The sequence below is a fragment of the Bidens hawaiensis genome, unplaced genomic scaffold (assembly GCF_021521415.1).
Source record: "Bidens hawaiensis isolate Kalapana, Puna unplaced genomic scaffold, B.hawaiensis_p1.1 tig00022875_1, whole genome shotgun sequence".
Taxonomy (NCBI): Eukaryota; Viridiplantae; Streptophyta; class Magnoliopsida; order Asterales; family Asteraceae; genus Bidens; species Bidens hawaiensis.
This window is the reverse complement of record NW_027493569.1, coordinates 57013-201191: the sequence shown is the minus strand read 5'-3', so window position 1 is coordinate 201191 and position 144179 is coordinate 57013. Positions and strand designations below refer to the sequence as shown.

The following is a 144179-nucleotide window of genomic DNA, read 5'->3' as shown; positions in this document are numbered from 1 at the left end:
GAAATAAAGAACTTGTTTACTTTTTCGATGAAGTGTTATTGTTTTCTTTTATTTATGAACAATGTGTGTATTTTTGATGATATGAAATGAATTAAATATAATTAATGTCGCTTTAATAGCGTTACGAGCTTATGAATGATCTGTACGTTACACCCGGCCGTATTCCGCTTAAAGCCGGGGTGTTATAGATTGGTATCAGAGTCGTAACTATAAGATAGGTGGTTAAACGTATCGGCCTAGTATAGTTATAGTTTATTTTAGGGCCCAAACTGCATGAATACTCTATGTGCTAGGGGCCCGCACTTACATTAAAGTTTCATTCATACGCTCGAATTTATAACATTTCATAGCGTCTCCTGTACACATGTTCACACACAAACTCCATGGGATAGGCCTAAAACAAATATTTTCAAAATATTTTTCAATCAATTTTATTTCGGTTTTTTGATATTTTTCTGCATAAAGACGGTTTTACGTGGCGGGTATGTAGTAACTGTAGGGGGGCGTGCTTGTTTTCCGAACTCTTGACACCAAGGTTCATGAAACCTAAGGATAAGCAATGCGCATATATCCAATCAGACGCAGGACCCGGTTGCTTACCTAGAGAGTTCGGAAAGGAAATGAAACCCTAAGCTAAAGCGTACCACACCAAACGCCATACGAATCGCAACTTTATGTTTTTGAACGTGATCATGTCCTCTTTGTGATAAGGATATGGTTACACTCCTTAGGATGTTATACAAGTCATGGTGATTCATGCGACGTGTGACTCCGACCCTCCATGTTTTACAATGTGGTTTAACCGAAAGTCTGTCAAGTCGTGGTGATACATGAATACCCAGCTTTTGGTTTGATTTAATTTCGAATTTTGATTTTTGTGCTGGAACATAAGAGTCCATGGTGGTTCATGAAAACTCTAAGTTCCACAAAATGCTTATTTTATTTTTATAAGCTTTCATATTTAACAAACATTAACAAGAACTCTTACACCATACACAATTCTAAGACTCACGATTCTTGTTACACTTGTTCGCAGAATGGCCTCTCGTCACCTTAACCGTCGTCCTTCTGGAGCCTCTAGCCGTAAGATAACAGCCCAGATCGCCAAGCAAATGGCTGTTATGCTCCCGCAAATGGTGGCTCAAATGCACCAAACCATTGCAACCAATTCGAACGCAGCGACTTCGGGTTCAAACTCCAACTCATTTCGCTATAAGGCCTTCACCGATGCGAACCCTGATAAGTTCGATGGCTCTGAAGGTGCCACTGCCTACTGCAATGGTACCAAAGCATGGAGAGTACTTTCCTCCATATCGAATGTCCCAATGACAAGAAGACACGCTTTGCTTTGAGTGTCTTCGAGAAAAGAGCCCTAAACTGGTGGGTGCAAGAAAAATCCACCCGTTGTGCCGATGTAGCCATGGCCTTGCCATGGGAAGAACTTCAGGAAATTATGACTGATGAATTCTGTCCACCTAATGAACTTATGAATCTGGAAGTGGAATTTTGGAACCTTAAACAAGAGGGTGGTGATAACGTTGCCTACACTGCCCGCTTCAACGAACTTAGTATCCTGGTGCCACACCTTGTCACTCCTCTCTCTCATGGGATTAGCAAGTATATTCGGGGTCTACCAAGGCAAATCCAAGATTCAGTTCAAAGTAGTGCTCCTAAGACTCTTCGCGAGGCTATTGTTCTTGCTGCATCCTTGTCTAGCAACCACGTCATGGCAGGAACCCTCAAAATCAGCAAGAAGGCTACCGAGAAAACCGAGGCCGAACCTTCCAAAAAGGTCAAGGCCGAAGCCACACCCAAGCCAAACCACTACAACAACAACCACTCCAAGAAACGAAAGCAAAACTATGCCTTAACCCAACCAAACCCACCACAACTCCAATACCCACAAACCCAAACCCAAAACCTTCAAACTCTCCCTCCAAAGAAACCTTACCATGGTCCTCACCCGTTTTGCCAAATCTGTCAACGACACCATCAACCCGGCATCCCTTGCCGTCAATGCACCCATTGTGGCCGTTACGGACACCTGCTAGGTGCGTGTTTTAAATTCATGCGTACCCAACCAACCCTCGCCAAACCATCCCGTACTCCCCACACCTTCAACCAAAACCGTGTCTTAACCCAGGCTCAACCTATCGCTCAAGCTTACCCTACCCCTCGAGACTGTTTCAATTGTGGAGATCCTGGTCATTTCCGCAACGCGTGTCCTCGACTCGCATATCAGGTCCAAATGGTCGCTCAGCCGGTGTATCCTGCTAAAGCCTATCAAGTTGAAGCTTATCAAACCCCCGTTCTGCAGATCATGGCAAATCAAGTTGTTCAACTGGTTCAAGCTAATCAAGCCTCAACTTCTCAAGCTGCACCAGCCGTCCCCAATGCTCGTGGGAGGGCATTTGTGATCAATGCAAATCAAGCCCAACATAACAACGATGTGGTGAACGGTACGTTCTTGGTTAATAACGTCTATGCATCCCTTTTATTTGATACCGGCGCCGATATGAGTTTTGTGTCGTTCGATTTTGAGCCTATGCTTTCTTCGTCTTGTTCTAAGCTCGAAAATTCCTTTACGGTTGAAGTCGCAAACGATAAAACTATCTCGATTGATTCGGGTGATTTGTGGTTGCACCCTAAATCTCAACGACTATGATTTCTCCATTGAGATTATTCCTATGCAACTTGGGAGTTTCGATATCATAGTAGGCATGGACTTGTTAGCTCAACACCATGCCGAAATCGTTTGTTTTGAAAAGTATATTCGGATTCCTCTTGATGACAATCGGATTTTGCGCATTTTCAGTGAGAAGCCTTCCAGAGAGCTCAAACTTATGTCGTGTACCCAATCCCAAAAATACTTATGTAAAAAGTATGTGGCTTTCCTTGCCAACGTTGTGGAAAAGAAACCTGAAAAGAAGACAACAAAAGACATTTCGGTGGTTCGTAATTTTTCCGAAGTTTTCCCCGACGACGTTTCTGGTTTACCTCCTACTTGTGAAGTGGAATTTCGTATTGATCTCGTGCCTGGTGCGAATCCTGTCGCTAAAGCTCCCAATCGTCTCGCACCTACGGAAATGCAAGAACTAGCGAGTCAACTCCAAGAACTCTCTAACAAGGGTTTCATTCGCCCAAGTTCGTCACCTTGGGGCGCACCTGTTCTTTTCGTTAAAAAGAAGGACTTTTCCTTTCGAATGTGTATCGACTATCGTGAACTCAACAAACTCACGATTAAGAACCTTTACCCTTTGCCTAGAATTGACGACCTTTTCGATCAATTTCAAGGCGCATCTTGCTTTTCAAAAATAGACTTCGTTCGGGTTATCACCAATTGCGCGTTCATGAGGATGATATACCGAAAACCGCCTTTCGAACTCGCTAAAGTCATTACGAGTTTATGGCTATGTCGTTCGGCTTGACCAATGCACCTGCAGTATTTATGGACCTCATGAACTGTGACATCTGCCCTGATCCGACCCGACCCAGGTACCCGTTTCTCTGATCCGATCTCTTTCTTTTATGATTTAATATTCATTTATACTTATATTTTACCTTTAATAATAATATATATTTTCCTTCCCGCCTCTTTCTCTCTCTTTCTTTCCGCCGTCCCGTCCCTCTCCTTCTCTCTTTCCGCCTTCTTTTCCCTCTTGTCGCCGTCCCACCCTTAAGCCTTGTTTCCCTCTTTTTCTTCTAACTCTTTGCTTGTCCTTTGTTCCTTTCCGCCTAAGGTTGTCTGCGCAGCTCCACGCGCTAGACCCCTTACAAGGAATCCTGCGTGAAGACCACCTGTTTCAGCGATACGCGAGACGAACTCTTCTCGCAGCGCGCTAAGAATTGTAATTCTTCTCGCAGCGCGCTAAGAACGGTAGTTCTTCCCGCGACGCGCTAAGGGTTTGTAGTTCTTCTCGCAGCGCGCTAAGAATCGTAGTTCATCCCTCGACGCGCGAAGAATTATAGTTCTTCCCGCGGCGCGCTAGGAATTTTAGTTCCTCCCGCGGCGCGCTAAGGAATGTGATTCTTCCCGCGGCGCGCTTAGAAATGTAGTTCTTTCCGCGACGCGTTAAGGTTAGTTCTGTCTGCCTTCGCGCTCGCGCTCTCTTGACCTTCTGTGTCTGCCTTCGCGTCTTAGCCTTCTCGCGCTCAACCCTTTGAGTTTTCTTCTGTTTAATCTAGCCTTTTGCTTTTGTGTTGTCTTATCTTTTGAGCTATTGACCTAATCTGCTTTATGTCTGAAAAGTTACTTTCGGCGCAGCATGCGCACCAACCCCATTGGTTGACAGATAAAGTGACTGACATAATCTTTTGAGAATCTGCTTTTGCCATGCTTGACCAGTACCTTTTTCTGACCGCCCATGCCTTTTTTACTGTTCCCTGACAGCTTTATCTTGCCCCCTGCAGCTGCCATATCTTTTGATATCTTTTGCTTTTGGAATCTTTTACTTTTTGAGATCTTTTCCCCTTTTTCCGGATTTATGTCTCCTAGGGTTTTCCTATAAATAATAATAATATTTTCATAACACATCACACACAAACACTTAATCTCTCCTGTTCTCTTGCCCCTTGCTCTCTCTGCCGCCTCCCTCTCTGCCTCCGTCTTCCTCCCTGTTCTACCCTGCTTTTCCGGTAATATATATTATATATAATAATTTACTTATTAATTATGCTAACATATAATCAAGACTTAAAACAGATCGTTAAAACAATAATCTTTAATTATAGGTTAACTTGTGCTTGTTTAAAGTTGGTTCTTGCTTTATCTTACACCGCACCGATTATCAAGTGAGTAATCTCGTACCTAATCCCTTTTTGCTTTTAATGTTTTGGGATGTTCATGTGTTCATACAAACTTAGAGTCTTAAACTTGTTTATGAACTTTAGTCGCGCAGTATCCCATGTGTTGAGGACGTAGACTTGGCTGTTTATTTGTATGTGTGGATCATTAACCGTCTTGTCGGTCTATTCCGCAGTTTTCATGGTACCATTAGATGAACACGGGAGAACTATCGTTTATGATTTTCTCTTTTGTTTACACATGCACAGTTTGTTTTGTTTGTGAGCTCAATTGTGAGCACTGGCAGTCTTATGAATCTTAGAGTTGGTCCCGATCATATTACACCCTTGTTGAAAACCAGACATACACATGTTGCGCGCAGATTTATTGTTATCTATGTATTGTATTAAACTTGATTTCTCACCAACACGCAAGTGTTTGACGTTTTATTTTAACACATGTTCAGGTTTGCAGTAGCTGTTTTGGAGCTTGTTGACACGTAGGAAGTTTTCTTTATTTTTGACCTAGATTAAAATGTATCAAGACAAGTTATTGCTGTTCGAATATTATGATTTATAATATATTGATTTATGATGATTTATGTTATCTTATGTATACTTTGCGCGTGCGCGAATGAATGTATTTATTAAATATTGACACCCAATAGTGTCACGAGTAATGAAACAATATGTGGCGCCCCGATGTATAATCCGCCTTTGGTCGGGGTGTTACAGATTGGTATCAGAGCTTGTTGACTTTAGGATAGGTGGTTAGACGTAACGGCCTAGAATACCTAAGAGTCCCTTCTCGCGCATGAGAGAAATCTCATGTTTGCGCGCTTATTGTTGATTACTCGTTATTTATGAATATGCTCGCGCTTGCGCAGTATATGATTTTGTTTTATTTCGCGATATTTCGATTTTTTTTTTTTGTGAGTTTCGATTTTTATTGATTTTTCCTACATATTCGTTTGTTGGGATTTGAAAATCCGAAAAGTCATGGTGATACATGAATAGTTGATTTTTAATTCCCATTTACGATTATGTTCTGAGGTTGGAGACTTGAAAAGTCATGGTGATACATGAATTGTCAACTTTCAATACTCATTTTCTTGTGTATTTTATATTGAAGATTGAAAAGTCATGGTGATACATGAATCGTCAATCTCCAATACTCGTTTGCTCGTATATTTTAAATTGGGAATTCGGAAAGTCATGGTGATACATGAATTGTCGATTCTTGATTCGAATTTGTTACCTTTATTAAGTCTGCATTAAAGTCATTTATTTTACTTTAACTTTTGATAGTATCTAACTCTGCGAAACCAAGCTTTATAAGATTAAAACTTTGCGCTAAAACCAAGATATTAACTAAAATTAAAACTTTTATAGAATGCCTCCGCTATCTCGCCGATTTCAGAGAAGAGAAGCCTCGCGCATGCGTAGACAGCAACGTTCCCAGGAAATGGCCGCCGCGATAGCCCAAGCCTTGAGCCAAAATAATACCTCCAGTTATAACATTAAATCCTTCAACGCGGGTAACCCTCCAAAGTTCACAGGTCTTGAGGGAGCCACCGTGATGCTCCAGTGGCTTGAGAAGATAGAAAACACTTTCCTCCACACCCAATGCCCCTCAGACAGACGAACCCTGTATGCTTCCAGTGTCCTGGAATCCAGAGCGCTTACATGGTGGAATGGAGTAGCCCATGCGCGTGGCGCAGAAGCTGCTTCCAGCATACTCTGGGAGGAATTTAAGGATCTCTTGACGCGAGAATTCTGCCCTCCCAACGAAGTTAAGCGCCTGGAGGAGGAATTCTTGAACTTGAAGCAATACAGCGGTGAAGCGCGCGAGTACGCGACGCGCTTCCATGAACTAAGCCTGCTTGTCCCTCACCTTGTTACCCCTTCCCGCCGAGCCATAGAGAAATTCCTTGGGGGTCTCCCCATGGAAATTCAAGATTCTGTATGGGCCAGAAACCCAGTAACCCTCTCTGACGCCATCGAGTTGGCCGCTGTGCTCAGCGACAACCATGTCAGAGCAGGAACCCTGTTCCTGCGGGGAACAGAAAAGACCAAACTCACCAAGACTGCCCCTGAACCAACAGAAACCAAACCCGAACCCTCAAACCGTAACAACCTCAAGCGCAGGCGCAAGGCCTATGCGCTTACCAACCCGCCCATTGTCCAGCAACCCATTTACCAACCTCCAGTTTATGCGCCTAACCCTCTGTCAACCTACCCAGCACCTCCTGTAGTCCACAACTATGCCTTAACCAATCCAGCACTCCCTGCCCCGCCAACTAAGAAACCTTACACAGGAAACCACCCCTTTTGCCCAACCTGTAGATTTCACCACCCAACCCAAACCCCGTGTCGACTTTGTAACCAATGTGGCCGTACTGGTCACACTGCTGAGAACTGTAGAGTCATTCCCGCCAATCAAATTGCGCCAACACCACCAGTCTACCCGCAGAACCCACAACCAACCTACCAAAACCCACGACCCAGATCGTGCTTTAACTGCGGTGATCCCAGTCATTTCCGGAACGCGTGCCCGAGACTACAAGTGCAAATCACACAAGCAAATCCGGTGAACTAGATTTCGAACCAAGTGACGCGTGGACGAGCTTTTAACATAACCGCGCACCAAGCGCAAGCGAATAATGACGTAGTTAATGGTACATTTTTACTTAACGGATTTTATGCCTCTGTACTTTTTGATACTGGCGCCGATCGAAGTTTTATCTCTCGCGCCTTCGAGCAGAAGCTTGCGCGACCGCGCAGCGATTTAAAAGAAAAATTTTCAGTTGAATTGGCTAATGGTGAAACTGTTTTAATTAACTCGGTGATTAAAGATTGTACGCTTAACCTTAACGAAAACGATTTTCTGATTGACCTCATCCCTATGCCTCTTGGAAGCTTTGATGTTATCATTGGTATGGACTGGCTTTCGCATAATCGCGCCGAAGTTATTTGCGCCAAGAAGATGATTCGCATACCTCGAGAAAATGGTGATCTTCATATTTACGGCGATAAACCCTCCAGTGGTCTTAAACTTATGTCTTGCGCCGAAGCCCGAAGGCTCATGCGGAAGAAGTGTGTTGCATTCTTAGCCCATGTGGTCAAACCTGCTGAAGAGAAGAAGCTTCGCGATATCCCTGTTGTGCGTGATTTCCCTGAAGTTTTTCCTGATGATCTTCCTGGTATCCCTCCCGCTCGTGAAGTCGAGTTCCGTATTGATCTTGTCCCTGGTGCTTCCCCCGTAGCTAAATCTCCTTATCGTCTTGCACCCGCTGAGATGCAAGAATTGGCCAGCCAACTTCAAGAGTTGACTGCTAAAGGATTCATTCGCCCTAGCTCTTCGCCCTGGGGTGCTCCGGTGTTGTTCGTTAAAAATAAAGATGGATCGTTTCGCATGTGTATTGATTACCGCGAGTTGAACAAACTCACCATTAAGAACCGGTATCCCTTACCGCGTATTGACGACCTCTTTGATCAACTCCAAGGTGCCTCTAGATTGATCTCCGCTCTGGCTATCACCAGTTGCGCATCCGCGATGAAGATGTTCCGAAGACTGCTTTTCGAACTCGTTATGGCCATTTTGAATTCTTGGTCATGTCCTTCGGTTTAACCAACGCACCCGCCGTTTTCATGGATCTAATGAATCGGGTGTGTAGGCCTTTCTTGGATAAATTCGTGATTGTGTTTATCGATGATGTTCTGGTGTATTCTAAGACCAAGGCCGAGCACGAGCAACATCTTCGGTTGGTGTTGCAAAAGCTTAGAGTTGAGCAACTCTATGCTAAGCTTTCCAAGTGTGAATTCTGGTCTGATGAAGTACAGTTTCTTGGTCATGTTGTAAACAAGATGGGTATTCATGTCGACCCATCCAAGATTGAAGCAATCAAGAACTGGATCACGCCATCCTCTCCTTCCGAGATCCGTTCCTTTCTGGGCTTAGCTGGTTACTACCGGCGATTTATTTCGAACTTCTCAAAGATCGCTTTGCCTTTAACAGCTCTAACGCACAAAGGTAAACCGTATATTTGGGGCTCGAAGCAAGAAGAAGCCTTTCTGACGCTCAAGCGTTTGTTGTGTGAAGCTCCTGTCCTTGCGCTACCTGAGGGTAATGATGATTTTGTCGTGTATTGCGATGCATCCAACCAAGGTCTCGGTTGTGTTCTTATGCAACGAGGCAAGGTTATCGCTTGCGCATCAAGGCAACTCAAGGTTCATGAAAAGAATTATACAACTCACGATCTCGAACTTGGTGCAGTTGTTTTTGCCTTGAAGATCTGGAGACACTACCTTTATGGTACTAAGTGTATCCTTTACACCGACCATAAAAGCCTTCAGCATATCTTTGATCAAAAGGAACTTAACATGAGGCAACGCCGATGGAACGAACTCATCAGCGATTACGATTGTGAGATCCGGTATCATCCTGGTAAGGCTAATGTGGTAGCCGATGCGCTCAGCCGAAAACCCTGCCAGCTTAACTGTATTTTGCCGCGCACGCAGCTTCACTTCGCGCCGATTCAAAGCAACCTTGAATCGCGTATTCGTGACGCGCAGCGCGCATCCATCAGTAATGGTAACCTTCGCGCCGAGTTAGCGTGTGGCGCGGAAGCGCACTTTGTCCCTAATCTGAGTGGAATTCTCTGCTATCTCAATCGCATCTGGATTCCCTTTGATGAGAATCTTCGCGCTGATATCCTGAGTGAAGCGCACAAATCTCGTTATTCTATTCATCCTGGCACTGATAAGATGTACAAGGATTTGCGCATTACTTATTGGTGGCCCGGTATGAAGAAGGATATTGCTGTGTTCGTAGCTAGATGCCTGACTTGTTCTAAAGTAAAAGCTGAACACCAACGCCCATCTGGTTTGCTCGAACAACCAGAAATTCCTACGTGGAAATGGGAATGTGTAGCGATGGACTTTATTACCAAGTTACCTTTGACAGCAAGTAAACATGATAGCATTTGGGTAATAGTGGATCGTTTGACTAAGTCTGCTCACTTCCTGCCCATTCGTGAAAACTACCGTGTTGAGCATCTCGCGCAGCTTTATGTCAAGGAAATTGTCTGCCGCCATGGTACTCCTTTGAGCATCATATCCGATCGCGATGGCCGTTTTATATCTCGCTTTTGGAAATCTCTCCAATCTGCGCTAGGAACTCGCTTGGACATGAGTACGGCATATCATCCCCAGACTGACGGTCAGTCTGAGCGAACTATTCAGACTCTTGAGGATATGCTCCGATCTTGTGTTCTTGATTTTGGAGGTAATTGGGATTCGCACCTGCCTTTGATCGAGTTCTCTTATAATAACAGCTATCATTCCAGTATTGGTATGGCCCCATTTGAAGCACTTTACGGTCGTAAGTGCCGCTCCCCGATCTGCTGGAGCGAAGTGGGTGAAACTCAAATCACAGGACCCGAACTTGTTCAAGAGACAACCGATAAAATCGCCAAGATCCGTGATCATCTGCTGACTGCCAGAAGCCGACAGAAGAGTTACGCAGATCGTAGGCGGAAGCCTCTCGAATTTCAAGTTGGTGATCTTGTTCTCCTCAAAGTGTCGCCCTAGAAGGGTGTTGTCCGCTTTGGGAAGAAGGGTAAGCTTGCTCCTCGTTATGTTGGTCCATTCAAGATTCTCACGCGTGTGGGAAAAGTAGCCTACAGACTTGACCTGCCGCCCGCGCTCAGTAATGTGCATCCAACGTTCCATGTATCCAATCTCAAGAAGTGTTTAGCTGACGAGAACCTTCACATTCCACTTGATGAAGTTCAAGTTGATGAAACTATGCATTTCGTTGAGAAGCCTGTTGAGATTATGGATCGCGAGGTAAAGCAAACCAAGCGCAGTCGTATCCCTATCGTGAAAGTTCGCTGGGAGTCCAAGCGCGGAGCCGAGTTTACATGGGAAAGGGAAGATCAAATGAAGATCAAGTACCCGCACCTGTTCTCTGCGCAACCTACTTCGAGATAAATTTCGGGACGAAATTTCTTAAAGTAGGGGAGACTGTGACATCTGCCCCGATCCGACCCGACCCAGGTACCCGTTTCTCTGATCCGATCTCTTTCTTTTATGATTGAATATTCATTTATACTTATATTTTACCTTTAATAATAATATATATTTTCCTTCCCGCCTCTTTCTCTCTCTTTCTTTCCGCCGTCCCGTCCCTCTCCTTCTCTCTTTCCGCCTTCTTTTCCCTCTTGTCGCCGTCCCACCCTTAAGCCTTGTTTCCCTCTTTTTCTTCTAACTCTTTGCTTGTCCTTTGTTCCTTTCCGCCTAAGGTTGTCTGCGCAGCTCCACGCGCTAGACCCCTTACAAGGAATCCTGCGTGAAGACCACCTGTTTCAGCGATACGCGAGACGAACTCTTCTCGCAGCGCGCTAAGAATTGTAATTCTTCTCGCAGCGCGCTAAGAACGGTAGTTCTTCCCGCGACGCGCTAAGGGTTTGTAGTTCTTCTCGCAGCGCGCTAAGAATCGTAGTTCATCCCTCGACGCGCGAAGAATTATAGTTCTTCCCGCGGCGCGCTAGGAATTTTAGTTCCTCCCGCGGCGCGCTAAGGAATGTGATTCTTCCCGCGGCGCGCTTAGAAATGTAGTTCTTTCCGCGACGCGTTAAGGTTAGTTCTGTCTGCCTTCGCGCTCGCGCTCTCTTGACCTTCTGTGTCTGCCTTCGCGCCTTAGCCTTCTCGCGCTCAACCCTTTGAGTTTTCTTCTGTTTAATCTAGCCTTTTGCTTTTGTGTTGTCTTATCTTTTGAGCTATTGACCTAATCTGCTTTATGTCTGAAAAGTTACTTTCGGCGCAGCATGCGCACCAACCCCATTGGTTGACAGATAAAGTGACTGACATAATCTTTTGAGAATCTGCTTTTGCCATGCTTGACCAGTACCTTTTTCTGACCGCCCATGCCTTTTTTACTGTTCCCTGACAGCTTTATCTTGCCCCCTGCAGCTGCCATATCTTTTGATATCTTTTGCTTTTGGAATCTTTTACTTTTTGAGATCTTTTCCCCTTTTTCTGGATTTATGTCTCCTAGGGTTTTCCTATAAATAATAATAATATTTTCATAACACATCACACACAAACACTTAATCTCTCCTGTTCTCTTGCCCCTTGCTCTCTCTGCCGCCTCCCTCTCTGCCTCCGTCTTCCTCCCTGTTCTACCCTGCTTTTCCGGTAATATATATTATATATAATAATTTACTTATTAATTATGCTAACTTATAATCAAGACTTAAAACAGATCGTTAAAACAATAATCTTTAATTATAGGTTAACTTGTGCTTGTTTAAAGTTGGTTCTTGCTTTATCTTACACCGCACCGATTATCAAGTGAGTAATCTCGTACCTAATCCCTTTTTGCTTTTAATGTTTTGGGATGTTCATGTGTTCATACAAACTTAGAGTCTTAAACTTGTTTATGAACTTTAGTCGCGCAGTATCCCATGTGTTGAGGACGTAGACTTGGCTGTTTATTTGTATGTGTGGATCATTAACCGTCTTGTCGGTCTATTCCGCAGTTTTCATGGTACCATTAGATGAACACGGGAGAACTATCGTTTATGATTTTCTCTTTTGTTTACACATGCACAGTTTGTTTTGTTTGTGAGCTCAATTGTGAGCACTGGCAGTCTTATGAATCTTAGAGTTGGTCCCGATCAGATTACACCCTTGTTGAAAACCAGACATACACATGTTGCGCGCAGATTTATTGTTATCTATGTATTGTATTAAACTTGATTTCTCACCAACACGCAAGTGTTTGACGTTTTATTTTAACACATGTTCAGGTTTGCAGTAGCTGTTTTGGAGCTTGTTGACACGTAGGAAGTTTTCTTTATTTTTGACCTAGATTAAAATGTATCAAGACAAGTTATTGCTGTTCGAATATTATGATTTATAATATATTGATTTATGATGATTTATGTTATCTTATGTATACTTTGCGCGTGCGCGAATGAATGTATTTATTAAATATTGACACCCAATAGTGTCACGAGTAATGAAACAATATGTGGCGCCCCGATGTATAATCCGCCTTTGGTCGGGGTGTTACATGAACCGCGTGTGCAAGCCTTATCTTTATAAGTTCGTGATCGTGTTCGTCGAGGACATTCTCATTTACTCGAAATCTAAAAGTTGAGCATGAAAAGAATCTGCATGATATCCTCGAATTATTGAAGAAAGAACAACTTTTTACCAAGTTTTCCAAGTGCGAGTTCTAGTTAAACGAAGTCCAATTCCTTGGCCACTTCGTTAACGAAAAAGGCATTCATGTCGATCCCGTTAAAATCGAAGCTGTTAAAAATTGGAAGACTTCGACTTCATCCACGGAAGTTCGATCCTTTCTTGTTCTTGCCGGTTATTACCGCCGTTTCATTTTCAACTTTTCCAAGATTGCTTTGCCTATCACCGCCTTAACTCATAAGGGTAAACCTTATGAGTGGGGGGCTAAGCAAGAGGAAGCCTTTCAAACCTTAAAGCGTATGCTTTGCGGCGCTTCTATCATGGCCCTTCCCGAAGGAAACGAGGATTTTGTTGTCTATTGTGATGCCTCGAATCAAGGTCTCGGATGCGTTCTCATGCAACGAGGCAAGGTTATCGCCTATGCGTCACGACAACTTAAGGTTCACGAGAAGAATTATACGACACACGACCTTGAGCTTGGTGCTGTTGTATTCGCGTTGAAAATATGGAGACACTATTTGTATGGAACGAAATGTGTGGTATTCACCGACCACAAGAGCCTCCAACACATTTTCGACCAAAAGGATTTAAATATTAGGCAACGACGATGGGCCGAACTCCTTAGCGACTACGATTGTGAAATACGTTACCATCCCGGTAAAGCAAACGTAGTGGCTAATGCCCTCAGTCGCAAAACCCATGTTAAGAGCATTCTTCTCCAAAGCGTTATTATTCCAACCGACCTTTAGCTACGTATCTTTGAAGCCCAACACATCTCGGTTACCGAAGGCAATATGTACAAAGAGATGTCGTGTGGTGCTGAACTCCAACTCGAAACCAAGCGTGATGGTTTGCTTTACTTTCTTAATCGTCTTTGGGTCCCATATCGTGACAATCTTCACACAGTTATCATGGACGAAACTCACAAGTCTTGATTCTGTCCACCCCGGTGCAGATAAGATGTAATTCGACCTTCGAACTACTTTCTAGTGGCCCGGCATGAAGAAAGATATCGCTATCTACGTTGGGAAATATCTAACATGTGCCAAAGTAAAAGCCGTGCATCAAAAACCTTCCGGTTTGCTCGTGCAACCTGTTATTCCAGTTTGGAAGTGGGAAAACATTGCGATGGACTTCGTCAAAAAACTTCCAACCACAAAAAGGCAGCATGATAGTATTTGGGTAATCGTCGATCGATTAACCAAGTCAGCATATTTCATTCCCATTCGAGAGAAACTTCCAATCAATCAGCTCGCTCAAATCTATGTCAACGAGATTGTTTGTCGCTGTAACATCTGCCCTGATCCGACCCGACCCAGGTACCCGTTTCTCTGACCCGATCCATTTCTTTTATGATTTAATATTTATTTATACTTATACTTTATTTTTAATAATAATAATATATTTTCCTTCCCGCCTCTCTCTCTCTCTCTCTTTCTTTCCGCCGTCCCGTCCCTCTTCTTCTCTCTTTCCGCCTTCTTTTCCCTCTTGTCGCCGTCCCGCCCTTAAGCCTTGTTTCCCTCGTTTTCTTCTAACTCTTTGCTTGTCCTTTGTTCCTTTCCGCCTAAGGTTGTCTGCGCAGCTCCACGCGCCAGACTCCTTTCAAGGAAGCCTGCGTGAAGACCATCTGTTCCAGCGATACGCGAGACAAACTCTTCTCGCAGCGCGCTAAGAATTGTAATTCTTCTCGCAGCGCGCGAAGAACGGTAGTTCTTCCCGTGACGCGCTAAGGATTTGTAGTTCTTCTCGCAGCGCGCTAAGAATCGTAGTTCATCCCTCGACGCGCGAAGAATTATAGTTCTTCCCGCGGCGCGCTAGGAATTATAGTTCCTCCCGCGGCGCGCTAAGAAATGTGATTCTTCCCGCGGCGCGCCTTAGCCTTCTCGCGCTAAACCCTTTGAGTTTTCTTCTGTTGAATCTAGCCGTTTGCTTTTGTGTTGTCTTATCTTTTGAGCTGTTGACCTAATCTGCTTTATGTCTGAAAAGTTACTTTCGGCGCAGCATGCGCACCAACCCCATTGGTTGGCAGAAAAAGTGACTGACATTATCTTTTGAGATCTGCTTTTTCCATGCTTGACCAGTACCTTTATCTGACCCGCCCATGCCTGTTTACTGTTCCCTGACAGCTTTATCTTGCCCCCTGCAGCTGCCATATCTTTTGATATCTTTTGCTTTTGGAATCTTTTGCTTTTTGAGATCTTTTTCCCCTTTTCTAGGGATTGTGTTCCCTAGGGTTTCCCTATAAATAATAATGTTATTTTTCTTAACACTACACACACAAACACTTATTATCTTTCTCTTCCTTTGCTCTCTGCCGATTGTCCTTCTGCCGCCTCCTCTCTTGCCTCCGTTTTCTCCTCTCCTCTGCCCTGATTTTCGGTAATATATTATATATAATAATTTACTTATTAATTATGCTAACTTATAATCAAGACTTAAATCAATTCATTAAAACAATAATCTTATTTATAGGTTAACTTGTGCTTGTTTAAAGTTGGTTCTTGCTTTATCTTACACCGCATCGTTTATCAAGTGAGTAATCTCGTACCTAATCCCTTTTTGCTTTTAATGTTTTGGGATGTTCATGTGTTCATACAAACTTAGAGTCTTAAACTTGTTTATGAACTTTAGTCGCGCAGTATCCCATGTGTTGAGGACGTAGACTTGGCTGTTTATTTGTATGTGTGGATCATTAACCGTCTTGTCGGTCTATTCCGCAGTTTTCATGGTACCATTAGATGAACACGGGAGAACTATCGTTTATGATTTTCTCTTTTGTTTGCACATACACAGTTTGTCTTGTTTGTGAGCTCAATTGTGAGCACTGGCAGTCTTATGAATCTTAGAGTTGGTCCCGATCAGATTACACCCTTGTTGAAAACCAGACATACACATGTTGCGCGCAGATTTATTGTTATCTATGTATTGTATTAAACTTGATTTCTCACCAACACGCAAGTGTTTGACGTTTATTTTAACACATGTTCAGGTTTGCTGTAGCTGTTCTGAAGCTTGTGGACACGTAGGACGTTTTTACTTTTGGACCTAGATTAAAATGTATCAAGACAAGTTATTGCTGTTCGAATATTATGATTTATAATATATTGATTTTTAATGATCTATGTTTACCCTGCGCGTGCGCGAATGAATGTATTTATTAAATATTGACACCCAATAGTGTCACGAGTAATGAAACAATATGTGGCGCCCCGATGTATAATCCGCCTTTGGTCGGGGTGTTACAGATTGGTATCAGAGCTCGTTGACTTTAGGATAGGTGGTTAGACGTAACGGCCTAGAATACCTAAGAGTCCCTTCTCGCGCATGAGAGAAATCTCATGTTTGCGCGCTTATTAGTAATTACTCGTTATTCATGAATATGCTCGCGCTTGCGCAGTATATGATTTTATGTTTTATTTCGCGATATTTCGATTTTTGTTGAATTTCGATTTTTATTGATTTTACTTACATATTCGTTTGTTGGATTTGAAAATCCGAAAAGTCATGGTGATACATGAATAGTTGATTTTCAATTTCCCTTTACGATTATGTTCTGAGGTTGGAGACTTGAAAAGTCATGGTGATACATGAATTGTCAACCTCCAATACTCATTTTCTTGTATGTTTTATATTGAAGATTGAAAAGTCATGGTGATACATGAATCGTCAATCTCCAATACTCGTTTGCTCGTATATTTTAAATTGGGAATTCGGAAAGTCATGGTGATACATGAATTGTCGATTCTTGATTCGAATTTGTTACCTTTATTAAGTCTGCATTTAGGGTCATTTATTTTACTTTAACTTTTGACAGTAACTGACTCCGCGAAACCAAGCTTTATAAGATTAAAACTTTGCGCTAAAATCAAGATATTAACTAAAATTAAAATTTTTATAGAATGCCTCCGCTATCTCGCCGATTTCAGAGAAGAGAAGCCTCGCGCATGCGTAGACAGCAACGTTCCCAGGAAATGGCCGCCGCAATAGCCCAAGCTTTGAGCCAAAACAATACCAACACCTCTAGTTATAACATTAAATCCTTTAACGCGGGTAACCCTCCAAAGTTCACAGGCCTTGAAGGAGCCACCGTGATGCTCCAGTGGCTTGAGAAAATAGAAAACACTTTCCTCCACACCCAATGCCCCTCAGACAGACGAACCCTATATGCTTCCAGTGTCCTGGAATCCAGAGCGCTTACATGGTGGAATGGAGTAGCTCATGCGCGTGGCGCAGAAGCTGCTTCCAGCATGCTCTGGGAGGAATTTAAGGATCTCTTGACGCGATAATTCTGCCCTCCCAACGAAGTTAAGCGCCTGGAGGAGGAATTTTGGAACTTGAAGCAATACAGCGGTGAAGCGCGCGAGTACGCGACGCGCTTCCATGAACTAAGCCTGCTTGTCCCTCACCTTGTTACCCCTTCACGCCGAGCCATAGAGAAATTCCTTGGGGGTCTCCCCATGGAAATTCAAGATTCTGTATGGGACAGAAACCCAGTTACCCTCTCTGACGCCATCGAGTTGGCCGCTGTGCTCAGCGACAACCATGTCAGAGCAGGAACCCTGTTCCTGCGAGGAACTGAGAAGACCAAACTCACCAAGACTGCCCCTGAACCAACAGAAACCAAACCAGAACCCTCAAACCGTAACAACCTCAAGCGCAGGCGCAAGGCCTATGCGCTTACCAACCCGCCCATTGCCCAGCAACCCATCTACCAACCTCCAGTTTATGCGCCTAACCCACTGTCAACCTACCCAACACCTCCTGTAGTCCATAACTATGCCTTAACCAATCCCGCACTCCCTGCCCCGCCACTTAAGAAACCTTACACAGGAAACCACCCCTTTTGCCCAACCTGTAGATTTCACCACCCAACCCAAACCCCGTGTCGACTTTGTACCCGATGTGGCCGCGCTGGTCACCTTGCAGAAAACTGTAGAGTCCTTCTCGCCAACCCAATTGCGCCAACACCACCAGTCTACCCGCAGAACCCACAACCAACCTACCAAAACCCACGACCCAGATCGTGCTTTAACTGCGGTGATCCCAGTCATTTCCGGAACGCGTGCCCGAGACTACAAGTTCAGATTACGCAGGCGAATCCGGTGAACCAGATTTCAAACCAAGTGACGCGTGGACGAGCTTTTAACATAACCGCGCACCAAGCGCAAGCGAATAATGACGTAGTTAATGGTACATTTTTGCTTAACGGATTTTATGCTTCTGTACTTTTTGATACTGGCGCCGATCGAAGTTTTATTTCTCGCGCGTTTGAACAGAAGCTTGCGCGACCGCGCAATGATTTAAAAGAAGATTTTTCAGTTGAATTGGCTAATGGCGAAACTATTTTAATAAACTCAGTGATTAAAGATTGCACGCTTAACCTTAACGAAAACGATTTTCTGATTGACCTCATCCCCATGCCTCTTGGAAGCTTGGATGTTATCATTGGTATGGACTGGCTTTCGAAGAATCGCGCCGAAGTTATTTGCGCCAAGAAGTTGATTCGCATTCCTCGAGAAAATGGTGATCTTCACATCTACGGCGAAAAACCCTCCCGCGGTCTTAAACTTATGTCTTGCGCCGAAGCCCAAAGACTCATGCGGAAGGAGTGTATTGCATTTCTAGCCCATGTGGTCAAACCTGCTGAAGAAAAGTTGAAGCTTCGCGATATCCCTGTTGTGCGCGATTTTCCTGAAGTTTTTCCTGATGATCTTCCTGGTATCCCTCCCGCTCGTGAAGTCGAGTTCCGTATTGATCTTGTCCCTGGTGCTTCCCCCGTAGCTAAATCTCCTTACCGTCTTGCGCCCGCTGAGATGCAAGAATTGGCAAGCCAACTTCAAGAGTTGACTGCTAAAGGATTCATTCGCCCTAGCTCTTCGCCCTGGGGTGCTCCGGTGTTGTTCGTTAAAAAGAAAGATGGATCGTTTCGCATGTGTATTGATTACCGCGAGTTGAACAAACACACCATTAAAAACCGGTATCCCTTACCGCGTATTGACGACCTCTTTGATCAACTCCAAGGTGCCTCTTGTTTCTCGAAGATTGATCTCCGCTCTGGCTATCACCAGTTGCGCATCCGCGATGAAGATGTTCCGAAGACTGCTTTTCGAACTCGTTATGGCCATTTTGAATTCTTGGTCATGTCCTTCGGTTTAACCAACGCACCCGCCGTTTTCATGGATCTAATGAATCGGGTGTGTAGGCCTTTCTTGGATAAATTCGTGATTGTGTTTATCGATGACGTTCTGATTTATTCTAAGACCAAGGCCGAGCATGAGCAACATCTCCGATTGGTATTGCAAAAGCTTAGAACCGAGCAGCTCTATGCTAAGCTTTCCAAGTGTGAATTCTGGTCTGATGAAGTACAGTTTCTTGGCCATGTTGTGAACAAGATGGGTATTCATGTCGACCCATCCAAAATTGAAGCAATCAAGAACTGGATTACGCCGACCACTCCTACCGAGATCCGTTCCTTTCTGGGCTTAGCTGGTTACTACCGGCGATTTATTTCGAACTTCTCAAAGATCGCTTTGCCTTTAACAGCTCTAACGCACAAAGGTAAACCGTATATTTGGGGCTCGAAGCAAGAAGAAGCTTTTCTAACGCTCAAGCGTTTGTTGTGTGAAGCTCCTGTCCTTGCGCTACCTGAGGGTAATGATGATTTTGTCGTGTACTGCGATGCCTCCAACCAAGGTCTCGGTTGTGTTCTTATGCAACGAGGCAAGGTTATCGCTTACGCATCAAGGCAACTTAAGGTTCACGAGAAGAATTATACAACTCACGACCTCGAACTAGGCGCAGTTGTTTTTGCCTTGAAGATCTGGAGACACTACCTTTATGGTACTAAGTGTATCCTCTACACTGACCATAAAAGCCTTCAGCATATCTTTGATCAAAAGGAACTCAACATGAGGCAACGCCGATGGAACGAACTTATCAGTGATTACGATTGTGAGATCCGGTATCATCCTGGTAAGGCTAATGTGGTAGCCGATGCGCTCAGCCGAAAACCCTGCCAACTTAACTGTATTTTGCCGCGCACCCAGCTTCACTTCGCGCCGATTCAAAGCAACCTTGAATCGCGTATTCGTGACGCGCAGCGCGCATCCATCAGTAATGGTAACCTTCGCGCCGAGTTAGCGTGTGGCGCGGAAGCACTCTTTGTCCCTAATCTGAGTGGAATTCTCTGCTATCTTAATCGCATCTGGATTCCCTTTGATGAGAATCTTCGCGCTGATATCCTGAGTGAAGCACACAAATCTCGGTATTCCGTTCATCCTGGCGCTGATAAGATGTACAAGGATTTGCGCATTACTTATTGGTGGCCCGGTATGAAGAAGGATATTGCTGTGTTCGTAGCTAAATGCCTGACTTGTTCTAAGGTAAAAGCTGAACACCAACGCCCATCTGGTTTGCTCGAACAACCAGAAATTCCTACGTGGAAATGGGAATGTGTAGCGATGGACTTTATTACCAAGTTACCTTTGACAGCAAGCAAACATGATAGCATTTGGGTAATAGTGGATCGTTTGACTAAGTCTGCTCACTTCCTGCCCATTCGTGAAAACTACCGTGTTGAGCATCTCGCGCAGCTTTATGTCAAGGAAATTGTCTGCCGCCATGGTACTCCTTTGAGCATCATATCCGATCGCGATGGCCGTTTTATATCTCGCTTTTGGAAATCTCTCCAATCTGCGCTAGGAACTCGCTTGGACATGAGTACGGCATATCATCCCCAGACTGACGGTCAGTCTGAGCGAACTATTCAGACTCTTGAGGATATGCTCCGATCTTGTGTTCTTGATTTTGGAGGTAATTGGGATTCACACCTGCCTTTGATTGAGTTCTCTTATAATAACAGCTATCATTCCAGTATTGGTATGGCCCCATTTGAAGCACTTTACGGTCGTAAGTGCCGCTCCCCGATTTGTTGGAGCGATGTGGGAGAAACTCAAATCACAGGACCCGAACTTGTTCAAGAGACAACCGATAAAATCGCCAAGATCCGTGATCATCTGCTGACTGCCAGAAGCCGACAGAAGAGTTACGCAGATCGTAGGCGGAAGCCTCTCGAATTTCAAGTTGGTGATCTTGTTCTCCTCAAAGTGTCACCTTGGAAAGGTGTTGTCCGCTTTGGGAAGAAGGGTAAGCTTGCTCCTCGTTATGTTGGTCCATTCAAGATTCTCGCGCGTGTAGGAAAAGTTGCCTACAGACTTGACCTGCCGCCCGCGCTCAGTAATGTGCATCCAACGTTCCATGTATCCAATCTCAAGAAGTGTTTAGCTGACGAGAACCTTCACATTCCACTTGATGAAGTTCAAGTTGATGAAACTATGCATTTCGTTGAGAAGCCTGTTGAGATTATGGATCGCGAGGTAAAGCAAACCAAGCGCAGTCGTATCCCTATCGTGAAAGTTCGCTGGGAGTCCAAGCGCGGAGCCGAGTTTACATGGGAAAGGGAAGATCAAATGAAGATCAAGTACCCGCACCTGTTCTCTGCGCAACCTACTTCGAGATAAATTTCGGGACGAAATTTCTTAAAGTAGGGGAGACTGTAACATCTGCCCTGATCCGACCCGACCCAGGTACCCGTTTCTCTGACCCGATCCCTTTCTTTTATGATTTAATATTTATTTATACTTATACTTTATTTTTAATAATAATAATATATTTTCCTTCCCGCCTCTCTCTCTCTCTCTCTTTCTTTCCGCCGTCCCGTCCCTCTTCTTCTCTCTTTCCGCCTTCTTTTCCCTCTTGTCGCCGTCCCGCCCTTAAGCCTTGTTTCCCTCTTTTTCTTCTAACTCTTTGCTTGTCCTTTGTTCCTTTCCGCCTAAGGTTGTCTGCGCAGCTCCACGCGCCAGACTCCTTTCAAGGAAGCCTGCGTGAAGACCATCTGTTCCAGCGATACGCGAGACGAACTCTTCTCGCAGCGCGCTAAGAATTGTAATTCTTCTCGCAGCGCGCGAAGAACGGTAGTTCTTCCCGCGACGCGCTAAGGATTTGTAGTTCTTCTCGCAGCGCGCTAAGAATCGTAGTTCATCCCTCGACGCGCGAAGAATTATAGTTCTTCCCGCGGCGCGCTAGGAATTATAGTTCCTCCCGCGGCGCGCTAAGAAATGTGATTCTTCCCGCGGCGCGCCTTAGCCTTCTCGCGCTAAACCCTTTGAGTTTTCTTCTGTTGAATCTAGCCGTTTGCTTTTGTGTTGTCTTATCTTTTGAGCTGTTGACCTAATCTGCTTTATGTCTGAAAAGTTACTTTCGGCGCAGCATGCGCACCAACCCCATTGGTTGGCAGAAAAAGTGACTGACATTATCTTTTGAGATCTGCTTTTTCCATGCTTGACCAGTACCTTTATCTGACCCGCCCATGCCTGTTTACTGTTCCCTGACAGCTTTATCTTGCCCCCTGTAGCTGCCATATCTTTTGATATCTTTTGCTTTTGGAATCTTTTGCTTTTTGAGATCTTTTTCCCCTTTTCTAGGGATTGTGTTCCCTAGGGTTTCCCTATAAATAATAATGTTATTTTTCTTAACACTACACACACAAACACTTATTATCTTTCTCTTCCTTTGCTCTCTGCCGATTGTCCTTCTGCCGCCTCCTCTCTTGCCTCCGTTTTCTCCTCTCCTCTGCCCTGATTTTCGGTAATATATTATATATAATAATTTACTTATTAATTATGCTAACTTATAATCAAGACTTAAATCAATTCATTAAAACAATAATCTTATTTATAGGTTAACTTGTGCTTGTTTAAAGTTGGTTCTTGCTTTATCTTACACCGCATCGTTTATCAAGTGAGTAATCTCGTACCTAATCCCTTTTTGCTTTTAATGTTTTGGGATGTTCATGTGTTCATACAAACTTAGAGTCTTAAACTTGTTTATGAACTTTAGTCGCGCAGTATCCCATGTGTTGAGGACGTAGACTTGGCTGTTTATTTGTATGTGTGGATCATTAACCGTCTTGTCGGTCTATTCCGCAGTTTTCATGGTACCATTAGATGAACACGGGAGAACTATCGTTTATGATTTTCTCTTTTGTTTGCACATACACAGTTTGTCTTGTTTGTGAGCTCAATTGTGAGCACTGGCAGTCTTATGAATCTTAGAGTTGGTCCCGATCAGATTACACCCTTGTTGAAAACCAGACATACACATGTTGCGCGCAGATTTATTGTTATCTATGTATTGTATTAAACTTGATTTCTCACCAACACGCAAGTGTTTGACGTTTATTTTAACACATGTTCAGGTTTGCTGTAGCTGTTCTGAAGCTTGTGGACACGTAGGACGTTTTTACTTTTGGACCTAGATTAAAATGTATCAAGACAAGTTATTGCTGTTCGAATATTATGATTTATAATATATTGATTTTTAATGATCTATGTTTACCCTGCGCGTGCGCGAATGAATGTATTTATTAAATATTGACACCCAATAGTGTCACGAGTAATGAAACAATATGTGGCGCCCCGATGTATAATCCGCCTTTGGTCGGGGTGTTACAGTCGCCATGGTATACCTTTGAGTATCATCTCCGACCGTGATGGTCGTTTTGTGTCCCACTTTTGGAAATCGCTTCAAACCGCTTTGGGAACCCACCTTGATCTTAGCACCGCTTATCATCCTCAAACGGATGGCCAATCGGAACAAACCATTCAAACCCTTGAAGATATGCTAAGAACTTGTGTACTTGACTTTGGTGGTAATTGGGACACTCATCTTCCGTTGATTGAGTTTTATTACAACAATAGTTACCACTCAAGCATTAAAATGGCTCCATTAGAAGCACTCTACGCCCGCAAATGTTGTTCTCCTATTTGTTGGAACGAGATCGGTGAATCCCAGCTCACCGGACACGAAATGGTACAAGAGACCACCGACAAAATTGCTCAAATCCGTAATAACCTGCTCGCTGCTAGAAGTCGCCAAAAGTCTTACGCTGATAAGCGATGACGACCCTTGGATTTCGAAGTTGATGACCTTGTTCTTCTCAAAGTTTCACCTTGGAAAGGAGTTGTCCGTTTCGATATGAAGGGTAAACTAGCACCTCGTTGTGGGTCCATTTAGGATTCTTGAACGAATCGAAGACGTAGCCTATCGCCTCGAGCTTCCGCAAAAATTTCAAGGCATTCATCCCGTGTTTCATGTTTCAAATCTTCGAAAGTGTTTAGCTTATGAGAACCTTCATATCCCTCTCGATAAAGTGTGCATCGATAAGACAATGCACTTCGTTGAGAGACTGGTGGAAATAATAGATCGAATAGATAAGGAAACCAAGCGTAGCCGAATCCCTTTGGTCAATGTTCGTTGGGAATCTAAGCGCGGTGCAGAATTCATTTGGAAACGTGAAGACCAAATGAGGACTAAGTATCCGCATCTTTTCTCTACGGATGTTAATTCCTAATTTCGGGACGGAATTTCCTAAAAGTTGGGAATGCTGTGACATTTGTCGATTTTCGAATTTTAAAATTTTTTTTCGCTTTTATTACACTTATGTAACCGAATCCTCGTAATTAATAAAATCGTGAATTTTTATTGGTTATATTATGTTATTTACATTTAATGTATATATCAAGTGCATTTTAGCACCTTCTCCTTTGTGTTTACAACTTTTGATAACCAAGCCAAACCCGAGGGACCAAATTGCAAATACCCAAACCATTTTCCCTCCCTTTCTCCCTTTCCCCGTCATTGCCGACGACCCCCACCCCCTTTCCATATTTTTGATTCAATTGACCCGAAAAATCCGGAGTTTATAAATGCTTAACCTCCACGCCAGTCGTCCTTATGGAAATAACGAGTAACGGACAGCCAAGACGAATCAATTATAATCAAAATCTTTAACTCGAGCTGCGGACTGATTTTGGCCTCTTAACCCCATAAATACTCAACCAAAACACAATTAACTTGTCCCTCACACTCTCTAGCATTCTGCGAACCTAAGCCCCATCCTAATTGCGTCGTTGAATTAGTTCTGGACCACGTTTGATTTCATCTTACGGCCGAAACCCTAACCAGCCGTTCTCTTACAATTCGTAATCTTTTCAGGTAACTATTATATGGGTTATGATCGGTTTTTGGCGATTGTTAAAACCCCTTTGTCAATTTTAGTCGACAGAGGGTACAAGACCTTCAATTGGGATTATACCAAATTAGGGTTTATATGAATTGGGGCTTTTGTTTGAACTAATGGTTATATATTTTCGTTTCTGCTTCAATAAACAAGTTAAGGTACTGGTCCAGTGGCTAGTGCACATGAAACCAACGTTAAACCCGGCTAGGGGGCGCAGGTTCGAACCTCCCCTGGTCCGGTTTTTAAGCTTTTTATTTATTTTGTTTTATTTTTCTTATTTTATTAAACCATACTAATTAGACTTATATTGGTATTAAACTTATATATTATGCTCGTTTAAAAGAACCGAAACCTAATAAAGTCCTAAAATAATTTTTCATATACATATATATATATATATACACACACACACATATAAAAATATTTAATCATTTATATATCTATACTCTTTATACCTAAATAATAATAATAATAATAACAATAATAATAATAATAATAATAATAATAATAATAATAATAAATGTGTTACTTCTCTTTGTTAAAGCTATTAAAATGGATTACATAAAATGTTTTTTTTATAGGTAAATCGACATTTATATTATAAATGGTTTTCCTTTAATAATCAAATATGACGTTTTGTTCTTTTTCTAATAATTTAAAATTAATAAAATTTGATTACACTTATATCAATAATCTATAAAATACATCTAATACGTTAACGACCCCAAATCCGCAATAAACCCATCCCTTTGTGTCTCGCTCGTTACCTTGGTGTAAGTATTTATTTTATTTACGCCTTAATAATTAGGACAAATTGTCGGGAACTCTCACAGGACCAACTAGTTTACTCTAATCTTAACCGTTTTCTCGTACCGTATTCCGCATTCCAAGTGAGTTCTTCATAACCCCATTTTAACGTTTTATAATATTTTGGGGGTAGCACGTCACAAGTTTTTCTTTCGTTAGTTATGTGCTTGTTTACAAACCGATTCACTTATATCGTACATGTTAATATTATTCGTGCATAATGTTTATGAACATACGTGAACTTGCTAGCAACGTGTTTATTGTTTTATGGTGGAAGTTACACAAACACAAACGCATACACATAGTGGGAGGGTCTGACGGTACGTACCCGCGCCGTCTAACGTTACGACTTCAGTTGTTTACGTAATGTGGTTCTCATTTCGCCGACTTCAACGACTTCGGCTAAATGAACGGGAGGAAGACACTATTTGATTTCATTTACTTTACGCTTGAATACTTATTGCATTACGATTGTTTAATCGCAAGTTTTATATATATATGTGTGTGTGTGTGTGTGTACGCAAAAACTTATGAAAACTCTCCAACATAATTGTTGACAAAATATATTATTTTCAACGTGTTACAGGTTGAACCGATGGTGTGCTAAGGACGAAGATCATTAGTTTGCCTTAGGGTATTTGAAATAAAGAACTTGTTTACGTTTTCGATGAAGTGTTATTGTTTTCTTTTATTTATGAACAATGTGTGTATTTTTGATGATATGAAATGAATTAAATATAATTAATGTCGCTTTAATAGCGTTACGAGCTTATGAATGATCTGTACATTACACCCGGCCGTATTCCGCTTAAAGCCGGGGTGTTATAGATTGGTATCAGAGTCGTAACTATAAGATAGGTGGTTAAACGTATCGGCCTTGTATAGTTATAGTTTATTTTAGGGCCCAAACTGCATAAATACTCTATGTGCTAGGGGCCCGCACTTACATTAAAGTTTCATTCATACGCTCGAATTTATAACATTTCATAGCGTCTCCTGTACACATGTTCACACACAAACTCCATGGGATAGGCCTAAAACAAATATTTTCAAAATATTTTTCAATCAATTTTATTTCGGTTTTTTGATATTTTTCTGCATAAAGACGGTTTTACGTGGCGGGTATGTAGTAACTGTAGGGGGACGTGCTTGTTTTCCGACACAATTCAAAGCCCTTGATTCTCAGCAATACAGTTGTTCAAAAACTAAATTCAAAGTGTAAGTTTGAGTGTGAAAATTTATTGTGATAATATATCATCAATAAGGTTGGTTGATGTGCTAAAAGTGGTCTAATAATTATTAACTAAATTACGCTAATCTAGACACTAAGTAATACTCTAGACTCTCTAAAACTCGACTAAACTACTAACCGGCAAGTGAACCGATCGACTCTAGTAAAGCTAAGTAAGTCCGCATATCGAACCCACGAGACTCTTTAAACTACGTTTATTAGTTAATTAGACTCAACTACAGACACGATTTATTTATTTATATTTGTTTAAGGGGGATTTTTAATTAAAATACTAATTTAAAACTATTATTAAAAAAACTAATTTAATAAAACAATTAAATTAAACGAGAACATAGGTTTGGTTGATTTTAATCAGATGATAATAAGAAACTACCTAGGCTAGAACCCCCTAAGTTTCAGTTGTCAATTAACCGGGAAAATATTTGGTTATGGAACTGAGATCGTAAAATAGATAATTAAAAGAAAACCCGAATAGGACCCCTGACCCTTCTCAAAAACGCACATCAGTTTTAAGAATCAAGTTTCCTTACGGTCACATAATTAATTATGAACTAGTTCCTTTATACCAAATCCTTCCTTACAGCGCGGAAATCAAAGGCAATTTAATATATTTAATTGATTCAATAGACAACAATAAATAATCAAACATAGACGGACTCCTTACGAAGAACTAAATCTAGTAAGATTAAATAATAAAGATCTATCAATAACCTAGCACCTTACAGCTATTTAGGTTAGCAGCACACTTAGGTTTATTTAATTAATAATATTATTCCTATGATCTTAATGCATATCAATCATAAAATAGTCAAAGACACAAATTAGATGACCTAATAGCAACCAATCATAATGACAAACAATAATCAAGGCAACTATGGAATAATAAAACTCAATAAACAACCCTAAGTATCCATATGCATCAATTTAATATAATTAAACCTTTTACTAAATCATAAAACCATAACGATAAATAAATCCCAAATCAAATCACAATGTCAAAGTAGGTTCATAATAAGCTTAGGCAGTCTATAATGTTTAGCCTAGCATCATAAATTTAAAAGAAACAATCATGCAAGAATTCATGGTGTAAGATAAACGAAAGGTTAAAGGTGATAAAACCCGTGATCTTCGTTCTTGAATGATAAGCACATCACCGTATGATTCCAAGCCTCCAAAAACCCCCAAAAGATCTCCTCTTGAGCTCCAAATTCGTCCCAAAACGGCTAGGGTACTCAGGTTATGTTTAAGGTTAAGTTTAGGGGTCTTTAGATAGGCATTTTGGGCCCAAAAACCTATTTTCCGTAGAAGTTTCTGGAATCTAATGCCACCCGCGCCGCGTGGCGAGGAATGCTTGTTGTGGCCGCGCGGCGCTCCCGAAAAATGGGAGGGGCCGGTCTGACCGGTCCGGTTCAATTCTGATGCGATCCAGTTCAATTCTGATGCTTCGGTTCACCGGTTTGGCTTGTTTTAGCTTGTTTTTCACCCTTTTTAACCACGATCAACCTCCGGAAACTACATTATTCAAATATGTTAGTATTATACAAATTCTAATAAAAACCGAACAAAAACTAATAAAATATTATTTAAAATGTACACGGGATTTATGTATATTAAGCATTATATCATTGGTTGATACTCCCACGTTTCGTGCAAAAACGAAGCATTTAGAAGTTCACTATCAGTTCATTAGAGAGAAAGTACTAAAGGGCGAAATCGAGTTGGCGTATGATGATACAAAAGATCAAGAAGCCGATATGCTCACTAAACCGTTAGCTAGTGTGAAGATGATGGAGTTTTGAAATGATCTCGGGAATGACAAATGCAGGTGTTGAGAGGGAGTATTAAAAGAGCGGCACTTGTTGCTAAATGGTGGTCCAACTCGATCTCAAATGTGTGATTGATGGAGATCATAATCAAAGTGACTTGTGGGAAAGATCAAGCCAAACTTCGTAATTAAACTTTCTTATTTTTAGTATTTGTTGTATTAGCATTAGAATTGATTTAAGTAATCCTAATTCTTGGTGGCTAAGTTTCGTTGTTCCTTAAGTTTTTGGTTTGCCTATATAAGGCATGTTAGGATTCGTTGTTTTATGATCTCTCTATTTTTGTTTTCGATTAACAAAAAGAAAAAATGTTCGCGTGCTTGAGCTAATATTATTCATTCTTGTCCTGGGTCTTGGATTTGATTACCAATTTCACCTGTTCAGACGTAAAAGAAGTATCACTCTCTCATCTTTATTGATGATTAAAAGTCTATAGAAATGTATAAAGTTCTTTATTTATTAACTAACTTTTGAACCTGTGTATTATACGGGATTTGTCAAATGATAAAAAAAATAAGATCCGTTATTTCCATTTGTGATTCTCAAATTACTTATGAATTAGTTTTATGTACAAAGTAAAACTTATTAATTAAATTTTTTTCAGTTCACGACTTATGAAATGCATATTTCCCATGTTTTACCTCGTACTATACATGATGGAAAATATGAACTTAATGGTGGTTTGGTTTGTTTATCTCTTTTTTTTTTAAATTTGGCTCGGTTCATTTATTTTTGTTAGAAAAAAGTGGTTTGGTTTGTTTGTTTTTTTAAAAGTAGTTCGGTTCGTTTATTTTTGTTAAAAAATGTGTTTAGGTTTGTTTATTTTTGTTAAATGTTAAAAAGTAGTTCGATTAATTTATTTTTGTTAAAAAACTAGTTTAGATCATTTACTTTTGTAAAAAAAAGTAATTCGGTTCGTTCATTTGTGTTAAAAAGTAGTTCGGCTCATTTAATTTTTTACCATAGGGTTAAGTAAACAAATGAGAAATAAATTACTATATTATCCGACTTAATGGAAAAACAAACGGGGTTAACGAAAGTACTAAAATAGCATGATTTTGGAAACGTCAGAGGTTGACTGTAAGAAATTTAAAAAATGTACTAAAGTTGTATAATTGGTCAAACCTTATGTATGAAAATGATACTTAACTTAATATTGAAGAAAATCCACACTATGTATAACCCAATTGATTAAATGGTTTTGACCCATAACCCATGAATAGCTAAAATGAATGAGATGAGAGATTAGAAATTAGAAAAAATATAGGCTTGGCACCTAAGCTTCAACATTTTCTTTTATTAGTATAGTAAGATAAGATAAGATTTCTTAAATGTAAATATACGCAAATTGTGTTTTTAAAAAAGCTGTCCATACATGAAACAAAATTGATAACAAGTGAAGAAGTAGGGGGGACCAAATAAAGAAATGAATAAAATTGATAACAAGTGAAGAAGTAGGGGACCAAATAAAGAAATGGCATGAAAAATAAGGGACAAAATCTACAAATCCAGACCCTAGGATGATCACATTGCACGTGTGATATCACACGATGGTTTAGAAGGTCACGAAAAGGCCAACTTGGTAAAACGAGTAAAATGCGATTTGGTCGGGTTGGATCGAATTAGCCCCGAATCCAAGAAAGTGGTTTTGGGGCATGTACTCCAACGTGGGTTCCAGATCCCAACTTACCCCTCAAATTAATCAATCCTAATGACATTTTTATTTAAATCTTATCATATTAATGCATTTAAATCTTATCTGTATGGACGGTTGATATCCCGTCTCATTAAATTCCACTTAGATATATAGGAATAGTTCCAAATGTTGTTAAAAAGAAATTTCTAGATTGTGATTTCGAGACCGAGGCTACTAGTGAATTGATTAGAAGTACGAGTTTCTTTATGATGTATACAGAATGATGTGTATTTAAGTATGATATATAGTTAAGGAAATGTGTTAAGATATAAATAAATATATGTCTTTTTGTCCCGAACTTTTTTCGTGAATTTGTATTTAGTCTTTCTTTCATTGATTGAACAAACGACACCTCCCTCCCCCCTCCCCTCTCAATGTCCCCCTAGATGGTGTTCACGCCTTTTTCGGGTGATATAATCTAACGTAGAGCATTACACATAGTCTAATAATAAAGAAAAGTAAGAAAAGAAAAATGGTGACTTTGATTGCCTAGGAAGAGTATTCGAACCAACGACAATTCCCAGATACAAATGGTGGTGAGAAACCATCTAAGTGGGTTTGATTTATATATATTATATCTTGCAAGGAAAATACATTATTTTAATAAGTACTTCAAAAGTCTGTTAGACGGGTTGCTATTCATCAGTTCAGATTTGTAAATAATTAGACTTAAATACGCACTCGTTTTGACACGCTAAACCACAAAAACAAAAATGTAATTATAAAGACTTAACCATATAAAAGTTATAAACATAAGGAGTTCATATTTTAACCAAAAACATATAACGTTGAATACCGGTATCAGTGTTAAAGAAATGCATATACCAATTACGATAATACTAACATCGGTGGTGATGCTATTAAATATCAGTTCAGTACGTTAAGTTACCGGCACTTGGTATAGTCTATGGCACTAAAAATGTTTTATTTGAAATACAACTCCATATTTAATAAAATTAATATTCATACATTAAGAAAAAAAAGTTAATCACAGTCATGTATTTAGTTTGTTTTTTAGGTTTATGAACACAAAGAGAAAATAAAGTTATCAAAAATTTAAAAGAAATAAAAGCGTATATTATTTCTAATTTAGATGGTAAAATCGAAACTTAGAAAAATAAATTAAGTGAATGTCACCTGATAAATTTAAGGGTATGTTTGGTTGGAGGTAATTGAATGAAAGGGGAATGGAATGGGAGAATGAATGGAATGAACAAGGGAATGAAATGTTTCATTACCATTCATTTGTCTTGTTTGGTTAACCTATAGGAATGAAATCAATTTTTCATTTTTATTGTTTGGCATTCAAAAAAAAAATTGTAGAAATGAAATAGAAATAATAAAAAACACTCCTATCATAAAATACATTTTAAACCCCCCCCCCCCCCAAAAAAAACCTACAATGGCGAAGATGGTAGCTCCGGCGACGAAAATGGTGATGGCGGTGGCGATGGTGGTGGCGGCAGCGGAGTTTGTGGTGGTGCAGATGGTAGTGGTGGTGGTTGTTAGGTGGGGGTGTTGTTGAGAAAGTAGGGTGAAAGAGAAATTGAATGAAAAAAAAGAAAAGGGGTGGGAAGGAATGATTTTGATGGAATGAGATTCCATATGTAATGGATGATTCTATTTCATTGAGCAACCAAACACTACTTTTTTCATTCCCACGTAATGAATTATTCCATTCCTACCATCATTCCTGCATATCAAACGCTACCTAAGTGGCTAAACTTTATAATAATAATAATCTAGAAGTGCTCTGTCATTGAACTTCTGTTTTAATGGCATAGGGGTGATGGTTAAACCTATAAATTTTATGCTCTCGGGTTTTAAACCTGACTCAAAAGATTTTCCTACAGTACTGAGTTTCCGCATTGATACTATTCATGGGTGAGCAGACCTGGAGCGTCAAATCAGCAAGACTTTCACCGAGAATACCTTAAAACATTGGGGAACGAGACGAATATAAAAAGGACTTTGAAATAACATTTTTAATTATGAAATAAATAAATTTGATAATTTTACAAATTGGGTTGCATTTTTAAAGCCCAACACGGACAAAATAATAATAATAATAATAATAATAACACCAAAGGAAAGTTTTTATCTATAAAAACAAAAGCACCACAAGTTAAAATAGCTCATATAAAACAAAAAATTGAACATATAACCTTCGATTCCTTAATCGACTACTCTTTTCATTGCACCAACGAGACATTTTGTAAACTTATGTTTTAAAACAAAATCATATATAAAATATATGTATTTTAACAGTTAAGAGCCTTTTGAGAGAATGTGCGACATGTGCCTGGGTTCGTTGGCGTGGGCCGACTCTGCAACTCGGTTGACATATCGTCTCAAAAAACTTATTTAGATATTAAGAGTAGTTCAAAACGCTTTTAAAAAATAATCTAAGAGTTTTCTATTTAAAACTTAAAGGAAAAAAAAAAGACATATGAACAGGATGTACGCATGAAGGACAAGTGTGTGAATATGGCTAAAGTGGCAAGATTATATTAGTCAACAAAATCCGCAACAAATCGGTTGATCTCATCACAAAGTTATGGAGATTTGGTATTTTATAAGTTTACTTTAATATTAGCGAGAGGTAGGATGAAGTAAAAAGTGAACATTTAAAAACGTATAACAATATAATCATTTATAACATAATAACAACATCTAAAACGTATCCACTAAGGTTGTATTATTGTTTTACAGTTGTTGATTTGTACTATGCTAGGCCTGCTCTCACTTCTCGGCTCCTTGCTAGGTCGGATTTGACCTTTTATTCGCTCGAGTAATCGAAAACCTTATCGTTTAAAAAAAACTATAAATAATGTTATTTTTATTATGAAACTTACAAAGCTATAGTGTAATAAATTATGCTAGACGTAAATGTTGTAATGTAGCTTTATGCCTTTATTAAACCGGTTTTTCCTCCTTGGCTTCACATGTTCTGTATGTTTAGATCGATTTGTATTTGATCCAATGCCATTATATCGATATGTGTTAAAGAAAAATACTTTTTAAATATTAATGTATGCACATAACCATGTGTATTTATATATATATAGAAAAGACAAGAAAAAGTAAAAATTTAATTACAATATATAAACATGCTATTTGGCTTTGAAGAACGTATTAAATATACCAAAAAGTATAAAGTTTAAGAAATCATCTAGTGTCTCTTTAACGACATTAGATAAAATATATATATAAAAACTTATAATAAATAATATATAAAAATTCTCGAGATAATTCCGTTTGAGCAAAAACATCACCATGTTACCGGGTGAGCCAAGCCAACATGAAGCCGAGCCCGGATATTTTGCAACCTTGTTCCAGACAAAATTTCTACCTCTTGTATAATTATTAATTAATTAACCATTAAAAGACAAATACCACTAAGATTTCATATTATTTTTTATTGGTATTACCTTGTAACATAAACCATCTCTCTAGTCACTTTTCCTCTCCTGCAAATTATACTTTTGTCGTCAATAAATTAAAAAAATTATATATAACGTTGATTAACTAAAATCTTATAAAAATATATATATATTGTTAATGAATAAATGGATTTTCCTCTCTAATCACTTTTACTTTTTACTGCCTTCACCTCTTTAGTAGCAGCTAAAACAATACTTTTTACATAAATTATTTATTAAAGCATAATTCATTCATTCAACAATTCAAGAATCAAGAGTTCGCTATTTGGTGTTATATCTCTTTAAATCTTAACTGGATCTAGTCTTTTAGAATTTATTTATCTCTATTGTCTTACTTTTTTAAATCTTAAGTGTATCTAGTCTATAATTCTATCTTTACTCTTTAATTTTTTACACTGTTTTAAGAGTTTTTTTAAGACCATCTGGTGTGGTCCACGAACGGCCGGGCGCGAGCCACGCAGGCCGCACACATCACAACACCCCGGCGCAACCGCCCACGAGCGAGTGGCCACGAGCCGGCTGGTCTGGACTGAATTGGAACGTTGGGCCTTGGACTACGTGTTTTGACCGTTGGGCTTGGAAGGTTCTAAAAAAATATATATTTTTTATTTGACCTATATAACCCCCCCATATTAACTTTTAAAAATTACCAACACTCTCAATTCTCTCTACATTACATCAAAAAAAAAGAATTATCATATTACTCACCTTTTTTAAAAATTATGGATCAATGAGGTGGGTGTTACCGACCGGAAATTCGGTCAAGACGACGACAACGTGTTTGGCACCACCGAGATGGAACATAACATGAGCAAATGCCACTACCGTCTCCCGAATTTTTTGTTCCAGAGACACAAGATGTTTGTAAGGAGGTCGCCAAGGGCAAACGAGCTCAAAAAAAGAAGAACCACGGAGGAGCGGGAGGCTCGAGTCAAGTGGCTGAGGAGGTCGTTCCAAAAAGAAAAACAACTCCTTAGACACAAGAGGAGAAAAAAACTTTGTGTCGTGCCTGGGTTGAAATATCCGAAGATAGACATGCCGGTATTTTATTTAACCCTTTTTTTTGTTTCGTATAAAATTTTAAAAATATATTTTAAACATTTGTTAATCTTTATTTAATTGTAGCGAACTATCAACAGTACCATATATTTTGGGGCAAAGTGCCAGAGTTGTTCTACAGAATCGTGGGAAGTACAGACCGTACTGAAAATATGATATCAAGAAGATAGCCCGAAACTCGCATCGTATATTTTTACTTAACCCAAGCCTATCAAATCCCGTACCCGCAAGCTCAAGTTTACGAAACTTACTCCAATCAAACCCCGCTCTTGCAATCCGTTCAAGCTCAACCTATTCAAGTTATTCCAAATCAATCTACCTCGACTGCTCAAGTTCTTATGGATCCAATTCCTTCAAGTGCTCCAAGTCAAGTGAATCAAGTCAACGTTAACTAAAACTTCTCAAAGACTCTGAAGACTTTTATTGCTTTTGTTATTTCTATCTTAAGTTATTTGTCCTTTTCAAGTAATGCATTGTATCGACTCTTTACTTAATTATGGCATTGAATAATTTTAATTTGGATTATTAATGTGCTTAAAGTAGTCTAATAATTATTAACTACATTATGCTAATCTAGACACTTAGTAATACTCTAGACTCTCTAAAACTCGACTAAACTACTAACCGGCAAGTGAACCGATCGACTCTAGTAAATTTAAGTAAGTCCGGGTATCGAACCCACGAGACTCTTAAATTACGTAAACTAGCTAATTAGACTCAACTACAGACACGACTATTTATTTATATTTGTTAAAAGAAGGGTTTTGTTTAAAATACTAAATTAAAACTTAATTAATGAAAACAAGTAAAATAAACGAAAACACAAGATTGAGTAAATAAGATGATGATGAGAAAACTACATAAGGCTAGAATCCCCTAAATTTCAGTTGTTAATTAATCGGGAAAATATTTAGTTATGGACTAGGATTGTAAAATAGACAATTAAAAGAAAACCCGAACATGACCCTTGACCCTTCTCAAGAGACACCTATAGGATTCTAATAAGTTTTAACGCACACCAGTATTAAAAATCAAGTTTCCTTACGGTCACCTAATTATTTATGACTTAATTCCTTTATACGAAAACCTATCTTACAGCGCGGAAATCAAAGGCAGTTTAATATATTTAATTGATTCAATAAATAATCAAAACTAGACGGACTCCTTGCGAAGAACTAAGGGTGGCAAAACATACCCATTTGGGTTGTTTTGGTTCAATTTGGATAACTTTTAAAATCGAGATGGGTCAGGATGGATCAAAAGAATTTTGCAAGAATGTCAAGATGGGTTGGGAAAATACTAGTGAGTTTTGGTTATAGGTTAGAATGGGTTTGTTTATGGGTTAGAATGGGCTAAAGCAAGTTTTATCCAATTTTATTTCACAAAACCCACGGAACCGAATAGAAACCGAGAAATGGAAACCGAAATCGTTGAAACCGAACATATACCGAAACCGACCTAAATGAAAAAAAAGCAAAACCGAAGCGAAAAAAACTGAAAAAACCGAACCTGAACCGAGACAAAGCCGAGTTCTTTTTAATGAACGAGGAATACGGGGGAAACATTTTAGTTATTTTAATTTTTGCGTTTTCGATTTATATTTTGAGTTATTATTTTTTTATTAATTTTTTTAAATATTTTTTTTGAGGGGTTTTTGAATCCTTTGTATTTTAACCTTTACTTGGTTAAAGAGAGGGGTTAACTTTACCCATCTTGAGTTCTTGACCTATATCCATCCTAAATCGAATGAAACCGAGATATCAAAACCGAACAAAAACCGAAAACATTGGAACCGAATAGATACCAAAACGAAAAAAAAGCAAAAATGAACCGAAAAAAAACCGAGCCTAAACAGAGACAAAACCGAGTTTTTTTTTTTTTTTATGGATCGAGGACAACGACGATGACGTTTTAGTTATTTTACATTTTGCGTTTTTGATTTATATTTTGAATTATTAATTTTTTATTAAATTTTTTGAATATTTTTTTGAGGGGTTTTTGAAACCCTTTTCATTTTAACCTTTATTTGGGTCAAGATGGATTAACTTTATCCATCTTGACCCATACCCATCCTAACCCTCTATTTTAAAAATCCATCCAGACCCATATCCATCCTGACCCAAACCCATCCTAACCCATCACCCAAATCCAACCCAACCCACTCATATTGCCACCTCTACGAAGAACTAAATCTAGCAAGATTAAATAATAAAGATCTATTAATAACTTAGCACTTTACAGATTTTAGGTTAGCAGAACACTTAGGTTTACTTAATTTATAATTATTATCCTTATGATCTTATTGCAAATCAATCATAAAATAATCAAGAACACAAAGTAATTGACCTAATAGTAACCTATTATAATGACAAACAATAATCAAGGCAACTATGGAATAATAACAATTAATCAAACAATCCTAAGTATCCATATGCATCATAACTTTTTGCGTTTTCGATTTATATTTTGAGTTATTATTTTTTTATTAATTTTTTTAAATATTTTTTTTGAGGGGTTTTTGAATCCTTTGTATTTTAACCTTTACTTGGTTAAAGAGAGGGGTTAACTTTACCCATCTTGAGTTCTTGACCTATATCCATCCTAAATCGAATGAAACCGAGATATCAAAACCGAACAAAAACCGAAAACATTGGAACCGAATAGATACCAAAACGAAAAAAAAGCAAAAATGAACCGAAAAAAAACCGAGCCTAAACAGAGACAAAACCGAGTTTTTTTTTTTTTATGGATCGAGGACAACGACGATGACGTTTTAGTTATTTTACATTTTGCGTTTTTGATTTATATTTTGAATTATTAATTTTTTATTAAATTTTTTGAATATTTTTTTGAGGGGTTTTTGAAACCCTTTTCATTTTAACCTTTATTTGGGTCAAGATGGATTAACTTTATCCATCTTGACCCATACCCATCCTAACCCTCTATTTTAAAAATCCATCCAGACCCATATCCATCCTGACCCAAACCCATCCTAACCCATCACCCAAATCCAACCCAACCCACTCATATTGCCACCTCTACGAAGAACTAAATCTAGCAAGATTAAATAATAAAGATCTATTAATAACCTAGCACTTTACAGATTTTAGGTTAGCAGAACACTTAGGTTTACTTAATTTATAATTATTATCCTTATGATCTTATTGCAAATCAATCATAAAATAATCAAGAACACAAAGTAATTGACCTAATAGTAACCTATTATAATGACAAACAATAATCAAGGCAACTATGGAATAATAACAATTAATCAAACAATCCTAAGTATCCATATGCATCAATTTAATTTAATTAAACCTTTTACTAAATCATAAAACCATAACGATAAATAAATCCCAAATCAAAACACAACGTCAAAACAGGTTCATCATAAGCCTAGGCAGTCTATAATCTTTAGCATATCATTATAAAATCAAACAAAACAAACTTAAAGGAAATCATGGTGAAAAATAATGTAAACGGAAGAAAATAGGTGATAAAACCCGTAGTCTTCGTTCTTGATCGATTAGCATTTCACCGGCTGATTCCTTGCCTTCAAACCCGCCAAATATTGCAACCCTAAGCTCCAGGAGACTCCAAATTCGGCTCTAGTTCATAGGGTATGCTTAGGATTAAGTTTAGGATTATTTATATAGGTTTCCTGTGGCCAAAACTGATAAAAAACGAAGAAAATTCTAGAATCTGGGTGGCCAGAGCGCCGCGCGGTGGCGTTTTTCCCTCCCGGTCACGCGGCGCCGCGGGCTAGGGATGGCTGACCAGTCCGGTTCATTTCCTGATGCGGTCCGGTTTAATTCTGATGCGGCCCGGTTCAATTCTGATGCGGTCTGGTTCAATTCTGATGCTCCAGTTCACCGGTTTGGCTTGTTTTAGCTTGTTTTTTGCCCTTTTTAACCACAATAAACCTCCGAAACTTACATTATTCAAATATGTTAGTAATATACAAATTCTAATAAAAACCGAACAAAAAACTAATAAAATATTATATAAAATATACAAGGGATTTATATATATTAAGCATTATATCAATTATTTATCCTTTGTGTGTTTTTATCTCATGAATAAAGTTTCTTTTATTTATCAAGGTTAATTTCTTATAATATCGTACTCTTAACTTATTATTGTTCATCACGATTCATTTCAATATCTGCTTCAAAAAATCCATTCTTTTTCAATTTTCAAGATTTTACTTTTACAACAAAAAATGTTTTAGAAATTTCACTTTTTATTAATTAACTTGAATTTTCATTTTTAGAAATGTTTTGTGCATTGATGGTCTTCTGGTTTTATATGTAAATTAATCAAAACTTTTGTTTTCTCTCAAAATTATGGTTTTCAACGTTTTGTAACCCACACGATAGGACGGATTATGCGGACAATCCTACGATCTAAGTAATTATGGGTCGATACGTAATTACCCAAGTCCTTGTATGGAAATCATAATACGTACAATTGTGTGTCATAATTTAGAACCAAAAGTAGCTTGAGTAACGGTACGAACGATAAGATGATGAGGACATGGTGGATACGCCGCTGGTATATCCTATATATAAATGTGCCATTATCAGATTTTCATTTGGAGCGTTGCTCTGGCTATTAGAAGTTCTATGTTCTGGTAAATTTTAAATTTTATTTAAAAATATTTTTCCGTAAATTTTAACGCGATTATGTTTTCCTTAATTTCGGGACGAAATTCCCTAAAGTAGGGGAGACTGTGACATCTCAGATTTTTCGTATTCGTATTTGTTTACCCTGATTTGGGAACGTAATTTGGATATTTCGTATCAATAAAATCATGCACTTATATTAATTGTGTTTAATTTAGTTTATAATTTTATAACTTTCGAATATGCCAAATAGCTCCTAGAAACTCTTAAAATTGCTTAAAATGGCTTAAAATTGTATTTCTGGAACTTCAGAGAATAAAACTGCCAAAGTATCAAAGTCTGGTAAAGGGAGTCCTTAGCACCGCGCGAAGGAGCATCTGTAGCCAGATTTGTTTTCGATTCTCGTTTAATGTTAAGTCTTTTCCTAAACGACCCTTTATCACGAAAATTGCGCCACAAGTTCACTAATATGCTATTATGAAATGTCTAGGTTCATTCCTTGTGATTTGATCGAGATTGTGGAGATCATAAGACCCAACTTTATCATCAATAGATTAATCGTTTTCCTAATCGAGTCAATTTCTTGTTCCATAAGTTGAACCACTGATTATTTAAACAAACCACACCTCCAAACCCAAAAGAGTTACTGAAATATTAACTCTCGGCCGTCACCCTCATCAAACCCACGATTTGTCCTCCGTTTTTGCTATTTTACTCAATGATATTAGTGTTTGTGTTGACTTTGCTATGTTTCTGGCTTTTGACTTCCGTTTCCCAATGATTCAAGCACTTTCCGGGTAAGTTGTCTTCTGTAAAGTCGTTCATATCTATTCAAAGAACAATAATCCTCAATCAATATATGAGATTGAGGGGATTTAACGGGTCAATTGGACTCCGGCCCGCTTAAGGGCAAATTGGTCAACTAATCGATTTATAACACTTCTGTTCGGAACCGACTTTCGGTCTAGATGACTTTTATTTTTTTCTTGAGATTTTAAGGCTATGGACCAAAACCTGACTTCTGACTCGATGTTCGGATTCTGGTCAGTACAAGCTCGCTTATTTGTTAAATATCTCATAACCGGAGTTCTAGACATCCGTTTGGATCGATTCCAGCGGTTGTGTTCTCGGTTTTAATCATAGTTTAGCGTCTCTAAGTTTTAGGTTTATACGGATTATCTCAGTCAGCACGTTAAAGGATGATTCACTCGTTTTATAGTATTTTATTCTTATTAATTATTTCGCAAACTTGCCTAAGTAATAAGATGAGAGATCATTCCACTCATATTTTACTGTTTTTCAATGATTTTGGGGATATATGCGTATTATCACATGTTTTTATATTATATATACTCAACTAGCAAACGTAAATTTTGTGTGTTCTCAATTGAATGCTAATTGCTGTTTACTTAACTGTTTACTTTATCGCATTCGGATAGGTCCATCATAATCACATTAAAGTATGATCATATGCCGTCTTAGTAGCCAAAGCCCGATTCACCTGGCGATGGTCAACCGACACTCATATTTGTATGTTAGTCATAGTAGCCAATGCCTAATTCGCAAGGCAACGGTCAACTGACACATTATATTAGGTCATGGTTTGATTGATTTATATTATTTTGTTTGCTCATTTATCATCTATTATACATACTATTATTAGTGTCAAAACTGGTGATTATCTCACCCAACATGTGTTGTTGACAAATCTATGTTTATTTTCTATGCATATGAAGGCTATCAATTGATTTGAAGCTAAGGTAAAGAACGCATAGAAAGATATTAGACAATAAAGTCAATAATATTTACATTATTATTTTATTATGGGTTATTTATTTGTTTTGAATTATATTTGTCGTGTTTGGAAGCTTGTGCACTTAAATTGAAATTTGAAATAAATGAATTAATTGATATTGTCATATTATATATATTATGATAGTACCTTATGAGATGTGAAACAACGGTTCGCACCCTGACATTTCCGTCTTAGGTTGGGGTGTGACAGGGATGGTGGTTTTAGGCGGCTGTGGTGGAGAAGAAATGCGGTTGACAGGGGAAGATGTGATTTAGGGTTGTTATTATTATTATTATTAAAACAATTTAGGGAAAAAAGATTTTAAAAAATGAATAAAGTAATATAAAAATTAAAAGACCAAATTGCCCCTAACTTAACATTTAAAAACTGATGGAGTTAGCAATTTGGGCATAATTGACGAGAACTGAGAAACCTCGATGGTCCAGTTGCACAAAATAAACTATTTGGACGAAAGTTTCAAAAGTCACAAACCTTAGGAACAATTTTGGCACTTTACTCTTAATACAGTTATGCTTGTGCTTTATTGTTTTTACAATTCATAAAAACATTGTTTATAATTATCGAACATGAGCGCTTAAATTTTATTAACTATTGAAATAATGTGAATAGGAGCTTAGTCATGATAAGGATGAATAACATTGTCGAGGTTGTACAGTCAATATGCAAATCTGAGCATGAAAGGGTGGAGTCTAAAAACTTTACATTTTTCAAGTAAACGCTATTTAACGGGCCAGCTTTAAGTTTATAATGCCATTTCTTTCGATTGGTAATATCGGTATATTTCAATCCCAACTATAAGTTTGAAATGTTAATCCTCCTGGGATATTGATTTGGTATTTACACTTTAGTCTAATTATGTTTTAAGATGACATTAACTCCAACTTTTCAATCATTAGTAGTGCTTGACCATGGTTTAGTAGTGCCATCGACCCGTAGATAAACCAACTTGTTATTCTTTCTCTTATTTATTTTAACAACCTTTCTCTCAGCACCTAGAAGTAGATATTTTGGACAATTGAACATAAACATACCAAAAGTTTCATACACTCTTGAATGATTATAACCTTAATAAGATCATCAATGATAATTACGCGAAGAAAGGCCTGCTAAACTTAATGTTTCACTAGGTTTTAGTCCGTGATACACACGCTGGAAAATATTTATACTTCATATATATATATTTATATATAATATAATACAAGTTAAACCATCTTTAAAAATTATCAATAAAAATAAAACTAACATGCACAAAGACATTAAAAATGTATTTAATTAATATGATAACATGTAAACACATACACAACATACCCGTAAGCTTAATCACAATAAGCTTCCACAAATTTCTTTATATACCACATTTGTTGTTTGATTCGTTAGATTATATCGTTTGTCTAATATGACTATTTTAATGCCTTTTCTATTCTTCACTCTTGACAAAGCAACATAGAGCTGGCCGTGTGTAAAAACTGGCCCTTTTATGTACAAACTAACTCTTGCTAACGATGGTCCTTGACTTTTATTTATAGTCATTGCAAAACAAAATGCAACAGGAAGCTGTCTTCTCTTTAACTTGAAAGGAAGTTTTTTATCGGATGGAGTAAGAGTACTTCGACTGAGTAACATACGATACCCGATATTAGTACCAGAAACAACCTTAGCTTCATTAACTCTGTTTCCCAAACTAACAATTTGTAGGTGAGTTCCATTGCACTAACCTTTTTTCTGGTTAATATTTCGTAGCAACATAATCGGAACACCAACCTTAAGTACCAATCTAAGGTTAGGAAAACCAGACATCTTTATCCCATTTAGAAAATCAGGAGAGTACAATGTTGGATCAAAGTCTTCGAATACACTTTCAACCTCATCTACACTTTCTGAACTTAGATATTCCATCTCTTCACCAGGAAAAATTCCTAAAATACGATCGTTAATTTCTTGCACGACCTCGTTTAAATGAGCCAATATTGCACGTTCTTGAAAGTAATTCACCTCATTAAACCTTTCTAAAATCGATGGATAAACAAAATTGATTAAATCAGATATTGGATCTACTGATTGTTGAATTAAAAGATCATCTGGAATTTGTATAATTGCTTCACCATCATTTGAACCACCAAGATTGCCTTCACCAATATCCAATAACCAATCTTCAAACTCTTTGATATCACGAGCAGGCAACGATTGACAACCAAGAGTCGGTCTCATGTTTTTTGTTAACTTCAAAGCTTTACATTTAGACCATATAAATGAAGAACTTATTGTAGCATAGACACAATCACTTCTTGTTCCATTTTGTACAACTGGTAATATTTGTTTGAAATCACCATCAAAAACAACAATCTTGCCTCCAAACAATGAGCCTATTGTATTTCCTGGATGACATGTTATAACATTGTTTAAGGTTCTGTCCAACGCCTCAAATGCATTTTTATGAATCATTGGAGCCTCATCCTAAATAATTAATGAAGTCTTTTTTAATAATTCAGACACGTCATTGTTTCCCTTAACATGAAATAATATAAAAAGAGAAACATACTTATTCAATTAAATAAAATAAAGTACAAAAAATTTCAAAAAGATAATACATATTAAGTAATTCAAACAATACCTGACACTGATAATCCTCGGTTAGATTTATTGGAATAAGAAATCTCGAATGAGCTGTTCTACCATCTTCCAATAATAACGAAGCCATGCAGCTTGATGCGACGTTCAAAACAATCTGACACTTCTACTTAACAGAAGCAGATAACATTTTTCATAAATATGTCTTCCTTGTACTGCCATAGCCGTAAACAAAAAAAACACCACCTTTGTTGGCACTCCATGACTTCATTATCTTATTGTACACGCCTCGTTGTTCGTCTGTTAGAGAAACAAAAAGACGGTTAAAATCATTTGTAAGATGTCACACCCCAACCTAAGGCGGAAATGCCGAGGCGTGAGCATGATTGTTCACAGTTCAAAGGTACTATCATAAAATAAAAATGGCAATATCTATTAAGCTAATTATTTGATTTCAAAGAGTGCACACAATATCCAAATATAACAAAACATTTCAGCTAAGTAAATATAATCCAACATAAATTAAATAATTTTTACACTTTTAATAAGAAGAATACGGGAAAGAATATTATGATGAAAATAAATTTAGATAGTATCATAATAAATTGTACTTAACTCAAGATAGAAGTTAAATAATCAAGATTTAGATCAACAAACATCAAAGAAAATATGCACAAGGTGATATGCTCTTAAAAAATAAAATATTGATGATAAATCAAGACCAAGGAATAGACCAATATGAATTTACCAAAACCCAACCAAGCCACTATAAATCATTGCATTTGTGTGAGAACACATTTCTTATTCTACTTTGTTTTCAACTATGAATTGGTTCGTAGGTCTACAAACTTGGATACAATCATCCTTGTTGCTTCTTACATCATCATTGGTGGCTTAATTCCTTTCTAGAAATCGTCATCTCTTTTATTAAAAGGGGAAGGGGCACATAAAAGGGCAGGCTTTATGGGTTTCAAGTCACAAGGCAAACCCACCTTTACCTATGTGGGTAGATTGTCAAATTACAATTTGTGGCAAACCTTTGCCATGAAGAATATATGACAATTGGAAAAATAAATGAGTAATTAATTATTATTATACAAAACAAAAACACAAAAAGTTCTAGAGTACTTGTGGGTAGGTGCCGCCGGTGAATTTGTGGTTTGTAGGTTCATGAGGGTAGAAATGAGATGGTAGTACAGATTTGACCGATATATGGATAATACCCATGAGTGCCTCTTCCCCTTTTATACACAATTTTTTTGTTGGTATCTGTTTGACTTTCCTATTAGAAAATCTTCAGTTTTAGTTCAATCTTCACTAGCTTCTTAATTTACATTTTTTTCCAATCTAAGTAGCAATGATGCTTATTGTATATTTCATATCCAACATCTTCACAAGTGATTCTTCTTTAATTCCAAAAAAAAATCAAGCATGAGGTTTTTATTCATTACCATAAGTTTAGCACCTCTCTACTCCCAAGAAATCCAACATCAAGATCCTCACTTGCATCAATTAATTTCCGTATTCAAGATGGTCTTCCTCTTCACATATATCAATTAGATTATCAAACAATGATTATTCATCTAGTAATTTAAAATTATTAAACTACAAAAGTATTATTTGTAGTATCAAATACACAAGATTAATAAGATTTTCAAACACACTTAAGTGACCTGGCACACTCTCGATAAAATTCTTTTTTTTTCTTGAATATCAACTTGCACACTTGCAAACTCCACTCCTAAATTACACACATTTTTTTTTGACAACCACAAAACTTATACCGTTACAATGTTTGAATAGATGACAGATTATCCAATACCTTAGTACCGCTTGACCAAATATGTTTGCGTTAAATAACTAATAATAACAACTTACATCACCTAAAATCCCAACCCATAATAAAAACGTATACATTGTCTTCTTTTTCTTCTTGGTGATGTGAAAAAATTGTACCTTTTTATATGATTAATCCAAAAAAAGGTACATGTTAAATAGGAATTAACATATAAAAAGATAAATAAAAGAAAAAACAAAATCATATATAATGGAATTAACTTTTCATTTGAGATAAGAAAGAGAAATTAGTTAACTAGTTTTGCTCACGCCTAATATAACCTATAAAAGTGAGGCATCTAAGGCTGAGTCAGTGAGGGGCGTTAAACTACAACACATAGCCTAATAGAAAATGATAGTTTTGCTAAAGTGAGATAGCAAAAAAATGTTTAGATAAATAATAATATATAAAAAGAGATAATATAAAAACTTAAAAAGTGTGAGAAAGGTTCAAGAAAACATTCTTCAACATTTCTTTTCATTCCTTTTATATCTTTTTAATCTTTGCCAAAAAGTAAATAAAAAATCAAATGTAGTTAACGAGTTTTGTATATTACCTTAAATGAGACACATATATATATTTTTTATTTTTACTTTTATTTACAAAAAAAATAGAAAAGGCTGTTTAATCATGTTTAACCCAACAATAATACATAAAAAGAGATAATATAAAAACTTAAAAAGTGTGAGAAAGGTTCGAGAAAACATTCTTCAACATTTCTTTTTCTTTCCTTTTATATCTTATTAATCTTCGCCAAAAAGTAAATAAAAAATCAAATGTAGTTAACGAGTTTTATATATTTCCTTAAATGAGATACATATATATTCTTTTACTTTTATTTACAAAAAAAAAAAAGAAAAGGCTGATTAGTTGATAGTAGTTTTCTATTTTTTTTCCCCAAACTTTATGTTTTTTCCAAGAACCTTTCCCTAATAATATAAACGGTTATGTTATATAGATAACTAGGATAGTGGTCCGTGTTATACACAGGTGGCAAATATTTCAAATGTCACATATATGTAGATATCATAAGAATTGTTTACCTTATTCTCTACAAAACCATAAGATGTAGGAAATCATCATCATCATCGTCATCGTACTCAGTATATCCCACCAATAGCAAAGCTATGGTAGGGTCTGAGGAGGGTAAGATGTAGACAGCCTTACCTCTATCCCGTAGGAATAGAGAGGCTGCTTCCGGTGAGACCCCCGGCTCGATAGTAGTTTTGCATCAAGCCTTGGACATAAGGCACATAACACTCAACCATCGGCACACCGGTCGATTGGTGCATGTACCCTTGTCTTTTGGCTATCAACACCACCGCATGATGCCTGATTAACCTTCCGCCACTTTTTAACGTTATTTTCACGAGATTAGTAAAATAACGTCAAAATTAGTGCAATTTCACTTTTGCCCACCCGATGGTTCACACGTATATACATTATATGCGCGCACCGCAAGCAGGGCGTATAAGATGTAGGAAATATATGTATAAATGGTATGAATGAGAAAGTGTATAAATATATAAATCATTGAATTGTTAAAATAATAGTCATACTAAAAAAGGGCGCACAAAATAAGTTATAAATAATTAACTGTAGTTAATATCAGTTTTTAAATAATATAAAAGAAAATAGTTGGTTATGATTCTTGAAAACATTAATTAGCAATTCTATATATGGAAACCGGATGACTTGGAAGCTTATGTGGACATGCTAGTTGATGACCATATGGATATCTTATTTTGCTTTAGTAGTATAGTAAGATTTTTTATAGTAACAATATTATATGTGATTAATTACTAGTAGTAATAAAATAACATCTTTATTACACAAGATGATTAATCATGTAAAGTTTTAGGAATTAAGAACAATTAAAAAATAAAACTATTTTACTCGTAAATACTCTTCCAGTTTAGTTAAGCAATTGTTTATGTTACTTGCATGTTAGTGCTGTTTATGTTCTTTTGCCTGTTAGGGCCCGGCCATTTATATTTATCTGTCTATTAGTGTCCGTTAGTGTTTGGTTACGTACGATGGTGTTCATTAGCGTCAATTTACATTTATGAACAAGCTCAGTTCATTAATAAATGAGCGCAGACACGAATTTTCATTTGTTAAAATGTTCGTGAATTGTACGTTTATCCAACAAAAGCGTAACAGATGAACACGAATAAGGTCTCGTCCGGTTCAATTCATTTACAACACTACCTACAAAATTTAAACCCTTTATTTAACCATCACATCATTTCTCTTGATAGATGGAGAACAACAAAATAAATGTTTAATTAAATGCTAAAACCATTTCTCTTGGTAGAGGGAGAACAACAAATGATGATTATTTTTATTTCCTTAGACACATAAAATAAATGTTTAACAAAATGCTAAATCCATTTATGAACTTTTCCATAAATAAAATTCCTTTTTAGTTAATACATGCAATCAAATAAAACACAAGATATAGTGGATTAAGATCATGCTTAAATAAATAAAAGAAAAGGAAATAAAAGTAAAATAGGAAAAAAGATAAAATGTAGTCAAAGATAAAATGAGGAGAGTAAGGCTGAGGGGTGTGGGGCTTCAACGGGGGCGCTAGAGCCTCTCCGCTCGCGCCCCCAGGCGCTAACACCACACCACCGGGGCGCTAGCGGGGGCGCTAGCGGGGCGCGAGCACGAAAAAACATGCAGGCGTGAGCCTGTTAGCGGCAGAAGAGAGAGTAAAGTGGCATAGGGGAGTGTGCAAAGAGCCGTTGGTTTATATAAAGAGCCGTTGGGCTCTTATTTAATTAAAAAAAAACGTTTTTTTTCTTATATAATACCCTATTTCACCCATATCAATCACCACAACTTCAAACATTCACCCAAAATCAACTCATCTTCCCAACTTTTTTTTAAAAAAATGGCTGGAAATTGGTACCCAAACCTTGATTCAGGTTATATTGACGACGATTTATGGTCGTCACCGCACCAACCGATGTTTTATTCGGAGCCGCAAGAATCATCCGGCTTTCAACCATCCAACACACAACCGTCTCCTAACTTTGTTGTTCCGGAGACACAAGAAACACACGGTGAAGCTACGGGACCAAAAAGACGCGTCCACCGGAAAAAACAACTTGCAACGGACGGGTCGGGACCGGCTTCGACTCCGAGGACGAAACGGAAAACCACTCCGTGGTCATCGGATGAGAAGGAAGCCTTGTGTCGGGCTTGGATAGTCATTTCTGAGGATCGGCGTTGCGGTAATTGTTTTAACGTTTTTAAAAATGATTTTTAATAAAAAAGTTAAATAAAAAAGTTAAATGGAAATCTAATTTATTTATTCATTTTGCAGCCGACAACCAAAAGGGCAAGATTTTTTGGACAAAGGTTAGGGAGACGTTCTATACGCTCGTTGGGAGTACAGAGCGGAACGCCGATATGATTTCGGGTCGGTGGTCCGAAATCAGAAAATTTGTCGGCTTGTTTACTAATCTTTTCAACAGGAGCAGCGGTCGTCTGAGACCAAGTGGCAGTGATGATTTGGCGGTTTACAATTTCACGGTCGAAGAGTAGAAGCAGGAGTGTTTGCGGAGGTATGGGATGGTGAAGACGTGAGATGATTTAAAGTTGTGGGAGAGGTTGAAAAGGTGTTCCAAGTGGGTTGAGCTGGTGGCGCCGGACGTTGATGCGGAAGTAGGGCCGAAACGGACTAAAACTAGTTCTTCTGGAGCGTATAGCACTTCAACCTGGTCGGATTGCCGCGTTGGATTCGACCTAAACATTGCGGAGGAGGAAACGTCTTCACCGCCGAGGAGGCGGCCATTGGGAAGGGACGCCAAGGGGAAAAAACCGGCTGAGGGGGAAGCCGTAAACATTGCCAATCTTGTTGAATCCCTCAATAAATTCAACAAAACCATGGAGGTGGTCTCTAATGACAAAAAGGAAAAAAGTCGAATGAGAGATTTGGACTTCCTTACTAGAGACTTCAGTAACCTAAATCCGGTCGATCAAATGCTAATGGAAAAGCAAAAGGAACGTATCCGAAAGAGGTTGATCGAAGAAGACCAAGCCGAAGAATAAGAATAATGTTTTTTTTAGTACTTTAATTTTTATTTTATTTTTAGATATTAATGTGTTTTTTTTTATTAATGTGTGTTTTTTTTAATAATTTATGAGTTTTTTTAGTAATACGTTATTTGAATATATTTATATCACACCAGGGTCAGGGGCTCCAACACCCCCCTTATCCAGTTTCTCTCTCTGCCACACGTCATAATATTATTGGTTGAAGCTCCGACTAAAGCACCCATTAGACCCCCCACACTCCTCAGCCTAAGCTAAGAAGAATATTAAATGAAACCGAAGAGACAATGTTTTGTTTTTTCCCTCTGGTTTTCCGCCGGTGTGGCAGATGAAACCGACTCTTTCACCCCATTATAAACCTCCACATCCTCCCTAGCCTTTCTCTCTCCTAAACGTTAACATTCAAGATCAACTCAACAACACAGGTACCCCTACCTTTGCCGGCGCCGGAAACCTAGCCTCTGCATGTGCACACACACACACACACCTCCCTTCACTACTAATCAATCAGTCTTTACTTTAACCCTTCATTCATCCTAACCAACATGCATAATATCTCTTCACCTGTCTTTGTTAGATAGTTAACAGTTTAACTCCACCGGAAAATGGCTCCGGAGAATAACTGGCTCTCGTTTTCTCTTTCTCCCATGGATATGCTAGCTTCTGCCACCTCTCAGCCTCAACAGTTCTACTTCAACGATAATAATATCTATGCTAACGGTATGATATTGCTATTATTTTTATAAGTTTTATAAATTTCTATAAATAAATATCATCCGATATTTCGGTTTTTTGTCGGATAGAGAACAAAAGTGGTTGAGGAAAATAAGATTTTATGTCATCAGTTATGTGGAAATTAATATTTCATGATGTTGTATATATGCTATGGATTTGCATGTGTTTGGTACTTTGGTTACTGTCGGTTAATAATATTATTTTCCGGCGGTGTAGGTTGGAGTACTGGAGACAAACCACCGGCGATGTACAACACCACCACCGTTACCGACGTCGTGAAAGAAACCGACGACTCACCGTTGTTCCGAAGCTTCATGGAGTCACACATCAACCAGCCGCAAGCACCGAAGCTGGAGGACTTTCTCGGCGGAGACACGACGGCCCAGTCGTTCCGGTATGCTGACGTGTCACAAACGGAGACCCAAGACTCGTCGTCGTTGACTCACATGTATGATGGAAGTGGTTCGGTTTACTTTACCGAGCAGCAAGATCTGAATGGTATAACCGGTGGGTTCTCGGCGAACTCGGGTTCGGAAGTGGATGACTCGGGGACACATCTGACTGAGTTCGCGGGGCAGTCGACTGAGTCGGGTAACGAGTTGGCTTATGTACAGTGTCCAATGAACGCTTTGTCATTAGGTATTACTACTAGCGGTGGTGGTGGGACCGGAGGGCAAGAGCAGAATGAGAAGGCGATTGTGGCGGTGGAGTCCGGTCATGAGCAGAATAATTGTAAGAAGATTGCGGATACTTTTGGACAAAGGACGTCCATCTATAGGGGTGTTACTAGGTATGCAAATTATAACAAATTAATTAAGTTGTTTTTTTATTTATTTGATTTTGTGTTGGTGAATGATAATAATAATTATGAAAAATGGTGTTTATATATTAATTAATTAATTAATTAATGGAGATTTGATTTTGATGTGTGACAGACATAGGTGGACTGGTAGATACGAAGCGCATCTTTGGGATAATAGCTGTAGGAGGGAGGGCCAAGCAAGGAAAGGACGTCAAGGTACTCCTAATTAACATTTTTTTTATTCTAAGAATCTAACTCTAGTTATTTGCATCTATATGTGTACGTGTGTTCTTCAAAGCTACATACACATGACATACGTGTGTGTGGATTTATATTTTATATGTTTTTGAGATTACGCCAAAAAATATATGTTGATGCGTGTGTGTGGATGTACATATGTTCTTGGGATTATGTCAAAATGTGTTTTTGAGAAGTTGTGGAGTGTCTTATGACATTTCACTGTTTTTTTGGATTCTTTTTTACAAGGATATGCTTGAGGTTCTCTTTCATATAACAATCAAGATTCTTCTACTTTGTGCATAGCTAGGGTGGCTCTGAAAATGTTGAAATTGACCTAACCGCCCAACCGGATGTTCTCGTTGTTTGAGAACCACCGAATGGTTTGGTTTGGACTTTTGAGGTTTTGATGGTTTAATAGTTCGATTAGGTATGAAAGTTGGAATCAGACTATATACAGGTCGTTTAACCTTAATAATAATAGTTGTTAATCTTGGAATAGTTATTATTATTTTCATATGCATAGTTACGTTTATTTTCTCGGTTTGAGCCATTTTTTTTACAACAAATAATGTTGTAAAAGTGGCTCAAACCAAAAAAATCAAACTGTAAACCAGACCATTTGGATTGATCGACACCCTCAGAGTTGTCGGTTTGGCTTATTGTTTCTCAAGGCAACAAGATATCCACAAGGTTTGAATTGTTTAAAACTGAACATTTAAACAAGGTTTGAATTAAAAAGAAAATTGAGGTAGTAGAGTAGTACCTAAGTTTTTTTTACTTTGAAGATAAATAAAATACGATCACAGATTTGAAATCTATCAGAACTTAGTTCTTGATTGATGACTGATTGATGTTGTAATATGCCATTGTACCATTTTCAGTACTTTCCTCTAGTTTCTTTTCTTTCTGTATTGATGCTTCCCCACAAGGTTTTCATTCCTGATAGGCTTCCCCTAAATGGAACATTTTTATCCACTGGATTTTACACATTACCCCCTCTACTTCCTTTCTCTCTCCATATCTATCACATATTATCTATACACACTAGCCTGTTCCTACGTAGTGTGCCTGTTGTTCTCTGTCCTTTCGTACACATACATACATACATACATACATACATACATACATACATACGCCTTTGCTTTTTTACTTTTTCTTTTTCTTTCCACTTTTACCCCCCTCATTTCTCATTGCGTTGACCAGTCAAACTTCTTTTTAAGTTCAATAAACATTTTATTTTAAACACGTGTCTTTTTGAATAGTTGTAACACTTTCTTTAATCAGCTAAACCTTTGAGAGGTATATTGTCATAATTTTATGTGTCTTAATTTTATGGGTCAGACCGAATCTTGATATGTACATTTTGGTTTTATAAACATGCACACCCGTGCACATATGCATGCATTAAAAGTGTTTGCAGTCTTTAGCTTTTGCTTTATATGAAAGTTGTTTTGTGCTTTGGTATTGGACCACTGATGTTCATGTTCTTTTTTTGCATGGGTTCTGCTGGTTACTGTTCGATTCTTGGATCTGCAGTGTATTTAGGTGAGAAAATTAATTAGGTGGTTATAAGTTGGCAGTTTTTTTTTTCGCATGGTTCTAATGGTTTTTGGGTGAACAATAATTAGGTGGCTATGACAAGGAGGATAAGGCGGCAAGAACGTACGACTTGGCGGCGTTGAAGTACTGGGGTCCCACAGCCACTACAAACTTTCCTGTAAACTTGCTATACCTTTTGTTATTGGTTTCATTGATTGTTTGTTCGTTTAATCATATGATTAAGTTTTAATCTGTTTCAAGGTTGCAAACTATGCGCAAGAATTGGAGGACATGAAAAGCGCAACCAAACAAGAATTCATTGCATCATTGAGAAGGTAGTTCTATATAAACATTATAACATAAATTAAATTATATAAATGTTTTATGTAAGGGAATTTAATATGTTTTCCTTGTTTGACACAGGAAAAGCAGCGGGTTTTCCAGGGGAGCCTCGATCTACCGAGGAGTAACAAGGCATCACCAACAAGGTCGCTGGCAAGCGAGGATCGGGCGTGTCGCTGGAAACAAAGATCTTTACCTCGGGACTTTCAGTAAGCTATTTTTTCTAGTAGATTGTAGATGATATGATGATAATAATAACAACAATTGTAATATGATATTTCAGCTACTGAAGAGGAAGCAGCTGAGGCTTATGACATAGCAGCAATAAAGTTTAGAGGGGTGAACGCGGTGACAAACTTTGAGATGAATCGGTATGATGTAGAAGCAATTTCCAGCAGCTCGCTTCCTGTTGGCGGATCAGCAAAGCGACTGAAAGTCGCCTCCTCTGAGGCGGAGCCGAAAGTTTTGATGGGTAACCCATCGCCACTATGCATCGGTGCAGGCGGCAACACCAGCGGAAGCAACATCAGCTTTGCTTCTGCGCAGCCTGTTTATGCGTTGCCATTTGATCAGAATTCAAGCTCGGTGTCGGTGCCGTTGTATCATCAAAGTTTGTTTCATCATCTACAGTCTGGGCATGGGGGTGCACCTCAAACGTCGGGTCCAATGGCGTTGATGCCGCCTCCGGCTGAGTTCTTCATCTGGCCCAACCAGTCGTATTAATAGCGATTGAAAGCAGTCTACATGGCTTAGTACCATAAAACAGGATCTTAGTAATGTGTTGGGGCAAGTGTCTAATATTTCCATCTTTGATTGCTGACCTTAATCTGCTGACGATGATCTAGCTTAGTGGTTCTAGTATTAGCGTTCTGTTTCTTTGTTTTGATTTTGGATGATAAGTTACAAAAGTGGAATAGGGGGATTAATGGTTTTGGTCAACCAATCCTTTTGGTTTCTCTATAATTTTGTGTTTGTTAAAAATCCATCTTTTGTTATACAACTAATGGATGTACCTTGTGGAAAATTTTATAGAACTGCTTAGAGGTAGAGGTGCACAAATGGGTTTTTCAAATACCCGGGTTCGGGTATGGAACTGGGTTTGGGTGTGATTGGGTATTGGAAAATCCGGGTTGGGTCCTGGTATTCTCTCTAAAAACCATACCATATGCATCGGATTCGGGTGGGGTATCGAACCGGGTTTTCTAAAACCGGGAATACGAATACCCTATTTTTGGGTTTTTTTGGGGCTTTTTTCGGGTTTTTTCGAGTATAAATTGGATTTTTTTAAGGGGTTATAATTTTTAGGGGTATTTTTAGGTATTTTTCCGATATAGATCGGGTATTTGAAAAACCTGGTTTCGGGTATTGGAAAAACCCGGTTCCGGGTATGGAACCGGTTCCGGTTTTCGGGTATACCGGGTATAAATCGGGCCCGGTTCCGGGTACAGGTTTTGGTACTAAAGTGCATACCCTATCCGTACCCTACGGGTAGGGTCGGGTACGGGTTCGGATATTAAAAACCCGGGTATAAAAAAAACCGGTTCCGGGTATCTTTTTCGGGTCCGGTTCCAGGTTCAGGTTTTTTATGCATCTCTATTTAGAGGAAACAGTTTATAATATGATACGTATTTATGTTAATGCATACATAAAATACACTAGGGTAAAACTCATAAATAAAAGTATTAGAAATTTCTCATATAAACATGTATTTGACAAAATGTTTGGTGTTAATGCGTCTTTCACGATATGTTTGGCCTCAACGCGTCTTTTATCACCTGTTTGGCCCTAAACATAACTTTTACGACCTGTTAACCTTCAACGCGTGTCTCATGATATGTTTTGCCTCTTTATTTTGTTTTTTTTAATGTCATACCATTATAATTAATTTTACTTATATATTTGGTTTTTCTTTTATAACCTTTAATCTATAAATTATATATAATTTCGAATATATCGTTAAGACGTGTTTATTTTTATCTATATGTCTTAAATTTTACTCAAAATCGAGCCGTGCCAAATTTATATCGAAATCTTCAATAAATGTTTAATAAAATTTGACAAGGCTCGGTTTTAAGTAAGTTTATACCAACACGTAGATAAAATAAGTACATATCAACGGTATATTTGAAACTTTATAAAACCCTTTACATAAAAAATTATTAAAAAAACAAATATGAGTAAAATTTAATTATAATAGTGTAATACTAAAAAACAAAAAACAATTAAAAGGCCAAGCATGTCGTAAATGACGCGTTGGAGGCTAACATGCCGTGTGAGACGAGTTTGATGGCCAAACAAGTCGTGAAAGACGCGTTGAGGCCAAACAAGTCATCAAAGACGTGTTTATAGGGGTCATTTCTATAAATTTTTATTTGTGGAGACATAAATTAAATCTCTCTGAGTTAATAGGACATTTTGAGAATTTTCTCTACAGTAAACGTAGAAAATAATATACCACGATAAGTATGTGTGATAATAGACTCCAGTGGTTGAAATGACAGCCAGTTGAATGTAAAGACTGGATTTTATTTGTGTAAAGAGCCGTCTCAGTAGGTCTTTAGTTAAAATTGATATATTATTAATTTACGGTTACATGTAGAACACAGATAGAACCAACCGTACTGAAATGAATCGTGTCTAGTTTTGAAACTATTTCTGAGTCTTGTGTAACTTGAATAATCTTTTCGATTCCTAAAAGTGAGTTAATAAATTTGTTTTCTAGAATCGATTTTAAAAAATTATTCAAAACACGACTTTTGACTGCCCTTAAATGCTAACAAAACCAAATTAAACAAAAGTTACGAAACTCTAATTTGGATTCCTAAACTCTAGTTTACATATGAATTCGTTTTGTGAGTTGATTTTGGCGTTTATTTTTGAGTTATGATATTTTTTTTATTAATTTTTTGAGTGGTTTTATTTCCTATAAATTCTTTTCGTCCTTATCATTTTTGTCGTCATTTATAATATAACTTGACACCATTAAACTTTATGGGCAAAAACAATGTATTCGGCTTGTAAATTTAATAACGAACATCCAAACAGATTTTTGTGAGGTTCGGTTATGTTATCAATTTATTTGGCTCATTCGGCGTGGTTCAGTTTTGGAAATATAACCGAATCATTGGCTATTAGTTTGTGTTGGTTATTTCGATTCAGTTTGAAGGTTATTTTAGTTTCGGTTAGTTAGTTTTTTACTCTCTCCTATTTTTTTTACCGGTCTTACCTCATCATGAAACTCTTAATAGGGAAAAATTACTAATTATGCATCTAAACAAATATATGTTTTATGCGTAAACTTAAAAAAAAAAATTCAATCCAAAATGTTCTTAAAATATTGCTAAGCCAATTAACCATTTTCGAACGTTCTCTTGCTGCAAAGAATTTTTTGTTGGTGGCAAAACTTTTTTTTGCATGAGTTGAAGCTCTTTTCCCATATTTTTGACGGTTCTCCTGTGGACTGGTATAATACTTCACACCAAATACATTAAGTATTTAGTCATTCTTTATTCAAATAAACATTAGCATCACGTGTGTAAAAAAAAAACTATAATAAAATTTAGTCATGGAACTACAGTTTTACTTAAATGTAAACAAACTTGTCTTATATACTAAACTACTAGCTTGTCTGTCTGTGTTTAGCACGTACTTCTAGATGGTGAGACTAATAGGATCATAAGAAAAAAGTTAATAGTAAAATTATAGCCGTTAAAATTATTAGGAAAAAAAACCAAAGTAGTAGTAAAACAATAATTTGATAAAAAAATAATTAGCTTTTCTTATTAGCAAAAAGTTTTTGTTCTCATCACCTTCAAGTGTATTACATTCAAGCAACGGGAAGCGATTGATGTTTTATGTAACAAAAAGATAAAATAGTAACATGCCCAAACTGATATATTGGTAACCAATTCATATAAAAAATAAGAAAAGTTATAATAGTAAACTTTATAATGATAATGATAATAATACTAATAGTAATTATAAGAAATTAATGTTACAGAAAACATTAATAACAAAACTAGTAGTAATAAGTAATAATATTAAAGCCTAAGTTACAAGAAAAACCTAAAAAAACAAAATTTTAAATAACAATAATGATAAAAAAAAGGTATAATAGTAATAGCAATTATTACGATGATAATAATAATAGTATTCGCAAATATATGTTTTCTTTTTAAAAAATAGTAATAATAACATAATCATAATAATTGTAGCAATACCTAAAATAACAAGAATAATAATAGTAAAGTATAACATGACCAATTCTATAAAGAATAATAAAAATAAAATGACAAGAGAGATTTGTAGCCACTAAAATAACCTCTTAAAATTTAATAAAAATTGAAAAAAATAAAAACACAAAAATGTTTCCACTGTCTTCTTTATTCTCAAAAGAAAAAAAAAGGGCACAATGTTAAGGAAAAAATCATTGTGTCTTTATATTTATGAGGGTATTTTGTGTTTATTTTTGTTAATGATCGTATAATTTTTTTCTTGATATTGTGTTATATAACTCAACGTTATGTTATATTTTGTTCGGCAGATCTACTGTGCGTTTTTTTAGTTATCATTGTGATTTTTGTTTATTTTCGTTATTGTGTCTTTTTTCTCGGCATTGTGTCTTTTCATCATTTGTTTTTTGGGAACGGGATTGACGGGGAAACATTTTAGTTTTTTTTTAATTTTATTTATATTTTGAGTTATGATTTTTTTTACCACAAATCTTTTACATTTTTGTCTCCCTTTACATTTTAACTTTCACCAAGTATAACAATCATAGTAACAAAATTAATATAAGTAAAAATAATATTTGTAATATGAAATATGAAAATAATAATTGTATAATAGTTACAAATAATAATCACAAAATTAATAATACGTACATTCATAAAAAAAACTATTATGAACTACTATATTAATTAATATTTGAATTTATAATATTAATATGACATTCGTGACAAAATCGGATACACCTCAACATTTATATGTCGAATAAGCGATTAACCGCTTATTGCGTATTGAACAAACGATTAATCAAATGGGTCTGGTTATGACCCAGATATCTCGAAGGACCATCTATAAGTGATATACGTTTAATATAAGCCAACATATTGATATTATGGCCTTAGTATGATAGCAAACCAGATAAACGAAAACATGCCCGTTTAACTACCCGCTATGAACTTAAACGCAAAAGAGAGTTACAAAACAAGCATTGTATCATCCGCCAAGTTGAAAAGAATTTACAAACAAATACTATTTTCTAAATTTACAAACAAATACTATATTTACAAACAAATACATTGTATCATCCGTGAAAATATTTTCAAGTTTTACAAACAAATACTATGTTTTTCTAAATTTACAAGAAAATTAGCCAAAAAATACTCGTTTTCGCATTGTTTGTCGTACCCGATATATTTTTCGCGCCAAAAACTGAATCCAAAATAAATTTGAACTCGGGATTTCACATTCGGGCACGAAGAACGAGACTTTTGGATCAAAATGAGGCCCAAGGGGGGCCCACTAATTCCGACCGCTAAGGGGCTTCCCCCCCCCCCCCCCCCCCTCTTGTGCTTATATTTTTAAAAAATTAATGTTAGAGCCTTGTGCTCAATAAAAATTAAATATTAAGCCTTGTGCTCAATTAAAATGGAAATAAAAATTTTCTAATCAAAGATGATTCTGAAGAATCGTACCAACAAAACACTGAATCTATCAACTTTAGTGAAAACGAAAGAGGTTTTCAGTCAGATTACGTGATTAATTCTGACCAATTAACAAAAATAAGCAAGCTTAAGTTCAAGTTAGATAAAACAGGTTTTTAATCAACCTAATAGTTTACAAAGCCTTGTTTCAAAGGCTTTTTTAAGAAAAAATAAATCATTTACTGCTTTAATACTGAAGAATTTTCAGTAGACATAAAGGATACATCAGGAAAAGTATTTTTGCCACTCTTAACAAGAGGAGAAATACCAAAAAGACTTTTAACTATTAAATCCGAATTAAGAAAATCAATGAATATGCTGCATATGAGAGCAGTAAAAATCCTTCTAAAAGCACAATTCAGAGATGAAAGTAATTTTCCTATTAAATGGATATTGTTGATAATCGAATTATCAACAGACAAGATGCTCTTTCAGGAGGCCCAAAGGGGGCCCACTAATTCCGGCCGCTAAGGGGCTTCCCCCCTTAAGCTTTGTTTTTTTTTATTGTATTAATAGATATTTGGACATTATATCTTCACAACTTCTGGAAATTTTCTGTGTTCTTCATCAAGTACTCAAGAAGCTTAGGTAAAATCATCATTTTCATCAATTTTTAACTTGTTTAATTATGTTTGATTTCATATAAACATAGTTTAATTGTCAAAAATCATTGCTAACCATGCAAAAATCCTAAAAATGGTCCAAAAACTTGTTTTGATCATACACATGGTTAGGAACCTGGTTTGATAGTTTTTTTTGGCCATAAACACGGATTAAAGGGTTTAAATGACGTTTTTACGGTTCAAAAGTTCGGTTTAATGCCCTAGCCGAAACCCGAAGTTCCAAGGCTGTAATATTGATGAAACATGCTTGGTTTGAGATATAGTACCTCTACTTAGCTTACTTAGAAGCACACAAGCCCGAAAATTGGATTAAGAGAGCAAAAACAGGCGAAAACCGCAAAGGTAATGTCGAATTGCTCGATTACAAGCTATTAAATTAAGGTTGTGATGTGCATATTTTTAGGCTATAAATTTTTTCAGGGACATCAAGGACCATATGATTGAGTCCCTGTCCAGATTTGGTAATTTTTCGACCATCCGAGAATATTTGGCGAATTTATTACCGAATTGGGATGTTTATTTGGGAAAAATACTTAAAATGCTTGAAAAATTATGAAATTTTGTGGGAAACTCATTTGGTATACTATGATCACATATGAAATTTGGGGTCATTTGGAAAACCCTAGCTATGTTTTGTTCACTCAAGAATTTTGTTGGATTTTTCGGAAATCGTTTGGTATAATGGATGATTTTCGGGATAAATATAGCATATAAAATGAATTTTTATAAATTAATAAATCAATAAATAATTCCAGAAATATTTTTATAAAAATATAAATATTTTAATTGATTAGTGGCTAAATTTTTATAATTTAATGATAAACGGATGATTACTTGTGCTAATTTGAAGATTAAACAAATTCAAATCGGATAAAAACCGACGAGTTCGTAATCAACGAATCTGTTGGAATATCAGAACATCAAGAGTGATCAAAAACCATATTTTTGGATTAATTTGGTAAAACCGAACTTTTGGTGAGAAATACGGACAATTTGGGTGAATTATTCGCGTATTTCTCCAAACCAGACTGAATAAATGGAAATGAGCCCCATAGTGAATCCGGACCCCTAATTTGTGATATTTCTTTATAACTTAATCCTTTTATCAACCAACACGTTTACCCAGGTTTATATACTCATACCTACTTTTCTAAACATGTAAACAAACAACTTGGCCCAGCTGGTAAAACGGGATAACTGAGCCAAGTCAGATTTTAAGTATTAGACATTGAACAACATCACAATCTAAGCCTATTGACACTTTCTGGGTGTGACAGCTATATCCAGACTAAATATACAGCCCAGTTTAGAATGAAGATTATAATAATATTAAAATATTAATATTATTATAATATTGATTATAGGGACTAGTGAGAGTGAGTTAAACAAACTACAAGTTGACACCGTACCGGATCTCTACTAAACCGTGAGTTGCATGACCAAACTTTTAAACTGATTTTACGAACTTTTAGGGTGAAAGACATGTTGATACATATCTATATACTCTGAACTGTGTGATGATGTGAATTATCTAAGTGCTAACACACAAAAGTCCCCACGAACACAGTGATTAACTTCGAGCCGGTGGCTTGTGAATAGTACTATTGGTTTGACAAACCCAGACGAGGCCAGCACGGTTTGCTGAGACCTTATCCCGTTTGCAAATGTCCATAATTATACAAACAAGCTATGTAGTGTTATGCATGGCTACTTGGGGCATGTTGTGGGCGGAAAGGGGGCCATAGTGGTTGATTGTGCGTGGGAAATGGAGGCACGCAGCACGGACGAACAGTCAAAGCTTCACTATAGCTTAGCATAATTACATCATAAACATACAAACAAACGTACTTGTAAACGTACATATATACATGCTTGCGTACTTACAAACTGTAATTGTTGTACGCACAACTGATTTCTTGAAACTCGTGAAACTCACAAACTATTTGTAGTTGATCCGTTTTAATATGTTTTTCAGGTATACCGGATTTGGACTAGGAAGTCAATGTGCTACTTGTTGACTTGCGATCAATGCTGGGTGAATTTATGCAAGTGTGCCAGTAAGAAGTAAAGCTGCTTAACGGGCTGGATTTAGTTTGTATCACCTAGTTGTAAACAAAGTTAGATTGATGTAAAACATTGTAAATTAGTTTTTATTGTTCTTTATAAACGATGTAGTTGATACCAGAGGTGTCTGTTACATTTCCGTTTTACGCTTCCGCGATTTGCTATTGAATGGGTGTGACAATTAATTAGTGGATAATAATAATTATGAAATATAATATTAATTATTTTGTTGGATAATGAAAATCATGAAAAATAATATTAATTACTATGGAGTATATTTGCCCCTCGTGTGAGAGGTACGTGTAGTTCTTGCTGCCAAGCTAGCAAAATAATGAACTGAGTTTTAGACCCGTTTGCAACCGTTTTGTTAAAAAGTTTGAGGTTAAAGCAATAATGGAATGCAAAAGGCTATTTTGGTCATAATCATAGCAAATTTAAGGTATGTTTGGTTGGAGGTAATGAAATGAGCAGGAAATAGAATGGGAGAAGGAATGGAATGGATAAGGGAATAAATTATTACATTTCCTTTGTCTTGTTTGGTTAATCCATGGGAATAAAATAAATTATTACTTTATGTTGTTTGGTATTAAAAAAACAATTGTAGGAATGAAACAGAAATAACAAAAACACTTATATCTCAAAAAAAAAACTACAATGATGACAGTGGTAGCTCCGGTGACGAAAATGGTGGTGGCAGTGGCGGTCAGGCGACAGGGGTGGCGGTGGTCAACCAATGGTAGCATTGGTAGTGATGCCAATGGTACGGTGGTGGTGGTCAGACAACGACAGTGATGGTGGCGGTGATGGTAAGGCAGCGACGATGGCAATGGTTGCGGTAGTTAGGAAGACGTTGGCAGTGATGGTGGCGGTGGTAACGCTGGTGGTGGTGCCGATGGTAGTTGTGGCGGTTGTTGTTAGGTGGTGGTGTTTTTGAGAAAGTAAGGTGAAGGATGAATGGAATAAAAAAAAAGAAGGGGGTAGGAAGGAATGATTTTGATGTAATGGATGATTCCATTCCATTGAGCAACCAAACACCAATCTTTTTATTCCACAATGAACCATTCCGTTCCCCATGACATTCCCGGATACCAAAAACTAACTTAGTGCGTTATAAAAATTTGTTTTTTTTATCTTGTTATGGGCCCAAAACCGTAAACACATTTAATTGTCAGGGACTCATTAAATAAAATATTATTAAAAATCAAGGACGCGTGTAATAAAAGTAAAAAAGGAAAAAATGTTGGTCGTTAATAAAAGGAAAAATAGTGAGAAAAAGATACGGAGACGAACGTTATATAAGATATCTTTATTACATACACAAATAAACACTTCTTCATGCGATATATTCGAGAAGAGATTTTATCAATCACGGTTTTTGTTTTCTGATTTATTTGATTATTTGATTATGGTGTATATATCAGTATAAAGTTTTAGTTTTAATTTTGATAACTAATACTAGTATTGGAAGAGTTACAAATCATGTTCCTTTTTTTTTGTTTAATTCTTAAAAAGAGTTTTTCTAATCAATCAATCTTTTATCCAACATTCTTATTCATCAGTAAATAATTTTTTTACTAAATCGCATATCATAAATTAAATCCCAGATCTTTTATCCAATAGTTCAACGCAAGCCACAACAGTGGTGTAAAAATTGGTTTAGGCGGCCAGTATTCTATGACTAATCCCCGAGTACTCCCTGACCAAGCCTAATACTTGCAACATGTGGTAAAGTAAGAAAATAGAGCAATGCATGTTCATGTTGTACTCTAACCAATCTTGACCGAGTACTTGTACGATTTTGGTTATAGCTAATAACAAACAAGAAATAGAAATAAAAATAAAAAGAGCTGGATGAGATAGCTTAAAATTTGACTTCAGTACCTAAAAGTTAAAAATGCCAGTATGGTAGATAATGGGCTAATGGTGACTGGGCCCAATATCAACAACTCTCTGCACATGTACTGGTTGTGTATCAATAATGTGTTTCTTTTAGAAGTTTGGAAGCATTCACGGGGATAATTATATATCCTATCAGAATTACAACTTCTCGGCCCATCTAAACCCATGACTAAAACAAGAAGATATGGCCCTAAATCTTCTAAAAGGAACCGTCCCAACAATATACACACTCACACTCCCCTCAGCCCAAAACAAACCACAAAAATTAAGTGCCGGTTAATCATCACTCCATCACAAGTTCCATGTGTCGATTTAGGTCTTTTAGGTACGTTGTTGACGAGTAATCGTCTAAGTCACATGCATCTAAAAGCAATGCTCGGCCCGCACCTGTTTTTGTCTTTGGTTCCGACCTCTCCCCCTTCAACATTTGCATAACCTGTACCACAATAATTATATTATTAACCAACCAACCAACCCACAATTAGAATACCTAATACCTCAATCAAACGTGACAAGGTGTAACGGTTAGGTTTTCTAGTCTCTTTGAACTTACCCGCTTCATGGTTGGGCGGACATTGGGCAAATGATGAATGCAAGCTGAAGCTGCTGACATGGCACGCTTTACTTCAACCATTTCGTACTTGCCTTCTAGACGAGGGTCCACGAGCTCTTTAACATTACTTTTCTCAAGACACGGTTTTGCCTAGACAAAACAAACCAGGTTATGTGCATTTCCGTGTCAAAAGATTGATTATTTATAAAGAAATTAACATACCCAGATATCAAATGTTATAAAGATTGATTCTTTTTAAAGAAATTAACAAATCCAGGTGGATAGATTCTTGGTAAAGAAATTAACATACCCAGATATCACAGGTTATTGAATAATTGATTGTTTATAAAGAAACTAGCATTGAGTAAACATCACAGGTTATAAAGATTGATTCTTTAGAAAGAAATTAATATACACATATATAACAAGATTGATTAAAGAAATTAACATACCCAGATATCACAGGTTATAAAGATTGATTCTTGGTAATAAGCATGGGTAATAAAGATTTGGATTCTTTTGTAAAAAAATTAACATACCCAGATGTCACAGGTTATAAAAATTGATCCATTAGAAGACATACCCAAATTACAAGACTCTGCCTGCTTGAATCAACTGCGCGACGACCAGTGAGAAGCTCAAGCAACAGAACTCCAAACGAGAACACGTCAATCTTCTCATGAACAATTCCATGCATGAAATACTCGGGTGCCATGTACCCAAAAGTCCCTTCAATTGGGGAAACAATATGGTGCAGCCATTTTTCCGGGAGCCATTTTGCTAGTCCAAAATCAGATATCTAGACACACAAAAGATAACCAATTAAATTCAACAATTTTAATTACGGACTAAACGAAACGAGTAAACTTCAATAAAACTCGAAACGAGATTAACCTGAGGTTGATAGTCTTCCATTAACAAGATATTTGAAGCTGTGATATCTCTATGAATTATTCTCCTTTGACATTCACAATGAAGATACCGCAAGCCTTCTGCAACGCCAATAGCTATCTTAAACCTTGATCCCCAATCTAATCTTTCTTCACTATCTGCACAAAAACAGCCGGATCAACGAGTGGGTCCCACGTAGGCATAAAAAGACGTAAATATAGATACGTACTATGAAGTAAAGTAGCGAGGCTGCCATGTGGTGCGAATTGGAGAACAAGATGCAAATCAGTATCAGAACTGAAACCGATCAAGTGAGCTGCATTTGGATGGTTAATATGAGCTATGATCCCGAGCTCGGATAAGAAATCTTGGACTCGGTACTTGTCCTTTTTCTCCTTTTTTGTTATTCTTTTCACCGCGACAAGTTGGCCGCCAGGTAAGCGTCCTTTGTACACCTCAGCATGCCCGCCTCGGCCCACCAAATTATCTATATAAGTATAAAAATAAATGCTTGATTATTACAAAAGTTGACCAAAACTTAGTTTAATTTTCACAATATCAATTTTTAAGGAAAGAATCATCTTTAAACTTTAGTCGATAAAAAGAGTATAAACTTTGAACAGTGTTAATTATTTTCTAAAATGGGTAGTTGTTGAAAATACGGTAACCATGCATCCCTCGTGACTTGCAAAAGGTTGGAGAAAATGTCCAAAAAGTTGTGCCAGTAGGTTCGTTTCACAATACCCATAAAACAAGATTTATTATTAATTTGCGTAATTAAAAGAATATATTATCTTTCTTTATAGGAATTCAATGGTAATCAAACTTCAATGATGTTGAGTCCTTGTATTTTAGAAAGAAGAAGCCAAAATTCGTGTCATACCATAATTTGACCAAAACAACCAAAAAAAATCATATATTATTTTACTTTATATTTATTTTTATGAGTCTACCTTTTATAATGTATTTTCTTAGTAGTTAATTATCACAGATCTTTTTTTTTTCTAAAGCAAGGGATGACTATATTAGTTTAAGCATGTCAAACTAATTGACAGCTAGTAACATTTACGATGTCGGTGGATCGTAAAATATGGGTTAAATATATCAAAAGTGGTTAGCAGGTCGCCCTCATGTAATTTAACAATTTGATAGAACGGGATCCATATAATACCAAACCTGACTCGTTTAACCCATCTTACTTTGCTCACGTGTTTCACCTCATTTCAAAAACTATCATCCCTATAAAATATTATTTACATTTGAGTAGACGTAAAACAAAACATTTTGTATTTACATGATGACTTCGCGTAAGATATTCCTATTCCTATTTATCAATTATTTAATTACAAAAACACCAAGAATTCTTTTGGTGTGAAATGAAAGTTTAAACTTTTATTATTTCAAAACTCATTTCATTAAAAAAAAAAAAAAAAAAAATAGTGTTCACATCAATACAGAAGCAAACAGAATAACTTACCAAGACTGAAACCGGCTGTAGCCGCTGCAAGCTCATCAAACGTAAAATTCCGCCACGACGGTTTCGGAACGGTCCACCGAACACCGTCAATAATCTCCTCATTAATAATATGATGCCTCCCTAACCTCCTCATCAAACTCTTCCTTGACATCTCGTATCCGGCGACCAACGGCATTGTCGAAAACCGCTTAAACGACTTCCACTTCAAATTACACACCAAATTCCTCCAGCGCGTATCCTGCGCCACCGACGACGTGCTAATGAGCGCTGGCTCCGGTCTGTTGCCTTCGTCATCATCTCCACCGGCGTCGGTTGCAGAATCTGCATCTCCGTCCATCTCCGGCGCCGGCGACTTTTCATTGAAAGAAGAACCCCGACTGCTTAAACTCCGGCTTACGGTGCTGTGGTTATCGGAATCTGACCCGGAAACTGGGATTTCCAATACGCCTCTTGGAGATGATTGCTGTTCGTCATGTTCGATTTCGATAAGCTTGTGATTGTTTATGGCTTGTTCTACAATCAATATTTTAAACACGGAATTAAATTAGATTCATAAATTTACAAAGGCAGTCTTGGGCCGGTTTTAAAAATCCATGGTCAATTTCTTGGTATGTTGTCGGAATTTTAACGTATAAAACTTGTTGTGAAATTATTTATTATTAGTGAGATTAAAAGGTGTGGATGAATTACCGTTCATTGGGACTGATGAAATGAAATAAGAAGAGGGAATGGAATTTGGTTAATTATAATTAAATTAGGAGGGTGGAGAAGGGAAGGGAAGGGAAGGGAAGGGAAGGGATATCTTGAGACGGAAATATACTTTGAACGGACAAGAGAGAATTAAGGAATGGAGGGAGGGAGGATGGAAAAGAATGGAATGTTGTAGTGTCTATATTTATATATATATATACTTCAGCTTCTGTCCATGGCTTTGTAGCCTAGTGGCATCTTGGTGGTGGGATAAGGCTTAGGGACCATAAGGTCCTGGGTTCGAATCCCATAAAAGGGGGTTTTCCCAACTTTTGTTGGCTTTCCTCCTGAATTGGTGGTTAGGCATTATTGCCTAGTGGAGATGGATATGATCGCGTGGTTCTGCTGGTACTATACTCCAGTGGTCCGTGAGTGATCCTAAATTTGCCGTTCAAAAAAAAAAAATATACTTCAGCTTCTCCAATAAAATTATAAAGGTTTTATTGTGCCTTTTCCCGGCGCCAATGTCACCTGCTTCAATGTTATATGAACTTTATGTTATTTATTATTATTATTATTATTATTATTATTATTATTAATAAATGGTCTTATGAACAACTTTTAATCCAAGTCGGCACTGTCCGGTTGACCGCCTTTTGTTTCTTCATTTCTCTACATAATTCGTTCCACATCACCTCAAATGCCTCTCATTTTAATTTACCAGAGTTTGAGCTCGAGGCTTGCTCATGATTCATAAGTTATTTTTTTTCAATCTTAAATTTGGCTTATTTTATTAATTGATTAATATACGTTTTTAATTATTTTTATATATTTTGAAAAAACATTCACAAACAAAAGCTCGGATCGAACTCGTGTAGTACCTTAATCACAAACTTAAGATTTGACGAGCCTTAACGAGCTTCCCCATACATGGTTTGAGTTCAGGCTTGATAACTAAACAAGCTTTATTTGAAGCACCGGATCGGCTTGAGCTCAAAAAAGCTCTGTTTGTTTCGAACTTTTTTTCTCAATTTAACTACGAGTAACTTGTGTGTAGCTCGGCAGTGGCGAAGCTTGTGCGAGTTTGTCGAGGGGGTCGGGCTCAAAATGTATTTTAAAAAAATCATAAACGAGGGGTCTGGGGCTCAAATGTTCGGTAAAAAACGGGTAAATTTACACTATGTATAAAAATTTTCGGACGCAAAAAAGGTCAATTTACACTGCTACGCAAAAAAACAGGAGGGGCCAGAGCCACCATGGGCCCTAAGAAAACTTCGGCCCTGTAGCTCGGGTCCGCTCCTCACAGTCAACGTGTTGAAGGACGTCTGATAACATTATAATTAATTAATATTTGAACTTTTTATATAAGTAGGAAAATAATCTTAAGGTTTTTGCATTATAAGGCCAATTGGCAATTGGTTAGCCCATGGTTTTTCACATCGGAGTCGTAGTTTCGAGTCTTGTTGGTGGAAAAATGTCATATTTCAAACTAGGGTTTATCAAAGTGGGCTTTCGGATGATGGATTTCACCTATAATTGCTGTAGGTTCGGGTCACCAACGCTATCTGCGATTATGAGCATGAGTGTCCTTTGGCCAATGAGTGTACCCCAATGGTTGAGGTTTGTTGATCGTTCAAAAAAAAAACAAACTAAAATTTTATTTTTCCTAGTATTTAAACCCTTATTGCATTTTTCCTTGCTTGATGCTTTGTCTAATATTGATTTTACCTATATATATTTAATTCTTTAGAAGGCATTTTTTGTAATGTTCTTATGAAAGACAATTATATAGATGTGCAACTTGAGAAATATGGCTTGAGAATTGAGATACAAAGTAATGGGAAAAAAAAGGTCAACGGTTATATGACATTAACGAGCTCTAGTTTTGATACGAAATTCTCATTTCAAATTTCGATCAAACAGATATTATCTATGATACTAATGTCCAAAAAAAACAAGCATACGATATATGACTATATGAATAAAAGATCTTGTTACACGTGCGTGATTGATGGCGTGACTCCCGGTTTACTTGTGTGGAGGCTAAAACGATATCTAACGAACACAACCATAAATGGAGGGTATTTGGGGTATTTCAGCTTCATGTTTTTTGTTTGTCTAATTTATTGATGTGATGGACCAAAAGATTCGGCATCCCGTTCTAAGTTGCGGCTACGGACTTCAGTTGCCTTTTCTTTTGTCTACATTGGTATAACTTTTATATAATAACTAGTTTTTTTACCCGGCGCAGTTGTCAAAACTCCAGTGTTAAACCCCGAACGTTACGATGGTGAATTGGCACGAATTCGGTCAGTATCGGTTGCGTGTGTTACAGTATAGGCATCGTTGGTAAAATTTGAGCTTTAAAAAACCCAAAAAATTAATGCTTCAAATTAACATATAAAAAACAAAAGTATTTAAAACGATGCTTATTTGGTTGGAAATCCCGAGCGGTGGTAAAATCTAAGCGTTATCGGTCCTAGGTATTGAGGCGGTAACTCAATACGAATTCGGTCAGTTACAATTGCGATCGTTACTAAACAGGAGCTAAAAATGGAAAAAATATAAAAAATTGAGGTGGACCAGTGGCCAATTGGGGGGGGGGGGTCAGCCGGTAAACTTGTGCGCTGGTAAAACCTTAGCGTTATCGGTCACGTGCATTGAGGTGGCGAGTCTACAAGGATTCGGTCGGTTTCCGTCAGGTTCGTTTTGGTACCAACAGTTTAAAAAAAAGAAAAATTTTGACTTTAATTTAGTCGGTTTCCATTATGTTTGTTATGTTATCGGAACTAAATAAAAAAAACTAAATTCACGGACTAATATGATGCCACCAAGTGGCCCAATAAGGAAGTTGCGCCCCAATGGTGGATGCCAGGGGGACGTCGGTCGGTAAATTTGCGTGTTGTTAAAACCCGAGCGTTGTCGATCACAGATGTTGAGGCGGTGCATCTAGGCAAATTTGGTCGGTTTCCGCCGAGTTCGTTATGATGCCTGAACTAAATAAATGACGTTTCCTCGGTTTCCATTACGTTAGTTATGGTAACTCGACTAAATAAATCAAATAAAAAATAATAACCAAATTCATGAACTAATAAGGTGCCGCCAAGTGCCACTTGCGGGGACACCAATTCGGTTGGCCTCGGCTACATTTGTTACGTTACCGGAGCTAAGAAAAGGATAAAATATAAAAATTAGGCCAATTGAGTGGCGTCGGTTGATGAACTTGGGCAATGGTAAAATCGAGCGTTGTTGGTCCTGGGCGTTGAGTGAACCAATAGGGTGGCGTTGGTCGGTAAACTGAGCCATTGGTAAAACCGGAGCGTTGTTGGTACCGGGCGTTAAGACGATGAGTCTATATGAATACGGTCGGTTTCGGTCATGTTCGTTACGATATCGAAATTAAAACAAACGGAAAAACATAATTGGCGTTCGGTTGGCTTCCGTTATATTCGTTACAATACAAAAATGAAAAAAAAAACAAAAATTCATGGACAAGTTAGGTGCCGCCAAGTGGCCCAATGGCAACTTAGCGGCACCAAACTTCATAATAATAATAATAATAATAATAATAATAATAATAATAACGTTAGCATGTAACTAGTAACGATAATAGTTTTATTCATTCATTTTGTTAATCAAACAACCAAACATCTAAACAAATGATTTTTGGTTTGCTTTGTTAGTTTGTTAAGAAATGGGGCATTTAATACGTTTATGTTCTTTGTTACTATAAACAAACACAAACTAAAATAAACAGACAAGAATAAGAAGACAAACAAATATAAACAAGTACAAAAGTATATAAACTGGCTTTGACTTCACACTTTCAACCAAATCAACACTTCTAATATGTTGATCATACTTACCTATACAGCTATACTTGTTTTTGTATCTGGTATCCTTACGAAATTCATAAGTCATGAAGCTATGAGGGCTTTTACAATCCTTAATTCCGCTCCCATTTGGCCTAATCAGATTATTTAAAAGTAAGCGATGTGGGAATTAAGGTTTAATGCTAAATTATTTGACTAGGGTGTATTGATTGTGTGGAGATATTAGTTAGGGTGTAGTTCTCTATCATGATTATCGTGTATGATTAAATTAAGTTTTCGTTGTAATTATTCATATTGGCACATTGTATACATTTATATAGTTGATTAATAATACATAATAACTCACGAAGTTTGATTACTTTTACATTAAGATTAACAAATTTAATGGAACATGTATACAAACAAAAACTTAAATATATAAAAGAAATTAATAAAAGAACACAGACGAATGCATAAGAACGAGATATTTGTTTATGTAAGTAATTTAATTAAATGTAAAAAGAATGTTCGTACTAATAATACTTAACCTTATCCCTCACATGTGGTCTAGTGATAGGAGGCTTGGGTTCTCCTGTGAAGACTCAAGTTCGAATCTCACTTGTGTCAATTTTGGGTGGATATTGGCAATGAAGGATTTGAGCTATGCCTTATGCAAAGGTTGTCAGTTCGAACCCTGAGCCCACCTGGGTTTTCGTCCCACCGTGTGTTACGCTAGAGAGTTTTGCTCTTGTGGTGGCACAACGACTGTCAAGTGACAGTCGGCAGTATGGTTTCTCGTGGGAACACCCAAGCCAAACTCTGAAACCAGTGTGGGCCCAGTTAAGACAACATAGTCTGGCCCAAATGGGGCATCAGAGCTCTCCAAATTTGAAGAGTGCAAAAGCCTAAATACAAAAAAGTCGTCGTTCTAAAAAAAAATAATACTTAACCTGAGTCACCACGACTTATCTTCATCAATCATCATTAATATATCCAAAAGTCCAATACTAATTATCATCCTTGCAGACTCTCACGATCACCTATCATCCTTTTTTTAACAACAAAATTCCATTTTAACATTAAATTTGTAAGAATTTAAACACACAACCTCATATTTAAAAGAGGAGACATCATACCACAAAACCAAATACTTATAGGTACTCACCGATCATCTACAACTTTCCTTGACGACCATTATAACTATCAACACTTAACTACACCCATGGCAGCCTCCACTTGTAGTCTTCTCATTTAATGTTGAAGTTGATTTTTATTATATCTTTTAAGTCTTGTTAAATGCTATTACGTTTCTGTAAAACTTCATTTGAAAATGACGTATTATCCGTACACATATAACTAATTATTTGATACAAGTTTAACATAATTATATGAATTAGTTGGCTGCATGTCATGCGTATATACCACATGTCGAAAATTACCAACGGACCACCTGCATGTTACTTCGTATTATTGTAATACCTTAAGATAAATCTAAAATGCATCATCATGTTTTGTTCTATCTAATAGGCTAGATTCTAAGATATAAAACTTGTTTCGTCTCAAATATCACCAACGTGTTTTGGGCAATTCATACACGGTGACTATGGATGAGAGAAAACTCCATACAATTACGTACTTGATTGGGAGTAGTACCACGACGAGCGACATATTCACCTAAACCTACAACATCATTTAACTTTTCTGTGATAAATTACATATAACCAGACAATCTATAAAATATGAGTGTCCTTTGGCCCCAACGAGTTGCAATGATACAAAATTTCAAATCAACATTATTATTGATATATAATGATACTGTATCGTTAGAGATTTGGTCCTTCATGTGGATTCCATTAATCAGCCAGGGCTATTACATGCTTATCACGTGTCTATATGATAATGAGTAATAACTTTTCTTGTACGTCATGACTTTAACCTTGGATTCTCTTCATCTCCTCCAACCTTATTCAATATCTTCTCGGTGTTCAACCATCATAATTCATAACCGTGTTGGGGATTTCAATATAGCAGCCTGAATTATTTAAAGAGTCGTGTGATAACTTTCAGATTAAAAGTTATTTTGGTGGTTCTCCAAAACACTTTAATCGGATAAAACTTTAAATTGAGACAAGAATTTCGTATGGAATTTGTGAGGAAGATGAACCAGTAAATTTGTCGATCAATCCAATAACGTGTTTTATCTCCAGGGCAGTTGTAGTTCAAGATAACTGCTTCAAACAGTTGTCTATTCAAAATTTAAAAAACATTAAAAAATTAACTTCAAATAATACTTATGATTATGTGTAATATAATCATAAAATTCATTTTTCAAATGAATTTTTAATGAAGCGTTATTAACAAAAAAATTTTTTTCCAAGCTAACCTGACAGCTTAACCCCGGCTAGGGGTGCTGCCCCTTGGACCCTGCTAGGGGTTGCCGTTCCTAGAACCCCGCAACAGGAGGCGCTGCCCCCAGACCCTCCGTTCATTAGGGGCTTCGCCCCTAACATCACAGTAAACTAAAGCAAGTGTGTACTCCACACACCCGAACTTGCTTAATGTTTATTATGATTAAATTGATCAACTAGTTAATCTAATTACACTAAAATACTAGCAAACCGTCCATTCATCACAAAAAACATCAAACCAACTTCTTCATCTATCAACATTGCTAATCCTAAATTTTGAACTAAAACATATTTACTCTAACATATATCAACCTTTGTAGATCAAGTGATGGTAGTTGAGGTAGAATTGTTAAAACAAAACCGATTATAATAAAACGTATAATATAATATACATGCATCAGAAAGTAACATAAATCAAATGAGTATGTGTTTTTACCATAATCGAACAAACACACTAGTTGGATGTGAATGAGTCCACATGTTAAACACAATTATCATAAAATATATCTCATAACTATTTATGTTATCTATATGTCTCTCACGGTACAACAACCGAATACATAGTTGATAGTTATATTGTAAGAAATTAACTCACTGGCATGGTTCGAAGTAACACTAATTTAAAGATTAAGATACCATAGACAATTGCTAATTAATAAAAAAACATTCATTTAAACTTGCAAAAAGTTCTCTCTTCTTCTTCTCTACCTTTCCTAAACATCTCACATTATATTATGATTACTCATTTACTAGTGCTTAGTGTGAATCGTAACTAAAGATAGGCATCAACATCCATGTTTTGACTTTGTTTGCCAGTTTAATGCCAAAAGCCGGTATTTTGAGGTCGGTCACCATGTTTATGGGACATCTTGTGAAATGCAAATGTGAGAAGGATGCAATGAGAAAACAACTATAATAAAAGAATTTTGGAAATTTTTCATTTTATTTTATTTTATTTTATGTAGTATAATCATTATAAGCGAGTTATTATTTTCTTGTCAAATGGTATTAATTGTTGTTGTGAATCGCTAGTCATAAGCATGACTCTACACTCTCCTACTATTCATAACCCTAACACCTCATTCTTTTCACAACCAAATCTAATCCACTGTTATATCAACTTTTTACTCATCCTTTTCAAAAACTCATTTACCTCTTAACATTACATTTACACACCATTATCACTTGTACAAGTTATTAGTGCAATTAATACAGATTGTATATGTTAGCTTGATTTAAAAGTATAAAATTAGTGAACACGTGTTGTACTTGTGGGCATATCTCGATGAGTGAAATTTATGTTTGTGGAGAGTATGGATTGGACGTGCAGGGTATAATTCATTCGTGTTGTAAAGAGTCTTATCATATTTCAAACTGGATATAGTTACATATCGATTATTTGTTATTTTTTTTAATCCTTTTTAATATTATAAGTATGCATAACAAGTTAACAACTACAAGTAAAACTTTTCTTCTTTTATCTATATTAATAATTTTAGGATTCACATGAATGAATAGAATGCTTGAATCTTTTATATTTATGTCCTAATTTGATTTAAATTATCAAACTAAAATTTATATTTTTATGCCATCTTAACAAATGCCATTTTTCTATCTATGGTGGTTAACCACTCATTTTAATTTTCAATAACATAAGCATATTTTCTAAAACATGGAATTTAGATTTATCAATTTCTAAAATAAAGAAAAACTTATTAGATTTTTAATTAAAGTAAAATTAAGTGTTATTAATAATTCATAGGATACCTGGATTTCTCTGATAAGAAATAACTTAATATGGATGAAAAAGGATGTCTTTGACAGAGGGATGATAACTATTTGGGTTTAGAGACGAATTCAAATTTTTCGGTATATGTAATTTGTCTAATAGATTTTTAGTATTGGATTAAAATATACAATTTATATTGTGACAATAGATATACCGTTTTGTATAAAACATGAGGGCATGAATACGTACAACTAGTATAATATATACACACAACTATGTGAGTGCATGCATGCATGCATATAAATACGATGATATACAAGTATGTATCTTTGGTTGATTACGTTGTTTAGATTAATCTAACTCTAAAATTGATCATCTATTTTTAATTACGTTTTTATTATGACATTAAAAGAAAGTCATGGAAACATAGTAATACAAGTGGGTGAACTAAACCTACTACTCATCTACATGCTTAACTAATTTTCATCATGCCGAAAATGTATATTAAATGTTATATTTATCTTATAAATAATAATTAAAAAAAAAAAGGTAAACGCACAACACCAACCACACCACCAATTTTGACTATGTCACTTCAGTTGGAGAAGTAAGTTTAACAGAATCCCTTCGCTTTCTTTCTAGTGTCAATGGACAGTAATTTACGATAACGTCCCTAAATTAGGGTTTATTTACTGATGTAGTCCTTATACGTTCAAAATTTCCAATTGAACCATATATTTGTCAAACCTAATGTTTTACCCGGTGGTAGCAACAAGACAGGTCGGTAAAACCCGAGTGGTGGTAAAACCTAAGCGTTGTCGGTCCCAAACGTTGAGGCGTTAAGTCGTCGCGCCTTGTTTTAGTTTCAATATCGTAACAAAAACCGACCAAACGCGACTAATTTCACGCGAATTTGGTCGGTTTCTGTCACGTTCTTTACGATAACGGAACTAAAAAAAAATTGGCATTCGTTCAGTTTCCGTTACGTTCATAACAAACCGAAACTAAAACAAAAAAAAAAGAAACTAGTTTAAACCAATAAGCTACCGTAAATTGACTCAATAGAGTCCTTGCGACACAAAAGTTTTCTATTGTTAATGTCGTCGGAGAGAAATTTAATGTCGCCTGAAGTTGAAGTGTAATGTTAGCAGACGAGGCAACACATTAAATTTAGTGGCGCCTCACTGGAATGTGTATAATTACCATATTAGACATCTAATATGTTTTATATGTAATATGGATATAGATAATAATGTGTTTTTTTTTGTACAACAATGCAGTTTAATAATAATTTCATTAAACAATCACACTAGAAGTATAACAAACATGGCATTTTACTATTTAAAATTATATAACTTTATTAAAGTTATATAGCACGTTTATTAATTATATGAATAAATCTTAAGTTATGTTTCATTTCTTTTATGAAATCTTAGAATTTGTATGTATTTGTAAGTTTGTGTACATAAACATGTACATGTGTGAAGCTGATATAGGGGGCAGCCCTCTGATTTTACTCAGTAGTATAAATTCACGTCATTTTGTTTGAAAATTTCTATATGTATTGAACTCCCCACCCTTGGAAATAGGGTGCATGTCTTTTAGCCCTTTCGAAACATGATCCAAGCTTCGCCACTAAACATATATGAAACACACCTTGGAGGTTAGAACTATCTAACTTTGACAAATAACTGGATTGAAAAGTAAACTTTGAAAAAGAGCACCCACATGAACGCACTAATAGTTCATAGACTACTCATGTAAGTTGGTAATAGTTCATGGAGCCATATTGTAGATTTGTAGATATATACTACGGGTACTATTGTCGGGCCATATTATATATAGTAGGCCCTCAAACTTTAAATAATGGACAAAAAAGTTAGTGTACCCGTTTATAGTACTAAGATCGTGGGCTCCTAATTAGTTTTGATTACACCCTTACCGAATTCCTAACTGGATTTGGCAATCCAAATTCCTAAGATACTTTACTTAGACCAAGTTAGTGAGAGAAAAGGTGAAGTGATATGATCTTCAACACAACTAAAACATAATGAAAATTCAAAAATAAGCACTTGACCCTGTTGATGTAGAGAAAGGAGTTCAACTGAGAATTCATAAACGATAAGAGTAGGATGAGAAATCAGATCAGAGATAGATGGGAGAGAAGGACATTCGCACGTCTCATAATTCACGCACCCTTCCTTTTCCCTTCTAGTCCGCTTATATCAAGCATCGAGTATAGCCCCATCAAGTTTTTGAGAGGAGGAGGAAGTACATCTAGAGGTGTATAAAAAAACCGGTTTGGAACCGGTTTTAGGCAAACCGAACCGAACCAGTTTGGTTTTAAAATCGGTTTCACCCTGGTTCCCAAACCGACCCAAACCGTCCCAAACCGTCAGTTTCAGGACCGGTTCCCCTTAAGATCTACCAAACCGGTTTGAGGAAAACCGGTTTATAAACCGAACCGAACCGACGTGACCAGACCGGCCTATCATGTGTCTAAACCGGTTTATAAACCGAACCGGTTTGAGTCAAACCGGTTTTGACCAACTGTTGACCAAACCGGTTCGATTTATAAATCGGTTCGGTTTGGGTTTAAAACCGGTTTTGTACACCTTGTTAAAATAAGTTAAAATACCCTATATGAATAAGTTAAAATAAAGAGGGATTTTATGGTATGAAAAACACTATGAATTATACCTTGTTGAGGAAATCATTGATTTGAGGTTAATAAGGTTGCCACGCTAACAAGTATCATATATAGTGGGAGCCTGAAAAGGTAAAATTTAAATAACTGCAAATGTTGTTTTTCCTTTTTTAAGTTCATTCAATTATTTAACGAAAACATCTTTTTGTATGACATTAACTTAAAACAACACATAAAATCAAACACTTTGTTCCCTTTGGTTTGAGTGTAGTGTACTTTAAAAAAGCAACTTTTTATAGAATGTAGATTTATAACATCCTACTTTTATTATATACGCCAACAGAAAATGATCCCAAGCTATAATGCTTGTGATTTAGATTAACTATCAAAGCATTAAAACGTGTCTTAATGACTAGCTAGCTAAATACATGTTTTTTTTCCGTTTGTTTGCACCAACCTATACAAAAGAACAATTAAAATACTAGAAACGCTTGGCTTTGAGTTTAAAAATATATTTTACTAGAATTTTGCTAAAATTATAAAGCTTTTATGTATTGGACTTAATTTTCGTTATATGTCGCATTGTCATATTGACCTCATTCACCAAATTCAATCCTTTTTTTATATGTTGTATATGTTTTCAGGGTTTTCAAGTTTCCTGCTCAGAATCTTTTGTAATTTTTTTGTAAAAATGGTTTCAATTTACAGGGTTTGTTGTGGTGCTTTAAGTATTCTTATATACGTTATGAGTTTTAACTTGAACAAGACAATGAGGTTTAAGTGCACTGCACAAAGTCCGCGATACATGTATAATTATAATTATAATTATATCCCTTATTTTTTTACATATTGCTCATCATGATCTCTCTACTTATTGTCTTTGATTTCATATGAACTTCATGGTATTTGTTTCTAAACTGGAGTGACGATAGTATTATTTAATACTCAAAGGTTCCAAAGTTCATGTAAACACCCAGCACAAAATGATTAATATCTTAATATGGTTCTACCAACCCCAATTAAAAACCGTAGAATGAGAAAACTATGTCTTTGTCCCTGTCCGGTTTCACTACAAAAACAAATCGCCAAAAAATTAAAAAAAAAAAGCATCTTTTAATCAACTCTAGGGCTATATATTTCATTTTGCAGATTTGTTACACGCTTCTACTGTCCGAGGATTAAAATATATACACTATGCTACTAAAGTCATGTTTGTGCAACTAAAACACTTTTACAAAACATGTTCCTTTACACAAAAGTTGGATCAACCTCATTCTTATCATCAACTTAACCTATAGCATGTCATGTCAACTCACACTTTAAAACATGTTCTCTTTGTTCTGCTTATCTTGTGCATATATGTATTCATAGCACATGCAACTCGGTTATGCCCAAATCTGTGCAGTGGCATTTTGGGAAAATCTTTGTAGGGGCACAATGACAGATCTACACAAATGTTAACTTTGCAGGAAACAAGTTCTAGATTTGTCTCTTCAGCTTTGTTAACGGATCGGGGGCAATTCCGAAATTTGGTAAGTTATTCATTATTAAATTTCTTTGTTAATGTAAATTTGTTACCAGCATCATAAAATAATCAGTAAAGATTATTCATTTTTAAATTTCTTTGGAATTGAGTTTAACATGCACAAGGAAATTATGAATACATATATTAATTATGAATAATAGTAACTATTTGTCGGACATAGCAAGTTTGTCATTAAGACTTTAAACTAAAAACCACATTGATAGATCTAAGCCCTGCTCCCTGATTGAAGGTATGTCATTTTGGTTACTCGAAGGTAATCACGCATCACTTATTATCATAATCTTCATTTTGGTTTGATTTGTAAATGTTGTATTGCAGTCATCAGTGAACAATCCAAGCTGAGCTCAATCCTTTTTATGTTAAACTAGGTTATTGACCCGTGATCGACACGGGTGGAAATATAAAAGTTGTTAAGTACACACATATAATTTCACACGACAAGATATTTTTTAATATGTTTTTTGAGACATCAATATGATATATAATTGCAATTGATATTCATACAGAAAGTAAGTATCGCAAAACATGAGCTTACAAAAAATAAAGTTACATAGTAGAATGTTTACAAACAAAATTTAAAACTTTATAACATAAACCATCAAATATTTCCTTATAGACGACGTTGATGCATCCATTTAGCAGTACCTTAGGATGACATAGCCTTAAAATGAAGAGCAATGTTCTTATAATATTTGTTCAACTGTAAAATAATAGATTATGATTAATAAATTGAATATATATATATATATAGAATCATAAATTATAATGTTTTTTTATCATGAAAGATCATATATAGTTATATTTGTACCTCTCTAATTGTTGTATCCTTCTTTCCTCTACAAAAATGTTTCACAATCATAACAGAGCATAATAAAATCAACACCACAAGAAACGCTAGAATATTATATTCGTTTAAAGAATAGGTTTGGCGGACCCGCTAACCTTAATGTTACTTTTGGCCGTTCTTTATAATAACAAGTGTGTTAGGTTGATAATGCATAAGTGGTATTCAGATCATGATATAAACAACTTATAGTGAGGGTAAATTATAAAGTAATAGAATATGAAATTACAAACATTGGTGTCAAAAGAGGATAAAGACTTGGAATACATAGATACTTTGGATGAACAGAATGGTGAGAAAAATATAAAATATATGAAAAGAAAATGACTTATTTATAGCATGATTTGTTACAAATCACAACCTGTAATTAAATAATTATATTTCATGAATTATGGAAATAACTCCAATATTTTGAAAACTGTTTCATAAAGATCATTTTAAGGAAATGTCAAAATAGAATTAAATTTAATTAAAAACAGAATAGCTATTTGATTATGATCAATAAGAAAAACGTTTTAAATCGTTTGAATGCTAGACCAATTTATACATTGTGAATTATGGAAATGTCAACAATCAAAAGTTTAAAATATAATTTATGCAATCAAAATATTAAATCACCTTAATAGTATGACCAAGAGTTCTTTGGCAGAAGTACCTTCAAAGATAAATAAAATTAAGAATTTGAAAAATTAAACAATACCTTAATTTGAAAAATTGAAATAAATAAGTAAACAATCTATAATTTAGAAATTTAGTTGTTTGTCTATAATACTTATATTTTGATACGAAACGTTTGACCTTATTATAAATAAGGAAACAATGTTTATGCTTTTTAATTTTGCCAAGATATTAATTGTAAATTAATACAATGATTAAAAATTATGTTTTACTAACAATTTTGCGCTGCAAACAAAGTAGCGACTTTATTTGTCATTTACAATTAATTAAAAATAATATTGACTTAAATGTTTAATGATTTGCTAGTATTATAATTAGTGAATTAACAAAATGCCATTTGTTCATATGAGTTACGAGATGATTTCTAAAGCCAGAACTATGAACAAATATACATTAAAAAAAGTTAGAAGACTTACCATGATGATTGCTCGTTGGTTTAATTTTAAATAACCATAGTAAAATAAGTAGGTTGAATTCCTAAATCCCAATAAGTACTCAAAAGCTTACATGTATAAAGGACATTAGAAATTACCGAACCAAATAGAGAAGCACAAAGGTGTTTCATCAACATTGACTGCATTGCGAATAGTTCAAGTCCCGGTGGTGTTGTAATCTCTATTTTATAAAAAAAAAGAAAAGAAAAATTGGACCACTTCACAAGATACACGACCGAGTTGCATTATTTATGCATATCGAAATGGTGAAATGGTTAACTGTTTTAGCCAATTCCCTAATCATAAAGCCAACTACAAATGAAGAAATTTAGTATAATGAATTAAAATTAAAACCATAGAATGAGAGAACGCATCTCATAAACATAAAATTAAAACATACACCATAGAATGAATTAAAACAAATGTCCACTTATAGTTTAATAAATTGGTTGGTTCCTTTAACTCACACCTCTAATTATATAATTTTCATCAGTCCCCAAATAAACATACATTATTGTTAAGACTATGTTAAAATCAAATAAACGCAAACACTCAAAAATAGAATAAAAAATTATTTGATCGATAATAGGTTAATATGAAATGTGTTGGATGTGGCATAATGTTATTCATTTTGATTTCGATACCTTTCATTGTTTGATACTACCTAGATTTGCAAAATTGGCCTGAATATGAATTTTGAAAGTGAATCAAATTGACATGTGGCCGTCACGGGTGAAAATATAGAAATCATCCAATAAACATATAAAATTTAAAACAACAAAGGTACAAGTATGACCATCTCTTGAATATATTAGGGTTACACAACATATTTCAATGTATTCAATGTAGGTGTAGAAACATGTAATTAAAACATTATTAAAAATGCATTAAATTTAATGGTAAATATTTATTTTATTATTGAATTATTTTATTGATAAGAAATTCTATAATGGCTTGTTATGTATGGAAAATAGAAAAATGAACCAATAGGAAGAGATTAGAATGTATTTTTTTAATAATATATATAGATAGGTTGAACTCAGCTAGTTGATAAAACCAACTTTAAGTCCACAACTGTAACATGGAAAGGTATATAATAAAAACCTAGATATTCGATTAACTCCCATTCAAACCTACATTAAATGAGAGTTTCAGTTACCGGATATATAAACACACATTTACCCTCTTTCTAAGAAATTAACAACTCTTAAACACATATGAATTATAATAACTCATTAATAAATGCATATATATAGAGAGGAGAAGTATAGAATAAAAACCCATTTGAGTTGTGAAAACCCTATATAACATCGTGTTTTTTTTGTTTTTTACATATGTAATATATGTTGTTACATTTAATACAAAACATCAAAAAATTTTAAAAAAAATATTACTTGCTATTTTTTTACAATTTTTCCTAATTTTTACATATGTTTTCATGAGAGAGAAAAAATTATATTTAAATTTACATTTTTATTAACTTTAATTGTGGACCACAAGATTTAAACTTTAAATAAAAACATGTGGCTGAGAATGAGTTTTTAGGATTTTCACAACTCAAGTGGGTTTTTATTTTAAACTAACTAACTATATATATATATATATATATATATATATATTATATAGGATTAGGTTCATTTCAGAAGTGTTTCTTCTTGTGAGAAGTGCGAGAAGAGATTATAACCAATCACATGATTTCATTTTTATTTTATTTTATGAAATATAAAGTGTTGTGTTTTGTAACCCATGCTCATTAATGGTTTAATAATTATATATTACTAGCAAATGGTAAGTTACAAATTATTATTATTATTATTATTATTATTATTATTATTTATTTCATCTAAAATTTGAACCATTAGAATCTATTTGATCTAAGATCATTTTGTTCTAAAAAATGGCTAATTATTATTATCATAATCATCATTTGATCTCAAATATGATTTTTTCCCTTTGATTTTAATCAACTAATGTAGTGTAAACTTATCTATGTAATGCAGATATAGCTACGTAATGTGGTGTAAGCACATTTAAAACGTTGTGTGGTTATAATTAATGTAGTGTAGATATATTTAATATAGTGTAGGCAAAATTAATGTAATGTATTGTATGCACATTTTTCAAATGTTGTGTACTCATAACTAATGTAGTGTAGTGTCGGCAAAATTTCAAATGTTGTGTACCCATAACTTATGTAGTGTAGGTACGTATCGTTTAACTGTTTGTATCTAGACAACGACGTATGTTCGTACATGGGTATGTATGTATGTACGTATTTCGGTGTACGTTGGTGTGATAGTATGTATGTACGTAAGTGTTTAGGTATGTATGTCTGTAGTTAGGAGGATGTATGTGCGTAGTTGCAAAGTTTCATATATACAGGGTTTTATATAGGTATGGCTATACGTAAGTACATATGTGCCCCGGTATGTACCTGGGTTATTTGGTAGGTATGTATAGATGTATGTAGGTATGTACGTATGAACGCAGGTATGCATGCATGCACATTTTTAATATCCAAATATACAGCTTTAATTAATATATTGTCTTCAATTTAAATTTCCGTGTAACATCCAAATGAACAGCGAGTGTGTGAAATGAAAAAAGATTAAATTTCGGTGTAAATATCCAAATAAACAACTTTGTTAAATATTAAGTTGTCATCATTTTAGTATAAAATTTATTAAAAACAAGTTGTATCTAAAAATAAAATTTTTATATTATGTACCTGCAAAAAATAAAATGCATTCAATGTTTAATTACCATTTCTTTTTGTTAGCTACACACTAATGACTTCTTTGCCTTTGTAAGCAATTAACATATGGTAGCAAGTTCTTGATATTTACTAAATTGCCATGGTGTAACATAAACCGTTGATTTGTGTAATTAATGGTTGAGATTTACTTCTCGCACTTCTCGCTATAATATCACTTCTCGCAAGATCCATCCCCTATATATATATATAAACAAAACCCCTAAAATCCTACGTGTCGCGATGTGGTCGCCCCCCCTTTTTATGGAAGCCACCAGATTGCTTAATTTTTAAATGGAGGCCTCTCATTGATTTAACCTAAATTCATGGGTATGAGTCTTACCAAAACCAGATAGCTCTTAAACGGGTTATAACATCTCATTAAATTAAAAATTAATCTTACCAATTATTTGATATGAAAATCTTATAAAATAGGGATATACTAAAATTTAATATCCAATTTAAAAAGAAAAGGATATTATTTATAATTAATAAACAATTTTATAGTAAAAAACATAAGCTGGTCATGAGTCACCAAATCCAGATAGCTTTTAAACGGGTTATAACATATCATTTATTTGTGAAACCTTTTCATCATCAAACCCTAAGTATATTATTAACTTTCTTCCAATAAAGAAAATTAAAATAAAAAAAATAAATATTAAAAAATGAAAAAATGTAAAACAAACATTCTCTCAAGTCATCATATTGCTTATTGTAAATGAAGGCTTCTCACGCATTTAATCCGAATTCACGGGTAAAGGTCTCACCAAATCCAGATGGCTCTTAAACGAGTTATAACATCTCATTATATTAAAAATTAATATAATCAAATATTTGATATGAAAATCCTATAAAATAGGGATATACTTAAAATTAATATACTATTTTATTTAAAAAAATATATTATTTATAATTAAGAAACAATTTTATAATAAAGAAAATAAGCGGGTAATAGGTATCACCAAACCCAGATAACTTTTAAACCGGATTATAACATATCATTTATTTGTGAAACCATATCATCATCAAACCTCAAGTATATTAATTATTAAGTTTCTTACAATAAATAAAATTAAAATCCAAAAATACATATATAAATATTAAAAACGAATATATAAAATCATATTCAATAAATGAAACCCACTCCATCAAGTCACCAACTAACAACTATTGATGCATGCATTCAATCGCAGTTTCATATTCATAAACAGCCCTTATAAGGTCCTACTATGTCACACCCCAACTTAGGGCCTAGGAGTGTGACCAATAGTTGGTACCTGTTTTGTAAATATATCAGAGTTATAGTTTAATTTTAGCGGAATACTTAAAGGTTTAATATTAATTTACATTGAAAATTTACTTGGGAATTAAATACCCAAGTTATAGTTTCACAAAATCTTGTTTAAAACATTACAAGGATTTTATAACAAAACTGAGCCATCACGCGGTGCGAACTTCTATCTTCGTGACGACTCTAATCCTTACTATATACCATCAAACTTAATTACCCGCAAGTGGGATTAAAATACGCCAGCTATGTGCTGCTGAATCGTTATGACTCTAAAAGCATTTAAATAACAATCATAATACAAATATAGTTATCTTGACAAGCTCAGTAGATATATTACTATACCCGGTATTTGTAACACTTCCCTACACACACACAAGTCTCCGAGCCACGTAGCCTATACCGGAGAAATTATATATGACCATTAGCCCGCGGTCACGTAGTCTTTAACTGTATAGGCTTAACGGTTATGTTTGGATCCAGACACATGTGTATTCGGTCTGAGTTGTTTTTATTCCCTAAATCGTATTACAACATTTTAGAGAAATCTCATGTAAACGTTTGACTGACTCTATAAGACAAACAACCTGTCTATCTTATGGAGTATAAATATGTTTTGACTGTTTGTAAAGGTTTAACGTATTCACCTGTAGTGTTGGTGTGATTGATTTTAAAAACCTTTCTTGATTGCAACTGATTGTTAACCTATAAATAAATAGGTTTTGAATGATCACCTCGATGGCATTTCTTGTTTACACTGCAGACTTTAAGTCTGGTCTTAACCTTAGTTATGTTTGTGAATGTATTTTGAATTCATGATTGTTATTGTGTGACGTTTGGTATAGCATGCTTTGACCTAATAGAGTCTATCACGTTGGCAAACTTCTCCAGGTAAGTAAACGGGTCCCACGGTTGATTGGGTTGTGTACGAATTACTTACATTAGGCAAGAAGAGTCTACTAATGATATCCCCCTACCAGTTACTGCATGCCCGTCAAAATATACTTTTGTATAGCATTATTTTCATGAAAGTAATGTTGATTGAAAACTGTTTGTGAATGTTTTGAAAATCATTTAAATGTTAAAGGCCATAGCCTTGACTGAGTCTAAGCTATTATAATACGATTGACAATAACTTAAACTTAGATCCTACCTTAGTGAATGCTTGGAATACTTATACTAAGGCAGAATAATTGCTTGGTCGGCAGAACTTCGCTCCTAACTCGCTTAACTGCTCTACGGCGCGTTAAATCTCCGATACTTGCACGAACTTCAAGAAAACGGAACCCCGAAACTCCTCGGCAATCTGACACGTTCCCCAAGGCTAAGTGTGTGTTTGTGAATGTGATTATGGGATGAATGAGCTTCAAACCCGTAGCTCCCTTTTATAGGCAAAATTCTAGTCACCCGACCTTCCATTAGGCCATCTCGTAGCGCGGCGCCGCAATTGATGAGAAGTTGCCACGTGTTGACACCTGGTTACTTAATGGGGTCATCGCGTAGCGTGCCCCCCCTTTTTTCTGATTTCTGGGGAACAGCATCGCGTAGCACGATGAACCACTCTGTCCACCTATCACGTAGCGCCATGGGTCTGAAAAACCAAAAGTTTCATTTTTACCCCTCTAAGTTTTAGAATTGATACTTTAAGCCCAAAATTGAATATGGTATTCCTGTGATGTTACATACTAGCACACCTACAATCCTTTATGTTGATTAAAATTTACAAAACCCATATACCTACTTTATTAACAAATATTTCACAAAACACGATGTACATAGTATATATTTATACGTTAATATTTTTGTGCCCGCACCTCCCTCCCCCCCCCCCAAAAAAAAACATCTAACAAACCATATGCACATACATCAGCGCACTTACACTAACAAACCATTACACACCACACCAAATGTCATACCCCAACCTAAGGCGGAAATGCGGGGTGCGAACCGTGGTTCACAGCTCACAAGGTAATACCATACAATATAAAATATGACAATATTTATTTAATTTATTTATTTCAAATTTCAAATATGTACACAAATTTCAAACATGATATAAATAACCCATAGTAAAATAAAATGCAAATATCCTTTATTATAATATCTAATGATCTCTCCATGTGCTCTTCATTTTAGCTTCAAACCAATTGATAACCTGCATATGCGTACAAAATAAACACAGATTTATCAACAACACATGTTAAGTGAGATAATCACCAGTTTTGACACTAATAATAATATGTATAATAAATGATAAATGAGCAAACAAATAATGAGAGTATAAATCAATCAAACTATGAGCAAATAGTTGTGTCAGTTGACCGTCGCCTTGCGAATTGGGCATTGGCTACTATGACTAGCATACAAATGTGATTGCCGGTTTACCATCGTCATGCGAATCGGGCTTTGGCTACTAAGACGACGTATGATCATACTTTAATGTGATTATGATGGACCACTCCGAATCCGATAAAATAAACACTTAAACAAGTAGCAATTAGCATTTTATTGAAATACATAGAATATTTATGTTTACGAGTTTGTGTATTAGATATCCATATGTACCCAAAATGTTTGAAAACAGTAAAATAAAAGGGGAATGATATCTCACCTTATTGCTTAGGCGAGTGTGCGAGAAATAAGAATACAAACACGATTAAATGAACGAAGCGTCCTTTAACGTGCTGACTAAGATAAAGCGAACAGACCTGAAACTTAGAGATAATAAACTATCGTTAAAACCGAGAGCATAACAGCTAGAATTGATCCAAACGGATGTATAGAACTCCGGTTATGAGATAATTAACGTTTAAGCGAGCTGGTACTGACCAGAATCCGAACAGCGAGTCGGAATCGGGTTTCGGTTAGTAGCCTTAATATCTCAAGATAAAAATAAAAATCTTCTGGACAGAAAGTTGGTTCCGACCAGAAGTGATAGAAAACGATTGGTCAACTTTGTTGACCAATTTACCCTTAAACGGTTTGGAGTCAAATTGACCCATCAATTCCCCTCAATCTCAGAAATTAATTGAGGGTTATTGACTAATGAGTAATAATGAACAACTTACCCGGAAAGTAATTGAATCGATGGGAAAAGGAATTCAAAGGTTGAGAATGCTTGAAAGTCAACACGAACGTTAACAATCTTGAGTAAAATAGCAAAAACGAAAGTGAAATCAAATGTCTTATAAGGGTGATTGTTGAGGACCAATATTTCAGTAACCCCTAGGGTTGTAGATGTGGTTTGTTTAAATAATCAGTGGTTCAACTTGTAGAACAAGAAATCGACTCGTTTGGTAAACAAATAATGTATTGATGACAAAATCGGGCCTTGTAATCTTAAATATATCGATGGGATTGCAGATATTGAACCTAGACACTTTTCAATAGCATATTAAATAATTTGTAGCTCAATTTTCATGATTTAGGGTCGCTTAGGGAAGATTTAGCATTAAACGAGAATCGAAAACAATCTAGCTGAAACTGCGCTGCTTTGCATTAGGCGAACTAGGAAGGTTCCTCCTTCGCGCTACGCGAAGGAAGGATGTTTACCAGATTTTGATTTTTGATAGTTTTAGTCCCTCAGGTTCCAAAAAATACATTTTTAAGCCATTTTAAGTGATTTTAAGAGTTTCTAATGGCTATTTGGCGCGGTTGAAAGTTATAGAATCATAAACTAAGTTACACAAAATTATTACTAATAAATGCATGATTTTATTAATACGAAAGGTCCAAATTACATTCCCGATTCGGGTAAACAAATACGAAAAAATCCAAGATGTTACACCAAACACTACAAACCAATACGAGTAGATAGCTTGCGCATACCCGCAGCAATGTGCGGGCACTTTTGCTAGTAGAATGTAATAGAAAATAATGAAAGATGTAACACTTGTAATACATTGTAAAATGGTTTATAAATGTTCCAAAATGTTTTATAAAGCAAGAAATTTTGTAGTTCAAACTAGTCCACTGCTTGTTTGGGTTTAGTCGGTTTTGAGTGTCATATAAAAAAGATCCTATCTTTCTTTTTATTTTGTAGAGGTATAAGACATGTTTATTGCTATGATTTTTAAACAAAGAAAATGGTTTAATAGTCTTTTTATCAATATCTTGAATAACTTCACATGTACAGCTAAAAGACCTCACACTCAACTTTCATACACGTTTTAAATTAACTGTTATATTAGGGTTGTTTATCACAAAAACAAGTTGATTATGCATATATCTTTCTATTGTAATGCAAAACAAATCATTAACTCAACATGTTAGTCTTCATGTATAAATATATCTTGAAATCTAAACAAAAGCAACAAGCTCTAGATATGCAATTATTATTCAATGTCACTCTCAAAATATAAGCACGAATCTTGAGTGATCTTAATAAAATCTCAGAATCTAGGAAGAATCCAAGGGACCGCACACGGTTTAGTTCATGGATGTTGCTTGAGTAAAGTGTCGACCTTATTAGCACATGCTATATTACCGACCAAATCACATATTTCTATAAGTTGAATACACATAACCGTGGGGGAGAATTGAAGTAGTACGTTGTCCCACGTACGTAATCCAACCATTATGTACGTGGATGTGCGTATAAAATGGATTCAGATGAATGTGACAAAAAGATATATGACTATGTGATAGTGATAAGAAAACTAACGTAATTTGAAAATCACATTAAATTAGACTGGAAAAATCTTAAAAGCAAGAATACGAAGTAGAATAAAAACCGGTGATACTTTGCACTTAACTTTATATAATTATACTCTCGTATAAATAAATAAGAAATGGGTGATTAATGATCAAAAGCTATATGGAGTTAAAATGAGGGGTTAAAATAAAAATAGCTCAATGCATCTTCTTATAAATCAAGCACTAACTCATTCTCCTTTCTTAATTCATAAATTCATCAACGCATCTTCTTCTCTAGCGCCGCGTCGATAACCATGCTCGCCCGATTAATGATCGATGCAGTGAACAGATCATTGCTGATCATATAACATGTCGATTGTTCATAGCGACGGAAGCGGTAAACAAGTGATCAAATAGCTGTTTGATTTAAATCAAAAGTCGGAAGAGGAAGATCGAAACCGATGATCGATCATCCAATGGTATGGTAGACGGGTCTACAAGATTCAAATTCTGGGATGGCAAAGAATTGAATATGAATGATCATATAGCCGTGGCATTAACCAAGCAAGGCTCCCGTCAAAAGAGGTTTGAACGATCAAACCGATGATCGATCAACCAAAGGTATGCTTTTTTCAACATACCAGTTTCCATTTATATTAGTGGAATTTACAACGAAATGGATTTAAACAGCGGAATGATTCCGGAGTTAGTGTTTGGAGAAAGCTATGTAGTTAGTTTTGTATACTAAATATATTTTAATTGAATTTTAATTGACATTTTATCAAAACTACGTAGTTTTGATAGGTTTTACATACAAGTTAAGTTATATGTGTAACAACCCCATATCCAGTTTCCCCATAATAAAAACAAATTATTAAATCAAATGTTATAACTTTTTTCTTTGAATGAAATGATATAATCATAGCTATTCTATCATGCTTTTTCTATGTGAAACTAAATAGATGGTTTTAAAAAACCATGTACTAGCCCATAAGATTCACCAAACAACTAGAATAAGAATCAATGACACTTAAAATAAGAGGGTTTAAATGAAAAATAACTTAACCCATGCCATATATATATATATATATATATATATATATATATATATATATATATATATATATATATATATATATATATCAACGCATCTTCTTCTCTAGCGCTGCGTCTGTAACCCTACTCGTCTGATTGATGATCGATGCAATGAACAATAGATTGTTGATCATATAACATGTCGATTGTTCATAGCGCCAAAAATGGCAAACAAGTGATCAAACGGCTATTTGATTTAAATCAAAAGCCAGAAGAGGATGAAACCGATGGTCAACCAAAGGTATATATGCTTGCATGTTAAAAAGTTGTGATTTTCAAGTATGTTCAACTCTTATTAATATCAGTGACGTATTACTATATATTTTTATGCATTTATTCTGAGAATTGCATCACCTTGTACATTGCAGGGTTCGTAGTTTGGTTCTTCTTCATGGTCCGAATTAGTTATGCTAAACGTGCAAGCAAGTTTTGAAGAAAAGATTGGATCTGGATCTTATGGAGATTTGTAAGTGGATTATTTCTAGTTAATATTTGTGAACCCTTCGGTCCGGTCCACGCACCCAATGTTCGTCCGTCTTCCTGCAACCCATCACAAAACTCATCAAAAGAAGCCAAAAAGGCCGTGACTAGCCAGGTGAATAAAACTAATACAACATTATACTAAGCAATCCTATTAGATTTATTGCTCAACTAATTGAGTTTGTTTTTTATCAAAAGAAAACTTTTATGCAATTGATAACATGTTAGACCCAATTGTGATTCTTGATTCAAGAAATAGGAAATCAGGGTTTGTTTGTAGAACACAAGATACAACCAAAAGCAGTGTTTTTTTATCCAATTTATTGAATGCTAAACTCAATTGTTATTCTTGATTCAAGAAACAGAAATTATGTTTGTAAAATAGAAGATACACCCAAAAGCAGTTTTTTTTTAATTTTTTAATGTTCTGAATTTGGTTCTTTGCATGTTCGAAATTGAAGTGGATGCGAATACCCTTCAATTGCTGAAGAAATTAAAAGTGTTGCGAGTGCTGATGTGGCAAACAGAAAGCTTTTTATCCGTCGATTAGCATGGAGTACCCTGGTTCGGCTGACTTGATTTTATAAACTCATATTAGAAAATTACACTCGGCTAAGGGCGCCAGAAGTGGCAAACAAGTGGTTAAACAGCCGTTTGATTTAAATCAAAAGCCGAATGAGGATGAAATCGATGATCGACCAAAGGTATAAACGATTGCATGTTAAAAAATTGTGATTTTGAAGTATTTCTATACTGCATTTGCATTTTCTATTTGCTCCTTATAATCTTTATTTCTTATTTTTGCATACATAAAGTTATATTTATTTTGAGAGTTGCATTACCTTGTACATTGTAGGGTTTGTCGTCTGGTTCTTCACGATCCAAATCAGTTAGGCTAAATGTTCAAGATAGTTTGGGGGAAAATATTGGATCTGGATCTTATGGAGATTTCTAAGTGGATTATTTCTTATATATGTCACTATTTTCGTGTGTTGATCGATATTCTTGATTGTGATCTATGTTATCTTTTACCCTTAGCAAGGCACCGCGGCGTGTATGTTGGTCAGGATGTTGCTGTAAATGTTTTAACATCTGAAGCCCTAAATAAAATATTGGAGGATGAATTTTGTCATGAGGAAACCATTCTCAGGTATCTCTTTTGTTACGAAAATATTTTATGATTTGGTGTGAATTTGTAATTTTAATAATATATTAAGACTTAATTAACTAAATAAAATATATGGTTCTTGAGGAAGATTATTTATAAAATGAGATTTTGAAGGAAAAAACAAAAACAAATTATGATAATTGAAATATGGTGCCACCATCCAGTCCAATTTCATTGGTTCAACGGTCCAATGTTGGCCACTTTAAATTTTCTGTCATGAAAACACTGCTAATATGTTAATCGAGTGCCTAATCATTAAACTGGCTTCCTTAATGCCGCTTACTCGCTCCGTTTTCATGAATTGAGCACCCTTGTACCTCATTTGGTTACCCCGCTCGAACGTAAAATCGACAAATACATCGGGGGTTTACCCATGCTAATTCGGGACTCAGTTATGAGTAGAAACCCGAGAACCTTGAGGATGCAATTACTCTAGTCGGTGCGCTATCGGAGAACCATGTTAAGGCGGGTACCCTAACCATCAAGAAGAAAAGTGATAAAAGCAAAACCGAACCCGCACCTCAAGCCAAAGTTGACCCACCACCTCAAGCCATCAACTACTCAAACTCTTCCCGCCACAACAACAAAAAGAAACCCAAAAAAAACCACCGAAACTATGCCGTTACCGAACCGCAACCGCAACAACAACCCCAAGCTCCCCCACAAAATCGAAAACCCTATACCGGTACTTTTCCACTATGCAACAATTGTCAACTTCATCACCCATCTCACTTACCTTGTCGCCATTGCACCATTTGTAACCGTTTTGTCCATCTAAATAACACATGTTGTTCCGCACAACGTACTCAACCCAACAAACCAAGAACCACTCCACAAAACACCCAAAACCGCTTTGCACCTTACCCGCAAAACCCTCCTCAACAACCCCGAGCTTGCTTTAACTGTGGTGACCCAAATCATTTCCGCAACAATTGCCCACGACTCACTTTTGCAAACCAAGCCCAAACCGTAACCATACCCTACTATCAAACCCAAGCCTACCAAGTCTAAACCTACCAACCTCAACTTCCCCAACTCAATGCACCACTCATCCAACCCATGCAAGCCATCATGCACCTCCTCCTCCACCACCTCATGCACCTCAAGGAAATCCCGGTAACCAAGGATGAGCTTTTATGATGAATGCTAATCAAGCTCAAGTGGCAAACGATGTTGTGAACGGTATGTTTTTAGTGAACGAGCATTTGGCTTCTATATTATTTGATACGGGTGCCGATAGAAGTTTTATTTCATTAAAGTTTGAATCTACTCTTGTCGTACCTCGCACTAAACTTTCTCGACCCTTTTCTGTCGAAGACGCCAATGGAAATTCTATCACAATAAACTCGGTCCTCCGTAATTGTTCTCTCACTCTTTGTAAGTGTAAATTCTCCATCGATCTCATTCCGATGCAAATGGGAAGTTTCGATGTCATAGTTGGCATGGATTGGTTATCTTTGCACCGTGCCGAAGTCGTTTGTTATGATAAATTCATTCGGATTGCGCTTGTCAACGGTAAAACTCTCAAGGTCTACGGCAAAATGTTTCCTAAAAGGCTCAATCTCATGTCGTGTTCTCAATCGCAAAAATACTTACGCCAAAAGTATGTTCCGTTCCTAGCCCAAGCGGTGGTAAAAGACCACAAGGAAAGAAAAATCCAAGATATCTCCATTGTTTGTGATTTCCTCGACGTCTTTCCAGATGATGTTACCGGTCTTCCACCCATTCGTCCGGTTGAATTTCGAATCGATCTTGTGCCCGGCGCAATGCCCGTGGCCAAGGCTTCTTACCGTTTAGCCCCGTCGGAAATGCAAGAGTTATCAAACCAACTCGAAGAACTTTCCGACAACGGCTCTATTCGTCCAAGCTCCTCTCATTTCGCATGTGCATCGATTATCGTGAACTCAATAAACTTACTATCAAAAATCGTTATCCTTTACCACGAATCGACGACCTCTTCGATCAACTCCAAGGCGCAACGTGTTTCTCCAAAATCGATCTTCGATCGGGATATCATCAGTTGCGTGTTCGCGAAGAAGACATTCCAAAAACCGCATTCCGTACTTGATATGGACATTTCAAATTTTTGGTCATACCCTTCGGGTTAACCAATGCACCCGCGGTATTTATGGATCTCATGAACCGCGTTTGCAAACCGTTTCTAGATAAATTCGTTATTGTCTTTATTGATGACATTCTCATCTTCTCTAAATCCAAAGCCGAGCATGAGCATCACTTGCGTTCTATTCTCGAAGTCTTAAGAAAAGAACGACTTTACGCCAAATTCTCAAAATGTGAATTTTGGCTAGAGGAAGTTTAATTTTTGGGACACATCGTCAACGACAAGGGTATTCATGTTGATCCCGTAAAAATCGAAGCCGTCAAAGATTGTAAGACTCCGACTACACCCACGGAAATTCGATCTTTCCTCGGTTTGGCCGGATATTATCGGCGTTTCATCCAAAATTTTTCCAAGATCTCTTTACCCCTCACTTCCCTAACTCACAAAGGACAGCCTTATGAATGGGGATCCAAACAAGAAGAAGCATTTAATACTCTTAAACACATGCTTTGCAATGCTCCCGTTCTAACCCTTCCCGATAGAAACGACGACTTTGTAGTATTTTGCGATGCTTCTCATCAAGGTCTCGGTTGCGTTCTCATGCAACGAGGTCAAGTTATCGCGTATGCTTCAAGGCAACTCAAGGTCAACGAGAAGAACTACACGACTCACGATCTTGAACTTGGTGCCGTCGTTTTCGCACTCAAAATTTGGAGACCTTACCTTTACGGAACGAAATGTGTGGTTTTTACCAATCACAAAAGCCTTCAACACATTTTTGACCAAAAAGATCTCAACATGAGACAACGAAGATGGGCTGAGTTACTTAGTGACTACGATTGCGAAATTCGCTACTATCCCGGTAAAGCGAATGTCGTGGCCGATGCCCTTAGTCGAAAGGTTAATGTCAAATCCGTCTTGCTTCTTAGCGTCACCGTTCAAACCGATCTCCAAGCCAAAATCTATCAAGCCCAACGTACCTTCGTTGACGAAGGCAACATGTACGACGAAATGTCATGTGGAGCCGAGCTTCAACTCGAAACAAAACCCGATGGCTTATTGCATTATCTCAATCGTTTATGGGTTCCCGATCACGATGACCTTCGTACTTGCATACTCGATGAAGCTCACAAGTCACGATATTCTGTTCATCCCGGTGCGGATAAAATGTATTTCGATCTTCGTTCTACCTTTTGGTGGCCGGGTATGAAGAAAGACGTAGCAACGTAAATTTCGACATGTCTTACTTGCTCTAAAGTCAAAGCCGAACATCAAAAACCCTTTGGGTTACTCGAGCAACCACCAATCCCCATATGGAAATGGGAAGACATTGCTATGGACTTTATAATGAAACTACCCACTACACAAAAAGGCAACGATAGCATTTGGGTGATTATTGACCGATTAACAAAGTCCGCTCACTTTATTCAATTCGAGAAAAATAGTCCGTTGAGCAACTTGCCCAAATCTACGTTCGCGAAAGCATGTGTCGCCACGGTTTACGTTTGACTATCATCTCCGATCGCGATGCTCGATTCACGTCTCATTTTTGGCGATCACTTCAAGAAACCTTGGGAACTCGTCTTGATCTTAGCACCGCTTATCATCCTCAAACGGATGGACAATCCGAATGTACGATTCAAACACTTGAGGACATGCTTCAAGCGTGTGTACTCGATTTCGATGGGAATTGGGATTCTCACATTCCTTACATTGAATTCTCTTACAATAACAGTTTCCATTCTAGCATCGGTATGCCTCCTTTCGAAGCTCTCTACGGTCGCAAATGTCGTTCCCCGATTAGTTGGAACGAAATCGGTGAAGCTCAAATTACCGGACCCGAAATGGTCCAAGAAGCCACCGACCGTATCGACCAAATTCGCAAGAACCTACTTGCCGCTAGAAGTCGACAAAAGAGCTACGCCGACAAACGGCGAAAACCGATCGAATTCAATGTCGACGATCTCGTCCTTCTCAAGGTATCCCCTTGGAAAGGAGTTGTTCGTTTTGGAAAGAAAGGAAAACTAGCTCCTCGTTTCGTAGGCCCATTCAAGATTCTTGAGCGAGTCGGAAAAGTAGCCTACCGACTCGAACTACCGGAAGAACTCACCGGTGTTCATCAAACCTTTCATGTTTCAAATCTCAAGAAGTGCTTAGCCGAAGGTAGTCTTCATATACCTCTCGACGAAGTACAAGTCAATGAATCAATGATTATGGTTGAACGACCCGTTGAAATCATGGACCGCAATGAAAAGAAAACCAAGTGAAGTCGCATTAAGTTAGTTAAAGTTCGATGGGAATCACGGCGTGGCGCGGAGTTTACATGGGAACGAGAAGACTCGATGAAGGAGAAATATCCATATTTATTTACATCATCTTAATTTCGGGACGAAATTTCCTAAAGTAGGGGATACTGTGACATTTGTCAATTTCGGGTTATTTTATACTTGTATTCTTAATGTAAACCCGACCCGTTTTGTATCCCGAACCTTTCGATATTATCAAAATGATGAATTGTATGTTAAATATTTGTTTTATAGTTGTTGGATAAAAAAAAACACCCTTTTCAGTTCTTAAAATTCCCCGAAAACGCTCAAAACGAACTCCAGGGACTAAAACTACCAAAATGGAGACTTGAAGGACCCATTTGTAGTTGTTGTGTAGTTTCGGTACAAATTCGATTGACCCGAGTGACCCACCAAATACCTTTAAGTAGATTTGTTTTGCAACTGTTCGACCTCTATTCTTTCTAGTTTTAAATATTTAGCAAGTCCATCTTTGTAGTTGTTGTGCATTCGAGAGGGATTGACGATTTTGAGTAGCTTTTCAAGGTATCAAGGAGGGCATCCTGTTTTGGAGCAATCGATACCATATATCTAATGATGTACCCAACAAGTCGGAAGGCAAACTGATATGTGACCCGACAGCAACCATAATAATAGTATGCAACCGCAGGTGATCGTGGACCCTGCAATGTGATTTGTGGGCTCCGAGGAGTCGAGGACGCATGACTAAAACTGCGTCGTTCAAGAATAACAAATCTTTAGTTTTGACTCAGAAAGGAAAGAAGGTAAATGGGAATGCAATCAAGCTTTCAAAGTGAACAAAGATTTTAGATTATTGGTTGCTATTCGTGCTTTAAAGATGTTATAATCTTGTCGTTTGTAATATTGTTTGTATTTAAACTTACGATTTGTGAAATTATAACTTATGCATTATTGTAACTTAGAATTATCATGAACGACTAACAGTTATGTTAGTTAGGATTTGCAGCTACATAGCCGTTGTCTGCATGTGTATACTATCGATTTCGTTCTAATCCTTGAAACCAACATTGCTATCTTTCTTGAATATACACTTTGTTGTGATTTATATCCATTAATGTGGTATCAGATTGAATATCAAGTTGGATCCAATATAAAGTTTTGGTTTCCATCACTTAACCACTCAAAATAAACACCATGAAAGGAAAAAGACTGCACACTCGAAATTGCTACTACTGCAGAGAATATGGCCATTTAATTGCAAAATGTTGAATGAACGAACATGAAGAAGAAACTACTCTTATCTGAGAAATAATAGATATCGGCACCACTGAACAAATTCAGCACGTAGACAATTCCGATGTATACATCTATGCAGGAACAGGTAATAGACGATGGACAGATATTTGCATTTCAAATACAAACACCATTATTTCTTGGAAAACAGACACTCATAGAAAGAAATGATGTGTTTATTGAAGAAGACATTTTCAAGCACGAACACTAGAAAAATAAATATTTGGAAGAACTATTTTAATAACTAATTACATGTGCATGTAGAGAAAGAAAGCGGAGTTAGAGATATACTCAAGAATACAAAAGTTATTTTATAAATTATTTTTTCAAACTTTATCTAGTCCACAAATACCGACTTAAATTAGTATTAGCTTTGCATACTTTACTGGGGTTGAGTTCATTTGGGGTTTTTAACAAAACAATTTGATTATGTTGCTATTGTAATGTAAAACAATCATGAACATATTAGTTTTGATGTAAAAATATACCTTGAAATCTAAACAAAAGCAGTAAGCTTTAGATATGCAATCATTATTGGACGTCACTCTCAAAACTCGAATCTAAATCCTCAAATCTAGGAAGAATTCGAGGGACCACACTCGTAGTGCCGTCCATGGTTGTTGCTAGTGATCCTATTAGCACATGCTATATAACCGACTAAGAAATCACATATTGCTATGAGTTGAAAACACATAATCGTGGGGGAGAATTGAAGTAGTAAGTTTCCCACTTATGTAATCCGGTATTTATGTACGTGGATGTGTGTTTAAAATGGATTTAGATAAATGTGACAAAGATACAGGATAATGTTATACAAAAGCTAATGTAATCTGAAGATCACAAGTTAGACAGGAAAAAACATTAAAAACAAGAAAACGAAGTAGAATAAAAACGGTTACACTTTACACTTAACATTATAGTAAATAAATAAGAAATGGGTGATTCATATATAGAGAGTTTTATTGATGGACGGGTTTACAAGAAAAAAACATTTCTTATAAATCAAACCCTAATTCGAGCTACTTCATTCACACACACACACACACACACAAAATATATTCATCAATGCACCTTCGATCTCTGGTGTCACACTCCAAACTAAGGCGGAAATGCCGGGGCGTGATCCGATTACTCACAGCTCGAAGATACTATCATTGAATATAAGTGACAATATTTAATTAATTATTTTATTCAAATATACACACGTTACTCAAATACAATAAACAATTTAAAATACACGAATATAAGTTCAAGTAAAGTTTAACTTCATAATATTCTAAAGTCTTGTCTACATGTCCAACTTCAATCTTCAATACTAACAACCTGTATATGCGTAGAAAATGGAGTTTGTCAACAACACATGTTGAGTGAGATGATAACCAATTTTGACACAACAAATAATATATATGATATATGATAGATAATTGATAAATAATAAGTGTTAAATGCGCAAACCAACCGTGTGATAGTAATCAATCAAATCATAACAAAACATGTATATAACCAAATCACAACCAAAGACTTGATAGTGTGCCAATGAATCGTTGCCAAGCGAATCGGGCATTGATTACAATGACTGAGATTGTCTGTTTACCCTCGCCAGGCGAATCGGGCTCCGGTTACTAAGACAGTCGTATGATCATACTAATGAGAATCCAATACTTGATATAATACAAACACACTTAAACAAATAGCAATTAGCAAATAGCATTTAATTGATACAACACACAATAACCATGTTTGCGATTGTTTGAGATATATATATGATAGAAAATATGAATAAGTACGCATATGTCCCCAAAACGTTTGAAAACAGTATATAAAAAAGGGGAATGATCAAACTCACCTTAGATTAATGACAAGCAATTAATAAATGCGATTAAACGAGCTAACGAATAAGCGAGTCGTCCACTACACGCCAAATGTTATAAACGATCAGAATCTGAATATTTGAGATATGACAATACAAGTAAAAATGAACTCGTGGCCGCTGAAATCAATCCAAACGAACGTTTAGAACTCTAGATATGTTATATTTAAGATTTAAGCGAGCTGGTACTGACCAGAATCCGAACAGTGATTCGGGAGTCGGGTTTTGGTCAATAACCTTAAAATTTCGTTACGAGAATAAAAGTCTTCTGGACCGAACGTTGAATCTGACCAGAAGTATGAGAAAACGTTAAGTCAAACTAGTTGACTATTTTGTCCTTTAACGAGTTTTAAACGATTTGACCAGTCAACACCCTTCAACCACCGAAATTGATTGAAGGTTATTGACTAGGGAATATATATGAATGATTTCTATGTTTACAACTTACCCGGAAAGTGAAAGAATCAACAAAAACGATGAGTCAAAGGTCCATACGTATGCAAAGTCAACCGGTTATGAACGTATCTTCAGCCAATAAGCAAAAACCGAAGAGTTTGAGGAGGGTCAGAGGAGGGTGACGGCTGAGAGTAGTGTTTTAGGGTTTAGGGATGATTTGTGGTAGAGAAATAATGATATGTTTATATAGGATACACTAAATCGATCTAAATATGGTAACTTACTCGTTTAAGAACCGAATGGGCCTTTAATGATTAAATCAATGTTACAAGCTGTAAATTTCGTTCTTAATCAAGGGGTTATGTATATGGACATGTATTTTAGTTATATTAGTTTTCTTGAAGCTTAATTCACCCGAGTTATGCCTAAAATAAGAGATTTGCATGCTAAAAACGAATTAGGAAACAAAATAATCAATTAATAACAAAATTGAACCAATTAATAATAAAAATTCGTTTTTAATATTTAAGGTAAGAAAATGGACATGTTATAATATTATATAACTTATCTTGGGGCATAAGTTTCGAGATTTGGGTCAAAAATAGTCCATGTACTTTTATAAATGCGAATTTTAGCCGTTTTAACTGATTTTAAGGGTTTTTTAAGAACTATTTGGCATAAATGAAAGTTATGAAATTATAAAATAAGTTAAACCAAGTCAAATACCAATAAATACAAGTTTTAAATAGTTCAAAAGATCCAAATTACGTTCTCGAATCGGTTTGAACTTAAACGAATACAAATACGAAAAATACGAGATGTTACATCTGGCGTCGCATCTGTAGCCATACTCGTTTGATTCATGATCGATGCAATGAACAAACAGATGAAAAATAGGTTACATATTGATGAATACGTTATAACTTGTTTGATCCGATGGGATATTTTGACCCATGAAATTTTACCCTTAAACTGGTTAAAGACCTAAGAATTAATATGATGTTGACACATCAGTAACACGAAAAGGTAAGGAGTAGTGTGAAAACGTCTTAACTCAAATGCCAGTTTTTTTTTATTCTTTTAAATAGAGTATAGATAATAAAAGTAAATTATTAAATCAAATAATTAAAATTTTTTTTTCTTAGAATGAAATGATATAATCATAGCTATTTTATTATACTTTAAATTTCCTAAGTGAAAGTAAATTGATGGTTTTCAAAAACCATATACTTGCAGCCCACAAGATTCATTAACCAACTAGAATAATATAAGAATCATTATAAAATGAGGGGTTTAAAGAATGAAAAATAACCCAACTCATCTTCTTACTTACAAAACAAACCCTAATTCTACGTTTCTTCATATAATAATAATAATAATAACGTACCAAAGGTATGGTAGACGGGTCTACAAACCTCACCACCACCGCAACGTCATCATTCCATCGACTACTTCCTGTCGATGCAATACAAATGTAAGAGGTTCCCTACGTATGTATATATGCCAAACTGTTATGTAAAGATAATAACAACAGCATGCAACTGCAGGCGATGACTAATGACACAAATCTTTAGTTTGGCTCAAAAAGGAAAGATCGAAGCTAAGTGGGAAATTGGGAATGGAAGGAATAAAGATTCGAGAATATTTAGTCGGTGATTCGGGTTATCAGCTTCTTCCATACAATGGTCAAGAGCTAACTGAAGACCAAGCAGAATTCAACCAGAAGCGTTTAGCAACTAGATCGGTTATCGAACTAATGTTATAGTTTAAATCATGTTTTGCTATGCTTGTAAAACTCAAATATTAATTATCACGTTTCCTTTTCGTCGAAAGGTATGTTTGTTTATATCACCGCGTGATGATTAGAAAACCCGTTTTGTGGTACTAATTTCCATTTAAACCTGAGATTCAAACAGGAAACTTATATGCATTGATAAAAGTAAAACACAAACATTATTAGTTTTGATACTGTACTGGATTATTTCTCTCTAAATACCTTGAAACTTGGTTGCACAAAGCCAGCCTCGGATTCAATATTCCTGCAAACAGCCCACATGTATCAGAAATATGTTTGTAAACGAAATGATCACGAACGAGGCTTACTCGTCTTTGTTCGAGTGATTTTAACAGAACAAAACAAACAGTTTACTTACTAAATGTACGAACATACATGAAAAGATGCGAACCAAACAAACAAACCCAGTAACGTTCCATTCACAAGTCATAAAAGTAGAGTCTCCGAAAGGTGAGTTGAGAGCAAGCCTTACCCTTAAGGGGCTACTCCCACGGAGACTGCAGTTCAGTGAATTTTTTTTTTTCATTTTAAATCTATTAAAAAGTTACAAACAATACAATGCTTCAATGTGATGTATAAGACTGTTAAGTTACTGTCCGCTTTATCTCTCCCACAACTTTAATTATCTTCGTTGCACTATGTAGAATGCGGTTCTCCAACATATTATTTGATCTGGAATCAGCATGCCCCTGTTTGTATATAAAAGTATTTATGAACGAGCACTTGACCAAAAGTCCACAAACGCACGTGAATAAACAAGCAAGTAAAATGTTTGTTTTTGTACTTTGTTCATTTAACTAAATTAACGTAAAATACTTTCCACATCCATTTGATAAATAAATGAGTACATTTGTTGAATGATAAATATGTTATTTGTAAGTGGTTCCATTAAAACAAATGAATTTACTAGAATTATTTTATGATTTCAGTTAGATTACACTAAATACCTGTTGATTGTGTTTGGTGTTATTGATGGTGAGCATGAATCTTTTTCTCCATTGTTGCTTCATAGAATCTGAAAACACTTTCATCTCCAAATTCTATAAAAGCAAATAGCAAGTCAAATTATAAGTTTCTGTTTAGGTCAAAAGACACAGTTGACTTCTAAAGTCAAACCTTGATGGGAGTGACTAATTTAAGGAAGTTGGAAAGGAGTAAATTTCTGTTAATTCTTTTAAAAATGCTGATAAAGGTGAATTTCATCTTCGAGTTGTGCTAGATGCTTTTGAACAGATATTAAAGATCTGAACATGTCATGTCCAGTCGCAGGCTCATAATAACATGAAAACTTATTTATTTTGAATAAAAAAAATAAAAAGAATGTAAATAAATTGACATTTATATCAAAATTACCCTGTCGATATTGTCACCCCGGCTTTCGGGGCACTTCTTTCACCATTCATTCATTAGTGAGTTTGGGGGATGATATTCATTATCTTGATCTTCAAAATCTTGCTTCTGTTTATCATTAGAATCATGATCATAACTGTTTTGAGCCGAAGGCCAGTCTCATAATGTATGAATAAGCATTATAACTTAAAGTAGAAATTAGGATAGTCAGATAATCAAATGTTGTAGTACAGCAACATATTGTTACAGATATCAAGTTAATTATAATTACAATGTTATTTGCAATGATTCATCAACAGAATATGAATCACTTTCAACTATCACAAGGGGTGAATGCTAAATCCATTTTTTATCAGCCGAATACATACTACATTGATTGTGAAATGGTTGATGCCAGTACTGTGTGGCCGAAAAGGGCTTCAAACTGATTACGGGGTATTCACCATTTACAAACTTATTTACAAAGACGTAGCAGCCCTAGATCAAATGCGCAGATATATTGATTTCTCAGGGATACATGTCAGCATTATTACTTTTTTTTTTATGAAATAAATGTATTAGTTAATTATTTATCACTTTCAACTATTACAAGGGGCGGATGCTAATTTCCATTTTTTATCCGAGGAATGGGTACTGCATTGTAAATGGTTTCATGCCGAAACTGTGCAGCCGAAGGGATTGGTACCAATCACATGGCAATCACCAATTACAACTTGTGTACAAAGACTAAGTAGCCTTAGATAAAATGAGCAGACAGAAAAATGTTTAATACATTGTTACTTGCTTTTTCTTTTATGAAATGCTTTAGTTATTTCAATATTTAGTTGGTTAATTGAATATTTAGTTGGTTAAGCATCTCTCGATTTCTCTTCTGTTGAGTAGAACTATATTTCTAGCTATTTGAAGATTTTAAACTTCTTTCACACATCCAGTTTATTACTTCATCCGATTTGGCAATTTCCATGGACAGGGGTATGGATAGATCCAAACTAATTATGATAAATTAATGTATGCCCGGAAACCATTATGCTTCTCCTTGTCCTCGGCTGGCGGGGAACAGTTTAGGTTCCTGCTCAGCTCAGTTAGGGCCTTCTCGTGATGTGATACATGTTCTTGTGGCAGATCTGGCAGATACCCTATTCAGTTTTCGGCTTATAAGGTGTTAGCGGACGCCTGAATCCTCAAGGTGGTGACAGTTAAGCAGTATCCACCAAATAAAAAGTATATTACCTGATGACAGAAGCGCTGCGGTCGTGAGAGATGACATCTCTATTTAGCTCGAAAACTTATGTTCCTGTTTTCTTTAGAAGTATCAAAATATTGGAAGTTTCATTTTATGTTTAGCTAGACTTATAAACTTGAAAATTGTCATGTTTCCTTTTCGCAAAAATTTATTTTCATTCATATCATCGCGTGATTAGAAAACTAGAGATTCAAACAGGAAACTGATACACATTGATGAACTACAAACATCATTAGTTTTGATAATGTACATGATTATCTTCCTAATTTCCATCAAACTTGGTTGCAGCATTATCTGAATCAGAAAACACAAAAGCCAGCCTCGGATTCATTCCTGCAAACAGCCCAAATTTGTATCATCAGAAATGGGGTTGTAAAGGAACTGAACTGGTCTTATTCATCTTAGTTCATTTGAATTTAACGAATCTTTCATGCTAAATAAAACTATACTGGAATAAACTCAACTGAACATTCCACATCTGGGAAATAAATAAAACTATACTAGAATGATTTTACGATTTCAGAAAAAAAAAATTCATTTCACACTGTTAGTATTTTAGTGTATTTGGATTAACTACCCGATCAATACAATCATAATAAATATTAAGCAAGTTCGGGATGTGCGGAGTGCATGCTTGCTTTAGTCTACTATGATGTTAGGGGCGAAGCCCCTAACGAACGGGGGTCCGGGGGCAGCAGCCCCAGTTGCAAGGTCCTAGGGGCGGCAGCCCCTAGCAAGGTCCAAGGGGCAGAGCCCCTGGCTGGGGTTAAACTAGAAAATTAATTTATGATTATGTCACACATAATCATAAGTAATATTTTGGAGGCAGATTAATCAAAATTAAAATTTGAATTTTAGCTGCCTTATGCAGTTATCCACATCTAATTGCTCCTGCATATATAGAAGACGCTCCTTCTAATTGATCGACACCCTGGTTCATCTTCCTCACAAATTCCATACTTAATTCTTGTCTCAATTTAGAGTTTTATCCGATTAAAGGGTTATGAAGAACCACCAAAATAACTTTTAATCTGAAAGTTATCACACGACACTCTAAATAATCCAGGTTGCTATATCAAAATCCCCAACACACACTACATACCTGTTCATTATAATTGTAGTCATTGATGGTGAACATGAATCTTTTTCCCCATTGTTGCTTCATAAAATCCGGAACCAGTTCATCTCCAACAAAAGCATTCCAAGTATCTCCTGCAGTGCTAGAAATAACCCAATTGATCTTGTTTGGAGGAGCATTGCTAACTAATGAGCCTTGTTCTTTCCTTGAAAAGCTTTTTTTCCATGAATCATATGAACCATAACTCTATAAAACCAAATAGCAATTCAAATGATAAGTTTTTTTTTATATTCAGTCAAACACGGTCAAATAGTGAAGTCAAACCTTCATGGGAGTGATTAACTTAAAAGCCTTGGAAAGGGTATATTTTTATCTCTTAATTCTTCTAATACTGCTGATAAAGGTGAATGTTCTTCTTCAAGTTGTGCTAGATGCTTTTGAACAGATGTTAAAGATCTGAACATTCGTCTGGTACATGGCTCATAATAATACTTCAAAATTGAAAATAACATAAAACTATATTATTTTCAATAATACATGCAAAAAAATGTAAATCTTATATCAAAATTACCCTATCGACTTGGTCACCCGACTTTCGGGGCACTTCTTTCACAATCCAACCATCAGGAAGTTCGGGGTTTGTAGATAGATAGCTTCTGGGAGACAAATTTATCAGATCATATCCATTGTCTTGATCTTTTTCAAAATCTTGCTTCTGTAACAAATCATTATAATCATGATCAGAATCTGTTTTGACCCGACCAGCCAGGCTTACGAATAATCATTTATTATTTAAAGTAAAGGGTATGATAATAAGATAATCTAATGTTTGAATAGCATGACCTTTTCATGGTAATTGGGCATCTTGGATTTTGATCTAGTAGTAGTAGGTATAAATCCATGTGTAAGGTATCTCTCAACATCTACAAGGGATCGAAACTGGCGTCCGGTTTCTGGATCATAGTAGTACTGTGAATATCAAGTTATTTGCAATGGTTCACCACTTCATCATCAGAAGGTATTCATTTTTCTGGAATAAATCTGTAAACTAGTAATAAAGTATCATTATCTAAACTAAACTCGTATTACCTTGTCAATGGTACTTCCAGATTTACGCGGTACCTTCTTCACAAGCCAATCTTCAAGTAAAGTAAACTTTCTAGTGGTGATCCATTTACTTTTTGGGGTCATCTGCAGCAAGTATTATACAAAATCCCTCTATTCATAAGAATTTCTCACATTATTTGACAGATTTAAAAGGTCAAATGTGCATTTTCTGTAGGTGTGATCATCTTCTAATTGCTCAAACTTTTTAAAATACCAACTGATAGAATTAAACACTTTCTGTCTATATCATTATAACATGTATAAAACCGCATCTTAATTCTATAGTCAAGTTTCAAGTGCCTGAATCTACTTGCTGTATATATTTGTTCAACATTCAAATATCTCTTAACCTCGTTTATAGATCAACGTTATCTTCCCAGTTACGGTTAGGCCTGTAAATAAACCGAACGAACACAAGCATGCGCATGTTTGTGTTCGTTCATTTAACTTTAAATGAAAACGAACACAGACACTAATGAACTTTAAATGACAACGAACACAGACACTAATCGGACAAATACTTGTGTTTGTGCTTGTTCATGAACACGGACTCTTCATCGGACAAATACTTGTGCTCGTGCTTGTTCATTTAAGAATTGAACATGTTCGTGTTCGTTCATTTAAAATCTAAACTAACGTACATAATTGAACAAAGATAACGAACATAAATGAACAAGTATATAAAATATTAAGTAGATGATTCATCCAAAAACGAACATAAATGAACTAACATAAACGAACAAAACATGCATGTTCGTTCCTCTGTTTAATTAATTTAACGCAAACTCTTTGTTTATGCTCGTTCATTTATTAAATAAATAAATGAACGAACATAAACGAACTTCCCGCCGAACTGATTCGTTTACATGCCTAATTACGGTTCAATTCAAATTAGAACAGCATTTATACCGTATGTAATGATATGAAGTTGCTTTAAATTAATTTAACACTAATTTGAACACCCATGCAAGACATTAAAAGCTATACAAAAATCTAAGTAGCTTGTGAAATATATATATACACACACACACACACACACCTGGTGGATGAATGGATGTTTATATTGTCATGAGGAGTGATCGAAGATGAACCGGAATGTGAGATATTAGCAAGTTGACGGTGGAGGACGTCGTAATCACTTACCCGCCATTTGCCAACTGATATGAGCTAGATTAGACATACTTTTTATATTAATATTGCCTACACTTTGAAGCTGCTTTGAGTTAGTTTTTATTAATATTACTCCTATTTGGTTCATATTCATATTTTAAGTGGGTTCAAAAGAAAACGAACTAACATAGAGTATTATCTTAAACTTTAAGACGAGTAGATCCTAAAAAGAAAATAACTATTCAGAGAAGATAAAATAATGAGAAATAATTTATTATTAAACGTGACTCAACAAATCCTAAGTTTAGCTAAATACGTTTATTTAATAATATGTTTCTATTATAACTAATAATTGAAATCATGTCACAGATTAATCAAAAAGGAAATTATTGGCTATTTTTGGAAATTACTCTTATGCGAAATTAATAAAAGAAAAGTGGGGCCTGACAAAATATCTATAGGAAGTTAAATAGAGATACGAGCTATGAGAATATATTTGGTTGGGCCACCCACTCTTTGAAAGAAGATCATCATGAGCCCACTCAAAAGTCAAGTTGTAAGCCCATCTGGAAGAATTATGAAAGAAAAAAAGGTCGGCAGGTTTTCTAATATAAATTGGGAAGGTGGTCGGCTGATTGGAAGACGAAAAAAACAGGGGTTCCTCTTGGGGTTCGACAGAAGAAAGAAAGAAAGCCTTTGGTCCGAGCAGTGAGCGTTTGGGTTCAACACCTACTCATCCAAGCATCATTATTATTGGTTTGAATTTATTATTTTCGTCATGAATTTATTATTTAAACCAATTTACTTTCTTTTGTTCTTGAGTATGGTTGTTGGCTTATGATGAACTTTTGTTAACGTTTGATCTTGGCTTGGGTTTTATTTATCGTTATGGTTTTATGAACCAGTAAAAGGTTTTATTATATTGAGTTGATGCGTATGTGTACTTGAGGTTGTTTAATTAAGTTTTATTATTCCATAGTTGTCTTGATTATTGTTTGTGTGACATTCGTCAATTTCGGGTCTTGTTTGTATTCGTTTTTGTATTTGTTTATTATGTAAACCGACCCGATTTGTAAACCGAAGCTTATGTTATAATCAAAATGATGGATTTATGTTACAATATTGTTTCACACTTGTTGGGTCTTGAAAACATCCTATTTTTATTTTTATTTATTTATTTATTTATTTATTTATTTATTTATTTATTTATTTGTGTTTTTGTCTTGATCCATTTTGCATGAAAACTCTTGTGTCTCACACCCATATTTGACCACCAACATTACCCTATATATACACCACCTTTCCTCTTCATTTTCCCTTTCTACAACTCAAAAAAAAAAAAACTTTCTCAAACATCAAAGATTCAAGGTTATCTTCTTAAGTGTTCTTGAAGGATTTTGGTCTTTCATCTTAATTAGTTTATGTAGCCTTATTAATACTTGTTTATGGTTGTGCAACATATATATAATATACACCCCTTGTTTACCTTTGGTAGTTACTTCTCCGATTCCGGTCGGTGAGGTTTCTGACCCCATAAGGCAAGGCTTCATGGAGGACTTCGTGTCCTTGATATATATACATCTATATAACTTGTTCATACATATTAATCTTGCTTATTTTAGTTTGTTGGTCATGTTTACAAGTTCCATGGTTATGGGTTTTTAAGAGTCTATGCTTCGGTTTAACCGTAAATAGCTCTAAACCGTAAACCGAACTTTGTTACTAGTTTTGTTTGTTTAAACATACTTAGTGTTAGATCTAAGTTTCTAAAATCATTTTTACAAATTCTATGGTTATGGGTTTGTAGAATCTTACATCGGTCTTAACCCGAAACACGATCCGAACCGAAAACCGAACTTTTGTTTAAAGACTTTATTGTTAACTTTTGGTATTTTTTTATTTGTACATTATTATACAAGTTATTTAGTGTTTGGACATGTGGAAACCATCTATGAACTTTTTGTAAGATGGAAACCGAACCAAACCGATTCTTGCTCGCTTAAGACACACAAGTGTGTTTTTTTTAGCCATCAAGACTTGTATATTTCTTTAAAAATAGTTACAAATTGATTTTTAAATATTTTCTTAAGTACTTGGAAATGTTGGATCCAACTTGATCTCATAACAAAGTTTGGACCGACAAAACCGAACACTCGCTTAACGTGCGTTGTTAGTTCTAAAACAATGGAACTACATACTTGGTTAAGTCTTGTTAAATTTTATTGAGTTATCTCATAACATTCGACATTTTGGAAAGTTGACTTTGGGTTTGACCAATTATCAAGACCCGAACCGACAACCCGAACACTCGATAAAAAAAAACCCGTTTTAGTATCTTTATTCCAAAGGGATTTGCATTCTTGCATTTTACCCACCTTATTACTTAACATAGGTTGAGTAAATATTAAGGTTAGATACTTTAACCCGATTTCGAGCAAACTTACATTTTTAAAGGGTTATTATTATAAATTCTTAAATAGTCACATTTTAAACCTTGAACTTTAATTATTTACATTTCTCAACATTTATTTTGTTTAAAGACCTTCAAGACAACCTTTCTAAATTCAAGACTTCTTTTCTTTTTAGGCATTGTGCGTTAAACTCGTCGTTCCGACAAATCTCCAAATTATCATCTTTCAAGTTTACTACTTGAAGGTGAGTACTTCATACCCCATTTTCCATCTTTTTTTTTGGGGTGACATTTCATACTTATTCAACAAAATGCTTTATATTTGAATCTTAAACCACAAACGTAGTTGTATACTTTACCTAAATAATTGCTCGATTTGGTGTTCTATGCTTATATGCCTATGTGTTTATCGCTTTTGGTTGGTGGAACTATAAAATCCTAGACTATTTGGCATCCCCTTATAGCAAGGTGTCGTTAACGTAATGCAATTAACGATAACTATAAAATCCTAGACTATTTGGCATCCCCTTATAGCTAGGTGTCGCTAATGTGTTCAGCGATATCTATTTATCCAAATTATCACTTTTATTTATCGTTTCGTATGCAAGTTTTGTGGCTATCTTTATTATATACTAATATGATTAAACCTATGAATTGCTCACCGACCTTTGTGTTGACAAACTTTATTTTATGAAATGTTGCAGGTTTGCATCTTGGTTGATTTATGATTGTGAAGAAAACGACATCAAAGACCTTAGGATATTAGTAAAAATGAACAATATCAATTTGCCATATTTTGTGATATCTTGTTTATGGTTATTTTATGGATAATTGTTATGTGACATTTTCGATGTTGTGAAATGAAATGAGTTTATTAAATACTGTCACTTTAATTAGTGTCATGTGCTTATGGACAATCGTTACACCTCGGCATGTTCCGCCGCCTTTGGTCGGGGTGTGACAGATTGGTATCAGAGCCATGAGAATAGGATAGGTGGTTAGACGTAAAGACCTAGTATTGTTATGCTTAGGGTCCTATACGTGTGCTCATACGTGTTTACTCTATTTTGATTGTTCATATCGCATATTCTTTATAAACTTGTTTAAAATTCACCAATATCCCAAATGTTCACATACACACACTTTCATAGTATTTCCAAGGTATCCTTACCTTAAAACGCAAAAAGTAGATTTTCATTGTGTTTTATAGATTACAAGATTAACTTGGATCCCGTTGTTTATAATCCCTTAAAGGTTGCATTTATATTGGGTTCGTAGCCCTCATAGGAAGCGAGACATTATAAAACGACCATTTGACAAAAAGATTCCAAGAATCGAAGGTGATTTACTTACCTGGAATGGTGGGATTATAGTGCTCGTTTTCTAGGCCACAAACCATGTTATACATGTCAATACTTTAAGTAGTCGAATGCGAGCGTTCCGGTCGCCATCCTAATTTTTCGGTGTCAAAACAATAGAACTACGGTGATTCGTGGACTAGTGCTTTGACATGACATTGTATCCCGATTTATGGTGTTATGATCGTTATTTGAGTCGAAAACATGAAAAAAATTGCGGTGATTCGTGCACATGTTTAGACTCCAACGTTGTGTTTTATAAAAAAAAAATTTTGAGTTGGAATATCAAATCATGGTGGTTCATGTACGATTTTCCGACTCTATAAACCTCAAAATCTCAAATTTTTAAGCTTTAACCCCACAAAATCTCAAAATCATTTACGACTGTTTCCAGTTTGTTGTTTATATACAAAGATTTATATTTTATCTAACACTAACATCTACTACTCACTAACTCTAGGATTCACAATCAAAAAGAAAATTTAACTTCACCTTATTCTTATTTTATACACTCTCATATCCATTTCTTTTTTACCTAAAACTTATTCCATTTCTTTATAATCTTTTAGCATGCCTCCACTAAGACCGCGCAAGAGCACCAACCGACGTATGGCTGCTTTTATCATCAAGCAAATGGCCGCTGTGATTCCCGAACTTGTAACTCAAATCCAAGCTACCCAACCTCCTCCACCCGTTGTTGTACCCGTTGAACCCAAACCCGTATCCTGCCCATATAAGCAATTTACTAGTGCCAACCCAACCGAATTCTGGGGTACGAACTGTGCGACTACCTTGTTGCAATGGTTCGAGTGTATGGAGAATGTGTTTAGATATAGCGAGTGCCCCGAAGCGAAAAAGACAAATTTCGCTTCAAGCATGTTTAGAAAAACCGCTCTAACGTGGTGGGGTAGTGTCATGCATTTCCAAGGGTCGGAAACGGCTATGGCTCTTCCATGGTCCGACCTCAAGGCTCTCATGATGAAGAAGTTTTGTCCCAAACACGAACTTCAAAAGCTTGAGGAGGAATTTTGGAACCTCAAGCAAGATAGTGGTGATAACGCCGCTTACTCACTCCGTTTCCACGAGTTGAGCATTCTCGTCCCTCATTTGGTTACCCCGGCTGAGCGTGAGCTTGAAAAATACATTGGGGGTTTACCTATGCAAATCCGAGACTCAGTTATAAGTAGCAAACCCGTGAATCTTGAGGATGCCATTACTCTAGCCGGTGCGCTATCGGAGAATCATGTGAAAGCGGGTACCCTAACCCTTAAGAAACCAAACGAAAAAGCCAAACCCGAGCCCGCACCACAAGCCAAGGTTGAACCCGCACCACAAGCCATTAACTACTCCAACTCTTCCCGTCACAACAATAACAACAACAAGAAGAAACCCAAAACCAACTACCGAAATTATGCCGTTACCCAACCCCAACCTCAACAACAAACCCAAATTCCACCCCAAACCCGAAAACCCTACACCGGTACCGCCCCACTATGCAACATTTGCCAACTCCATCACCCACCAAACATGCCTTGTCGCCATTGTACCATTTGTAACCGACTTGGTCATTTCAACACCACATGCCGATCCGCACAACGAACCCAACCTAACCAACCAAACCAACCAAGAACTTTTCCCCAAAATACTCAACAACCCCGAGCTTGCTACAATTGCGGTGACCCTAACCATTTCCGCAACAATTGTCCTCGCCTCATCCTTACTAACCAAACCATGACCGCACCTTACTACCAAACTCAAGCTTACCAAGTTCAAACCTACCAACCTCAACTTTCCCAACACAATGCACCACTCATCCAACCCATCCAAGCCATACAAGCACCACCTCCTCCACCACCGCAAGCACCTCAAGTCAACCAAGGCAATCAAGGACGAGCTTTCATGATGAATGTTAATCAAGCTCAAGCGGCAAACGATGTTGTGAACGGTATGTTTTTAGTGAACCAACATTTGGCTTCCATTTTATTTGATACGGGTGCCGATAGAAGTTTCATTTCTTTGAAATTTGAGTCAAAAATTGCCGTGTCTCGAACCAAGCTTTCTCGGTCGTTTTCTGTTGAAGTCGCCAATGGGAACTCCATCACCATAAATTCCGTCGTCTGCGATTGTGCTCTCGTTCTTGCTAACCATAAATTCTCCATCGATCTCATCCCGATGCAAATGGGAAGTTTCGATGTCATAGTAGGCATGGATTGGTTATCTTTGCACCGTGCCAAAGTTGTTTGCTTCGATAAATTCATCCGCATTCCGCTTGTTAACGGTAAAATCCTTAAGGTCTTCGGAAAAGCTACTTCGAGAAGGCTTAATCTCATGTCGTGCTCTCAATCACAAAAATACTTACGCCAAAATTATGCTCCGCTCCTGGCTCTCTTGGCGACAAAAGACAAAAAGGAAAGGAAAATCCAAGTTATTTCTATTGTTCGTGATTTCCTCGATGTCTTTCCCGACGATGTCACCGGTCTTCCACCCGTTCGTCCGATTGAATTTCGAATCGATCTTGTGCCCGGCGCGATGCCTGTGGCCAAGGCTCCTTACCGTTTAGCCCCGTCAGAAATGCAAGAATTATCGAACCAACTCCAAGAACATTCCAATAAAGGTTTCATTCGTCCTAGCTCTTCTCCTTGGGGCGCTCCTGTTCTCTTCGTGAAAAAGAAGGATGGTTCGTTTCGTATGTGTATCGATTATAGGGAACTTAACAAACTCACCATTAAAAATCGTTATCCCTTGCCACGAATCGACGACCTATTCGACCAACTTCAAGGCGTAACTTGCTTCTCCAAAATCGATCTTCGATCAAGTTATCATCAATTGCGTGTTCGCGAAGAAGACATTCCAAAAACCGCTTTCCGTACTCGATATGGACATTTCGAATTTTTGGTTATGCCCTTCGGGTTAACAAATGCACCTGCGGTGTTTATAGACCTCATGAACCGCGTTTGCAAACCATTCCTCGATAAATTCGTTATTGTCTTTATTGATGACATTCTCATCTTTTCCAAATCCAAAGCCGAACATGAGCATCATTTGCGTTCCATTCTCGAACTTCTTAGAAACGAACGACTTTATGCCAAGTTCTCCAAATGCGAATTTTGGCTGGAGCAAGTTCAATTTTTGGGACATATCGTAATCAACAAAGGTATTCATGTTGATCCCGCTAAAATTGAGGCCGTTAAGGATTGGAAAACTCCAACGACTCTCACGGAAATTCGATCCTTCCTCGGTTTAGCCGGATATTATCGACGTTTCATTCGAAACTTTTCCAAGATCTCTTTGCCTCTTACCTCCCTCACTCATAAAGGAAAACAATTTGATTGGGGTTCGAAGCAAGAAAAAGCCTTTTGTACTCTCAAGGACATGCTTTGCAATGCTCCCATTTTAACCCTTCCTGATGGAAACGACGATTTCGTGATATTTTGCGATGCCTCTCATCAAGATCTTGGTTGTGTCCTCATGCAACGAGGTCAAGTCATCGCTTACGCATCAAGGCAACTTAAGGTCAACGAAAAGAACTACACGACTCATGATCTCGAACCTGGTGTCGTTGTTTTCGTTCTCAAAATCTGGAGACATTACCTTTATGGTACGAAATGTGTGGTTTTTACCGATCATAAAAGCCTTCAACACATTTTTGACCCAAAAGATCTCAATATGAGACAACGACGATGGGCCGAATTACTTAGTGATTACGATTGCGAAATTCGTTACCATCCCGGTAAAGCGAATGTTGTCGCCGACGCCCTAAGTCGAAAGGTTAATGTTAAATCCGTTCTGCTTCTAAGCGTTGTCATTCAAACCGATCTTCAAATTCGAATCTTCCAAGCTCAACGTACCTCCGTTGAAGAAGGTAACATGTATGACGAAATGTCATGTGGAGCCGAACTTCAACTCGAAACCAAACCCGATGGTCTTTTGTACTTTCTCAATCGTTTGTGGGTTCCAAATCGCGATGACCTTCGTACTTGTATACTCGACGAAGCTCACAATTCGCGGTATTCCGTTCATCCCGGTGCGGATAAGATGTATTTCGATCTTCGTGCTACCTTTTGGTGGCCGGGTATGAAAAAGGACGTAGCGTTATTCGTATCTAAATATCTTACTTGCTCAAAAGTTAAAGCCGAACATCAAAGACCTTTTGGTCTACTCGAGCAACCACCGATTCCCGTTTGGAAATGGGAAGACATTGCTATGGACTTTATCACTAAATTACCCAACCACTCAAAAGGGCAACGATAGCATTTGGGTGATTATCGATCGTTTGACCAAATCTTCTCATTTCATCCCGATCCGCGAGAAGTATTCTGTCGAGCAGCTTGCTCAAATCTATGTTCGAGAAATCGTGTGCCGACACGGTTTACCATTGACAATTATCTCTGACCGTGATTCTCGTTATACCTCTCATTTTTGGCGTTCACTTCAAGAAGTTTTAGGAACACGTCTCGATCTTAGCACCGCTTATCATCCTCAAACGGACGGTCAATCCGAACGTACAATACAAACTCTCGAGGATATGCTACGAGCATGTGTTCTTGATTTCGGTGGGAATTGGGATTCTCACATTCCGTTCATTGAGTTTTCTTATAAAATAGCTACCATTCGAGCATTGAGATGGCTCCTTTCGAAGCTCTTTACGGTCGTAAATGTCGTTCTCCGATTAGTTGGAACGAAGTCGGTGAAGCTCAAATCACGGGACCCGAAATGGTTCAAGAAGCCACCGACGTTATTGATCGAATCCGTAAGAACCTCCTAGCGCTAGAAGTCATCAAAAGAGTTACGCCGACAAACGGCGAAAACCGATCGAATTTAATGTTGGCGATCTTGTCCTTCTAAAAGTATCTCCTTGGAAGGGGGTAGCCCGTTTCGGAAAGAAGGGTAAACTAGCTCCTCGTTTCGTTGGTCCTTTTAAAATCCTTGAGCGTTTCGGAAAAGTAGCTTATCGACTCGAACTACTGGAAGAACTTACCGGTGTTCATCCGACATTTCATGTTTCAAATCTTAAAAAGTGCTTAGCTGAGGGTAATCTCCATATACCTCTCGACGAAGTACATGTCGATGAATCGATGGTCTTGGTTGAACGACCCGTTGAGATCATGGATCGCAATGAGAAGAGAACCAAGCGTAGCCGTATTCGGTTAGTCAAAGTTCGATGGGAATCACGGCGCGGCGCGGAATTCACTTGGGAGCGAGAAGACAAAATGAAAGAGAAGTATCCACATTTGTTCGCAGCATCGTCTTCGTCTTAATTTTGGGACGAACTTTCCTAAAGTAGGGGATACTGTGAGATTCGTCAATTTCGGGTCTTGTTTGTATTCGTTTTTGTATTTGTTTATTATGTAAACCGACCTGATTTGTAAACCGAAGCTTATGTTATAATCAAAATGATGGATTTATGTTACAATATTGTTTCACACTTGTTGGGTCTTGAAAACATCCTATTTTTATTTTTATTTGTTTATTTATTTATTTATTTATTTATTTATTTGTTGTTTTGTGTTTTTGTCTTGATCCATTTTGCATGAAAACTCTTGTGTCTCACACCCATATTTGACCACCAACATTACCCTATATATACACCACCTTTCCTCTTCATTTTCCCTTGCTACAACTCCAAAAAAAAAAAAAAAACTCTCTCAAACATCAAAGATTCAATGTTATCTTCTTAAGTGTTCTTGAATGATTTTGGTCTTTCATTTTAATTAGTTTATGTAGCCTTATTAATACTTGTTTATGGTTGTGCAACATATATATAATATACACCCCTTGTTTACCTTTGGTAGTTACTTCTCCGATTCCGGTCGGTGAGGTTTCGGACCCCATAAGGCAAGGCTTCATGGAGGACTTCGTGTCCTTGATATATATACATCTATATAACTTGTTCATACATATTAATCTTGCTTATTTTAGTTTGTTGGTCATGTTTACAAGTTCCATGGTTATGGGTTTTTAAGAGTCTATGCTTCGGTTTAACCGTAAATAGCTCTAAACCGTAAACCGAACTTTGTTACTAGTTTTGTTTGTTTAAACATACTTAGTGTTAGATCTAAGTTTCTAAAATCATTTTTACAAATTCTATGGTTATGGGTTTGTAGAATCTTACCTCGGTCTTAAACCGAAACACGATCCGAACCGAAAACCGAACTTTTGTTTAAAGACTTTATTGTTAACTTTTGGTATTTTTTTATTTGTACATTATTATACAAGTTATTTAGTGTTTGGACATGTGGAAACCATCTATGAACTTTTTGTAAGATGGAAACCGAACCAAACCGATTCTTGCTCGCTTAAGACACATAAGTGTGTTTTTTTTAGCCATCAAGACTTGTATATTTCTTTAAAAATAGTTACAAATTGATTTTTAAATATTTTCTTAAGTACTTGGAAATGTTGGATCCAACTTGATCTCATAACAAAGTTTGGACCGACAAAACCGAACACTCGCTTAACGTGCGTTGTTAGTTCTAAAACAATGGAACTACATACTTGGTTAAGTCTTGTTAAATTTTATTGAGTTATCTCATAACATTCGACATTTTGGAAAGTTGACTTTGGGTTTGACCAATTATCAAGACCCGAACCGACAACCCGAACACTCGATAAAAAAAAACCCGTTTTAGTATCTTTATTCCAAAGGGATTTGCATTCTTGCATTTTACCCACCTTATTACTTAACATAGGTTGAGTAAATATTAAGGTTAGATACTTTAACCCGATTTCGAGCAAACTTACATTTTTAAAGGGTTATTATTATAAATTCTTAAATAGTCACATTTTAAACCTTGAACTTTAATTATTTACATTTCTCAACATTTATTTTGTTTAAAGACCTTCAAGACAACCTTTCTAAATTCAAGACTTCTTTTCTTTTTAGGCATTGTGCGTTAAACTCGTCGTTCCGACAAATCTCCAAATTATCATCTTTCAAGTTTACTACTTGAAGGTGAGTACTTCATACCCCATTTTCCATCTTTTTTTTTTGGGGTGACATTTCATACTTATTCAACAAAATGCTTTATATTTGAATCTTAAACCACAAACGTAGTTGTATACTTTACCTAAATAATTGCTCGATTTGGTGTTCTATGCTTATATGCCTATGTGTTTATCGCTTTTGGTTGGTGGAACTATAAAATCCTAGACTATTTGGCATCCCCTTATAGCAAGGTGTCGTTAACGTAATGCAATTAACGATAACTATAAAATCCTAGACTATTTGGCATCCCCTTATAGCTAGGTGTCGCTAATGTGTTCAGCGATATCTATTTATCCAAATTATCACTTTTATTTATCGTTTCGTATGCAAGTTTTGTGGCTATCTTTATTATATACTAATATGATTAAACCTATGAATTGCTCACCGACCTTTGTGTTGACAAACTTTATTTTATGAAATGTTGCAGGTTTGCATCTTGGTTGATTTATGATTGTGAAGAAAACGACATCAAAGACCTTAGGATATTAGTAAAAATGAACAATATCAATTTGCCATATTTTGTGATATCTTGTTTATGGTTATTTTATGGATAATTGTTATGTGACATTTTCGATATTGTGAAATGAAATGAGTTTATTAAATACTGTCACTTTAATTAGTGTCATGTGCTTATGGACAATCGTTACACCTCGGCATGTTCCGCCGCCTTTGGTCGGGGTGTGACAGATTGGTATCAGAGCCATGAGAATAGGATAGGTGGTTAGACGTAAAGACCTAGTATTGTTATGCTTAGGGTCCTATACGTGTGCTCATACGTGTTTACTCTATTTTGATTGTTCATATCGCATATTCTTTATAAACTTGTTTAAAATTCACCAATATCCCAAATGTTCACATACACACACTTTCATAGTATTTCCAAGGTATCCTTACCTTAAAACGCAAAAAGTAGATTTTCATTGTGTTTTATAGATTACAAGATTAACTTGGATCCCGTTGTTTATAATCCCTTAAAGGTTGCATTTATATTGGGTTCGTAGCCCTCATAGGAAGCGAGACATTATAAAACGACCATTTGACAAAAAGATTCCAAGAATCGAAGGTGATTTACTTACCTGGAATGGTGGGATTATAGTGCTCGTTTTCTAGGCCACAAACCATGTTATACATGTCAATACTTTAAGTAGTCGAATGCGAGCGTTCCGGTCGCCATCCTAATTTTTCGGTGTCAAAACAATAGAACTACGGTGATTCGTGGACTAGTGCTTTGACATGACATTGTATCCCGATTTATGGTGTTATGATCGTTATTTGAGTCGAAAACATGAAAAAAATTGCGGTGATTCGTGCACATGTTTAGACTCCAACGTTGTGTTTTATAAAAAAAAAATTTTGTGTTGGAATATCAAATCATGGTGGTTCATGTACGATTTTCCGACTCTATAAACCTCAAAATCTCAAATTTTTAAGCTTTAACCCCACAAAATCTCAAAATCATTTACGACTGTTTCCAGTTTGTTGTTTATATACAAAGATTTATATTTTATCTAACACTAACATCTACTACTCACTAACTCTAGGATTCACAATCAAAAAGAAAATTTAACTTCACCTTATTCTTATTTTATACACTCTCATATCCATTTCTTTTTTACCTAAAACTTATTCCATTTCTTTATAATCTTTTAGCATGCCTCCACTAAGACCACGCAAGAGCACCAACCGACGTATGGCTGCTTTTATCATCAAGCAAATGGCCGCTGTGATTCCCGAACTTGTAACTCAAATCCAAGCTACCCAACCTCCTCCACCCGTTGTTGTACCCGTTGAAACCAAACCCGTATCCTGCCCATATAAGCAATTTACTAGTGCCAACCCAACCGAATTCTGGGGTACGAACTGTGCGACTACCTTGTTGCAATGGTTCGAGTGTATGGAGAATGTGTTTAGATATAGCGAGTGCCCCGAAGCGAAAAAGACAAATTTCGCTTCAAGCATGTTTAGAAAAACCGCTCTAACGTGGTGGGGTAGTGTCATGCATTTCCAAGGGTCGGAAACGGCTATGGCTCTTCCATGGTCCGACCTCAAGGCTCTCATGATGAAGAAGTTTTGTCCCAAACACGAACTTCAAAAGCTTGAGGAGGAATTTTGGAACCTCAAGCAAGATAGTGGTGATAACGCCGCTTACTCACTCCGTTTCCACGAGTTGAGCATTCTCGTCCCTCATTTGGTTACCCCGGCTGAGCGTGAGCTTGAAAAATACATTGGGGGTTTACCTATGCAAATCCGAGACTCAGTTATGAGTAGCAAACCCGTGAATCTTGAGGATGCCATTACTCTAGCCGGTGCGCTATCGGAGAATCATGTGAAAGCGGGTACCCTAACCCTTAAGAAACCAAACGAAAAAGCCAAACCCGAGCCCGCACCACAAGCCAAGGTTGAACCCGCACCACAAGCCATTAACTACTCCAACTCTTCCCGTCACAACAATAACAACAACAAGAAGAAACCCAAAACCAACTACCGAAATTATGCCGTTACCCAACCCCAACCTCAACAACAAACCCAAATTCCACCCCAAACCCGAAAACCCTACACCGGTACCGCCCCACTATGCAACATTTGCCAACTCCTTCACCCACCAAACATGCCTTGTCGCCATTGTACCATTTGTAACCGACTTGGTCATTTCAACACCACATGCCGATCCGCACAACGAACCCAACCTAACCAACCAAACCAACCAAGAACTTTTCCCCAAAATACTCAACAACCCCGAGCTTGCTACAATTGCGGTGACCCTAACCATTTCCGCAACAATTGTCCTCGCCTCATCCTTACTAACCAAACCATGACCGCACCTTACTACCAAACTCAAGCTTACCAAGTTCAAACCTACCAACCTCAACTTTCCCAACACAATGCACCACTCATCCAACCCATCCAAGCCATACAAGCACCACCTCCTCCACCACCGCAAGCACCTCAAGTCAACCAAGGCAATCAAGGACGAGCTTTCATGATGAATGTTAATCAAGCTCAAGCGGCAAACGATGTTGTGAACGGTATGTTTTTAGTGAACCAACATTTGGCTTCCATTTTATTTGATACGGGTGCCGATAGAAGTTTCATTTCTTTGAAATTTGAGTCAAAAATTGCCGTGTCTCGAACCAAGCTTTCTCGGTCGTTTTCTGTTGAAGTCGCCAATGGGAACTCCATCACCATAAATTCCGTCGTCTGCGATTGTGCTCTCGTTCTTGCTAACCATAAATTCTCCATCGATCTCATCCCGATGCAAATGGGAAGTTTCGATGTCATAGTAGGCATGGATTGGTTATCTTTGCACCGTGCCAAAGTTGTTTGCTTCGATAAATTCATCCGCATTCCGCTTGTTAACGGTAAAATCCTTAAGGTCTTCGGAAAAGCTACTTCGAGAAGGCTTAATCTCATGTCGTGCTCTCAATCACAAAAATACTTACGCCAAAATTATGCTCCGCTCCTGGCTCTCTTGGCGACAAAAGACAAAAAGGAAAGGAAAATCCAAGTTATTTCTATTGTTCGTGATTTCCTCGATGTCTTTCCCGACGATGTCACCGGTCTTCCACCCGTTCGTCCGATTGAATTTCGAATCGATCTTGTGCCCGGCACGATGCCTGTGGCCAAGGCTCCTTACCGTTTAGCCCCGTCAGAAATGCAAGAATTATCGAACCAACTCCAAGAACATTCCAATAAAGGTTTCATTCGTCCTAGCTCTTCTCCTTGGGGCGCTCCTGTTCTCTTCGTGAAAAAGAAGGATGGTTCGTTTCGTATGTGTATCGATTATAGGGAACTTAACAAACTCACCATTAAAAATCGTTATCCCTTGCCACGAATCGACGACCTATTCGACCAACTTCAAGGCGTAACTTGCTTCTCCAAAATCGATCTTCGATCAAGTTATCATCAATTGCGTGTTCGCGAAGAAGACATTCCAAAAACCGCTTTCCGTACTCGATATGGACATTTCGAATTTTTGGTTATGCCCTTCGGGTTAACAAATGCACCTGCGGTGTTTATAGACCTCATGAACCGCGTTTGCAAACCATTCCTCGATAAATTCGTTATTGTCTTTATTGATGACATTCTCATCTTTTCCAAATCCAAAGCCGAACATGAAATGTTGCATGTTTGCATCTTGGTTGATTTATGATATCTATTTATCCAAATTATCACTTTTATTTATCGTTTCGTATGCAAGTTTTGTGGCTATCTTTATTATATACTAATATGATTAAACTTATGAATTGCTCACCGACCTTTGTGTTGACAAACTTTATTTTATGAAATGTTGCATGTTTGCATCTTGGTTGATTTATGATTGTGAAGAAAACGACATCAAAGACCTTAGGATATTAGTAAAAATGAACAATATCAATTTGCCATATTTTGTGATATCTTGTTTATGGTTATTTTATGGATAATTGTTATGTGACATTTTTGATGTTGTGAAATGAAATGAGTTTATTAAATACTGTCACTTTAATTAGTGTCATGTGCTTATGGACAATCGTTACACCTCGGCATGTTCCGCCGCCTTTGGTCGGGGTGTGACAGTTTGTCATTAAGATTGGTTACTATTAGGTCATTTACTTTGTGTCTTTGACTACTTTATGATTGATTTCGAATAAGATCATAGGAATAATATTATTTAATCAAAAAAACCTAAGTGTGCTGCTAACCTAAATAGTTGTAAGGTGCTAGGTTATTGGTAGGTCTTTGTTGATCAGGATTGCTAGATTTAGTTCTTCGTAAGGAGTCCGTCTAGGTTTGATTGGTTAACTTTGTCTATCGAGTCAATGGAATATATTAGACTGCCTTTGATTGCGCTGTAAGGTAAGATTTCGTATAAAGGAACTAGTTTGTAATCGATTAGGTGATCGTAAAGAAACTTGATTTTTAATACTTGTGAGTGTTAAAACTTATTAGAAACCCATAGGTGTCTTCTTGAGAAGGGTCAGGGGTCCTGTTCAGGTTTTCTTTTAAGCGTCTATTTTACGATCCCAGTTCCATAACTAAATATTTTCCCGGTTAATTGATAACTGAAACTTAGGGGATTTTAGCCTAGGTGGTTCCCTGTCATCATCTGAATTAAGTCTATGTTTAAGTCATCTTTAAATCTTAGTGATTAATTTAATATTAGTTTAATATTAGTATTTTAGTAAACACCCCCCCCCCCCAATAATAATAAATAAATAGTTGTGTCTGTAGTTAAGTCTAATTCAGCTAGTTTACATAATTTAAAGAGTCTCGTGGGTTCGATATTCGGACTTACTTAGCTGTACTAGAGTCGACCGGTTCACTTACCGGTTAGTAGTTTTAGTTAAGTTAAGAGTCTAGAGTTATTACTTAGTGTCTAAATTAACGTTTATTTAGTTAATAAATTAATAACTATTTTTAGCACATCACCAACACCCTTAATCGTTATTACTCTAAATTATTTTGGGGTTTTGACATATAAGTCCCCGTGGCAACATTGGAACACCTTAATAATAACTTAGTGGAAGGCATGTGACCATATTAATGCTTCTTATATTTTTTTATCGGTGACCGTCTTTTAATACTTTCATCTATTTAACAAAACTAGCAGTTTACCCGTCCGGTGGACGGGAATATAAACGCAGTAATATGATACTAACATTAACTCAATAATATATGCAACGGTTTGGTTGTGGTGCAATACATTTTGAGATATACGGATTCACAGGAATTGCAAATAGAAGTGTATTACTTCATGCCTATGTATATATTTATGTGTTGGAACAAAAGAGCGCCCACATTTTTTGATACACCAATTTAATTAGACATTAGTCAACCTATATTTCACATTAAGAGATCATGTAAATACGCATAAATATATTTTACATTAGTATATGACACGAAATTAATACACTCGTTTAACTACTCGTAACATGTTTAAACCTTAATATATATATATATATATATATATTTATATATATATGTCAAAACAATTGTAATACATATTTAGATAAAACTTGAAATAACAAACATACAAAGCGTAACATAGACTTGAAATAAAAAACTTAAAAAGTGTAGCATAGACTTAATCAAAACATGCATGCGTTCTACGACTTATTATAAAAACCAATCAAACCCGAACAACCCGGTTGCGGCTGAGGACCCTAATTCTTGGAATATTGGAATTTGAAGGGGAACTTGAATCTGAGTCTCTGGTATCATCTTCTTCATTCTCCTTGTCATCACTAGGCACTTCAATTATCTCGTGATGGTTTTCATCCTCGGAACTCGAAACATCAATTACCTCATCCCATTTCCATTGAATAAGTGCTATTCTCCTTGATCTTATTAAAAAAATAAGTTACTCTAGTGAAGAACATTAAATTTAAGACAAAAATACGAACATACCTCTTCGCTGAATTCACGTTGAAGTTGAGATTTGTATGGACTAAAGTGTGGAGTGAAGTCAATAATCTGAACACCGTCACTATTTTCCTGATATTAACAAATGTAATAGGATTTGTGTATTTTAAACTAATAAACAATTGATTTGATTGAAATTGACTTAAGTTATAGATACCTTGCTGCCATCAAGAGAATGTGGTGTTTTCTCATACTCAGTTTCATCATGTTTGGTATTTAAGTTCACCGTCTAAGTTGTAAGTACAAAATTTATAATATTAGCTATGATTTGGTAATAAAAGTTTGTAGTGACGAATTTAGGATAATGTAATAGATGAAAAAACCTGTGGTTTATTAGTAGCTGGCTTAATTTTCAGTTGAACCTGTTATACAATTAAAGATATTGATATCTTTTAATAAGAATGATAGTATAGAAACTATAAGGGAAAAATGAAACATTCATACATTTACATTGTCATGAAGGAAATCTCTTGAGATTAAGATGTCTTCCATGGTTCTGTATGTTTGTTTGTGTTGAAAATATGTGTAAAAGAATAGTTTACTACCTTATATATAAATGAAAATAAAGCAATTATAAGTAGTATAAATTTTGAAATGTTGTTTAAAAACATGTTCCCTCTCATAAACCACAACCCCACTAACCCACATCCTCAAGTGTTATATCTTTAGTAGACAATAACCACCTCTTAACTTTGCAACATAGTTTTGAAACAAATTTAGATTAAATCTTCACAATAAATAAAATGTGTTAATACGTAAATGTTACTTGCAAATGAACAAAAAAATTTGAGTTACTATACCCTAAGTCACCTTACTATTCATTAAGCAATTATTAGTTGCAGCATAACTTATCATATAATTAATGGTAATGCATATATTTAGGATTTTACCAGATCCATATGATTATAAAATAGCATAAACTTATAAAAGCTAGTAATTACTTCGTTTGACTAACCGTTTCAAATTAGGACCAAATCCATAATTAAATCATACTGTTAAAAAAATATTATAATCGGTATTCGTATTATTATTATTATTATTATATATTTAAGTTTCATAACCATTGAAAATTATGTATCTCATAACCATTTATAAAAATGGTTTAAATTTCCCTTCAAAATGCAAATAATGAAAGTAAAACTATAAAATTAAATCAAAATGAACCACCTAAAAAAGGGTATGCAACTAAGTTAGTGGTAACTTACCACTACCCATGATCACCTTATATTTCTCACTAACCATTTATAAAGCACGTTACTAATAAACATCTTCAAAACCAAATGTTTTTAATTAAAACTTAAATAACAATAAGCATATTTAAATATTATTATTATTATTTCTGTTTTCACAATAATACAAATGCTAAAAGTTAATTTCAAAGAAGATAAAACAAAATACAAGTGATATTCTTAAGACAATAACTCAAATTAAAATTTAAAAAAATTTGAGCATATTTAAGCCACCATTCTAATTGAATAATGTTCCACAAAAGTTTATACCTAAGCCCATGAACCTTTTGTGGAAGCACCTTGAAAGTAGACATTGGACTATAGTTGATTCAATTTGCCTTGCATTGTATTCTTTTTTTTTTTTGTAATGTGACGCCTCTTGCTGGAAAAGTGAGTGAAAATTAAGTTTTGCTTAAGCCAAAAAATGTCTTTGTCAGTAACTTTAGACATACACATTATAGTGTAACTCTGATTAATATAATTTCTATGTCTCCATTCTTAGGGTATGGTTTACTCAACTTTATATATAATTTTTTATATATGTATAAGTATTATATAATTAGGATAAAAAAATAGCATATAAAAGTAATTTAATGATTATATCATCTGCAATATTCAATATCGATAGTTGAATTTTCAAATAAAGTGGGAATCAGGCCACCAAATTCCATGAACCTTAAATAACACATGTTACAAAAATAATTATGATAAACTGATTATCTTTACAAAAACTAAGAATAAAAAAGCCATATTATGTCATCAAAAATGCAAAATATACAATAAATTCATTTCATTTTCAGCCTAAACTTCAACATTAATCAGTTAACATGTTATGGATCTACGAATATAATCAGCAAAGTCCACAACAATTAATTAATAATAATCAATTAATCTAGAACCAGAAGAAAAGGCAAGGTCACATAAAGCTCAATGGTTATGAAAACAAACTTGTAAAAATAATAGGCTACCAACTAATTAGGGTTAATGAATTGAAACCCAACAATTCACGCATGATATTGAAATCAGACAACGGTTTTATCGTATCTCTTACAAGGAAACTAAAGCTCTGGGGTATAGATGCTGAAGTTTTATATCCAATTAGCCCTAATTTCCTCAACACAGATTCAAACCAAATTCACACAAATCAATCACCCAAATCAAACGTAAACTAGTCAAATAAAAAACTTACCGGTTGTTATTAACCGTGAGAAGCGAGATGTCATCCATCTCAGGCCGACACACCGCGAGCTGTGAGCCGGATGGCATAAGTGAAATGAAATTAAGGGGGCTCGGATTAGGGGAAAGTTCTAGTTCGTCGTCCTTGCGAAATGCGATATCAATGTTTGGGTTCGTCGTCCTTGCGATAACAATGGTTTTGGTGTTTTGGTTTAGTATGCTACAATTAAGGAAGAAGAAGAGGATGAAACGGTTTTGTATACAACAAATGAACACGTGTGGGAAAGAGTTAGTTTTTAATCCTTATCAAACAGTCAATATTCAATCTTCTTATCGGATGGTTAATATTCAATCTTGAATGCCCTTATCAGACGGTTAATATTAAATCTTGGATTTTGATCCAAGGGTCAGTTTCAAATCCCACTCTATGATAACTATATATATAATTAGGCGCGTAGAGACACGAATTGATCAGGTATGTTACGGTAATCACAATAAACCTAAAAATGTAAACGTACATAAAAGTATTCATACTCGTATAGGTTATGATAAAAAAAATAATAAATTAGCTGGCTTATAGTTTTTTGGTAAAACCGTACGTGGTGGCAAAGATGGTTTACTTTTAAATTGGTTGTCATGTGTTGAATCACCACTAGGGGTGGATGTAAATAATATATTTAGCTGTTAAAAAAAACCGGTGTGGTGGAGCCCGCTTATATGATTATTATTGTCATTGAGGGTAGTTTGGTTAATTTACATGGATTTAACTGAAATTTTTAATGGTGTCAGCCGGTAAGAATCGTCATAGTTACAAAATCCATATCTCTTTACCACCTTAGTAATAAATTTACTACTATTAGAATCAGATACATAATTATTAAACGTTAAGGACCAATGATGTAATATCTACAAACCACATGGATTAACCAAGCACTTAACTCTAAGAATTAGAACACAACAATAGCAAAATAAATAGTGGTATTGATGATGATAATAGTAATTATTAAGAAATATAATAATATTAAGGGAAAATATCACATAATAATAATCAAGTTTCAAAAGTGTTTTAATTAGGTCATTTATGTATTTTTTTTTCTCAAACTTGGTCACTAAATCTTCAAATTAAGCCTCATGAAATTTTTTGTGCGTCAATAAAGCAATGGAGGAGAAGATTTGGGACCAAGATTTGAAATATATGTAGTTATATTTAAAAAATTAAAAAAAAATTATTAATTATATTTAAAGCTAAAAATAAAATCCACTTCACTACTCCATATCAACATTATAAAAAATCCACATTAAAACAAAAATAAACATGTTAGAAAACATGTTAAACATATAATTAAATAAAATATAAAAGTAAGTGACTTAATTGGAATACTTTAAACTTGACTAACCTAGTAGAAACATTTTTGAAACATAGTTACTAATTAAAAATTATAAAATAATAATAACCATAATACTAATAATAATATTATAATAATAATAATAATAATAATAATAATAATAATAATAATAATAATAATAATAATTCTGGTGGAGTTTGTCTTGGTGAACCCAATATGGGTTGATAGATGAAAACAAAAAAGCGATGATATAAAATGGTTTTTACATATATTCTTGTGTTAAGATGTTTTATTACATGTTTACGTAACCCGTAAAATTAATTACATATTTTTTCTTCTCAATCAAATTACCTAATTACACTTTTGTAACTCCTATGAAACGATACTACAGGCATACGCTTTATGTCATTAGAGGTAATGGAACTAACATTGTGAGGAAAGAGTGCATAATTCTCTTGTGTCTTATCTTGGTGGTTTGGAACATGTAACCTTATGCATCAAATTTTCTACTATACAGTGTGGTTTATATTTTTGAATAGTAATTTGAATGCTACAATGATTCATATTTGTATGTTGAAAATTAACGTGGTTCACTGATTAAAGAGTAATTTAGAACACTATGTTAAAAATATTAATAGTAAATATTAATGAGTTACATTTATATATAAAAAAAACTATATAAAATGACATAAATGGTTTTAATTTGCCATTATTTACTTAGTTGCTTTTTAATATTAACTAGGTTTTATAACCCGCGCGTTGTGCGGGTTTATGTCTACAATATAATCGAGGGTGGAGTAAAAGAGGGAATAAATCTTTCACATAAAACATGCATTGTCCACTTTGTTTATTGCATACAAATCCCATCACAGTGAAGCATTAAAACTAAGCAAAACAAAAGTATTCATAATTGAAAGAAAAAACAAATCATTACACATCACGACCATCTCCATTACAAACTTTTTCCATCACACCATTACATGATATAATCATTAGTATAATCTTGTAAAAGAAATGAGGTAACTAATCATGAAAAGGATAATTAACAAATTTGTAGCCAAAACTTGGCGATTAACGCTACTTATAGCTCACATTCTGACACAACCGAACAACGTATAAGATGTACGAAACATCCTAAGTACGTGTCATCATTCTTTTTTATAACGTTTTGGTTACAATAACACTTTTAAATTACCCAATAAAAATCAAATTCCTACTCTTAATCCTCGACTATATGCTTAAGTACTAAACCATTAACGCACACTTAGAATTGCTAACCCTGCAAAATGATTTTAAAATACATAATATCATGTATTCATGTTGTTTAATGAAGAGCCTACCCATGAGACGGGCTCATGGGCATGCACCAAGCCCAACAACCTGAGCAAGGCCCAATTCAGAAGAGCCCAAAGATATAAATAGTTCTAGAAGGCAAAGTGGAGGGAAAGAGATTGCGAGGGAAACTCGTGCAACATGACCAATCCGGTGGGTGGCCCGAGGAGCGTGTGACCCGGGATATGAGACAGCGACCAAGAGGTAAAGATCGCCAAAGAAGACAATGCCCAAAGGAAAGAAGATCGGACTAAGGGACCAAGCCGGAAGCTATGAACCTTAGGATTTTGTGTATATCTAACTTGCCTATAAATAAGAACAAGGATTGTTTGTATAAGGCATTCACAAATAGAAGAAAGATCATCAATAATATACACTCTCACTTTCACTTTTAATCGCTTGATCCCATTCTCGTGATACGTTAGGAGCCTTCCCCGGTTCAGCCGGAATAGGATCCAACATTCAATGAAACATTAATTCATCATTGTTGTTAATTATCAATTTCATCATAACAACTCATATCTACCCATCAACAGTTAACTTGTAGCTCTTCATACTGAATGATTATCACAACTCATATTTGTACGTAATCACTACTTAACTACCGCATTGGTTAATTATGTACACATCATCATATAGTTAACTATTATCACCATGAGCAACACATATTGACCAATCCTTAAGAGCCATCCGTAACTGAAAAACCTAGATTGTTAGATTGACATTATAAAAGATAAGTATTTCTTCACACACAAAACACATAGAATAGCTCAAATCAGCCACTATAAAAAGTGAGAAACACATTCAAGTCTTGCAAAGTTCATAAACCAAATTAAATGCATGTGCACAAACAAACCAAAACCCGATTGTGATCACAAAAAACGACTCGACCGTAAAAGTTAAAAAAATAACACCCATAAAACGTAAGTCGAAGTCCGCACGATTCACATTCCAAATCACTACCTTCTGCGTATGTTTGTCTTCAAGGAGTGGCTGCCCTCGTGAATTGCCGATTAGCTGTATGCGACGACCAATTCTCATGGGCTGGCAACAAAAATCAAATTGAAAATAATAAACCTAATATGTAAGCCCATATTATAATTTTGGCAATTTTATAGAATAGTAACTAGTTTCAATAGCGTTCAAATTAGTTCACTCAACTTTAAAAATTGTTGTAATTAAGTCACCAAACTTTTATATTTTAACAAATTAAAGGTTTTTAACGTTTTTTTTAGTTCTTTTCTTTTTTGTTTCACATAGGAAATCTTTTTATCTTTTTTTTATGTTAACGTTGAGTGGTGATATGAATTTTATTTTTTATTTTTAAATTTTAATAAAATTAACGTTTTTTTAAATTTTTTAAACTTAAATACATATATTTGTGTATTGTAAATTCTGACTCCCACATGTTATCCTTCATTTCTTTCTTGATGCATAAAAAATCGGTGAGACTCGATTTGAAGATTTAGTGGCCCGATTTAAAGAAAAATTGAATGAGTGACCTAATTGAAACACTTTTGAAACTTGATCACTATTATGTAAAATATTCCCTTTTCTCATTAGTAAAGTTTTAAGTTAAATAATGCCATTTGATTTCTCTCGTAACTAAATTTTTGTTGCAATATGCGATTCTCGTTTACCTTCATTTTTCTACAATTACTTTATTTAACTTGAAGAAGGAAAGCTGGATACTATCTAACTGATTTCCTCCAGAGTATCTTTCTAACGACAACGAAAACGTGAACATCCTACAAAACAAATCACTGTTAGCCTTATTACTGGGATATTCACTAAGTATATTAAATTTCCAAAACTACTAAATTTATGATAAATATTTGAGATCATATCCCTTCACTAATTATTGGTCCGTCTCTGAAAATTTTGAAAATTTTTTAGCCGAAAGCAAAAAAATAATAATAATAATTTGGGCCTTTGGTTTGTTGAGTGACCTAATTGAAACACTTTTTAAAGTTGAGGCAGTGCTAGGTGGTCACTCAACTTTGGTTAATATATATATATATATATAATTAAAAAACCAGGTCTATCGGGGTGTCGTGCAGTGTTTTAAAATCCGGTTTAAACCGGCCAGTTAAACCGGATTTCACATAGCAAGACGGTATTTTGAGGCCAGTATTTTTGGCCGGTTTGCTAGAACATCGTACCGGCAGTTTTTTCTAAAATACCGATTTCAACCGGCAAACCGGTTTTAAGTCCGAGAAAATTTTGATATTTGCGGCCCATATTTTATCAAAATTACTTTTAACCCAACAATTAATATCAAACGTGTAAAATTTAGGACTATTTTTGTAAAATTAAGTGCTTTTGAATTATGTTTTTTAATGTGGATTAACTTTTGGATTATTTTTTGTTATGAAATCATTTACTTTTAGGTTATTTTTGGAGTTAAAGTTGCATTTATAGGAAAATATAAGGCAAACAATTCAACCGGTTGAACCTCCCGGTATAATCCGGTTCAACCGGTTGTACCATTTTTAAGCCTAATCCAGTACAAGTAAAAAACCGGTTTTTAAAACATACTCATGCCAAGGTTGGTTAACCACCTGGTCCTGCCTCATAGCCGACCTTGCTAAGTACATCAACTTTTGAAAAGATTGAGAGGGGCAAATCGTACCATGGTGTATTGATCTAATAAAATGTAGTAATTGATTTTAAAAAGTTAAATTTTTAAAAGCTACAAAACTTATGATTTTTATAGAAAATAAACTAAAAGTTTTCTGGTTGATTTTGTAACAAATCATCCCTTCAACAAAATACCCTAATTGTAGTAAAATAATTATATTTATTTTATAATATAATATACTAGTTTTAGAACCCGAGTAATACATGGGATTTCTCAAATTTTAAAATTAATAAGATGAATTATTTGAAAGAAAAAAAAAGAACATTAATTAAAGGTAAAAGATAAATCTAATATATAGATAAGAAGTTTAAAATATAAATTTTACAAATTCGAAAAAGTCTCTTACATTAAATTTTTGTATTAACTTATTTGTGAAGATGAACAAATGAATATGGACCGTGTTAAATAAATGTATGGCTGTGATGTATCCGGATCCGAAATTTGCATTGAATCAGGGATGAAATCATTGATTGAAGCTAATTAATATTGATTGATGGATAATTTTGGTACGAATTCAAATTTCAAGCATGATTTATAAATTTATTTTGATTGATTTACAAATTTAATTTAAGGAAACCTACAAAATCGCCAACCACCTTATTTAACGACAACAAATCAAATTCATCATTAAGATTATTTTTTTCTTTAATAAATTAGTTCCATTATTAAGTTACAAATCTTCTTTCTCATTCAAAATGATATTGAAATTACCAATGATTATAGGAAATTTTGTTGTCTTTTTTATTTAGATGAGTTTTTTTTTTAATTTAAACGAAAATGTGAATTTATTGACAAGAAAGAAATTAGTGGGTTTCAAAGAATCTCTTAGAACAAAATGTAAGTTTAAGCTCATTTTAGAACAAACATTAGAAATTTCTCTATAATAAAGTGTTTTAAATATTTTTAAACAGAATGTAAATATAAAAAAAATGAAGAATATGAAATTTTTTCTTGTTTATGGATATTTCTACTCAATTAATTATTTGGATTACTTTATATATACGTATAATTAAACACAATAGCCGGAGTTTCTATTAATTTAATTAAGTTTTGTGTTTGGCAATTAGTAGTCGTTCCCAAATATTGTTTTATTCAATTGGTGTATGATATATAAAATTTAGAACCCGTTATATTCGGTTTTGTTTTTTTAATAGTTTCTTAAAATAATTAACAATCTTAAATTATCAAACATTAATATCATTACCATAAATATCTAGAATTAAGGAGATTGGAGATTAGAATTTAGGAGGGAAAAAATTGTCAAGAATCAATATGGGACTGACATGTGGCAACCATTATTTTCTTTTATTAGTATAGTAAGTGAAGAAACACTAAGTGAACCCTGGACAGATTATAGATAATCTGGACAGATTATAGATAATCTGGGGGTTAAGTAATGTTTCCCACGGATGAGATCTAACTGAGAAGGCTGTTCTTCAGGAGACCTGCAAAACAAACACCGTAAGCTCGTCACTGAGAAGGGGGGGGGGGTTCCTCCTTGTGACCACCCTCCGGCGTGAGAATCAGACTAGATTGCTCTGAATATAAGTGTATATTAAGAGATTGCTAGATAACTGGGTAGCAGATGATCTTACCATTCCAAGATGTTGGAGTATTTATAGCCGAAGGTAGGTTAGAAGGTATAGCCGGCTGAATAGTATTCCTGTTCTACCAACAGTGGACTATGCACAGGCCATACTGGTTGGTGGATAGGTTACGGCCAACAGTAACTATGTCGGCTGCACTATTCCTCCAACTGTAGATTATGCACGTCCTACCTACTGTGGATTATACGCAGGCCATGCTGGTTGGTGAATAGGTTACGGCCCACAGTAACACTATTTCACCAACTGTAGGCTGCGCATGCCCTGCAGTAAGGGTTGGTGAGTAGGCAGCGGCTAATAGTGACAAACAGTACTAGAGGGTGCTCCTCCTCGTACTGTTGTCGGTGAGCTGTCACCCTGTGATTGGCTCATGGGCTGTTCTGGTCAGATTGTCTGTCCTATCCATACCTTGGTAGGTATAGTACAGAAGATCTTTCAGAATCATACGGACTGGCTCATTTTGGCGGGATTGTTCCCGTCTTGCCCATTCCTTCATGTGACTACTGAAGTATCTATTGTCTTGTGCGTGTAGCCCTGCTGTCTGCGGGTAGCCTTCCCTGATGGCTTGTATCCGCAACTGCGGGAACAGGCGGGGTACTTCACCATTGGGAGGCTTTCCCTGCGTGTACAGCTTGCGTACTGCGCGTAAGGTTCTCTGAGCATGGTGGGTCCTGCGGAAGCAGATGGCCTTTGCGCAGACGTCCCTGTTCAAGGTGAGTCTTGCGGGACCAACTGGGCTCTGCTGGGACCTACCTCTTCAAACACTGGCGGTAACGAACTGTTGATAATCCAATACCTTTTCTGTATCTCCATCCATTTTTCCAAATTTTGGGTTATCTCTTGTTAGGTATTTTTCTTATAAGAAAACCCAACAAATATTATTCTATATGGGTGTAATTATTATTAGTTACTAATAAAAGAAAATTGGGAAATATATTTGTGTGTTTTAAAATTCATCCGTAAGAGTTTATGACACCAAAATTGGTGTTATGGTCTTGAGCCACATGACCCCAAATCTAAAGTGGTGATTCTTTTATGGGTAAATTCCCATAATATCCATTTTATAAAATGGCTTCCAAATTTGTCCACCATTTACAAACATATCTAAAATATCCATTACAAAAAAGGCGGTACGACTTTTAATCATTCAAGACGACTGGCTCGTATAGCCAATAAAAAACGAACATATGTCTCTAAAGCTGACGTGACGACTGGTTGTTGTAGCCAATCTAAGCTCCAATAAAACAGTCGGCCCGACGACTGTATTCATGTCTATGTCAGGCGGATTAGATCATGAATATTCCGACTACATCGTGAACATGCTGACTAGATCATGAAAATGATGTTAAAAACTCGGGCCGACTAGATCACGTTAATAAAAACCCATGCTGAATAGATCTATTGCTAGAATTGGTCGTCTCAGAATTATGATGTGAGCAATCAGCGTGGAAGTGGGGGTGTACTCCGTATCACTACTCTAGCTACCACCGCCTTCGCTCCATCTGTCATATTACCCGCCAGGAAGGTTTCGTCGAAGGGTCATGCTGGATACTTAGAAAGCCGACCCAAGTGGAACCTTGAACACTTGACATTATGATGTGTACGTTGCCAAACCAAGGATGTAGAAAAGTCGCCGGTTCCAATCACGCACAACAACTTATTTAAATATTATGTATTTTGTTTTTAAAAATTTTATATTGTAATTGGTACATTTGTGACAACAAATTCAATGATATTAATCATATAACTTTGTTTGTTAACTTTTTTTTTATGAATTTGATATTAAAACATGAATGTAGCTATAAAATTCGTTCAATATCTCCTTCAAAATGCAATTTGCTGACCAACCATCTGAATCTACATTTTGCATTTGCCAGCATGTGTGTGGCAGATAGTTGACGTTATGGGGAATACAAAATGCTCAAATAAATTAATTGATCCATTTATTAATTGTGTAAGTATCGACTTAAATAATATACAATAGTTGTGAATATTTTAGAAAACTTCATGATCTAGTTGGCATGTTCATGATCTATGTAACATCTCGGATTTTTCGTATTTGTGTTCGTTTAAGTTGAAACCGATTCGGGAATGTAATTATGATCTTTCTAACTATTTAAAACTTGTATATATTGATATTTAACTTATTTTATAATTTCATAACTTTCAACTATGCCAAATAGCCCTTAGAAGCCTTTAAAAAATCGCTTAAAATGGCTAAAAATCGCGTTTATGAAAGTACATAGACTAATTTTGCCAAATCTTTCATATTTTCGACTAATTTAATGAAACTTAAACTCCAAGAAATGTTATAGCAGATCCCAAATTCGTTTTCTTATTGTCCAAGCCAAATTTTGTTAGTTATTATACCCGATTTTCTCATTAATAGCTTATTTCGTTTCCTAATCGGATTAATTACTTCATAAACAAGTTATAATACATAATACTTGATCAAAACACATTTCTAAACCCTTAAAACTACTGATTTACAGCCACCCTCTCAAAACCCACGAAATCCCTCACATCTTTCATCATCTTCTTTAAGAATTTATCAAGTTCGTATTGCTATGTTGACTTTCAAGTTCAAGAACTCTTTGACCATGGTTTTCTCATCCTTCTATTCATCTCCGGGGTAAGTTGTCTTCTTCAATATTGTGTATTTTTATATGTTGAACAAAATCCAAATCATTTTTTCCGATTGAGGGAGTCTCGATGGTCAATTGGACTCCAACCCGTTCATGGGCAAATTGGTCAACAAAGTTGACCAATCGATTTCTATCACTTCTGGTTAGAACTGACTTTCGGTCCAGAAGACTTTTATTTTTATCTAGATATTTTAAGGCTACTGGCCAAAACCTGACTTCCGAATTGCTGTTCGGATTCTGATCAGTACCAGCTCGCTTAAACGTTAAATATCTCATAACCGGAGTTCTAGACATCCGTTCGGATCGATTCCAGTCCACTATGTTCTCGGTTTTAACTGTAGTTATTTGTCTCAAAGTTTCAGGTCTATTCAGTTATCTCAGTTAGCACGTTAAAGGACGGTTCGTTCGTTTAATCATGTTTTTATTCTTATTTCTCGCACACTCGCCTAAGCAATAAGGTGAGATATCATTCCCCATTTTATTTTACTGTTTTCAAACGTTTTGGAGACATATGCGTATCTAATTCATATTTTTATAGCATATATATACACAAACTCGCAAACGTTAATATTGTGTGTATTTCAATTAAATGCTAATTGCTATTTGTTTAAGTGTTTATTTTATCGCATTCGGAGAGGTCCATCATAATATATCACAGTAAGTATGATCATACGCCGTCTTAGTAGTCAAAGCCCGTTCGCATAACGATGGTCAACCGACAATCACATTTATATGCTAGTCTTAGTAGCCAAAGCCGGTTCACATGGCGATGGTCAACTGATAATCGCATTTGTATGCTAGTCATAGTGGCGGCCCAAGGTTTTTAGAGGCCTCAAGCTACCTATCAAGTTGGGAGATTTTCTTTCAAACTTTTTAATATAAACTCTACTCCTTTATCCGGGCTTGGGACCGGCAATAATAAACCAAAACGTTTATAGTTGGCGGAGTTAAAACATTTTTTTTTTGTTATATCGTGTCAGTTAAAAACAATGCTTACATGAAATTTATTTTTCTAGCTTTATTAGATGCAAATTGTTTAATGAAATAATCATAATCAATTTCTGCTAAAAGTTCTTCTCAATCGACAAAAGAGCTAAAACATTTAACCTTTCTTGTAACATTGTAGGTTTTGTGGATGTGAAAAATCTAAAAATATCTCCTTTTTTTTATTCAATTAAAGCCTCCCTTTTAAGTCTTTTTTGCTTTTTTGCATAACCAGATTCGTAAGTTCGGCACCGATATGACATTGAAACAAGTAGCAAATAACACCTGACAATAATTCAATTAGGGAATTTCAAAATTCTAATACAGTTGAGCAAGAATTCAGTTAGGGGATATTCTAAATTTCTAATACAATTGGGCAAGAATGCAGTTAGGGCAGATTATAAATTGTCAAATTATTGTACAGATAATAACATAAAGTGATAAGAATAAACTAACCTCAAATTGGCATATTATAATAGCAATATAGTAAATTCGCTTGAAGTCTTGAAGCAAAAAAGCAAAATCAGCATAGACTAAAACTCATAGCACTCAGGCTTCAGCTTTCAGCGGGCACCTGAACCAAAATATGAAATCAAAAATCGCAACTGTTGAATGCAATTCAATCATGAATTAAAAGCAAATCAAAGAATATGAGGATGCGATTGCTAATAGAAACAGAGATTATGAGACTCACCATTTATAAAGATGAACATGACGGTCGGAAATAGACAATATTATAGAGCCGTCATGTAACATCCCGGCTTAAGCGGAAACGCTCGAGTGTGACGTACAGATTGTTCAAACACACGTGACGAATGTCACACGTTATGGATTAAAAGATGATTTCATTGATTCCTCATTCTATTCCAAAAATCTCGTGAAATACAGCGTGATACCAAAATAGACTCATCCATTAGCTCCCCAAATCTTCCAGGTTTCCTTATTTTTCCATCGTGTATCGGCTGACAAAGAAACCCTAATATATTTTGTGTTTTTTTATAAAAAATTGGGGGTCTCTAGATTTTTAGGGCCTAAAGTCCTAGCTAGAGGTGCACAAATCGGTTTTTTTAAAAAAACCGGTTCGGTTATTAACCGAACCGGTTTTTTTCGGTTTTTTTCGTCCAGGAAAAAAACCGGTTCGGTTAATAACCGGACCGGTTAATAACCGGTTTTTGTGTATGAAAACCATAACCGGTAACCGGTTTGGGAACCGGTTAGAACCGGTTAATAAACCGGTTTTTTTATTAACCGGTTTTTTAATAACCGGTCTAACCGGTTAACCGGTTTTTTTTTTTTTTTTTTTTTTAAATAACCATTATTTTTTCACAGTATAAACAAACCGGTAACTACAAGGCAAACCGGTAACTACAAGCATTAAATCGTTATCGCATATTCGTAACTCAAAAATACATAACTTTCATTTATAGCTTTTACATTAAAAATACAAACATTAAATCGTCATCGCATATTCGTAACTCAAAAATACAAACATTAAAGAATGCTTAGACACGATTACATTAACAACTTGCTGTTTCTTACTCATTATTTTCATCGCTACCCGATCCCGAGCTATTCCTTAGGTAATCGTCGTACGCGACTTCTTCATCGGTCATTGGTTGAGTGTGTCCTTGATTGACCTCGTCTTCATACAAGCCCGCCTCATAGTCCATTTCCCCCTCGAGTGAGCGTTGATGTTGTGCCCTATCTAAAGAGTCCAAGTAATCCTTGTAGCAAATAGACATCTCTACAGCTGGTGGAGTGAGTCGAGTCCTCCTAATCGATATAACCCTGCCAGAAACAGAAAAAGCAGACTCCGAAGCTACCGTGGAAGCTTGGACCGTTAGTAAATCTTTGGCCATGGCGGCGAGGATCGGAAACTCATCCTCCTTACCTCTCCACCAAGCCAGCAAATCAAGACTTCTAAATTCATCTGGAGTCATGTGTTTCACAAAGTTGGTACCACCATACCTTCCAAGTTCACTGCTTGGGGTGTTTACCTTTTGACGTTTACCGGCGTCTTCCCAAATCATGTAGTACATCCCCATTTCAAGGTCGGTTTGGGATTGGGATTGGGCAACAGCTCTTAACGAGTCATGAATTTGGGAAGACGACCCGTATTTTGTAAGGTAAACATCATACATGTTAGACAAGGTGGTGTTGAAAGCATTCTTTAAAGTTTGGTTATAATAGGGGTTTTGATCGTCGTTTAACTCTAGCTCATCACAAATTTTTTCTATTAAAGCTTCAACACCACCAACATTTATGCAAGGGTTTAACGCAGCAGCACATGTCAAAACAGCGGGTAGTTGTTGAAAATATTTTCTAAATTTTTCTTTCATTTTTACACCCACATCAAAATAAGTGTAAGGCCCCGAACCCGGTAGCCCTACTGTCGTGTCGGATTTACTCATAAACACAGTTCTTCAAATCAGAGTTTATTAAAACTTTTCGCGGAATATAAAACATCAATCATTTGTTACAAAACATTAAATCTTTTCTTTGATACCATAACACAAAACTTTATATTTAAAACATCTTTACTTCTTTCTTCAGATGCCAGCCGTTCAATCCATGCCGTGTGTCATCCTCATGCTAACTCTATAATCAGCTCACCTGCGTGCATACTAAAAGTCAGCTACGCTGAGTGAGTTCTAGTTAATCAGGCAACATACAATTTTATTCTCATACATTCCATAACGTATCCGTAGACACACATTTCTACCTTAACCTCGTATAAATATCCATGGGAGGATCATCACGTAATATCTATTAAAAGAACCTTTACCACGACCATACTATATATAATTTCCATAGGAGGAACCCTATATTTTCCATTGAAGGAGCCCTATACTTTCCATTGAAGGAACATTATACTTTCCATTGAAGGAACTCTATACTTTCCATTGAAGGAGCCCTATATTTTCCATTGAAGGAACATTATACTTTCCATTGAAGGAACTCTATACTTTCCATTGAAGGAGCCCTATACTTTCCATTGAAGGAACATAATACTTTCCATTGAAGGAACCCTATCTATAAGTTGTTATTTAATATCCATGTAAGGAGCTAATCACTTCCCTCGACGATACGTGCAATATCCGAAGATCGTTCACGTACCGTCAAGCAATCAATCGTATTTATCACATATACCATACACGACATACATTATCATTTCTTTCTTTCATTACTTTATCACGTTCATACACATAAGCATACGTATCATACTTACCGTACACATAGCGTTACAACCTGACAGTACGTGCAGTATCCGAAGATCGTTCACGCACCATCAAGCAATCCTTCATACATAACATTCCTACCTTATACATAGCTTTACAACCTGACAGTACGTGCAATATCCGAAGATCGTTCACGTACCATCAAGCAATCATTCATTCATAACATTCCTACCTTATACATAGCTTTACAACCTGACAGTACGTGCAATATCCGAAGATCGTTCACGTACCATCAAGCAATCATTCATTCATAACATTCCTACCTTATACATAGCTTTACAACCTGACAGTACGTGCAATATCCGAAGATCGTTCACGTACCATCAAGCAATCATTCATATATTTCACATTATCCATATAAGGCATACACTTATCTCTTAGGATAAGTGTATTAACTATCACATTGAGTATGCACACAGCCCCGAAAACATAACACATAAATGGGGCTAGAAACTCACCTGAACTCTGCTTCTGTTTCTGATAGCTGTAAATCCCTTCTCTTAACTGGCTCGGCTGACTGAACAAGTTACACGTATCAATTAACTATCACCTCTCATAATGTATTTCTATCTTTATATGACCCACAACGAACGGGGGTCCGGGGGCAGCGCCCCTGGCAGCGGGGTCTAGGGGCGGCAGCCCCTAGCAGGGTCCAAGGGGCAGAGCCCCTGGCTGGGGTCGAGCTGCCAGGTCAGCTTGGAAAAAATTTATTTCCATTAACTGTCTTAACACATTTCCCATTAGGTTTTTAATTTATTTTCTAAACGAACTTCACTTCAGGCGAAGTTAAACCTTAGGCGAACTTGGCTTCAGGCGAAGTTAACCCTCGGGCGAACTTGGCTTCAGGCGAAGTTAAACCTTAGGCGAACTTGGCTTCAGGCGAAGTTAAACCTTAGGCAAACTTGGCTTCAGGCGAAGTTAAACCTTAGGCGAACTTGGCTTCAGGCGAAGTTATCCTTAGGCGAACTTGGCTTCAGGCGAAGTTAAACCTTAGGCGAACTTGGCTTCAGGCGAAGTTATCCTTAGGCGAACTTGACCGTAGGCAAAGTTAAACCTTAGGCGAACTTACGCTTGAAGGCGAAGTTCATCAGGCGAACTTAATCTTGCAGGCGAAGTTATCGCGCTGCAGATCTGTTTGCCCATAACTCCTTCGTTTCTTAGCCAAATTACTCGATTTTGGTACCCACGGAATCGTATGATCAGCGCCTACAAACCCCAACCATCAAATCGGCCTAAAATCGACGTTTTAGGGGTCCGATTTGGGCAGTAAGGTTTCGGGTCCGGTTAACCCGTCAAATCCTAACCATTTTCAGTAATATTAGCTTTGCGGGATTAGTTCTTACCTTACCAACTCAGATCTATCAACAAATCTCGGGTCTCGGCTTCGAATCTTGATCGGTTAGAATGTGTGTGTTTTGAGTGTGTATGGAGTGTGTGTTGGGGAGTTGGTGAGAAATGAGATATTTTGGGGTTTTGGGGGTATTTATATCCCTAAAATCCCATTCTCATTTAACCCATCTCAATTAACCCAAGTCCACAACCCACATCCATTACCCAACACTAGCCCGACCCATACCAACTCCTATTATATTATTTATTTCCTGATAACCCGAGTAAACTTTCCATCTATTAATAAGTAATATAACTAATATTACCTTAGAAATTTCGGGATGTTACAAGTCTTCCCTCCTTAAAGAGGTTTCGTCCCCGAAACCTAACTTATTCCCTATAAAAGGAAAACTTCTTACATTTATACGTTTTAAAGAATTGCTTTCGCTTTCTGAGTTACCCTTCCTACTTCCGACTTTTCAGCCATCGAATGGTGGTCATGTGTTTTAGCTATTTAAGGTAGCTTGTCCATGAAGCCCTCGATGCGCCAAGTCTCATTTCAATCTTCAAGAGGCTTTGTCTTATATCATATTAATGCTAAAGCCTAAGTCGACACTCTATCACAACACAACAATTTATCATGACTAATTTGCATTCAAACAATTCGTACCATAATTAATAAACACCAGTCTAAACTTCAACATAAAACAACACGCATCGAGTCATTAATAAGTTACACATAGATTTAATACTTATGGCTAGCATCTAGCCTTCTTGAACGGCTTC

At 36.0% G+C, this 144179-nt stretch overlaps 3 protein-coding genes across 3 annotated transcripts; 1 reads left to right on the top strand and 2 right to left on the bottom strand.

The window, feature by feature from the left end:
- Positions 1-43303: 43303 nt before the first annotated feature.
- LOC143566370 (uncharacterized) lies at positions 43304-44291 on the bottom strand. Its single transcript, XM_077053097.1, has 2 exons — positions 44205-44291; positions 43304-44047 (listed from the first exon to the last, which is right to left on the bottom strand). Exons 1-2 carry the CDS (start codon positions 44289-44291, stop codon positions 43304-43306), a joined length of 831 nt encoding a protein of 276 aa, XP_076909212.1.
- A 6355-nt stretch (positions 44292-50646) lies between these two features.
- Positions 50647-54457, top strand: LOC143566367 (AP2-like ethylene-responsive transcription factor AIL6). Its single transcript, XM_077053093.1, has 8 exons — positions 50647-50783; positions 51015-51588; positions 51734-51816; positions 53377-53385; positions 53469-53557; positions 53641-53714; positions 53803-53930; positions 54005-54457. Exons 1-8 carry the CDS (start codon positions 50669-50671, stop codon positions 54442-54444), a joined length of 1512 nt encoding a protein of 503 aa, XP_076909208.1. The 5' UTR covers positions 50647-50668; the 3' UTR covers positions 54445-54457.
- A 9816-nt stretch (positions 54458-64273) lies between these two features.
- Positions 64274-126360, bottom strand: LOC143566369 (uncharacterized). The gene is made up of 15 exons (XM_077053096.1): positions 126319-126360; positions 126192-126230; positions 126026-126097; positions 125854-125940; positions 107589-107690; positions 107343-107468; positions 107071-107214; positions 106524-106745; positions 103776-103868; positions 66937-67453; positions 65689-65946; positions 65463-65617; positions 65152-65367; positions 64569-64718; positions 64274-64451 (listed from the first exon to the last, which is right to left on the bottom strand). Exons 1-15 carry the CDS (start codon positions 126358-126360, stop codon positions 64299-64301), a joined length of 2376 nt encoding a protein of 791 aa, XP_076909211.1. The 3' UTR covers positions 64274-64298.
- Positions 126361-144179: the final 17819 nt, after the last annotated feature.

What these genes read in the sequence shown, in the direction of transcription:
- LOC143566370 (XM_077053097.1), bottom strand. Translation starts at nt 44,291, where the DNA reads ATGGCTTCGTTATTATTGGAAGATGGTAGAACAGCTCATTCGAGATTT. An exon ending in CCGAGGATTATCAGTGTCAG is followed by an intron (nt 44,048 to 44,204) that starts GTATTGTTTGAA and finishes TTAATTATTTAG; the next exon opens with GATGAGGCTCCAATGATTCA.
- LOC143566367 (XM_077053093.1), top strand. Translation starts at nt 50,669, where the DNA reads ATGGCTCCGGAGAATAACTGGCTCTCGTTTTCTCTTTCTCCCATGGAT. An exon ending in CAGCCACTACAAACTTTCCT is followed by an intron (nt 53,558 to 53,640) that starts GTAAACTTGCTA and finishes ATCTGTTTCAAG; the next exon opens with GTTGCAAACTATGCGCAAGA. An exon ending in TCTTTACCTCGGGACTTTCA is followed by an intron (nt 53,931 to 54,004) that starts GTAAGCTATTTT and finishes ATGATATTTCAG; the next exon opens with CTACTGAAGAGGAAGCAGCT.
- LOC143566369 (XM_077053096.1), bottom strand. Translation starts at nt 126,360, where the DNA reads ATGGAAGACATCTTAATCTCAAGAGATTTCCTTCATGACAAT. An exon ending in CTGGAAGTACCATTGACAAG is followed by an intron (nt 107,469 to 107,588) that starts GTAATACGAGTT and finishes TGATATTCACAG; the next exon opens with TACTACTATGATCCAGAAAC. An exon ending in TGCCCAATTACCATGAAAAG is followed by an intron (nt 107,215 to 107,342) that starts GTCATGCTATTC and finishes GATTTGTTACAG; the next exon opens with AAGCAAGATTTTGAAAAAGA.